The sequence below is a fragment of the Xiphophorus maculatus genome, chromosome 22 (genome assembly GCF_002775205.1).
Source record: "Xiphophorus maculatus strain JP 163 A chromosome 22, X_maculatus-5.0-male, whole genome shotgun sequence".
Taxonomy (NCBI): Eukaryota; Metazoa; Chordata; class Actinopteri; order Cyprinodontiformes; family Poeciliidae; genus Xiphophorus; species Xiphophorus maculatus.
Window position 1 is genome coordinate 23,053,889 of NC_036464.1, and position 144,179 is coordinate 23,198,067.

At 42.1% G+C, this 144,179-nt stretch overlaps 1 protein-coding gene across 1 annotated transcript; it reads right to left on the reverse strand.

Annotated features, from left to right (window-relative positions):
• Nucleotides 1–8,684: 8,684 nt before the first annotated feature.
• meis1 (Meis homeobox 1) lies at nucleotides 8,685–116,054 on the reverse strand. Its single transcript, XM_023327563.1, has 13 exons — nucleotides 115,156–116,054; nucleotides 113,038–113,258; nucleotides 111,829–111,970; nucleotides 111,501–111,551; nucleotides 110,865–110,915; nucleotides 109,259–109,402; nucleotides 94,963–95,074; nucleotides 63,673–63,818; nucleotides 40,516–40,592; nucleotides 21,847–21,905; nucleotides 19,190–19,279; nucleotides 18,276–18,373; nucleotides 8,685–11,405 (listed from the first exon to the last, which is right to left on the reverse strand). Exons 1-12 carry the CDS (start codon nucleotides 115,165–115,167, stop codon nucleotides 18,315–18,317), a joined length of 1,164 nt encoding a protein of 387 aa, XP_023183331.1. The 5' UTR covers nucleotides 115,168–116,054; the 3' UTR covers nucleotides 8,685–11,405; nucleotides 18,276–18,314.
• Nucleotides 116,055–144,179: the final 28,125 nt, after the last annotated feature.

Genomic DNA, 144,179 nt, shown 5'->3' on the forward strand with positions numbered 1-144,179 from the left:
CTCAACATCAGTCAGACAGGCATATAGATATTTGTCTGGATAGACAAGCAGAAAGCGAGCTAGACAGACAGACAATATTGCCCTTCAGTACGTTTCGCTTCAATACGTTTGTCCATTTTTGCAGTTGGGTTGTGTTTGTGGATGTTCGGACAGACAGACAGTGAGCTAGACAGACAAACGGAAGAAGAAAATGTCTGTGAATCACTTACCTGGACTTAAATCTAGCCATCGAGAGGAACTGCAGGCTAAAAATCAAGTTTTTATTGCTGCCTTTTGGTTGCAAATTTTAATACTTATTGTCATTTAGTGCAGCAGGCATCATTACTGGCAAAATGGTCTTTTAAGAAAAAACAAAAGACAGTAATCTTAGTGTAATTTTGGCAGACTGGTCACTACTGGACAGGAGAAAATTAATGCTTCTGCAAAAACAAACAAACAAAAAAAACCCCCAAAATGATAGAAATCTGTACAATTTACTGTGCAGACAGAAACACTTGTTTATTACTGAATTTTGTTCACAGCCACATCAGTATGTAAAATTAAAAAAACAATCAGAAGAGAGAAAGCAGATTTCTTCGTTGTTTTTTTTTATTTTTTGGTAAATAGTGTTAGAAAAAAACAACTTCGAGTAAATCTGTCAACTTCAGTGCGACTCTGAACCTCATAAAGCTCCTCCAGTAAACAAACTTTTCCTTAATTAGAGAAAAGTGTAAAGAGAGTGGATCCACCGTAACCTCTTCCCTGCGTGTTCTCACCAAACGCATCAGTTGAGACTCAACCTTGACAAATGAAACCCGAACCGGGTTCTGGCACTTAAAATGACGGGGTCAGAGCCGCTCTCAGCCTGAAGCGGCTGCTCTGCCTTCAAAACTAACACTTCTGGAGTTCTGCGACTTGCAGCAGGCGAGAAGAGAAGGAAGCAAGAAGAAGAAGAAGAAGAAGGAGGAAAAAAAAGATGCAAAACAAAAGCAGCAACAGCGATGAAGACGCACGTTTTCACGGTTTGGAGGGCTGACAGGGTGAGAGCGAGCGGAGCTGACATTTTTTTTTTTTTTTTTCTTTCCCCATCACTGATGTGAGCCTGATGAATATGTGAGACGGGTGGCAGATTCACGGCAACCAATTACCAGAGAGAGAGAGAGACAGGCAGAGGAAGAGGGAGGGAGGGAGGGATGTCTGCACGCTGGTTTCCACTTAGAGCAACTTTCCAAAACCAACACTGGCTCTGCTGAAGCTAAATATAATCCAATAAAGATGGGAAATATATATAGGAGCCTCGCTCAGAAACGGTAGAAAACAGCGAGAAACGACGCGCAGCCCCGACTGCAGCGACGCATTTTCACATTCTACGCAGGTTGGGTGGAAGAAAGCGGAGCTCAGACAGTGGGCTGATGTAAAAGATGGCGCAGAGCCAGCAGCAGGCTGCACTTTAGGTTGGAGCTTTCAGGCTGGAGTTCCGGCCCGCTGTCCTGTCTGGACCTGCCGGTTTTCTGTTTACCTTCAGAGGCCAGACTCGACCCACAGCCGCCCAGGGCCGCGTCTGCGCACTGAGGACGGCTAGTACTGATATTTAACAACACAGGAATGAATGCTAATCATGTCTTATTTTTTTTATTTATTATTTTGGTCGCGTTTGCCTAAATTGTTGCCTTTTTAAACGTTACCAAAAGAATAAAATTGAGCGACAACCTTTTTACTTTAATATTTTTTATTTATTTGGTTATTTAAGTATTTTTTAAATGTTCATTTATAAGGTTCTTTTGCACCTTCATTTCCCCCCCTCTTTTGTTCACGTTATGCCTTTCTCTAGGATTCGAACCTTTCTGAATAGGTATATGTCACAATGGACTAACTCCAGCACTTCTAGTGGTTACTTTCTTAAGTTGCTTAACTTTCTTAAAGTTGCCTAACAATAAATCTTTAAAACGAATAGACAATCTTCCTTTAGATTTACTTTGAACACTTTATCTCGTATTCTTTGTGAGATTTGCTCCAGTTCGCGGATTCCAGAAGGTGAGGGTCTCTATTTTTGGATCTGCGGCCCCACCAGGTGATCCTGTGTGCAGCTGAGTAAACCTTCCCCCTTTCCCTCCTCCTCCTCCCCTGTGATCCTTTGGCTCCTCCGTCCTGCCCGGGCGCCGCCAAGGTCACCTTGGAGGGAGATGAGGGGAGCGGTGGAACTGGAGGAAGGCGCTGACAGAAACATCTCTGGTTCTGAAACCAGCCGTGGTTTTTGCCGTTCCTCCGCTGGGAAGTTCGCGCCTGCCAGGCCGCGTTTCCCTCAGCCGCAGCAGGAGCGCCGACCAAGCTGCAGGGGAGCTGCTGCACCTGGGCCAGGAAGCAAGCGCCTCCAAGCCGCCGGAAGTGTCTGGTTATACGTTGTGGAGCGGAGAAAACACACCGCGCGCCCACAGGACGCTGGATGCTTTGCGCGCGCCAGTACGCCCGTCGCCATGACGCGCACCAACCCAAAGCCAGAGTCTGAAACCCTCATCTGCAACAAAAAGTAATTAGTCATAAACGAGCAGGTGATGGAGTTGTTCCTAGGGCTAGTAATGAAGTTTATTCTAATTTAAGCTAATTTATAATAAGTGACACTTTATCAGGTAAAAGATGTAAATAACTGATTTAGAACTAATTTTTTAAAAAAATGTCTCAATATTAATATTTTGTTGGAGAAATTGTAGTTAATCGTCTGTCCATTAAAGTGGACGTCATGCGTCACTGTCCGCATTGAAGCTGATATTTTGGTTATTATTGCGACTATATGTTCTGCGCATGCCTGCGTTGGAAAAAAAAACATATTTCAGTTATTGGGCAATAAATGCTCATTTTATTTACCAAAACAGAATTTTACACGTTTGTTCAACTGAGTATATTGCTGTTTATTTTCACGTGTTTGCAGCTGAAGTGCAGAATGTGAAATAAAGAGCTGTTGGTAGATTAGTGGAGATCAGTGATTGGATGATTTATAGTGACAGGACTTGGTAATGTCTCCCAGAAAAGACAAATTGGGATTTAGAAAAATTATATATATATATATATACACAAATGTCCATGTTATGAGTTTCTGACATATTTATGTTGCTAAAATTTCAAAAACGTTGTCGACTTGAAGAAATGTGGAAAAATATGTTTTTTTTTCTAACTGAAATCAATGTAAAGCTAACTGCTACATAGCTTTAGCTTTTATGGTGAAAAACTGACTCAAATGAAAGTTTCTTAACGTGTTTTACTTTAACAAAGCTGATTTTGCGTCAGCTTTTGAAACAAAAACAACATAAAAATAAATACTGTGACTCATTAAAATGACACATGGCTCCTCATGGCTACAAAACAGGCCACGCTGAGTGGATATCGGACTGTCAGCTCACACAAACTACGATTCTAACAATCTCTCTGCATATCAGGATTAGGCTGCACACGTTAAATTATCCAGAAGGTTTCTTTTAAAGCAGAAATCATTAGACGACGAAGCAAAATTAGGTGCTTTCATGTATGGGCTTTAGTAAAAGCTGGTCAAATCAAAAATGTTTTTGCAAAAACTAACTCCAAGTAATTTGGTTTTTTTATTTTTAATGAACAAAAACTATTTAGTTCATTTAGCATTTTGACAACAGACACTGTGGTGGGTAGCATTAAGTGTAACCATCCGGTTTCTTTAGCAGCTGTTTGGTCAGCGTGTCTTGAACCTCAGAACGTTTCCGTTCCAAATGACCGTGTTCCGCTTAAAGAAAACCGAGTCCGACTCGTGAGTCAGACTCCTCCATCCTCAGCTTCCCTCAGCCGGCTGATGGTCCATCTAAACCCTCAGACGCGACGAGCCGTGGCTGTAATTCTCACAAAATATGGAGCAACTTCAGACAAAGAGAACTCCAAAGCTGCTTTAGCCTCACATTCACAGCAGTGATTCTTCCCTTTTACCTGGATTTTCTCGACATCTCTATTGTTTATCGGTGATGTGCGGGGGTTAAACAAATCAAACCAACTGTTTGCCTCCCTTTTTCCATCCTCTTCTTCCTCTCATCACAGCAGAAAAAAAAAAAAAACACAACAACCTCAGAGGAGAGCAGTACAGGCTGGAGAGGTTGCAGATAATGAGAGCCTGCTTGCATTAAATGGACAAACAGCAATCCGGCATCTCCTGACCCCTCTGTGCTCCTCTCGGCTCCATTGATCATCCCCCCCTCCCCTTATGAGATAATGCAATTACAAACATCAATAAGGAGCTGCGAGGGGAATCATTATGTGGTGACAGTGATAAATGATGCTGCAGAAAATAGCGGGCTCCTCTCAAACAATCCGCGCGCCCAAGGGGCTTTTGAGGGCCGGGGCCCTGTCGCCAAGGAGACAGATGACATCCAAAATGGCCCTCAACAGTCTTTCTCGATTCTTTTTTTTTTGCTCCCCGGCTCTCTTTTTCTCCACCAACAGATTGTTGGATTTCTTTTTTTTTTGTGCCTCCTTTTGTTTCAGAACCAGCTGCCACGCGACGTTCCAACGAGGAGGTTCTAGAAAGTCTGTCCTCTGAGGCGTTCACAGGCCAACCTTTCATCTGGATTCTGCTTCAGAGTGATTTCATAAAGTGGGAAAATGTTGAAAATAAACTACCTGAGCTCTATGTTTTTGATAGATCCAGTTGTTTTCTGAATTATTTGATTAAAAAAAAAATAAAAAAATTGTAGCAACAATTTGGAACTTTTCATTTAGTTAAGTTTTAATCGACAATCCTGAGTAGAAATTGTGTATATTCAAACATGCAAAAAGGACCCTAACTAAACTGGATGAATTCAAATAGGATTTTGATTTAATTTTATTCGAAATAGATAAATTAAAAGAATGTGGCGTTTGCTTTTCTGTTTTTCATTCTTAAATCTTTGACACAACAGGTCACATTAGGCCATTTCTGTTTCTAATCTTACAAATTGTCGTGTCAATTCAAAGCTAAAAAACAAAATCCAAACGTAATGAAAGAGTGGCGAGTAAAGTAGATAATGTCACAAGGGTAAACATTTGAAGTGTATCAAGAGAAAGACATAAAAACCTTTCACCTAACATCTATTAATGCTGTTAATTAGCAATAGCTGCTTTGAGGTTATGAAGCCTAGCTTGCTAGGAAATTTGCTCCATCGCTAAACCAGTTAAAGAATAAAATGCTACTAATATAGTTCTAAAAATTAAAAATCTACTCTTAGATGGTAATATTTTTGCCTTTTAAGGCACAGCATTTATTAGCAATGGCTACATCAGAACTAGAAAGCTTAGCTTGCTAGCAAGTGTGACTGTATCACTAACTAGCCAAACTAGCTAAACTAGCTACACTTGATGCAAACTTAAATTCCTGCTCTGACTCAGCAAGTCTTTCTGTGGCTACCTCTATGTCATTTATAGCCCAGCCCTTTTAAACATACCAGTTAATGTTTCAATATTTAACAAACCAAAATACTTGGGTGTATTTTAAATATATTTAATTTCTGAAATTTTTATATTCTCCAAAATTAATTTTTACAGTGTTTTGTGTTGCTAACTGGTTGCAGTTTTATGACAGTTCTTAACTTTCACGACTTTGTGCAACTTCACCATACAAACACAACATACCAGTGGACCTACTCCAAATTATTATTATTAAAGAGAATTTAGCTATTATCTGTGTGGTTTTTTTAAGTATTTAATATGGCTATCTAAAATACCAAGCTGTAATATATATATATATATTTCAATAAATAAATTTGATAGCCTGTAAATTTAGCGTGGCTGACCCGTTTTTCGAACATTTTGTTCTCACGTCCTTCCTGCCTTGAAATGCGCAGTGACGTCTTTACGTTTTCAAACCCCCGCAGCTTTTAAAGCCAAAATGATCGACGGAAAAGACAGAAGAGTGCAGGACTTAAATATGTCTCACGGCCTATGAAAACATTTTCCGGCGACCTGAATTAAAACTCCTACACGCCGCTTTAAAAGTGACATATATAAACAAACAGGGGAGGGAAATCACAGACTTTATAGATGCAACTTTACCAAGAGATTACAAAACCAGCAATGAGTGAAAACACATTTAACAAACAATGGTGGTCACTTCGGCATGTTACACTCCGGGTTTTCTGCTTTTGTTTTCGAACTGAAAGCTCCTCCGCTTGAACACTCGCCGAGATTTTGAGCCGCCTCATATGAAACGCACAGCCTCCTTGTCTGGGTTTCCCTCGCTGAGCCACAAACGCGCAAACATATGAGCCTTGTGGGAGGAAGACAGGCCTGTGCGGACACCTCCACTGCTCTGGAACACGTTCCTGCTCCATTCATTATACCTGCTGGTTCACTCCGCGGTCAGCGTGTGTTTAAAGAGGACGGCCGAAGGCTGCAACCACTGCGACAAACTACAATGTTCTATGTTTTGTCTTGATAAAAGCCTAAAAAAAAAAAAAAAAAAAAAAAAAAAAAAAAAAAACGGGTTAAAAATGTTGAAGACAGTTGGAATGTAGGTCAGCTGCGTGGAAAAAAAAAAAATTCCCTGAGGGCAAACAGTGACGAATGATGTATAAAGTTTTCACATTTATTAAAACACAGACAGTACACTTTAAATTTAGATTTATACTTATTTTAACAAGCGTTGATTCTTTAATCAAAGCTTAGTTAAACACCAAAGTAATAATAGAATGACTTAATAATTTTATTTTCCTGATTTTAATTTTTTTTTTTTAAAGCCGCACACTGATAAATACAACAAATTTAAATTATTCCGTTTTTCCACAATCATTTTTTTTTTTATTAAAAAGTCAAAAATTAACTACTCGTAGTTGTACTTTTAAGGCAGTAAAAAAAAAAACAAAAAAAACGTTTTTTATTATTTTTATTTGCTTTAAATATTGTGACTCACTGCAGCTCTAAACAGCAAACAACAAAAATACTGATCGCAGTGTTTCCGTGCGCCTTGGAGATCCGTGCGTAAAAAGGAGACGTGGGTGCATTTTGCGCCGTCTCCAAAGCTTTCCAAGCCTCCATACACTCGGACAGTTACCCGGCCTCCCTAAAGAGGGCAGTCATGCATGGGCTTTCTGCTCCACGTCTCCACCGCTCCCAGCGGCCACAGGCTCAGGAATTCACATTTCACAGCCTCGGTTCTGCCAGCCATGCTGGAGAGACGCGAGGCAATTAAAACGTCGCCGTTTTTTGTGTGTGTGTTTTTTTTTAAGATTGCAAAGTGTCTCCTGTTTTTTTTTTTTTTTTTTCTTTTCTTGCTTCTTCCTTAGTGTAAATAGCATTCAGCCCGATAAAAGCGGTACAAACACAATAGTTGCTCGGAGGAGAGAGACAGAAACAGAGGGGGCTGATTTATACGCGCATATTGTTGCGGATGAAACAGGCTCTCTGTTGTTCACCAAAAGAGAAAGGGAAAAAGGGGGGGGGGGGGGGGGGAGACTTTTAAGGGCTGCTCTTCCAAGTGTTTTAATCTGACTAAAGTCTCGCGCGTGCTCTCTCTCTCTCTCTCGGCTCGGGCTCGCGCTCCTCCTTTCTCAGACGCGCGGTGTAATCCCGCAGTCAAACCCCGGCGCTGCTCGGCCTGCGAGCAACAAGGCATGAGGGAGAGCTACTCTCCACTATTTATTTATTTATTTATTTATTTTACGCCTTTGCAGCAATTTTAGCTAAATGAATTTTCATGCTATAGGAAAAAAAAAAAGAAAAAAAGTCGGCTCTCATGCGCGCGCACACATCACCTCTCTGCGTGTGTGCGCGAGGAAACTGCAGCAGAACTCATGCATTAGCTGCACATTTTCCGGCAGCAGTGGGAGATACAGTCCATGTCCCCCTCTCTGCTTTCTTCAGTGTAAACACGGTTTACGGCTGATTTCTGCCTCAGAGAAGCGAAAGCCTCTAATAACATGTTACAGTTCGTCATGAAACTTTGATCGGAGAATTTCAACTCGTTCAGGACGTTGCCAGCAACTAGCTGGTGTGTTTTTGTTGGGGGGCGGGGGGGCTTATGGGGATCAGTTATTATTTAGTAATGGACAATAATACATGATTTTTTTTTTCTCTTTCAAAAAACAACAACAACATTTGTGTTCAGCCCTATTTACAGATACAAGTCTTGCGTTGCAGTTTGCCACAAGTCATATAGGGGACACATGTTATGTGTGACAGGAAAGTAGCACTGAGCGTCACCCTAAACGTATCACTATGTGAAACATGGTGGTGGCAGCATCATGCTCTGGGGATGATCCCCCCCCCTTATCATAATCAGCCAGTTACAGTTGGATGCATTCAAACAAAGCATGTTATTTGTGTTAGAATGGCCCAGTCAAATCCATTTCAGTATCCACGGCAACACTTGAAAATTGATGTTCAGTGATTCTCTCCATCATGCCTGACTCGCCTTGAGCTACTCTGCATTGGAAAATTGATAGAAAATTTGGAAAATCTCGTTCTGCAAAGTACGTTTGCGTGAGTTTAGTGGGACTGAACACATTATGCAAACCACTTTGCTTTTTTTGGGGAAAAAACAAAACGAAAATAAATTTAAAAAACCATGCATCATTTCCTTAATCTTCACAGATACATAAAACTTAGTGTGGCTCTGCAACATAAAATCCCAGTAAATCACGTTGGCCTTTGCGGTTTGTGGGGCAGGAATACTTTTTCAGGGCACCGCATCTGCGTAATAATATAATCTGAGACTAGTTAAGTTGTGTTATTTGAAGAAAAGTATTTATTTACAACACACATGTACACATATACCCTTCAAAGCAAAAGCATACGACTCATGACTTTGTCTTCAAAGGAATTTTAAAAGATGTGTGTCATACATGTCTGAAGCAGTGGATAGTGGAAGCATCGATAACACACACTCTCACACACGCCCTCTCTACGACACACACGTGTTCCCAGTCACATCAATACTGTTCCACACATGCAGCACACATAAAAACTGCTGGGCTTTTATTTTAGCCCTGTGCTATCGGGACAGATGTTAGGTAGTTGTGGCTGCAGATTTAGTCAAAACTCAGGACCCAATTTGGTGAGTCAAGAGACTAAAATTAGCCTCATCATTCTTCAGCAACCGCCATTTTGAAAACGTCGACTTGGTCGGACTTCAACAATCCTCTTCAAACAGGATGGAGAAAGAAATTAGATGGTTAAAATGTTGCTGAATGAGAACAACAATTGGGTTATGAACTTTAGTTCACACTAGAAAACCAGTTTTTACTTTTTACTTAAAACAAAATTAGCCTTTGACATGCTAGGTAGCTAGTGCTAGCTAGTGCAAGAATTAAACTTCAACTAAACTATTGGTCATAAAGTATACCAAGTATAACTTTTCCCATCCAAATTCAAGTGTTTGTCAGTAAAACGTCTAAAGATCACAACTTTTCTGACATTTAGTTTTTACTGCAGTTTAGTGAACTGAAAATAATAAATTTTAGCTTAAATATTAAGTCTTTATTATTCCTGGTAATTGGTCACTCTATTCATCCCCTCTTCAGTGGCGTTAGTGTAATACACTTGTTTTAAACCCAAATAATGGTTTATATTTAAAGATAAGGAACTTAGAAGCACTATTAAGCCTATATATGTTATAGTCTCATATATAGTAGGTGATGTTTTGATGCTTCTGACTTTTATATAGAATAATTTTTACTTTCAGCACAAAACAACCAGTAGAAAAAAAAAATCAGCAAGCCAAAAATGCTGGAATGCACTTTAGCTAAATACACATATAGTTATTTTTTCTCCACTGAGACATTTTTTTATTGAAAGCAAGAAGCATCAGAATGGATTAATGTTGGACCCAGAAAAGGGTTTGCAAAATGACATAGACTGGGCTGTTTTTAGCCCAGCAGTTTTTAGAATGCTACTTTTACATTCTCTCCTGTCTGTTGATCAGCATTATACCAACCTAGTCAAAAATAAAAGAAAAAAAAACAAGACGGGACCATGGCATAAATGTTGCTTTCACAAAGTATCTGCATCGAATTATGAGAGGGAGAAACTCCACTGGGCGCGCGGAAGCGAGCGCGCCGCCACGTGACGTTAAATGCGCCGATAAGACCCTGGAAAAGACGTTCAATCGCATACAGATGGAGAAAAAAAACAAAAAAAACATGTCTTCTGGGTTATACTTGCAACTTCCCCATCAACTGTGAAACATTTCTTAGAGTGCATCGCCATGACGACACTAAGAGGATCTCCCCAGCCTATACATATAAAATTAAAGCAGTAGGAAACGGGACGGCGGGGAAAACTTCGTCCATCTGGTTGTGAAAGCAGTAGAAGTGGCCTCTTCTGGAGGCAAAAAGAAGTGCAGCCTAATTGATGGCAACATTTGCATCTTCTATGTTCGCCAGGAAGCTGTGAAGAGTGGTACATAAAAAAAAAACAAAAAAAAAACGAGCAAAACCAACACCTGGATCGCCGACCTTTCCGATATTCCACGAGAGGCTGTGAAAGAGTGCGGACATCGGATTTTACTTTGTTTTAAAAATAAAAACGCAACGTGGTTCAATGGAGCTGGAGGTTGAGGAGGGCAGATTTGTTGGGGACGGTGCTCGCTCACACACACGCACACGCGCTCACACACGCACACCCACAGATAAGAGAATCCGTAAAGAAACCAGGAAAAAAAGAGAAAAAAGTTCACATCCTTTTTTTAAAAAATCTATTAGAAACAACATAATATGCAGAACAATACAATAGCATTTACAATACTTAGTTTCCCAGTTCTTGTGAGAGTCCAGCGTAATTTTACAACTGTATACAGTATATTTTCTTTCTCAACTCACTTCCCAAACTAGGGCTTGATATAGTTTTATACTTTTTTAATTTCATCACTCTCGCCATCCAGGTCTCAATCCACTGTATTTTTTTTTTTTTTTTAAAGGGCACCTCCTCCTGTCCTTTACAGACATTGGCTTCTCTTTGGTCCACATCCTCCGTCCCAAAGAGTAGAGCGCTCCTCTTAAAAAGAAGTCTTAACATTTGCCCTCAAGAGTCGAGAATAGATCAACCGGGCACCACATTCGCCAGAGGTGCAGGCAAATCGCCCGAAAAGAGTCAATCACAATCACTTTGATGGAGGAATCCGCGTGGGGCGACGGGGCAGCAGCAAAGGGACTGAAGTCTTGTGCCAACCAGAGAACAAGAAGAAGAAGAAGAAGAAGAAGAAGCGGTATTCTTTCAGGAGTCAGGTCTTCCTGTACTTGGCCGAATTTTGATCAGCGCAGCTCAGTTCGATTCTGGTGGAAAGATTAGAGGCAGCCATGGAAGACGTCCAGGTGACGGGCGTCAGCCAGATGAAATGGTCGCTGAATCCGGAGTCTTGTTTTCGTTGGTTACTGGCGTCGGGAAGTCGAGGTGTGCCGTTCCTAAGCTCCACGGGCCTCTGGGAGACACACGATTCCCCTCCAGCTCTGAGGAGAGAGAATATTCAACCGATCAATACTCAATAATCGGTTTTAAACTGGCCACGTTAGACAGCACTGTAAATGACAGAAGGTATGGGACGGTGTTTAGGTTTATGTGCAAATGGCGTTTTGGGGGTACATCGAAAAGTTATCATTCAACCAAAGCCCCTGTTTCCACATGGTCGCTGCGTCTGATACTTGGGTTGTAAGAAATTGGAGACGGGGAATTTTTTTTAAATGGGTATTAGAGTAAAGGGGAGCAGAAGAGAAACACACAATGCTAAATCAGAATGAAAGACATTTATTTTCTGTTGCAGCATGACCAAATGTGAAAAACTTCAAGGAGTCTGCAGTACTTCAGAGTCTATGAGTAGAAACTATTTCAGCAGCAGAACGTGTAACAATAAATAATTATAGTAAATGAGTTAAATAACAATCAGTCATTAACAGCATTAATCAGTCAGACAGAACCAGACATTTTCATGTTTATGCACGTAAACATTGTGAGATTTCCTGTTGGAGTAGTTCAGTGTGCTGATGTGCACACAGCAGCTCTCGATGCTCACTTCTATTTTGTTTCACCGAAACGTGATTTTTTTCTCGGCATTCATTTATTAATTAAATGTGACGTATCAGACTTCTGTGTGAACGGTTTGCGTCCATAAAGAGCACCGCATGCGCTGAAGAAGAACGCTGACGCCACACTGCAGCACAGAAGTAATAATGGACGGAAACTTTTGTGGATCGATTTTAAAGTTTAGTCAGCAACGAGGGCTGAGTCGTCCCAAGATCGCAACACAAAGGAAGCTAATTGCAAGAAAGCACAAGTACTAGCAACGGCCTTTTGTGGAGCAACGTCTGTAGGGAAGTGTGTTTGGATGCGTGGTCAGAACTACGAGTGGTGGGATTGTGATGTGATGAGCTTCAGTGACAAAGATTTGTTTCATAAGTTCATAATCATAATTTTCAGCCGTCGTTTACATCCGGATTTAAAGCGAATGGCTTTTCCTGGCACAGATATGTCTCACATCAGTGACATAAAAGGCATATATAGTGCAACAAGACCGTTGAGACTTAAAAACAATCGGATACGCATCCAAATTAGCACCACATATGGAAGTGGCACAGATCAGATATTTTTGGGTGAAAAGGTTACGCCGGTGAAAAAGTTGCGTATGGCCAAAAAAACGGGTCGTATTTGCCTGCTGTGTGAACGTAGCCTATGTGTCAGCGAACAGAACCATGATAATCTGGGTCAGAACCACAGTAGGAATCCACATACTGTGCCGATGCATAAGAGAGACACGGAGGGTTTTGAAGGATATAGTGAGTTAATCCTACACCCAACAGTAATGCTACTTTAACAGGAGGAAAGGACTTAGAGACCAAACACGCATGATCAGCTTGAAGCGATACCAAGGTTGAGTGCATAACATTTCCTGGATAATCTGTTGAACTGGACTACGGGGTGACTCGGAATTAGCCCTAGGTATTCTCTCTGAAGAGAGACTAGTCAGCAACTGAGACAGACTCTCGTAAGCAAGCCCTGAAAGCGATCCGAAACGACCTCAAACTGATGCGGCTTGACAGCAAACGTCCTCAGAAACATGCAGAGGGTAAAGAAGAAGTCTTTCTCTTAGCAGCAACAAAGGCGCTCATCCGTCTGTCAGCAGGTGGGGAGTGAGCGGCGAGCAAACGTGACCGACGTAGTTGTCAAAGCCAAAGAGCCGAGAGGCGAGAGCCGCAGACGGCCGTCACCTGAGAGTGCCGTCCACGCGAACGCTACATACACACACACACCCCTTCACACACACGTATACACCAGAGGATCATTACAGACGAGACAAAAGCGCAAAAGGAAAAGGATAAGGAGCACGAGAACAATAATAGTTTCCTGCCTCCCCTCATCCATCAGTTTTCAACAAAGTACAAAAAGTGTGGCGTGTTTAAGACAAGTGTGAAATATTGTGCTAGCTGAGCTGCAGATATGTATGTTTATAGTGGGTTCTAGTTGTTATTTTCTATGTGAGAGGCACCAAACGTAGGACGTTTTCATGTGAACATGCAAAGCAGTGGGTAGTTGAGACATGGAATAAAAATGATACAGTTTTAATTTTTTTCCCCAATTATTTCGATTTTTGCTGGTGTAATACCACGATGTAAGTCTTCTGGCCCTTGGCTCTAGCAGCATGTGGTCCAATTCCCTTTTTGCAAAAGGAGCTTGAGTTCAGTGTTGACGTACGACGAGTCGAGATAAACATCAATTCTCACTTCCTGTCAGAAATTGTTTTAGTGTTGATCTCAATCAGGCCATTCAAACAAATAAATAAGCTTGACATTAGCCAATCAACTGCAGAGTCTAACAGGTTGTTTATTTGCTATTAGTCTACATTTAGTTCCAATTTTTCCATCAGCCTTGTATTTTGTATTTTGTTTGACCTAATAAGTGACTTTTAAAGGCTTTGCACTACATTTCACGACGAGGGTTTAAGTAAAGTGGGTGGAAAAAAATCTGAACATGTGAGCTGACATTTTCAGATTTTCACGTCAAAAACGAGATTTTCTTGCCTAGATTCTAGTGCAAATATCTTAGTACCCTGGAAATAACACAAATATAACTTGCATGTAGCTTTTCAGCAAGATATAAGCGTCTGTTTTAAGTCAATAATTTCTTCATTTTTATGAAAAAGTACTCGCTCCATTGGTAGATGGGGAAAATGTCATGATCTGCCAGTGGATCTAGTACTTTAGGCCAGTATTAAGGAACTACTGACTTAAAACAAGCTCGTGAAATCTTGCTGAAAAGTTACTTGTCAGCAAGTTTAGTTTTATTTCCAGTGTACTAAGATATTTGCAGAAATACTTGGATCGATTCTGTTTGTGATCCTAAAATTCAGGATGTCCAGTCAGCAAAATGGAGTCAGATTTCATAAAACCTTAACAGGTGAACTCTAACAGACTATAATACTATTGGCGTAGTCGTGTGTCTTTCCTGCATTTTTTTTTTTTTTTTCACCTCAGGTTAACAAGACTGCACTGATTACTGCGGCAAACTCATGTCAAGAGGCCAATAATGCTATGAGTGCTTGGAAGAGCTCAACGTTGCTTATGGGGTTTTTCACCTAATAAGCAAATCAATACATTGAGCTGTAAGTCTCATTTCCTCGACTCTGAAGGGGGGGGGGGGATTCCACAGGGGCCGCATCAACAGGGACACACATTCACATGGACAATACAAGGGGCCACGCAAACTCCATGGGGACTTGTCTTTCCTTTTTGTTTTTTTGCTGCGTTCCTTCTTTTCCTTCTAGTTGCTCAATAGTCAAGGTTCCTCCATAGGAAAAAAAAAAGAAAGAAGAAGTTTTGTGTGATAGTTGGAGGGTTTGTGGGAGGGTTTAGGGAAGGGATCCTGACCCCTTCCCATCGGCGGAAGATTAACAAATTTGCGCTTAATGATTTCAGCGATGAATTCTGGGACAAAGGGTCTCCAGCCGAGACTGGCGGAGAAAGCATCCGTTCATTCAAGCGTTGTCGATTTGGGGAAGGAGGGAGGGAAGCTTCTAATGGGCGAGAACCGAGAAACAAATTCCATACTCTCTGCGTCATAATTAATTCTTCCACTCTGTGATAATTCTCCTGAAGCCCAAAATTACAGTTTTGCAACTGGGGATGGGATGGGGGGCGGGGGGGATTGTGTGGGAGCACATGGCTAATTTTGTGTGAGAAGGAAAGCAAAGAGACAGAGAAGGAAAGGAGGGAAGGAAGAAGGGGAAACGGGGTAAGGGTCATCCGAGAGTCATTCCCGTCGCAATCAAAGGCTCGGCTCGCTTCTGCTCGACTTGCTGGGCTTCATGTCTGCTGACAGGTGTATTGTTTCGCAAGGGGATATAAGCTCTGTGATCATCATTGGGTGGAAGGCATAACGCTCTCCATTAAGCAGGACTAATTGGCTTTAGTTTTAACTAATGTTGCGGTGTGACTGCCAGGCACACCTTCTGTAGCCGAGGCTCGGCACAATAACCGCTCAATTTAGCCCCTGCAGTAACAAAAACCTCAAACGCCGCTAATGAAAATTGCTTATAAAATATAATGAACCTGTGCTCTCTTAATCAAATAAGATAACGGTCCCCACTCCTCCCTCACGTAATAACCTATTAATTTAATTGGTCGTGAAAGAGTATAACACATCGCTTACTTTTAAATGACCTAGAAAGAAAAAAAAAAAAGGGGGAGAGAGGAAGAAAATTCGACGGCACTGATGAAGCTGTACAGGGGGAAAGACTAGTTTGTGGAGACGAGACATTTTTTTTTTCTGTCATCATCCGTCTCTCGGCTCCTCTCCTCCCTCTCTCTCTTCATCCGCCCCTCCCGTCTTCTTTCAGTCTACCTCGCCGTCTCTCTCTCTCTCTTCCTCCCTCCCTCCCTCCTCTCTACTCCACTCTTCCCGTCTTTTCTGCGCTTCGCCCCGTCTCACCGAGGATTCCTCTGGTGGCCCAATTACGGGATTCAGCAGGCAAATTGAGGCTGTTTAAAGCGCGGTCTGCTGGGAAGGCTAGCAGCTGCTTGGAAAGAAAGCTGCCGAAACCGGCCCTCGTGTTTACTCACTTCACACGGCGGCGGTGGCGACGCGGACAAAACAAAACAACAACAAAAAAAAAAAAAAAACATGTTTAGCTTCTTCTTCTTCTCCTACCTTACACTTCTGTGAGATGAGATCGCTGGCCTTCTGTTGTCACCAACATTCGAGGCAGAATATATATATATATATATTTTTTTTTTTTCCCACTACAGCGTATGAGCCTTGTGCAGAGGGTTAATGGTCCCTATTTTTGCAAACTGAATAAGTCAAATCCATTGGTCACACCTCCAGTGACGGCATATTTAATTTGGATCTAGTCAATTAGGCCCGGCTAAGCTCCATACCCTGCTGGCTACCTCCTCCATTTTGCAGTAGTTTGTGTCCCCTCTCTGTGCCAGGAGTAATCCTATTACCATACACACACACACACACGCACGCACACACACACACACACACACACACATATATACCACTATACAGGCCAGCGTGGAGGTACACAGGCTAACGCCCACACATCAGCATGTATTTATTTCACTTATAAACGTTGTGCGGTGGCACACACAGCAAGGGGAAAACAATGATGTTCGGCTGAGATTGGACCCGGCGCCGCTTTATCACAATGTGCGGCTGTGACACCATCCACAGCCCGTGTACATCCAGAATTATGTGGGAGTCTGTTTTGCCCTGGGGCAAGAGCGAGGGAAGGAGCAAGAGAGAGAGAGAGAGAGAGGAGGGGAGGGAAGGGGAAGAACGGGGAGAGAAGTGAGAAGGAAGAAGAGGAAGAAGAAAAAAAATCTAGAAGAAGGTGTGTGAAAGAGATGGAGAGAGGAAAATTGACAGTGTGAAAAAGCACAATGTTGGAGCGAGCATGAGGAAGACAGTGAGGGTAGGTGGAGGTGGAGGTGGTGGTGGTGGGCTCCCTGTAGCTGGTTAGCATGTGTGTATTAATGCGCCTCATGCATCAACAGCAACCCGGCAGATTTACGACACTTAAGGGCGCGCACTTCTCTCGCTCTCCTTGCACCAGCAACGACTGCTTACATTTTTGCCAATCAGTCTGTTGCCATAGTAACCTCCTACCTGCCCCCTCCCTTCCCATTAGAGGTCCCCACCCTACCCCCCTCCACCCATCTCCTGTCCCAACCCATCCCCGCCCCCTTTCCTCTTCCTCCTCGCCACATGCTAACACACACACACACAAAAAAAATCAGTGTACAAACGGTTTATTCTTTCATAACTTTGTCTCGATTTTGAACATTTTCTTTATTAGTAATCCGTATTGTAATATAGTATTACACTGCATGTTACTTTAAGCCTTCGTAGTTCCTCTCTCTTTTTTACTTGGCTTCTCCTGTTTGATTTTGTGGCTTTTGGACGTGTGACAACGACACACGGCGACAGAACGTACACAAAGAGTTACACGGGTGAGATCAAAGGCTCTTATCACCGCACCGAGGGCGGGAACGCTGAAGAAAAAGCAACAGCGCAAATCCGCTTGGTGGAGAAGAAGAGAATGCTTGTATCTAAAACCCATTTAGACACGAAGAAAAATCCACTTCGGTTGCTTCAAGTTTTAGGTTTGAATGTGGAAGCATTCAAAGACAAACGTATATTATTTCCAGTATTACTGAAAATGTCTAAAGATTAAGTAGGAAGGAACGAATAACATGCGACGCTAACGCATAATCTGAAAACAAAAGTCATTTCGTCTTTGTTTTATATCAAACACCTGTTTTACAGAGGGTTTTTTTTTAATCCTCTCTCACACAGTGTGACGTCACCTCCACCATAGCACATATTTAAAAAGTGTATGATTTTTGGTGCCCTGATAAATGTGGGTATAAATAACTAGACCTAAATGATACTAATCACAATACATTTATCTTTTATTAGCAGCATAGCCTTGAATTAAAAAAAACAACTACCCCCAATTTGAGAACAATGGGGAAAAATGTAAACTGACTGCTAAAATCTGACACTACTCCATTTTGGTTTACATTTCGAGAAGAAGGAAGGTGCGCTCACTGAATCTTCAAAAGTTTTTGTATCTTTTCCTTCTTCAATTCTTGGTGCAGTGCGAAGAGGTTGCCAGGCTATTCAAACGGTTTTGGCTCGTTTGACATAACGAACCGCTGCAGCTGACAATGTAACGGCAACTTTGGTCACCAATCGAACAAAGTCTAGAGGACAATCAGGTGTGAAAACACCTTTAGATGCCACTCATACCTGAAGAGTGTCAGAAAAAGGATTACATCAGTCTAAAATCAGTTTGTTTAAAATCAGTTTGTTCTACTTACAACCCCCATTGCGTTGTGATTGGTCAGACTCGGGTAGGGCTACATGTAGTGCCACTGACCTTCCATGCCCATGTTCATGCCCATTCCACCCATCGGCCCTGGAGGACACAAAGAGGAAACGTAAAAATTAAAAATGTGTAGTCTCTAACTGATGGTGCAGAAATTTATTGTTGACTACTTCAAACAGGGAATTGTTCGAAGCAGACCGCACTTAGCAACAGTGTGGTTTCACTATGAAGCTGATTTGACAGACAGCATAGCAACAAAGCCCCGTGGATTTGGCTGGGAGAGGTGTGTGTGGAAGTGTTTTGAGGTGGGGTGCAGGGTGGTTAAGTCGGCCGGCAGTTTATCTAAACCTGCTGACTTCGAGTGGAGGCTGAGATTGGGTTGCAGACTTGAGAGAGAATCACAGAAAACAGGGGATAGAGGAGGAGAAGAAGAGCTTAAGGACAAACTCTGGGATTAAAGCTGATGGCGTGAGAGAGGGACCGAGTTTTAAGGGGAGTGGGAGTGAGGAGGAGGATGGTGGTGTAATGTGATTGAGCACACCTGTTCTGGTGTATCCAGGAAAGAGGGGGAGGAAACGGTGTGTGCGCATATCTTTCTAAGTGTTTTTGGGAGTGCACATCCTGCTGTTTCTACCCAAAGCAACAAGCAGCGACTGTAAGAGTTCACAATAAGAGCTTTTCTGTCAGCATGAAGATTAAATTAAACATCAACATGGCAGATATTGGCCGAAGAACACATCCACGTCTGAAGAAACGCAGAGGAGGACACAAAGGTTGAAGAGGGCGAGGTGATGTTGGAAGGAAAACGGGTGGAAGCGAGCCAAAGAAACCCACAGGAACAGACTGAAGACAGATAGGAGGAACAACAGAGTGAAGAAAAGGACAGACACGCGGAGAAAGCCGTACCAGGTGGTCTGATTCCCATGTGCTGCTGGCCGTCCATGACGAAGCCACCCATTGGCTGGCCATCTGGATTGTAGGGAGCTCCTTGACTTACTGTGGATGCAGGAGAAGAAGAGGGAGGGAGGGAAGGAGGGACCGGTGGGAGGAAGCAGAGTGGTCAATTAGTCCTTTTAATTAAAGCTCAGTGGACGGTGCGGGATCATCTGTTGGCTGGTGCACGCACAGGAAGACTCTGCTGTCTTTCAACGTCACTCTGCTCCATGCTGGTACAGCTAGCTGTCCGCTGTAAGCCCCTGGTGAACTTTAACGCAGATAAATGCTCTAATAGGATCAGAATAAGAGTTTAATCTACGCTATGGCACATTTAAGACACCGACTGACTTTGGTTTGAGGGATTGACTTGTTGAAATTTTATTTTGATGCTTGCATCGAGTTAAAACTAAATGTCAAGACTGCAAGATTGGGGCATGGGGCCAGAAGCTCTGAAAACGGTTGAGAAATCGTATTTGTCATCAAAAATGTAATATATTTATTTTAATGATTGGAAAGACCAACACAAAGAGATGGATCAATGGGGAAGTGAAAAGAAAAGGATAGCTAGTTTGCCAGACTGGATTCAGACTTCGCTGTCCGCACTAAGGAAAACTATTTTTTATTTACCCTGAAATGACAATCGATACTGTTTGAGTATTGTGATTTTAATTTGGTTTCTTATTAAATGGAAACACTAAGATTGTAAAGATGTGGGTTTTTTTGTTTGTTTTAATTAGCAGTATACTCACAAAGTTTTGCGAAAATTTGTAGTGGAAACGTCAAATGGGTCAATGAGGACACCAGTGTCGCCATGACAGCGAAGGGTTATTAAACATATGGAGTCTTATTTAGTAATAAAGAGACTTTTGAAGACAAATTATTGCACTAGATCTTATTTAGGGGTAAAGGAGTAAAGGGGGGCACATTTGAAACCTGACAACTATATATCCCATTCTTTCAGTTTCTCTGTTAGGCATTATGTTATATTAACTGCTATGTACAATTTCAATCATCAAATTTGAGATTATAAGCAGAGAAAATCTAGAAAAGTTTCAAGGGGGGTGAATTTGTTGTTAAAGGCTAGTAAATGTCTATATGGCAAGATTCTTTGCCCAAATCTACATTTAAATGTAATCTTATTTGTCTGCTTAAGCAAGGTAGATTTTAAATGTCACATGCGGGAACAATTCAAATTTCACTTTGTAAATCCAAAACATTTCAGTTATTTCATTTTGACTGTCAAGCTTGACATGTCCAGCCACTCCAATAGATATTTAATAAAAGACACGTTGGCACGTAATACAGCAATGCTTTTAACGTAAACCTTTTGCTGCGCCCTGACGTATAATTATACATACGATCAAAGGAGCAAAATCAAATCCAGGTTGAGGCCCGATCCGGTTTTCAACAAAAGTTCATTCTTACTGATTGGTCCCAGAATCTGCTCCTATCTTAATACTTTATCTTATAAATACGGACTAAAACTGAGCGGCAAGAATATGTGAAACCTGATCCGGTTCCTTATTTTCTGCACCCCTCCATTGTTCTGCTCCCATAGAAAGCCACTTACCTTCGATTTAGGCCGTTTGGCGGCCAGTCAAGCAAAAGCAGGACCTCGGCCCCACTGAATGCCTTTGAACTTTACTATGCCCCCCCCAACCACCCTACCCACTCCCTTAATGCCGCCATGACCTCTCACCCCTATTACAGGTAATAAAGTTTACAGCAGTCCAAAACCAAGCCATGCACCAGGGGGACTCCTCACTCCTTCCCCACTTGCTCCCTCGAAACAGCCGCAAATAGGGTTGAGGGAGGGTGTTTAAAGGAACTGGGAGTTGCGGGGTGGAAGGGGTGGGGGTAAAAACAGGTCCAGAGCCAAAAAAGCCAATCAGCGGTCAAACCAATAAAAGAAACGGCCGTAGGTCTCTCTAGGTTGTAGTTTGAGCCTTGGTGGAGGATTTGGTTTTGTTTTTTTCTTTTTTTTACTATGTACCTGTTTGGTGAAAAGGGGCGGGAAGGGGTTAAGAACAAACTATTTTGAGAACACAGCTAGCTTTGTGAGCAGGATAACAGGGGGGGGGGGGAGAAACGTCTCTCATCATTAACGAGAGCTGGTCGTTTCACCGCTTTGCCATTTCATACTTTAGCAGCTTTAGTTGTCTCCTATGGTGGGATTTTGTACCCATCTTGGCTATGTTTTTACTGACCACAAATCAACTCAAAGCCACCATAGGAACGTTTCGTGCAAACCATGTATCCATTTGTACCTAGTTTGTCCTCCATGGGTAAATTTGACGTCAGGACTTGTCCAAATTGCTGGTAAATTGTAGGAAAGGCCAACATGTGGGTACAAAGTGGGGTTACGAATTGGCAAAGAGGTGAATACTTTACTTTTTCACTCCACATGGCACGTCAAGGTTGATTAATGGTTGCTGTTAATGTTGAGATATTTCGCCTTTTAACTTTATTGGTCAGTACAGAGGGACGAGGGGAATTCCCTGAAGGATTTGGACATTCCAAGAAGGGCGCATCAGTCCCGTATTTACCCACTGAGAGGCCTCCGGGTGCATGGACTCGGGCTGGCTTAAGCCTGCGCGACTTGAAAACAGTAACTATAGGAGACTTGCCTGCACGGTTTGACTGGTCGATCATGGGCTGCACTATTCTCCTCCGCGCATTAATGAACCTGCAGAGAGTTGGGGGGTGAGGGAAGGACGGAGGGGAGGATCGCAAGGGGGAGGAGGAGAGAAAAGGAAGGAGAGGAGACAAAAACACAGAAACACAGTCAGAGCTTTACTCAAAACAAGATTAAGGGGGAGAAAAAATGCTGACTAATACCCTGAAGATCTTGGCAGGCAGCACAAAAACCACCACATTTCCAAAGTCGCCTTTTTCTCTTTAGCAAACCAAAGCAGTGATAAGGAGTAATTATTCTCCCATAAGCGACGCTGAGCCCCAGTAAAGCTGCTGCAGCGCAACAGTGAAAGTCGCATCTTTACTGCCTCAGTTATTAAAATAGTTGTCTTTGAACAGTCAGGGACTGCAGAACTTGTGGAAACCTGCCTAACCCCCCCCCTACTCCTCTAAAAAATCTAGAGTCAGCCTGAACACTGGGGTCTTTGTGGAGGCAGGATCTTCTCTCTGCGCCTGTCTGGAAACATTGCGACCCATCTCTTTTTATCCGAGGCGTTCCGCCTCCCGACGGGCTGAGACTGCTGACGGTTTAACACGCTCGGCTTCGAACACGGCGGGGTGTTGCTGACGGAGACGCGTGGCACGTTGCCTCTGGTAAGAGGCATTGTTTTTTTCCTGTGACAGGTGACCGTGTGTTACTTCTTTTAGTCTGTGCAGTTTTTGTGCACTAACCTCCTCATGACCTCCTGTAAAACTGCACAGTCAAACCATTGGTATTTCTATCCTTAATAGGACACGGTCTTGAACTCTGTTCATTCCTTTTTTACTCCATTAGTGCCTAACCCCAACATCACCCTGAACGTAGCCGTTGCCAGTACATAACTCAACTCTTTCACACCTTACCTGTAACCCTTAACCCTAGGAATCTGGTTGGGCTTTTGCTGCCTGTAAGGACTATTGCTTTTAAAGAACGTAAGTTATTGTATCAGAAGAAGTCTCAAAGACATAACAAGTACAACTGGACCTGCTAAGATACAATTAAATTTTGCTGGATGATAAATTGTACCAGACATTATTATCGATATCGATAAACAATAATATTGTTGCTGTGGGACCATTTTCAAGTAATATAATAGTAATGGCATAATAGCGCAAGAACACAGTCTCTAAGATCAATAAACAATGGAACTGGAAGACATTTTAAATATCCAAAATAATGCAACAAATAAAATGAACTGTTAAGTTTCTATGACAAAAAGTTGTCCTTCAAAAAAAAAAGGCCAGTTGAGACCAAATCTCCAATCTCACGACTTTTGTCATCCAGTTTTCAGCGAAAAGGGAGAGAAAAGACAAAAATGATAAATCCTAAAAATACTAATTATTGAGCTCATTTTAATTTATGTGATTAATTGATTTATTGCTTATTGCGACAGGCCTAAGTGTAACTAGAGAACAGATCATTTCTCATCTCAACAGGGCGTTATGTTTACTTTCTACATTCAAAAACAACATTGTGACACACTGGAACTGGGATTTGGTCACCTTTAGTCTTACTGGCCTACAGAAAACGTCATTACCCTGAAAACACCCCAAGTGGCAACACAAACAAACACAAACTCATTTCTAAAACAGATTCTTGCACTTTTATCACACACAAAGTTAATGCCTCTCCTGCATGTATTCACACCTATTAATTGTGCATGTTCACATAGGAACCGATCTGGCCTCGGTCAGCCTAACCCCTTCTGAAATGACCCCTTGGCCTGTAATGACCCCAAGGAGAGAGGACTCTTGGGGGGCTTCTGACTTGATTTATGTGTTCCTGCTGTTGCCCGACCGGACACTTCTGTTTCATCTCTGAAAGGGGAGGGAGTGGGCCTTAACCGAACTTAAGGGGGGGGGAACAATGGTAGAGGGAGACGTTTTAAAAAGCTGGAAAATGAAACGTTTATGAGCTCAGGGTTTGGGCGAGAAGGGGAGGAAGGAGACAAAGGGACGCAAACATGCCGCATCTGTTTGGACCCCGAAGAGCGAGGGGAACTCCCTTGCTTTAAATTTCTTTAATATTCCCTCATCAGAAGTGCTTTTGTGTTCCTCCTCGGTTTTATGGTTTGAAGACGGACCTGCAGGGAATTAGGGAGACAGAGGATGGCGAAGCTAGTCAGTAAAAAGAAAGATTAACAGCCTTTTTGTTTGCTGGTATTTTCTTTACAACTATTATGTCCTTCATTGCAAAAACACAAAATGCCAAGTATTTTTGGTCCAATTTCAAATGCAAATGTCTTAGTGTCCTTAAAATAAGACAAATCTGACTCACACTTCACTTTTCAGGACGATATAGAGCAAGTTTTACGTCAATAATTCCTTGATATTGTTGAAAAAGTACTAGTTTGTCTTGCAGATCGTTTCACTTATAACATGGGAAAAATGTCTTGATAGAAGTGAAATAATATGCCAATACTTTTTCATCAATATTATGAAATTATTTAGTAAAAACAAGCTCCTATCTCTTGCTGAGAAGTTACTTGTAAGTTAGTTTTGTCTCATTTTCAGTGCACCAAGACATTTACACTAGAAACTAGACCAAAAATGGAGTTTTGTGTTTTTGCCGTGTTTAAGCTGCTTCAGAAATACTTCTTGTGAAAAGAAGCAAGAAGAACATAATTGGAAGTGGAGCTGGTAGCAGTTTCCTTTCTATATTTGCTACATTGAAGCACGCTGATATGGAATTTCAAAGGAGAGAGGAGAGAGAAATCTAAAACGAAAAGGGAGGAACGCAAGAATGCACTGACATGGCAGAGCACCATCAAATGAGGGAACGTCTGGAGTTTTATCACCAATGCTCGCTCTCCCTCTCTTACCCCCCCCACCCCCGTTACCCTGTTTTTGCTGGGGGGGGAATATGGAAGGCGGAGGAGGTGGAGCGAAGGGCAAAAAGGGTTGAGGGAGGCCTGAGCATTCCTTTAACTCTCCTCTCCTCTGCACTTCAAACTCCTCGCAGAAGGGACGAGGTCATCCTGAGGCCAGCGCTGGCTAAGGATTGACCTCTTCTTCTTGACGTTCCCTAATGTCTCCTTGCATCTGTTCTCGCTCTGCTTTGCCCCTTCTTTTTCTTCCTTCTCTACGTCTCGTGTGGGAAGTTAGGCAATCAGCTCGAAACTCGACGTTGATTCTAAGAGTTAAACATTTTATTGCGTTGGCCTCGCAACTCTTGAGCAAGTTCGACTCTGCCTATCTGTATCTGCTTCCTCCTCCAGCTGGCTCTTGCTTATCGTCCTTTACGGTGGAAAAAGGCAACCCAACTCCCTTAGCAACGGATCCACAGTCTGACCCTGCGCAATCCCTCCGCCTCTCAGAAACCCATGCCGGTTTCCTGTCCCTGTCGTCCCCGTATCTGCGGCCAGATGCACCATGGGGCCTGGAACAAAGGATAAAATGCCTCCCATAATAGCAGCCGAGGGAATGGAGAGATGGAGAGGAAGAGAATAGGAGGAGTGAGAGCGTCTGAGGGGGTGAAAAAAAGAAAAAGCAAGGCGCTCTGCAAACCAGACACTCTTGCTGTGCCCGTTAATAAGCTGACGCAGAGAAAGACTGGAAGAGAAGAAGAAGAAAAGAGTGAAGAGGAAGGGAGAGAGAAAAGAAAGCCAGAGTGAGGCTTCACCTTTGCGCGACCCTCCGGGTGCTGGAGGGCCGGTGTTTATGACCTGCTCTCTCCCCGGCCTCCCATCCAACACAATGAGCTTCACTATCCGGCTCGGCGACTGGGCGACAATGGCCGGGCTATTTTGGCGTGACACGCCGCCGCTGGTGGTACGCATAAAGTTGGGTTAAAAAAAAAAAAAACACACGGAAGAGGGAAGACGACTTTCGCAGGTCGGGGAATCCATCACACTCTGAACGCCGTCAGAGGTCAGGAGTTGGGAGTCCAACCAAGGGCGCATATGTTTGACATACGAATGAACCGACGGATCCAAAAACATGCCAACCAGATGCTGTGGCCAGAACCAGAGCCAATGAACTGTCGGATTTATTGTCTCTGTATCCAACGTTATATACAAAGTCTTTGTAAAAGTATTCATGCCCCTTTAACTTTTTCACATTCTCTCATGGTAAAAAAAACAACAACTGCATTTTCGTCTGTTTATGGAACAGATCAAACTAAAGTGGTTCACACTGGTCATTACTGCAGCAGGTCAATCAGAACGCTGCTGATCATGTTCTCACTAAAACCAGGTGGAGAGACCACATCACCCCGAATCTAAAGTCCTTCCACTGGCTCCATGTAGCTCAGAGGCTTCAAATGACTTCTGTTAGTTTATAAATCACTGAACGGCTCAGCACCGCAATGCATTAAAGATCTGCCGTCGTCGTAGCAACCATCCAGGCCTCTCAGGCCTTCGGGTACTGGTTCTGCTCTGCATCTCCAGGACCAGAACCAAATATGGAGAAGCAGCATTCAGCGTCCATGCGCCACAAATCTGGAACACACATCAGGAAAACCGCAAAACAGCCGAAACACCGAGTTCCTTTAAATCAGTCTAGAGTCGCCTTTGATTAGTAGTAACTGGAACATTGATCGACTTACTTGATGTGTATTGATGATTTTGATCGTGACATTTGACAAAATATGTTTATTACTTGTTTTCATAATTGGTGACTGTTTTATGTTTTCATGATGCAAAGCACTTTGAACTGTCTTGCTGCTGAAATGTGATGCAGAAATAAACTTGACTCCTCGTGTGAAAACAAACGTATGGTTTTCAAGATATGGACCTCTAAAACATGATAGTCATTTGAAAATTGTTTGTTTGCACGGAGCGTTTAGTTGGCCATCTTGTTTCAAAGGGCAACATTCTGATCACCTTCCTTGTCTTTGCCAAAGGAATCCTTCCACACAGCATGACGCTGCCACCACCGTGCTTTGGACATTGAACGTTTAATCTTAGCCTTTTTTTTTTCATTTTCTTCTCCCCTTCTTCGGTTTAGACAAATCAGGTGGGCTTGGAATGCTGTATTTTATTGGTACCAGAGCAAAAGGGGTTGAACAACAAATACACGCCACACTTTTCAGATCTTTAACCCCCCCCCCCCCCCCCCCCCCTTAGCTGCCACCCCAAAAACACTTCCATGAATGACAGTTAAGTTGTTAATCTTTAAACTCTTTAAAAACAAACGAATCATTTCTATTCCACTTCACAGTTATGCGTTACTCTGATCAAATCCACTGAAGGGCGAGGTGGAGGTGTGACAAAATGTGCCCACGTGCGAGAGTTATGAGGACTCTCGCAAGGAACCGGACACTTCTAATGTAACAATTAATTCTCCAACCTTTTCTCCCTCCTCCACCGGGAAGAGTGGAACTGATTGCGACGGCGTCTGCCAAAGCCCTCGCTAATGTCCCATTCTGATTACACACACACCGACACACACCGAGTCGAGTCAGCTGCACACAGGTGTACGCGAAGCGCACGTGAAATGCCCAATTAAAAGCAAGAAATTGTCTTTTTCATCAGCTGCCTTTGTTGCGTGACCAATTAGGCGATAATTCAATAACGAGCGTCGGAAAGATGCAGACTGGATACACAAAAGGTTACTCTGCGAGCTCATTGATTTGAATTCGAGCGCAGCTCCTCGGGATCTGCGGCGCACGTCGTCACACGTCTCCTGAGCCCACAAACCGGCTATTACGCTGGTAAGACGAGACCTGAAACACACACGCCAGCCGAGCGCCGCGTCCTCGGCGCTCACTCGCCAGTTAGTAACCTGAGACACTTTCTGCACACTCAGGCGGCCTACACAAACTCCCCACGTTTTGCAGCACAGCTGGATATTTCGGGATCGGCTCCGTTCGTTCTGAAGCAGTCGGCACATTTCGGCGCACGCCAACAGAGAGTCTGGCATGCATATTCATATCCGAGAGCCGCTTAAAATAACTCTGCAACCACACACACGCACGCACACACACACACACACACACACACACACACGCACACACAGACACACACACGCCTCCTGCCTGCCAATCAGTTTGATTTAACAAAGGGGAAAAAAGCAAGCTCTGACGGGTAGCCGTGTACTTATCATCAGGTTGTCACCGCGCTTCCTAGCATCAATTGTCTGCCGCAAAAACCACAATTAACGCCCCGGCCCCCGTATCCTTCCTCCACACGCCGGTGGCGCAGCCGCACTAATAAATAGCGGCCCTGCCTTCGGTCCTTAACGTGACTTTGTAGAAAAGCTGCAGGCATCTTGTGGAAGGTTGGAGGCGCGCTGCCTGTGGGCGTGTGATGGAAGTGCAGTTCTGAGTTTCTCTCCCCGGCTGACAAGTCGGCTTGATCCTCCCTCGTCCTCCTGAACGAACCAGATTAGTTTATGTTAACTGACATCGACCGCCTGCACAAAGCCGAACGTTCCCGTCCAGGCGAGCGCGAAGGATAAACACGAGCGGAAACAAGGATCTGGGATTTACTTGTTTACTCCGCGAGCGAGAGTGAATTTATGTTGTTTATGCGCGCCTCGACTGGAGTGTTCACACTTCTTGAATTTTTTCCACATTACTGGGTTTTTACATGACGGACTAGCGCAAAGCAGTAAAGTCTGCACTGGTATTGCAAAACAGTCCGTCGTTTTCAATGTTCAAAACACGTTAGGTACATTTTTGGAAAAGTGACTCAACTCATCCAATATTTATATTTTTCATAACTGCACGGTATTTTTGTGTTATGGCCTTATTGTTTCTTTGTATATTGTTTTTAACACCAAGGCCTTTTTTGCGTGACCCTTTATATCCGTTGATGCTGTTTAATCAAGTTTATTTGTGTTGCGCATTTCAGCATCAAGCCAGTTGTACGCGCTTTGCATCGTGAAAGCATCATACAGTCCAAATGCTGGAACCAGTAACAAACATTGGATTTTGTCACGTGCCATCATCAAAATCATCAATACACAACAAGTATGTTGATCAGTGTTGTAAAGACTGTCTTAGTTTTTAGTTTCGATTTAAAGGAACTCAGTGTTTCGGCTGTTTATCAGTTTTCTGGAAGTTTGTTTCAGATTTGTTGCACCTGAATTTCCCCTTTATAGGACAATAAAGGCTTTTTCTATTCTATTCTTGTAAAGTGGACTGAAAATGCTTTCCTTTTCTACTGTGGGTTGCCTATATGTTCCAGCTCTTTTACTACGCTACCCCGAAATAAAACCAAATGCAAAAAATTCTTTTAAGAAGTCTCTTAATTAGAAATCATCGTGAGTATAGACGCACAAAACCATTTTTGTAGAGGAACGCTAACACACCATCCTCACTGTAAAACATGGTGGTGGCAGCATTATGCCATAATGGGAGCTGGTAGGAGAATCATTAGATCTAAATCCAGAGCATTTCTGAAAAAAGAAAAAGTAGAGAAAGCTGCCAAATCCTGCAGAGGTTCACCTTCTGACAGAATGATAGATGTGAACATAAAGTCAGAATTACAATCCAATAGTTTAGGTCAAAGCAAAGTTTGGACCTAAATTAACTGAAAAACTGGAAAAAGGTTGATTTTGAAAAGATCTAGAGGTAGAAAGCTGGTGGAGACGTACCCCAAGCTACAACTGGAGCCAAAGGTGACTCAACAAAACTTTCACTGGGCTTCTTTGCATGCATTCACTGCTTATTTGTGTCTGCGAGTCTCTTTGCCGCGGCGTAAGCGTCGATGTTCTCCTTGCTGTTGCTTTCCTGTGCTGTAAAACCTCCCAAAAATGATGCCTACCTGCGTTTTTCCTTATCTCCACTTAATCCCCCTTGGAAATGTGCGAAAACAAAATGCATTATCGGCTAATGAATACGTTTTCTTCCCCGGTCTGTATCAATCAAACCGTGCCCACCTTGGCTGAGCGTCCCGAGGGCATTTGTGGAAAACCTGAGCGCAAGATAAGAACCACTGGTTATGAGGAATTTTAAGCTTTCAGCTTAGATGCGGATTTGGTAGAGGGAGAAAAAAAAAAAGGCTGCAACTATTCATTAGCAAACCATATTTAGCACTGAGTCAAAAGATTACGCACCGTCCCTAATTTGTCTGCACAGCTTTCAGCAAGTACAAACACCTACATGCCTTGTTACAGACGAACAACACGGCTGCGTGCTTTTGCTTGTCGGAAAGTTTTCCTCATTCTCACCCCCCCTCCCACCGCAAACCACCTCTCAGGACTTTTTGGCCCAATCGCAGTGCCTTGCTAAAGTATTCACAGCCAATCACAAATCGAATGGAGCTAATTTGGATTTTATGCATGAGATCAACTCAAAACAGTAGATAATTGTAGAGGAAGCTTGATGAAAATCGAATGCTTTTCAGGATTTGTTTACAACTAATAATAACTGTGGAGTTGTATTCGGCACACTTCACCTTTATGTCCCTCAATAAAATTCAGCGCTTTAAGGATTTGTAATTATATGTTTGGGTTTTGGAACAAACCGTACGGCGCTGCGGGTCAAACATCTGAGACTCCTACTCCAAAACACGCAACGCATTGCTCAGCCCGCTGTCCTGCCCGCCGCCTATAGAAAGCGTCAGTTTGCATCAGTTCTCTGAGAAAAAAAAAAACAAAAAAGGTGCGGCCAAGTGCTCATTACCTCTGCATTAGGCTGTGAAGGATGCAAAAACACACGCCCGGAGGTTTAAAACCATATGGACGGAGAAACGCCTGAGAGGTTCGTTTAGAGTGAGGTCATTTAGGAGTCAGAGGACAAAGACGGAGCGCCGTGAGACTGCACCTCATATGTTATGAGACAAGAGGCCTGTGTTTGGAGTCAGCACAACTTGCAAGCCTTTCTTGGCAGGCGAACGCGTCCTGAACCATCTCCAAACGCATTCGGCAGCTATGCGGCGACACACCCACGGACGCCGACGCACACAAACACGGCGAGTGCATGGAGGGGCTTTTTCAGCTTCTAATAACATGAGGTGGATTTACAGGGTCACATATGGAGGGAGGGGGGAAAAACTCAGGAGAAACTGTGTGAAGTTCAACTGGAGCTTCGGACCGTAAACAGACACGGGGTCGCTTAATCTCCATTCCTTCTCCCACATAAAATGCAGGCATGTATGTGTGTGCAAGGTAGAGACAGTGTTCCTGTTGCTCCACTACCTAAAGAGCCCAGTGTCCATTAAAAGGGCCATGAATCCACCACTAAAACTGGTTTTACAGAGTGGAGCAGCAGGCCGGCAAAGCCGCTCACACAGCCTGGAGAGGAGCTCGGTCTGTTTATGTGCGTGTCCATGGCAACCAGGTGCCTCACAGAGTCAAACAGAGGAAATATTTGCCACTTGAAAACCGCACGTGAACTCAGTGACTCTCACAGGAGCTGGTTCTGCAGCAACTACTGACATCTGAATGGGACGTGCCAAAAGACGACATTCAGAAACACAGACAGCGAGAGGCGCATGAAACTCAGACAGGCGCAAAAATAACGATGGCAAAAAAAATAAATAAATAAATAAAAAGGATAAAGACAGAGATTTAGACATTTGAAAGGAGATGCAGTGGTCAAATCTGACTCCAGCTCCTCTTTCTGAGTGAAGCAAATTTACTCCCCTAGCCATTAGGGAGGTGAAATGGCATTGAATTATGTAGGAAGGGTAAAGAATGGTAGAACAAGGAGGGAGGCACAGTGTAGACTAGCGTGTGGAGGGTAAAGTGAAATATAGTAGGGTATGGTATGGAAGATAAAGTAGGGTAGACATCAAAATAAGGTAGGTTAAGGTAGGACAGAGAGGGCAAAGTAGAATATAAAAGGATAAGGAATGTAGGGCAGGATATGAAAAAGGTGGCAAAATGGGGTTGTGTAGGGTAGAGTGGAATAGGATGGGGATGTTTTAGAGGTTAAAAGAGAATTTCACTATGCAAAGAACTCAACTAGAAGCATGAACATTACCCTAACCAGTGTCTGGTTTCCTGCTTCTCCTTTGTTGCTTCAAAATAAGAGCTAAAAGCAAAAGTCCCAAACTAAGTCTGGGCTTAACACAACCAAATAGGATTCAGGCTTCATCTTTGTCCCTGCTTCATTTCTGGCACATTGTGCCACTGTTGAACTCAGCCACCTTTGTCCATCAATACTGGAGAGAGAAAGGGATGGCTGGAAGCCTGGTGCTGGTCAGAAACAAGCGCCGCTGTCGGCTCCCCGACCGCAGCGGACCCAGCCTGTGTCCTCTAGCCTTCGGGCTTGGATCGAACCGTTGGTGTGGCTCTCACCGTGGATGCACAGCACACGCTGAGAATGCATGTGGAGCTCTGTTCCATTTGAGCCACTTTGGGGGTGAGTGTTACATATGTATCACCTTATTTACAGTGCGAGAGGTTGTCAACTATAAATATAAATACGCTTAGTTACAAAATGAATCTGTTACACGTCTCTTCAGTTTCCAAATAGAAAAAAATAAAAAGGATATCTGGTGGAGAGCGGTTACACACACAGGCTGTGTTGCTGACGGGGTTTTGCGACGGGCACTGCTGCAAACGGACTGGGTGACCTAAATCCCGCTCCATACTGCCCGTGTCATATCCTGCCACTGCGCGTGTCACTTCCCCCAGCAGCTCGCAGCAGCTTTCACCATGGGGGATCCTCACTGCTGCTCAGAAACAAGTGAAGGTAGCTTTTTTTTTTTTTTTGGACAGCAAATATCCACTGTCAGCAGACTGAAAGCAAAAAATGTATCGTTATTTTTTTCCCCCCACATGCTCACTAGCTTGGCATGGGCCGTGCAAACACAGCAATATTTTATTGAAAAATCGACACAGCCCAAGCGTCATATTATGTCTTTTTACAGTAGCAGCGAGTAAGATTTTGACATAATAGCTTAAGCGGAGGCTTGGAGGGGGCCACATTTCACCAGAAAGCCAACCGAAGCAAGTGATTTATGTCGGAAACACCCGTAATTTATTAGTAGAAAATGAATGTCATCCCTACATCCAGTCTTTGTCTTTACTTTGGTGCTACAAAACACTTTGCCGTTTGGCCCCTTTTCACAGCAAACGTCAACGTGAGAACGCCCGACGGACGGACGGCGGAGAGTACGACGGCGACCGTGTGGGTTTCCACACAGACCGTGGCATTCGCATTCTGTCACCCTTTCATGTTTTGGAACTAGCCCCTCCTCCCATCCCCACTATAAAAGGAGGCTGAAAAGCAAAGGAGAGGAGTGGGAAGAAAAGAAGAGGGAATAATAAAAAATAAGAAAAAAAGACAGAGCGAGGGGCGAATGAAGAGAAATGCAGGTTTGGCCTCGGGCGGCGGGCTGTGATGTAAGAGAAACACGGGGAGGAGAGGGGGAGAAAGAGGAGGAGGAGGAGGGATGGCATTCGGTGGAGTGGGTGCATCTTTTGCATGTGTGTAAGGTTGTGCACCGACACACCAACCACGCGGATTTCTGTTGACACAATACAGTAAAGATCGGGTTTGTGTCGGCACAGGCTGAAGATTCCCGTAAAGGGCTATTGCTAGCAACTGAGAGATTCCGATATCGTTTTTGAAATTGTTCATGCATCTTAAGCCTGCACTGGGAAACCGAGGGTGAGGTCATATCTGAAGTGTGTGTGTGTGTCTGCTGTAATGTCAGAGAGTTTCAGAGTGAAGCAACCTGACGGAGCAAAGTGTACGAAACAGGCTTCGGGGCATGGGTTGAAACTTGGCCTGCTAATTCTAAAACACACACACACACACACCCCAGAAGAGTTTCTGCGAACAAGTTCCAGCATCTACCTTTCTCTGGCCTGTCAACATACCGAGCCTCACAACTCGTCTCACTGTACCCGTTTTCCTCTCTTTCTCTTACGTTTCACTGTTTCATTATTTACCACTTGGACCTGGATTATTTAGTCTTATTCATGGCAATAACCGACACTGTAGGCTATCCGAAGCGACAGCACTCATACTGGGGATAGTTTATGAGCCCCTGTCTGATTTAATCAGTAAATCTGATTATTTAATCATTTAATATGAAGGCAAAACCAAACGTACTTGGCAACACAATGTTTGTAGACAAGAAGTCTGTAAGGAGGAACCAGAACATCCAGAAGCCCAGCAGCATATGCATTTTTTATAGGGTTTTACAAACAAAATATTGATATAAGTGACAAATATAAGCAAATAAATCGGTTTCCTTCCACAAAACTCGAGCCATCAACTTAGCCGTCAAGATCGTTTGATATTCTGAGCATTAAATAACAGCAATCACATAAAATATCAGATATTGAGCGTGTTTGTTGTTGTCAGGAGAGAGAACAAAATGAAAACACTTTCTGTATTTATATATGTCTGCAGGCATAAGTAGAGTTGTATTTCGTCCCCTTCCTAAAATAATGGCACACGTCAGTTTTTGCCAAAGTGTGTGTAATTTTTTTTTTGTTTGTTTGTGTTTTTGCTGAAACATGTTTTGGAAAGGAAGAGGTTGTGATTTATTTTTTGCCAAAATCACTCAAGCCATTCTTTTGGGAAGGTGATGATATGCATTCTCATAGGGTTTACTAACAAAGTGATAAAAATAAATAGATAAATAGGTTTCTTTCCATAAGTTTAAGTCTTTTTCAAAAAAATTGGAAGTCCTTTCACCAACTTTTTGTTCTTTTTCTAAACATCTTTTGACGTACTGAGCATTATGTAATAGAAATGACCTAAACTATCAGGATGTGGGAGAGGTTTGTTAAGCATAAAATGAAATCCAAACACTTTCTGCCTTCCTACCATGCCAATAAGAATAAAACTTGTCTTTTCTGCTTAGCGAATGATGAATGTTCAAAATGTATTTCTTTACTTCCCAACACAAACTTCCAGCACGTACTCAAAAGTTATTATTACTCTTCTCTTTTTTTTTGTTTTGACAAAAATCTACCACTAGAATCTCAAAGATGGCGCCTCCAAATTCCAATCTAACCCATAAAGCCGTACAGGAAGGTTTTTAAATGGGCTCCTATGTTCATTTTAGAAGAGCTAAACTCAAATTTTCCACATTCTTGTTTCCTCCACCTTTATCTGTGTCTGCTCTGTTCCTCTGCCTCCCCCGCTCGGCTCTGTTTTGTGTCGACCCCATGCTTTCAGAAACCCGATAAGCAGCAGATGCACTTGTGCCGCGCCACGCCCTCTTCGGCTGCATCACCGTTCGTCCAGCCAGCTCCTTCTGAATCCTCTCCTCCAAACTCTCTCTCTCTCCCTCTCTGTCCAGGCTTTTAAGACGTTCGTAAAAGGAGGTCTTATTGACAAAACAATTGCTCGGCGGGGCTTAAACACTGCCTTTAAAGGGGTATTATTAAATTGCAGGCAGGAAGGAGAGGGGCAGCCAACAAGGGAAACCTGATGACCTGCGCATCGATTTTTACATCACCGGAGCGTTAGGAGAACTTAGCGCAGAGATACTGACTGCTGCCACAGAGAGACGTTTTATATGATGCACATTGAGCTTTTAGCTGCTGCCTGTATTTAGTGCTGCATAATTGCGTTGTGTTGTTCTGAAACACTTTGATAAAGTGGCTGCAGAGAGATACGCGTGCAGATACGCCCGAGTCCGCGCAGGTCAGCATTAGTTTTATCTTCCAAACAAATGTGCACGTTCTCACGATACCTTATCTTCGTGAGCCTGTGCTGCTTGTGGTTCGCCGTGATGAAGACTTTTTCTTCCTGCTGAGGTGTGATCAATGGCCAGAGGTGGGTAGTAACCACGTACATCAACTCGGTTACATTTACTAGAGCAAGTTTTGGAGAAAAATGTACTTTTGATTGAGCATTTTCGCTATGAAGTATCGCTCCTTTGTCTTGAGTGAAATTTCTGGATACTCGACCCACCGAGTAACTTCGCTGAATGGAAAATGAAAACGTTTTAGCCAAAAATTGACCAGACAAAGTCGCAGACCTGCGGAATTTGTTAAAGTTTCGTAAACTTTACATTGCATGAGAAAATGATTTGGAAAAATGGTCGTTTTCTCTGTTTTTACCTTCACAGTCTGTCAGAATAAATGACTCTCCCCCCGTTTTGTCTCCTGACTGACAGTATTCGAGCTGAATTTTGACTCATGAATACTTTTGCATGTTTATTGTATGCATCTGACAGGAAAGTGTACGTCAGACTCACTGCAACTCGCTAAGGGGTACATAAGTCCACTTGTATACTGATGACTTTATAATCTACTGCTCAAAGACCTTGAAGCATCACTAAGTATCTTCCTCTAATCACTAAGGATTTTTCATTGATGCCACATTCATCATCATCTCATAGGAAAGCTCAGAATCTTGGTACTAATAATAAGAAGAAATCAATCAGTTCTTGTATGTGTCCACGTGGGTCTAAGGACATTTGTGCTTGGACAGCGCCCCTGTCCACCAAGTGTATCTGTAACTTTCCTCATCCGTGTGTGTGTGTGTGTGTGTGTGCATCTCCATTTGGGCCTTCCTTCGTTTCAATTCTCTTTCTACTCTGCACGAATCTCTCTCCATTCAAATTGAGATTCCCTGGTGCAGCGTACTTCTGCCAATAATTCATGAGTGATCTGCGGCCCCTTGCCGGCCTTTAGCATTTTTATTTAATCTCGCCGAGCCCCACCACGTGCTCGCTCATCAATAATGCACGGAGACATGTGTGTTAACACATCCGCGGTGCGTGAGAGAGAAAAAGAGCAAGAGGAGAGAGTTACACGAGTGTGCAGCAGCAAGACGCTGTGTGATGAAGCACATGACGATGGAGAAAATCTGTGCGCGCGCGCCGGCGTTGTGTCGCTCTACCACGTGACGGGGCGTGCGTTTCCGTCCGTGCGCGCAGTCGTACACTTTTCATCTTTAAACCCTCCTCTGCTGGGACGACATAAACACGGACGACCCCGCCGCGCCTCTGTGGTCGTTTGACCACAGAGGCACGAATTAAACTCAAATGGTTTTCGAGCAACTCGAAGCAACACTCCCGCTAAGCGCTCCGTGCCCTCTGAAGTTGCGGAGAGGATTCGGTGGAAACTGACAACGATTGCGCACCGTGCATGTGTGTGGATGTGTGTGGGGGTGTGTGTGTGCATTGTGTGTGTGTGTGCGTCTGAATTTGATCACGTCTACGTGCGAACGAGTGTGTTTTTCCAATAGCCGCTGACAAACAGAATCACATCTAGGGAAATTGACTTCACTAAATCAGTGGGTCAGGAGGTAACATCACTAGGGGTTGCTATGGAGACACCCAATGACGGGGCTTCCCATCCAGCGCAACAACACGCCAGTGAAATGGCAGTTCCCCTAACATAACCGCCCTCTGTCTTTCTCTCTCTCTCTCTCTCCATCACTCCGTCATTGTCCATCTTTTATTTTTCCATTTCTTCCCCACCTCTCTCTCTTCTTCTAATCGTTCTCTTCCTGCTTTTATCTCTTTCTCCTCATTTTCTTTGTATTTCTTTTAATTCTCAGTTGTCCTTTCAAGCCGCGACTTGCGGCTCGCTTGCTCAGACAACCGAACCATGCATGGAAATCTGCCTGTGGACAAATACCCCCCCCCCACACACACACACGCATGTGGACACACTTGTATATATCGAAATGTGAGGGGGCAGCGGGATCCCAGCATGCAGGGTTTAACAGTTAATACCCCTTAGATTAACCACCCCCGGTTCCTCTCTCTCTCACACACACACACACGACATCTTCCACAAACCAAGATTAGCCACCTACGATTTGCACAGTGTGTGTGGTGGCCTTGCTTTCTCCCTCTCTCTCTCTCTCTCTCACTCACTCACACACACAAACCTTCAGGGTTTGTTGCCGTACCCGTACAGAAAACAAAACAAACACACACTCAAGGTAAGGAGACCAAGCTACAGTTCATGTGACTGTGTACGTCTATCTGTCTCTTGCACACACACGCACAACATCACAGCTGTAAGAAGTGATCCCCTCCCTTGGATTTTAAAGGTGGTGGGGTTGGGGGGGGTCACGTGATTTGAGAACCTCTACAGGATTCCCTTTGGTCAGAAGGCTGTGTGTGTGTGTGTGTGTGTGCGTGTTTGTGTGTGTGTGTAGGGGTGTGTGCGTGTGTGTGTGTGTGTGTGTTTGTGTTGGGTATAATCCTCCACAGACTGATCCATCATACCCTAATCTAACGTCTCTGAGGTCTCAGACCGAACAATGGCTGGGAATAATGTTAACATCATTAGACGGCTGGTAATGGGGGAGTTATCAGGCCTGATCTTTTCCCCTCCTTCTTGTCCTTATCTCACGCTGTTTTTTTTTTTTTTTTTTTTTGCTCTTCATCTATTTTTCACTCTTGCTAGGCCTCTCATCGCTTTCTTCTCGCCTCTCCTCCGCTCGTTTTTATGCCCGCACCTCGCAAGGCGCTTTCAAGGATTATTTTAAGGGCTGCGCAGATCAAACGCGCTCTGCCAGGGCCGTGCCTCGGCTACCCGGGCTTCAGCCCCTTTAATTAGACACGGCTAATAACGCTAAGCATGTGCTGATAGCTATCTCACTGATAAGACTGGCCGCGCGAGGACATAGGGCCCCTTTCTACCTTTAACAGTGTTACCTAAGGTTAAAACGGATAGTTAGCAACCTTATTTTATGAGCCTGGCCAGTCACACTTGTTTGCAATTAGCTGCCCAGTTGGCACTCGCAGAGCGGTAATTTGCAGAGGCAGGTTAGCAGCCAGGCTGTAGACTTCCAAGTGGGGCCCCCTTGTTAACAAGGATGACTTTAAAAGCTAAAGTTGTTCCAAAAATATTTGAAATGCTGGAGCTATGAGATCTTGTGATAGTGATTCATTTAAGCTCTGATGTAATGGGGAGTTAAAACTCTTGTTGCAAAGTAAGAAAGAAAGTAATTGTTCAGACGCAATGCTCAATTAATGAGCCCTGCTCTTTGGGCTGGGTGACAACCAGGGCCGTCACTAGGTTTAAAGGACAAGGGGGGGTTTAGCCCCCAGAATCTGAGCAAACACAACAAGAAGGTAGAAAATCTCTCAAACAAAAACTGAGAAGTTGCTTTTTTCAAACTAGTTTCCAGGGTAATGGAAAACTCACACTACAAAATATGACTGTGAACAGCTGATCAATATAACAAATGATTTCTTAGTAAATGTTGCCAAGATAAACATAATTATTTGTGGCATATTCTGGCCAAATTATACTGAATTTGCTGGCAGTTTTTTTTTTTTTAACAACAACTAAATAAAAATAAAAATAATAAACACCCAATTATTTAGAGGGGCTTAAAACAATTTTTCAGAGGCTTCAGCACCCTAAAATAGGCTTAATGACACCAGTCGTACCAACACAGAAAGCACTGAAGACGTTCCCAGAACTTTAAACGCATTTAAGTGTCAATATTTAATGTAGCCTGTCAAAAAAAGAAGAAATATAACTGGGTAACAGAAGAGATACAAACAATTTCTACACCCTAAGATCATATAGGCATGCATGAAATCAGCATCTGATTTGTATAGTCAATCTAAAATACATAAATTGCTCTCAATCTGTTGCCTCGCTTGTCACGTATTCTGTCTTCATGAAAAACACACATTCAGCAAATCTAAAGATGAGGAATTGATGCAGATTTTAAGGTTTTTAAAGTGTCGCATCTTTAACGTTTTCTGTTGCTTTTGATGCAGCATGAATTGTGTGCGTAGGTCGGGATGAAAGATGTGAAATTTACAGCAGTCATAAAGTAGGTCATGCCACCAGTTTCACTTTCAGTTTCGAGCATCTGGAATGCCATGGTGAGTTTTCATCAATGCAGAGTTTGTGTTTCAGAAGACCTGCATGATGCCAGCTGGTCATGGTTCAAATACTAGCAGTAGTGTAGTGACACAGACATATGGTGTAACGTGGCACGTGAGATCTGAGACGGTCGTTGCGAAGTATTCTGTAGAGTTCCATTAAGATTTTTCTAGACCGGTTATTAAATTGCAGTTTGTAAAACCCGTACCGGTAAAAACAAAGCTGTTTGTAAATCTTTGTAGATTTACAAATAGGATTTTAACGTTGCAGAAATCCTCCAAAGTAAAAAAAAAAAAAAAACAGTCATCTCATCTAGTGACCCCAACTTAATGTCTCATCTACCCCCATGAGCTGCATGTACTGCTAAAAAATGACTAAAGTCACTAAGTAGGACAACAAATCAAAGCAATTAGTATTTTTTGCTATTAAGAGTAAAACTAATCCTAGATTTTAACATTCTGCTTAAATATTGCAATCGACTTAAACAAAATAAGCCCAAAGATTAAAATGAACGTTAATTACAGTAAGGCTAAAAAAGAATCCATAAACCCTGAAATGAATGGGCCAAACACCTATAATTACCCTGTAAGCTACCACTTTTCAAGTGATCATCCTCATCTAACTTGCACATAATGAATGATGTTATTGGATTTTTTTTTTTAAAGATAGTTAATTTACATGGATGCTCATGTCGGGGCTGAGTTAAGCAGTTGCTTTTTGAGGAAAAAAGAGAGAGAGAGAGAGAGAGAGAGAGAGAAACCACTCCAGGCCATATCTCCTCACGTGGATTGATCTGGGTTGAGGAGGAATTCAGCAAGAGAGGGATGAAAAGTATGGGAGGAGGGGAGGCATTAATTCCAATCATTAAGAACTAGGATAGCCCCAGGCGGTCCCACCCCGAAAAAAATAAAAAACAAAAAAAAAATCGACTGCATGTAAACTCCGAAGCGACTTACCAGTTGTTCACTTGTAGGATGGTGAGTCCTGTGTCCTGCGCCAGCTGTTTCTTCTGTTCTTCTGAGGGGTAGGGATGCTGAGGGAGGAGAAAGACGACATGCATGAGAAGGATCTTTTTTTTTTTTTTTTTTAAATGACCACAAACTGATTGATGAAGCTTCTGGTTGAAGCGTCTGCCTTGATGTGAACAATCGCATGAGCAAAAAAAAAAAAAAAAAAAAAAAAACAAGGTAGAAATGAGACGTGTGTGTCCGTGTGTGTCTATATCTAGATTTATACTGTAAGTTGGTGTGAGTATGAGCGCATCAATAAGCTCTTCCTCCCTCCACACACACACAAATCATTAATTGAATATGAAATCTTGTAATTAATGGCAGCCAAAAAGGCAAGCCAATTAGAAAGTTAAGTGAAGTGGAGAACCAGCTCTGATAATTAGGTAGCCTCTTACACAAATATATTCGCATCGACGCCCCCCACCCCTTTCGCCCCGCTGCATATGTAATCAGTGAGATGAGAATACTGTATGTAGCATCAACCCAAAGGAATAAAGACAAGAGAAGATGGTTAACACTCACGTAACCCTTTGTCTTCACTCCCGCCGGTTATAGATCGTAACACTGATTTAACCGTTAAGTTTGCTCCTTAGATTGATACATTTTCACTGTGGCATATCGAATGCGTCCTTGGCTTTCTTTTATCCTCCATCTTAAAATGGGAAGAGGGGAATCCCTAGAAATACATAATACCTTCTCAGTGAGGCTTTTAATCCAGTTTAAGAGGTCTTTAAAGGGTTAAATAACTTCAGCTCAACAAATCCAAGCGAGCTCTTAATGCATTTAATAACGATTTTAGGAGATAGAGTTTGTGATTTTTCCAAATTCCAATGCACAAAATCTTGCAATATTAAAAGACCTCGATATTTAAAGGGTTTGTCTATTGAGGCGCAATAGAGTTCCTGTACCGTGATAAAATCTCCTAAAAAGTCTCACATTCCCGCACACAGAGAAGCTGCGTTTCCAGTATAAGTGTGCGCAAAACTTTAACATCGGTCGAAAAAAACGCAATTTTCACAATTGCGGTGTTTCCATTTAAATAAGAAATGCAGCTAAGATCACGTGAATGAGTTTGTTCACATGATAAATCGTTCAAAAGAAACATGCCAGGCCATCGTCCTCCACCCCGTTCCGGTCGTCCTCTCCGTCTTTAGTGGCAACATCCGGTTGCGACTCGTTTGAGGAGAAAAAAAACAAGTGTTTCCATTGCAGTTTTACGAAACACACTAATTTTGATACGGCCGAAACATCCCCTCAGCCTGGGGCAAAAATGTTTTAATCGAAAAACATGAGTTCTTTCAAAATTGACCTTTTTCCATTGAGCAAATTTCAATTGGCGCACTTTTAAAGACAATGGAAACGCAGCCATAGTCTTTCGCGAACGCTCTGGCATGGTCAGAGTCATAAAACTGGAACTAAATCAATCAACTTTAGGTTGCTGGCTTATTTTTGGATGCCAAAAGGAAACCTGGATGCATATTGTTGCATCCGATTGGTCAGTTAAACTGAGCCTGTTTCAAAGCGGCTTTACGAGTCGCCCCCACCACGAGCCAGCTGAGAACAGTTAACGCCGAGCCACCTGTTTATATATATAGCAGGCGGATGTGCACTGAAGGAGTGTGTGGAGTTACATTAGAGCGTGTGGCATCACGGCGGCTTGGAGTCTTTTTCATGCAGTACAATGTCCGGTTCATGAGTGAGACAAATCCGGGTCTGTGCCGTGAGCAGGCCATGAAAAGAGAAGAGGAGGGACGATGAAGAACAGCCAGGGGTGAACGAAGCAAAGTAATTTCACTACCAGTGTGTCTGAACACACTGGAAATGATTGTGTATCCATTTACATGAGATATGCTAGTAAAAAAAAAAAAAAAAAAAGAACGACCTTTTACTAACCACAGGGCTTGATTTAGTCAAACGTTTAGTTTTTATGAAACCAATAAATGTCACTGAAAAGCCTAGAAAAGACAAAAAAAAAAAGAAGCATAACTTCTGTTGCTGGCATTTATTACTTGCATCCCGAATTAGGGTGACCAACACTGACACCACACATGTGGCCGGTGTTAACAAAGCGACGGCCTCATGATAGTCAATCAGACAAGAAAAATCAGTCTGGCGCCAGCGTTTTCATTTTTTTTTATTACAGTTTTTCCAGCGCATAATGACCAGGATTGTGTTTAATGCTGAGCAAGGAGGAGAGAGCGTGAGAGGAGACTCATTTTTTTCTCTTTTCCCCCAGCATTTCCTTATCCATGTGATTGGTTGTGGGGAATGGAAACACAAGGAGGCTAATTTCATGCGCTAAGTTATAATTGCATTGTCGCCTCTGGCCAAATTTGTGTCCACTTCATCAACCGTTTTTTTTTTTCTTCTTCTGCGCTCCTCTGCTGGAAGTGTGTGCTTGCTCGAGATTACCCCGTTTATTGTGTAGGTTTGCGTACGTGTGCGCGTGTTCGAAGCTGATCAGATAATGTCAGATTTGCGAGGACCGCAAAATAAATTTGCGTGTAAAACGTTTACTGCATGAAACGTGACAGCGCTACCGTTTAGCCGCCAGTCTCATTTTGACGTAGCGACACGTCTACGAAAGCAGAGGTGTGTTACAAAGTCGGATGTTTGTCTATTTATCAGTTTATCTGTCAGTAGAACGTCATAAAAAACTAATAAGATTAATTTTACAAAATCTCTGTGGAAATGAGAAGTATCGGCGAACAAAGGATTCGTTAACTCTACCAATACAAGACGGGGCATTGTGGAGGTCCAAGTGCCCTCCTGGCTTACAAACGGGAATCACATAAATTCTCCGATGACATATTAATGTCAACAAATCATGTGAAAAAAGATGTCTTCAAAAATCTCCCTGATCAAACCTGATCAATGAGTCTATTCTGCGTGCCATGGAACTGAAGGCAGGAGTGTCTTCCTCGTGATACCGAAGGGGCTTCAGCCATGCCAGCGGCCACGGCTCAGCACAAGCATGTCCTTTCTCAATGCTCCCCTCGCCGTAGCTTCCAGGCATGCACACAAAACCTGATCCACAACCCTAGTCACACTCATATAATCAGGATTTCAGGCAGTGGGAAAATGGGGGGTTGGTTGGGCGAGTGTGACTTCGAGCGACGTCAAGAAGAGAAGAAGGGAGCCGATGTGAAGAGGAAGTTATTTTAAACTGGCTGGTAGGGCAGTAACAATACGTGAGCTCACGAGACGAGACGATGCATGACACTGAGTTCATGGGAAATACACAAGATCAGAATTTTGTAATATTTTTGTAAAAACATAAGGGCCCCCTGTTTTTCTCCCCTTTGTTAACTTCACAAACTGTATTTTAAGGACTCCGTAATCAGTATAAAAATTACACTCCAGCTTACACAAGTTAATATGACGCAGTTTCTTATGTTTGTTTTATTCTAAAATCGTCCTAATGCCAAAAACACACTGAAAACACTCCCCTTTCGGATCTTTAGAACAAAGCGCTTACCATTCTGGGATTGCATTTGAAAAAATCTCGGTGCATCGAAGAGTTATCCAGTTCAGAACCGGCTAACAGCTGTTAATGGCTAACGGTTGCTACTGAACAACGGTTAGCCAGAGGCAGCCAACAGCTGGTTGGGCCGAGCCAAATGAGGCGGCTGTTAATATTAATTCAATATTTGGTAGCGTGATCAACACGGACTGAACGGCTCTGTTCACTTCCTCTGCTGCCATTGCTAAAACTAAAAGCAGACTACAACACTAAAACAAGGCAGAAAATTGATTACATTGGTCACAACTTCTCCTTGCTGTGAAATCACAGGATTTCTGTGAAATTCAACCACAGAAATCCCACTTAATGGGGGAAAACTCAGACGCAGCACTGAAGGGAGATGAGAATCGAGCAGAATTACATAGGAAGGCAATGGCCAGGCTCTGTTTTTCTTGGATTTTGGCAGATTTTTATTCTCACTGCCTGTCAAGAACCAGGCTAATTTCAAAGTACTCCTTTTTAAAATTTATTTTAAGTCTCTTAGAAAACAGCACATAGCACAAAGTAAAGGTTGACCTGTACACGAATCTTTCAGACAACAGTGGTAGATGCAGCCCTTGGTTGAACTTTGCTCTTAAAAAGTCAGATAAATGTGTAAAACTATGAATAAGTGACAGCGCATGCACTCGCATCCCTTAGAATTATTAATGAACAGCATCTTGAAGAATTCAAACAAAACCAATCACTTTCAAAAAATGTCACAACTGAATAAAAAGAGATTGTCTTAGTTAGGAGGAGGCTACCAGAAACACTTCTTTTTTTATTTGTATGCCGAATCTAATATGAACCACAGACTTAAAAGAGCATTTTATATATTCTCCATTCTACTTGTGCACTTTACAGATTTTCAAGCACACAACACAAAATCCTGCCATAGTCAGACATAATGAGTGGAAATGACAACTATAATCCAAAGAATGAGTTTGAATGACCTCCAAAAATGCCTATTTATTGGGATCCCAAAGCTTCAAAAAGCCTGGGTCACTGGAAGCAAATAAGCAAAATAAGATTTCATTCATAGCTGTGCTTCAGTGGGTTTTTTCCTGTAACAGCTTTCCTAAAAAAACCCCAGAAAAAAGCAAAGATAAACAGAGCGGAGTGACAAGCACAACTTGGCCAGGAAGCCAAACAGCCATTGAGGAGGACAAAATAGTTTTTGTCCTCCTCAATGCTAAGCCTCCAAATTAGCTCCTATCTGACAAAACACTGTGATTTAGTTTCTCGCCCGGCAACGAGTCGCCGGGTTTCACCGTTGTCTTTGAGTGATTCTGGCTGTGGTTCGGCGGGTTTGGGCGAGGGAGGGAGAGAGAGATGGAGTTAAGGAAGGCCTTGAGTGCGAAAAGCAATAACATGTTCTTTAAAAGAGCAGATGGAAAGTTTCTGCGCATCCTTCCCTCCCTTCCCCGAGCCTATCTTAATGATACGTCTTCTCCAAATATACAACTCCTTTCATGAGAATTTCCACTCTCTGCTGGGCCCACAGCATCAGGGTGCCGGGGAGGGTGGAACTGTTTCTTCTTCTTCTTCTTCTTTCTCCTGTCTGTGTCTTATCAAATGGAGCAGAGTGTCAGAGTGCTATGTGTGTCCATTATGGCCAAACAATAATTCGCTTTGCAAGTCAGCGCTGACGCACTCGCTCGGCTAGCCGCGCACGTGTGAGAGCTCAACTTTTCGCGCGGCCGAACGGACAGATGCGCAGTGTGGGTGGGTAAGAGGGGTTTCGGTAACAACTTCCTCTCCCTGTCTGACCGTCTTCCTCCCAGGACGTCCTCAGACAAGAACAAGAGTGGGATGGACAGACGGGGGGGGGGAGGAAGCGAGAGAGAAATGCAGAAGGAGGAGATGTGGAAATGGATATGTGAAGCCCCAGGGTTTGACAAAGAGATAAGGGCATAAATATTCTGTCGGATCCCTATTTTGGTCCTCCTATCCCGTGTCCAACCTATAACCGAACCATTACTGGCCATGAAAATAGAAACAGCACTGTACAAAATAACTTACAAGTTAATGTAGAACCAAAAAGACTCAACAAACAAACATTAACCTATATGTTCCATTGTTAATATCTGTATTGATCCAGATATTGGGAATAAAAACCCTCTAAATCGGGTATCAGTGACAATGTTCCCTATCCATAAGGGCAGATCAATCTATGCCTTTGAGATTGTTGGAACCCAAGTCGAAATTCAAAGACATAAATTTGACTCATTGCTCAGACTTAAATTAAGCTGCTTAATTCGCATCTTGATTGCAATGAGAAGCAAAACAATTAAGCGGAAGACGCATACAACACGCAAAGAATGCAGAAAAAGAAGACACGCTTCTAGGTTCCTCCGATGTTTTTAAACTCTCCTTTTATCTTTAAAGCAAAAAACAATTCCACATTTTATAGTTTGGTTTCTGAATAACTGGTAGATCATTTCAGATATATAATTAAAAACATGTACACTCCATTTTCCAAACACACCATCTCAGTGTGTGTATAATTACACCCTTGCGCATTCCCTTCTTAGCCATTAGGTGTTATCATTGCATTTTCTTCTATTTAAAGCTGAGCTCCCCGAGCCTCTGTGCATCATGTTAAAAGCCTTGACACGCCACATTAGCGTTATAAAAAAGCAACCATTGAAATATGGGCGGAGGGTGGGGGAATACCAAAGAGGAAAATCATATGTTGTCGCAATGTAGCGTCCCGTGGAAGCGAGGCCGTGACACGGCACAATCTGCGGATCGCAGACATGGGTCAATGATATTTTAAGTCTGCTTACGTTTTCCGGCAGATGGCTGTGCTTGGCCACAAGGCACGACGATGCGAAAAAAGAAAGAAAGAAGTGGAGTGATTCACAGTAAACAACTTTTAATTAGAGCGCATCTTCGCTTCCAAAAAGACTTTTAATTGCTGCAACCGTCCCGCCGCGGAAAAAAACCTGGTGCTCACATGGCCGAATCCTCTGAGTCCGCCGGTTAAATCTCAATAGAAACTGAGCTGCCCATCAGGAATGCCTGACAGCTAATCCCGAGGCCTTTTGGCTGCATCATACCGAACTGTCTCATGCGCGCACACACATATAAACTGTGGAGCCAGCTCCTGCCAGACATGTATGAGATTACTTTAAATATTTGGGGAAGCAAAGCGCTAACAAATATCCTGAAACCCTGGAGTGCGAGCGGACTTTAAAACCAGGCGTTCCGAACCGTAAGCCCGCGCCGTCTAAGCTACGGCAAGCCCCTTCAATTTCCCAATTTTCCTGCTCATTCAGTTGAAGTTTTCATACTCGTGTTGGTTCACGCTGCTTCTGTGAGAGCAGCGCCATTTCAAATTCCTTTCTGTGTAGGTGGCAGCGACTGACATCCCTTTGACTTCATTAGGGAGCAGGGACCCGGCAACAAGGCGGGCTCTGGGAGAAAAGGGGGGGATTAAAGACAAAAAGAATAGAGAGCGAGGGTGAACAAAACAACAACAGAGCCAGAGAGGAAAGGAAACAAAGCACCCCTAACCTAATTTCCTCTGATTCGAGCTGCGCCGATCCGAAATCAAACTGTGGAAAACGGCTCTTCTGAGAGAGTTAAAGGGAGCTAACTACGACAGTGTGACTTAAAACTGGAATCTAAAATGTTTTAGCTAACTAATAAAAGCTCATGTTTAAAAAAGAAGTGCAAAGTGTGTTTTTTTTATGGTGTTGGTCCATGGCAAATCAGCTCAAAGCCTGTATGAATAATTCACCATCCTCTTTTAAGGGGAAAATTTTTGATATATGCAAGAACATTTGCAAAGTAACCCACTTTAAAAATGTTTTTGTCGTCAAATCTCTCAATCGCCTCTTTGTGAAACGAAGACATGGCAGGTAAAATCAGATGTTATTACACTTTTAATCCGTTAATGAGCTTTTGCTCGTTGCTGTCTGAGGAACAGTGCTCTTGTGCCTTTAGGAATGAGATAAGTCTTGCTAGTAAAGCTGAAACCATAGATGGGATCAATCGCTATTAATTGAATATTGAAATAGTTGACAACTACTTCAGTAATCTATTAATCGCTAATTGGAGTATAGAGTAAAACAAGGTAATTTGGTGGGAAAAAAACATACGCAGAGCAGCAATTAAGCCAAACTGTACAAATAATACATATACAGTTTGAATTAAAGATATATATAAAAAAAACATTCTGTAAATATGTTTTAGCTAAAACTAATCAGGTGGTGTAGGTTTAGATTTACTAAAGGAATGCTATGATATTGCACTTTAGGTAATAAAATGTTTATTTTCTTATTTAAAAATGAATTGAATTGTTTGCTTATTTGTGTCTGTTTATGTATTTCTAGTGGTGGTTAAATGTAAAATCTGTATAATGTGCTTTTTAGCCGATTTATCGTCGCATTAATTAATTACTAAAATGATTGTTAGTTGCAGACCCACTTGTTAGCTTTATAGACAGAGAGAGAGAGGAATGTCATTTACTCTTTAGACAATTTACCTGCTTCTGCTTGGGGACAATAGATAATTAGTATCATTCAACACAGTCTGAGGGTTCAGTGAATGATGTGGGGAGGTAACTGGAGCTGTTGCTCTGTCGTTTCAGGGCGCTATGATCCAACAGCTACACAGCTGAGTGAGTTTCTAACCTATATATGGAAGCTTTTTAGCGTGCGCGAACATGTTTAAGAGGAAGGTTTCGGCGTCTAAGGTATGTAAAGAATGAGCCCGGTTGACAAAAGAATCTTGTATTGTTTGCCAGCGGTTGCACTGAGTGAGAGTTGAAGGCGTGCTTCATTAATCCCCCTTACTCCAGCTCCAGGGAGGCAAAATTTATTAAGGGGGCCGGATGTTGCACAACACCTGCCGCTGCGCTTCCCTCTGTGCAATAAAGGATAAAGGGAGTACGGCGCACTAGCTAGTGCTAGCGGTAACTGCTGCTCATTGGACTGAGGCTGATGAGCTGGGGCTAATTCAGGGGGTGATTATGTAGTTTGCTGGACCACTAAACCTCTTTAAGCCCGTAATTACTGCCTATTTGAGCAAGGGGGAGGCACTCCAAAGCGATCGGTACTTGCACCAAGCGGTGTGGAGAACAGCAGCCACAGCTGGAGGTGGGCTGCCTCGGGGCTGCCAGGGAATGAGGGGGTGTCTAAATGGGAGTAAGAGGAATCTACAAAGCCGCATCACAGTCAGGTACCGCGGAAAGCTGAGAGAAAACAGTGGGATGCCCCTAAGACCACCAGCAAGCTCCGAGCAACAATGCTCGGAGCTAGCATTTTAGCAATGATTTCTAAGCCTAAAAACAAATGTTCTCTTGTTATACACAAACAATGCGACTGGCTGGTAGGACAGGGCCGCACTGAAACTGCGTGCTGCTACTGGGGAGTTCGACGCAACACAGGCTTAACAAAGGCACTTTGCAATCTTCCTAATAGAACGAAACATCAAAGTAATTGAAGGAAATACCATCACGATGATAGAATAAATGCTCTTTTTAGACTCTTACATACAATTGGGAACCTAAATCTCAGATCGCAGCTCTGCCATGAGGGAATTCATTTCATTTCACCTGACTTTCAAGGAAATCTGACTTTACCTAATGCCACTGAAATCCGATCTCTCAGAGGAAGCAATTTAGCGACCGGAGAACATTCTAATAACCTTGGCGATATTATTATGCCATTATAATAATTACCCTTTTGCCCCCAACATTTTAATTAGAAACTCACCGTTGGCCCCCGCAGGGGTTGTTTAAAGGAATCGGAGTTGGGGAGTTGCTGGAACTAGGTAAAGATATTTCACAATTGCTGCCTTATGCTCTTTGAAGCAGCAAGTACAAAAAGACAGAAAGAGGTGAAGCAGGGCTCTTATTGAAAGATGACGCTCTCGCACTCCAGCTCTCTTCCTCTGTCTTTTCCTAAGATCTCTGGTCTATCAGATAACATTTACCCCCTCCCTCTAACTCCACCACTTTGCTCTATATTTAGCATTTTGTTAACTATCCATCTGGCTGCCACATTTTCCTCTCCTGTTCCATTCCATCTCCATTTAACTCACCTCTTTGACAATTAGCTCCGATGTGCTCTGTGCCCACATTCTCTTCAATCCAGACGGTTTCTCTCCATTCCCCGTATTCTGCTCCATCCCTGCCCTTCCTCATCTTGTGCAGCAGCGGGCCTTCTCCATCAGTGCACCCCTTTTACAAATCAATGACTTAATCTGTCGTAACAAACAAGTGAGCAGCACCCTCGGCCTCGTTCTGCTCTCGAGAAGCAAGCGGGGTAACAAGACAAGAAAGCTAGCAGCTGTTAAACGTAAAATGCTTCAAACGGAGAAAAATAAATGTTGAAGTGGATGAAGTGGAAAGCTATTGCAAAGCCTGGGTCCTAAAAAGCTTCAGGAGGACGTTAAGACAATCAAGGGTGAGAAGCAAGACAAATAGATGGCCATTGGTTGCAGGGTTTCAGATATTTCTTCTTTCAGTTCGAGAGTCCAACTCCTCCACCATGAGTTATTGCCCGCCTGCGTTCACCTCCTGGTTCACTAGCTACGATTTGCCTCACTCCACTGGACACACAACCGTACACAAAAAAATCACACCAAAATGCACAAACATTGACATGCATACTTGTGTGTTTGGGTCGGTGTGCGTGACTGTCCCCCGTCACAATGACTCTTTGGGTCAGCTGGTCAAGAGTGAACAAACTACCAACCTATGGCCATGTGTTTCATGTGACATTGACCTGTACATTATGTACTTTTTCTGTGGTTCAAGTTAAAAAATGTCAATCATATTATTATAGGACAAGAGTAGAAATTACAGTATCCCAAGAGTTCATCTATAAATATCTGCTCTCTTTGCAGTCCCTTAAAAACAAAAAACAACAACAAAAGTATCATCGTTCAAAAATGTAAGCTAAGACAGATGAGTGTTACAGAAAAATAAAGAAAATGACAAAAAGTCATGGAAGAAAGGCGTAATGGGTGAGTGAAGTCAGAGAAGCAGAAGACTTGCATAAAAGATAGGGAGCCTGCATGGTCTTTCAGAAAAGGGTGTTTTATCTGAGGCGGAGAAAGAGAGCAGGCGAAAGAGAGAGGGTTCACGCATGGGCGAGAATACAAGTGGGAGGAACTGAATTGATAAATTAGTTCAGCCAACGTGCAAACTGATTACCACAACAGCAGAGCCGGAGCATCTATCAAGCGCCGGCATGGAACGCGGCACAAAAGGCACGCACACATTCAACTCCGCCTTAACAAAAGAGACATGAGGCTGACAGTTACAAATAATATAATGGCACGACTGCATATGCAATCGCGCGCGCACCCAACAAATGTATCTGGGGCAAGCTGTGGCAGTTGGCTGTAAGTAAAATGTACTGAGCTGCTGACTCCAGACAGAAAACATCTACCCATCCTCTGGATTGCCAAACACACTCCAGTGGATAATGGCTAACAGCTACTGCTAATGTGATTTCACACCTAGCACAATTATTGTACAGTATGAATGGCTGAACAAACTCGTGGGACACACTCAGAAGCTATGCTGTTCTGGTGGGAGGTAAACATAATCCTATGCATTATATTATATTAGTGTGATGGCCATTTTGTAACTTGGTCATTTTGTATGAAACTATAAAAAGAAGACATACCTACCAAAAAAAAAAGACTGTACACACGTTTACAATCAGACTTATATAATCAATTCAGTCAGCTGGGAAAAAAATGGAGTTCAAGTAAATAAAATCAACCAGCAGAAGTTTGCTTTTATCAGGGGTAACAATCAATAGCCCAACTTAGGACCAAAGCAACAATCACTAAAATAGGAGATGTTAACATCTTCGGAAGCTAATTTAAAATTCTATTCAATTAGGCTACGATTTGGCAATGGGAATTGGGGGGATTAGGAAACGCTGGTTGCTAGCATACAGATAAGACAGCAAAATTGCTAGATGACAGCATAGGATCAAGCTAACAACAAACTTATCTCTTTTTTTTTCTCTATTATGCACTTCCATCCTTTGAGTTTCCAAGCCAAATTGAATGCTGCCTTGAGACAATATTTATCCAGATTCTACCACATGTCAAACTTGCCACATACTCTCCAATAAATTCCACAGCAATGGTGGGGAACTCCGCACCCTAACAAACAAAGACATTGTTGTACCACCTTTTTTAAAATATTGCGTATGGGTAGTGGGTTTAAATTTGCCTCCAAGTGTACGCTTTCAGTCGACTCCCTCTCTGCGTTTGCAGATTGCCGTAAACTGATTAGTGGGTTCCAAACCAAGAATGGTTTCGCATATCTGAGTTACTGAGCCTGTAGCCACACACACACACACACACACACACACCCACACACACATGCACGCACACACATGCTGCTCACGTACAGCTGATAATGAAAAATAGAACTAGTGTGAAACACAGCTTCAGCATGAGGCCATCAATCTCTCTGACATACAACAATGAAACCACACACTGAACTGTTTCATAGTTTCCCCAACTGAGGTTATATGGGAGCTGGGGAGGGGCGCAGGGGGGTAAGCAGAAAGAAAATGATGGCAAGAAGGGACACAACTGCAATGAATTACTTTTGGTAGAAAAGAATTGTGTCATAATCACGATACTTGTAAACCAACCAAACAGTGGAATACTCTATGAATATTTTTGCAAGTTATGTACAATCTAAAAACAAGCTGCATTTGAATATTCAAACTGAATCTGGGCGTCAGGTCTGTTTAGCTTCGAGAGCCATTAGATCTTTTGATCCCTTCCAGCGCTACTGACCGACCTTGAGGGTCTGTAAAGTTCTCACGTTCTCAAGAAAACACACAAACCTACTTCTTGACTAAACGCCAGATCAGCTCACACACCCACACAAACGCACACGCAAATGTGCAAGCTCTTGGTCCAGATCTGCGGCAGACGTCTAGGAAAGAGTTCAAAGGTGACATGAATTAAAAGTTAACTGCCCTTGAGGGCTTTTAAATGGTGGGGTAAAACGATACAAGAAGCACAGAGGAAAGACTGGAAGAAAAAAAAATGGAGTCAAGCATTCGGGGGAATGTAGAGGCACTTTATAAAAGGCTGCAACTTGCACCTATGTATTGCTCAAAGAAGTCACTTGAAATGTTGCGATAACGGGAATAACAGTGAAATAATCAAGCATTTAAAACAACAATATAATATTCATCTTACTCTGTTTTGAAGTGCTTCATGCTTATGTTGCTAACTTTTTCTGGGAAAACTGTTTAAAAATATTTACATTTAATTGTCAAAGACAACATAAGAAATATATCCAGGTACAATGAGACCAAGATAGTACTTAAATACACTGACAAATTGAAATTTTACAGTACTTAAAACTAAAGATTGACCAGTTAGTAAACCAAAACTTAGGTCATTTACATGTTCCCTTTGTCAAATACTGAAAAATCTGATATTTTCACTACTTGATAAAAGCATATCAGAGAAACAAAAAAGGTATATAACCCTACCAGGATGTAATTGATTCACTTTTTTTGAGTTTAACAAAAATCTCATAAAAGTTTGGGAGATATACTTTCACGAGTTAACGGAACTAATATTGTAATTTCTTCATTTGCTGCTGGTTTCCAGATGACCAGATCTATTCGACAACTTCTAGCACATTTCCTTCTTTTACATATTAAAGTCCATAAAAAATCTAAATCACTCTAAATCTGAATCGGCAGGTCAGACCTGGAAACAAAAGAAGCAAGATCTACTTGAAATAGTCTATAAACTGATTCTTGTTAGATTGAAACAAGATGGGAATGAAACCTCCGGGAAGACTTAAAAGTATGTACATCGCATCAATTTAAAAAAGACAAACTACAGAATGGAAGGAAAGATCTAATAAACTTCTCCAGAAAGAGACATTAAAAAAGCCAATATCTCCAGAAGTCAACCTTTATCTTATGAGTTGCAAACCTGTGCCATGTGTGAGTCGCTCTGTTACCTACTGTATTGGTTCTACCCATCTGCTCATCTACTCAACCATCCATCAATCACGACACAGATGGCCTTTCAGGAGTCTCTGTCAAGACTGATGAGATCTCTCTGCCCCAGCCACACCATTATGCCTACTCCACCCTACACCCTCCCTCTGAACCCCCCCAGTACCCCACACAAGGCACTCACACCTCCTGCTCCCCACACCTTGACCAAATGGACTCTGCCATCTTGAGCCTGTTGGCAAAGCAAAGTCTTAAGATTTGGATACAAACTACGACGGAAGCGTGAATGTTTTTCACAAAAGGGTTGGAGAATCGCAGAGTGTTTTTCCGTGAGGGTCACTCCAAGAAAAGAAGCCCCCAAAGAAAGCTTTCTGTTCGTAGGTCCCTGGGGCCTGTCAAGACGGATAATTGATGATGTTTTCATTACAAGGTGTGGGGTAATGTGGGGGCTGGGGCACAATATGTGTGTGTGTGTGTGTGTGTGCTGGCGTGCCGGCGTGTGTGTGTTAGTGGGGGTGGGCAGGTTGACTCAGCTGCCGCCTCTTTGACACTGACCACTCCTGCGATTGGTACGGACAAGTCGTCGCTTCCAAACTCCCTCGCACAAACACACCTGGGTGATCGCATGAGCATTTGCACAAACACCAAGCGGCGAACCCTCACCGGCAGATGCACACAAACACAGCCCAGAGCCGGTTCCTTTCTGAAGATAAAGTCTCTAAAAGCAAATAAAGGCGCTCGTTTCTCCATTCGGTGTCACGCCAGGCCTTCGGCAGATCCGTCCATCTGCCTGTCTGTCGTCTCTCAAGACCTCTTTGAAATCATCATGCAGTGGCGCCAAAACTTCTGACTGCCACTTAGATTAAATTAGGCCTTAATCTGAGACACCAGCCTTTGAATTAGTGTACAGTATCAAGACAGACGTTGTGCCTTCATTGTCTTTTATGAATAAATGAATGAAAACCCATAAATAGTCAGCTGATGTTTCTCCTTTCAAGTCTGCTTAATGATGCCTCTTCAAAAGATATTAACAAGGCGTCCCTGTGGCTTTGACTTTTAGTTGCAATTATGTTTTATGAGAAGCCTTATTTCTGTGGCGGATAGATAAGATAAACAACAATCACAAGACAAGAATGTTGGAAATATGACCAAAAGAAAAATACTATTCTGGATTGGGTTCAGGCATTGTATCTTTTTCAAAATTTCTCCATGTTCCTTGTTTCTCCTTATCAGTACAATTGAGTAGTAAAGATGAAAGGGAGCAGGAGTAACCCTCTGATCTCGGTTTGAAAACACAACCAGAGGGATAAAAACCTTCTCAGGAACTTTCTCGAGTCAGCCAAAGCGCCCGGGTAGCATTGGCTGACCCGGGCGCTGACACATCCAGGTTCCAGCAATAAACAGCCCAAAAATAATGGCGTCTGAGGCAACGGTGAACTCTGACCTCAGAGCTTTTTTTCTCCCAAAATCATTGTTTAGTGGACAGCCTCTAGTATGTGGTTTCTGTTCTCCAAATGTCCAGGAACTAATGTGTTTTTAGTAAAGAGTAACATGCTGCAGATTTTCATACTGATAAAAAAGCTCTGATCGCCTCAGTGTGGTTTGAGGATCTCATTAGTTCCTCAAGCAACCAATGAGAATCAATGGGCTGCTGTTCACTACAACCCTTCATCATTTCATACTTTGGTACTTTGGTCGTTTTGCACAGCATAGATACATGATTTATTGTGTGATATAAACCATGTGTCCAAACAGTTGGTATGCATGAAAAAAAATTGGTGCTAAGACTAATCGCAACTATCTATAATTCACTCATAGTCACTCCATTGTAAGATCATTTGTTTGTATGACATACAAAGCCCTCAGAAAATAATTAACTTTACTTCTGTGTGACATTTGAGCATTTTTTGACTATTCCCATAATTCACAAAGATACTGAAGATTAAAAAACTGATCCAGAAAGTTTATGTGTGTACAAAATGTACATTGGCAAAGGGACAGATTGACCTAGAGCCGATTCAAGGTCTTGTGTGATTCAACCATCCAGCCAGCTTCAGTTTCTGCTGGACTGGACTCCATGCCATCTGCTAATGCAATAGAGTCTGAATTGTACAAACACGTTTTGCAGAAACCAGAAAAAAAGAATGCCTTTTGTCAATCACAGAAGGACAAGACGATTCCTTTCTGGCAAGACGATCAAGACCACGGCTGTCTTTCAGTCATACATCATATTCAGTTTATTTATAAAGCGCTAATTTACAACAAATATCATCTCGAGGCAGTACACAAGTCAAACAAGGCCTATTCATAACAACACACAAAGAATCTAATCTGGCTTGCACTTGTAGAGCGCTTTCTCAGAGGGCCACAAACTGCTTCACAGTACATGAAGAGTGAACTGATATCTGTTCAGTTCAGTCCAAATTATTCCAATCATACAGTCCGATTTAGGGTCCAATTATATCCAGTCACTGTTATCTTAACAGTCAATTTCAATTTCAATTGATCATATATTGTCAGCTGGTAAAAACAGTTGACAAACAGTTCTCTCCTCTTGCACAAGCATGTGGTGACAGTGGAGAGGTACATCTATTCTGTTCTAACAGGAAAACACATTCAGCTGAAACCTGGTTCAGGACAAGTATTGGATCTGCTGCAGCCGTCTGGGGGATATCCAAGCAGTTTTCTCTAAAGTTGCTGGCTTGGAGTTTGTGTTATTTATTTTACTCAAAAGATTCTTATCAAATCTGATACTATTTGGGCTTTCCTAAGAAAAAACTTGATACATTTACAAGCATGTTCAAACAAGTTTTACCAACAATACAGAACGGTTTCTTTTTAAACAGCTCTAATTGGAATTTGTCATGACAACGATAACCAAAATTCTTATCACGATGAGAAATTTATCACGATAAATGATAAACGATACAATAAATGCCCAACCCGACATCCATCCATTGCACACAACAACTAGGCTTCTGGCCTCGCCTAACGGTGCAGAAATGAATTATATCACTTTTCACACCTGTTTCTGCTCAACACCCCTCTTCCCCCCCTGCACCTCCTACAAGCACACGCTGCTTTGTTGAAGAAAAAAAAAAAATCCAAGAGGGGTGGGGGGATGCTCCCCCTGCTCGGCTACATCTGCGTACACTAGCATTTAAATTATCCTCTAATTGTATTAACGGCGGATTATGCCTTCCAGTTGGATCTTTTTTATGCTCTCTCCCTCTTCGCATTTTACACATTTTAAGGGACGGGAGGAGAGGGCATCGGGAGAGGGGGGTGTGACGAGGGGGAAGCAGAGGCAACTCATTGAGGGCTTGTGAGTTGGCTTCTTTTATGAGCTGCGATCATGGCTGCCCCTCGTTACTCTGCATATGTGTACAAATAAGAGGGGAGGAGAGCCAGGATGTGAGTGTGTTAGCGATAATGTGTATAAAAGTGTGCGAATACACCGATGCTGACACTTCAAATGCAGCCAAACTTACTGCTACACACTCGCGCGCTTCTGCGCACCTCTGTGAACCCGAACGAGGCAGCAATCTAAATGGGAATATGGTCGGTGTGTGTGCAGCACACACAGGCGGGGGTGAATTCCATCTAATTACTCCATCACATAATTTCACAAATTGCCTTTTCATAGGGGAGTGGAGAGCAGAGCGTGGGGCGCGTTGGGGATTTGAGGCCTGAGCTTTCATTTACTACTCATTTCTTGTTAAATTAAACAAGAAAATACCATTTGTGTGGAGGGGAGGGCACAGGTTAGGTGGGGCGGACGGAACCAGACCCCACAGTGGGGAGGAGGGACTGTGGAATTTCTTAAAACTAGCGTCTGACATTGTAAATACATAAATGTTAGCTAAATAAGTGCAAAAATACTGCCAACAATCTTTAGCTATTCTCTCTGAATCACAAAAATGTAGATTTCTCTGATCAGATGTGCACAGTCAATCCAATTAATTCTTTAATTAATTAGTATTATATGTTTTCCAGGCACATAGTCATTTTAGAGCACAAATAACTATGTTAACTTCAGTTACAAAAATTCTATATATATATTACCAGCATTTCACTGAGAAGTAGCTGCTATAATGAGCTCAGCATGAACCCATCCGCCAGGTGTTTGCTAATTGCTGCTAGCTAGTCTGAAGGAGCCGAGTGGGGAGGGTTCTCTGTGAGCATAAAGTTTGGAAGTTTGTAAACCGTCCTGACGGTGAAGCTATGTCCACCCAGGCATTTTGAACAGCTAAATTGTGGACATCATTTCTCAACCAAGCATTAAAAAATTTAAATCAACACTTTGGGTATGCTTCTGATAAGGAAATAACTTTATGACAGCTCAAAAAAGTCAATTTAACATAATACTGCCCCTTTAACATGTTTGTAAATGCGTCAGAATTAGCCAAAAAGCTATTTTTCATCTGTTGTCCCTGGACAATGAATAATTTGTCTTACTAAAAACAAAGATGCACCAAACAGGGATAAACTGACTTAAATACACAAATATTATCAATAAATATGATCAATACAAAAGAGAAAAGACTGAAACTACCACACAATTATTATAAAAAGAATAAGAAATATCACAATGTGATGAGCAGACAAGTGGAAAAAGGCCTTTTCCCGTTTCTCTTTTTTATTACGGCCTCCTAGCCGGTTTACAGCTGCTTGTCGAGCTGGCAGCAGACTGCATGCCTTGGCCATCGGTGACAGGCGGTAAACGCTAATGTTTTGTAGTCGCTCCAAGCCAGTGCAGCCAAATTCTTGCGCTGAACCCGTCCCACAAGCATTGTCAACAACATATGAGCTCATTGGGTGTGTTGGAGAGAACTCAGAGTTGCAAACGTTGTCATCATCACAAATTCAATACTGCTGCAGCGAATCTCAAATGGAAGCGTGTTTTCTCCCAGTCAGACAAGCAGCTCATGAGGAAAACAACAATCTTGGGAATTAAATGATTTCTTTTCCCCCGTTGTTGCGGGGAAACAATCTTTACCTTTCCCAGGCAAAGTAGCTGATAAACACCAATGGTGGATGAAATGAGCGACTTTAACACAACAGTGAAAGAACAGCTGTGTAAATGCCACCTACCCCTTACCCTGCTGGTGCACTCATAGCCCCATTTTGCCACCCACCTTCCCTTTCCGCTTCGATACAATGGGAACTCCCCTGAGGGTCCAGTTGTGAGGGCGACTAACATATAATACGCCGAAGTTTGGGATCTAAACTTTGACTGTAGTTCTTGCTGTTTTTCCCACTATCCTGTCAAACTTAAGCCTCAACTTTAGACTCAACCATAAGCCTTCTATGGGGATAATGTGCTTTTGCAGGTAAATGCCATAATTGACAAGGCCTACTGGTCATCTCAAATGATGGCAGTATCAAAGAATGATTAGTATGAACAGATGGGTCTGGTACCTGGCATCTAAAATACTGACCAACCATGAATGTAAAAAGCCTTGATATAAATATTTTATTTTAATCCCACACTAGCTGCCATTACAGCTAATTACATTGCATTAGCTATCCATTACAAATGTCCGCAAAACTTTGTTAATGTTCTGCTAATGTTGAAAAACAACTTTGCAATTGAGTTGTTTCCACTAAGAAGATGAAACGCAATGAAAATCACACGTGTTGACTCAATAAGTCATTTAAAACATGCCTCGACATGATCTGTCATATACTTCCTGTCATCTTTGTCATTTCCGTCAGTAGTAACATCCAGTTGTTGATCATGTACCCGGGTGCTGCCAAAATCGTGTTTCCATTGCAATGTTGCACAAGACACAAATTTTGATAGGGCCGAAAAACCATCTCATCGTAGCAGAAAAACGTGATTATTTTTTCCAAAATTGCCGTTTCCATTAAGTAAATTTATTTTTGTCATTCCAATTAGAGCAATATTACGGTTAATGGAATCGCAGCTACTGAAGCACTTAGAAAACGTAGCTAATAATTTCACCACTTTTACTTATCGTGGAAAAAAAATCTAACTATAAGACAAAATCATTTTTAGCAACATTACACAGCTATTGGTATCTCTGCTTTGTAAAATCACCTTTTCTGGTAGGAAAACTCTTAGTGCTCTTTCATAGCATCTCCCAAGGTTAACGACCTTGCGTGTTTTGCTAACTCTCACAAGGCTCCCAGGAGCTCTGGAATACACAAGCATCATGCATCCTCCACCTTACCCAACAGTTGCACAGTTCTACATATTCATCCTTTGTTTCAGATCAGATCCATTAACCTCATCAATCTTTGTCTCATCTGATCAAACCCATACAATTCTAGCCAAATTCCCTGTAAAGTTCCTCAAACGCCACCAATTTACAGAAAAAGCTTTCTTTCTTCTTTTTTTTTTCTGGCATCACTACCAAACAACCGGTTGACATGTAGAATTAAAGGTTGCTATGGAGACTCAGTGACCCCCCCCCCCCATGATGCCTGGACTTGCTTGACTTGTCTTCTGACTTCTCCACTGAGTGTTAGAGATGTGTCATCATTCTCACTCTGCTTGCTGGTAAGATAAATACAGGTCTAGCCTGGAGCCCAGTGGCTGAAAGAACCATAGTAAAAGGAGAACAAAAAGTCCTGGCTTGCTTTTAAACAGTCGCTATAAAGCTCTGATCAGCTTAAAAAAAAAGGTCAAACATAAAATAAAGAAAGGCTTCAGTTACATTTCGTGACTTTGTTAAGAAAAGATGGGATATTTTTCCCTCCCCTACTAACTAAATGCACTCAATATATTTTTTTTTTCCCGCTGCCACAAAAGATGGATGTAGCTCTTCTGATTTCTTCCAGTTTTGCGCCGTAAAGTAGCTCACCCTACATCCATTGTTTGCCAGCTCGTGTGCACGGCTTGGTTCCTCTCTCTCTTTTTGCTTGTGAGAAGGAGAGTTTCATGCATCCTCCCTTATCCCCCTCTTCTGCTCCTGAAGCTCATATCCTACCAACTGTTAGAAATCCAACGATGTCGAAACCCCTCATATGCCTGATTCATAGTGTAAAATGACACAGGAGGTATGTTGGCGTGTGTGTGTGTGTGTGCTACAAACACCTTCTCCCTTTGACCCTGAAGGGTTTGGGGTGTACGATTAGAGATCACAAAATGGAGAGCGGGAGGTTGAAAAAGTAAAAAAATAAATGTATAAAAATTACCAAAAATGTTACGTTTGACAACGTAACGTCACATGCCGGTGTACGCAGACATTAAAGACTGCAATATCCACAATCTTCCGCATCCTCTTGTTTGGTCTGTGCCACTCAGCCAAACCGTATCATGTTCTCCACAAACTCCTGAGGTCTGCAGATTGCAAGTGACGCAGAGTTAGAAAAGTACTTCTAAGACATCTTTCCTTGGAACGGCTCTTAGAGGAAATGTTAATAAAGATTCTAAATGGCCAAACACTTTCCAGCTCCTCTATTTGCTTTGCCCTAAACTTTGAAATCCAGTGCAATTTGGCTTAATGTAAACTGAAAGTTTTGTTAAACGCTAGGTTATATTTCACTACGACGTTCTTTGAAGAAGCATCAGGAGTGGATTTACTGCTTTTAGCCATTTTTAAAAGGATGAATTTGATCGGAAATACCATTTATTTTCTCAAGTTCTTTTATAAGATGCAGATAAGATGGATGCAAAAACAATCTGAAAAAGTCTTTTAGCAGGATTCGATCAACTCACTAAACATTATTAGTGTTGCTTTGATATCTTATTGCAGTTCTCATTTACAACAGGGGTGGCCCCTGGAGAGACAATCAGCCACATTTCAACCAGTGTTAGCAGAAGAAGAGCATACAGGAGGTGCGTCAATATGCAACTCCATCAGGGCAGTGTGTAAGAGATAATCTAAGGAGTTTCGTAAGTTTATAAGACATCTTGCAACAAAGGATTTGTCTGTGACCAAACCTCTCCATCTAAAAACAAACTGTGCTTGCAGACTGTTGTGGTATACTTCCCGTTTGACGGAGATGACTCATGCCATTAGCAACAATCCTACAAAAATGGATATGGGCACACTAGGTCGAAATAACAGAACATTTAGCTATGTAAAAGTACACTCTGCTTAGCATGACATTACCAATCATGTCTAAAAATCACTCAGACTGTGAGAGAACCAGAAAAAACAAGCTATTTGTCAGATAACAGGAAGGCTGAATGCCGATTTTGACTTTTGTCTTTCATGGAACGTGTTGGGTGTATGAAAATGTCGGCAAGCTTTTGGAAATCTCAGAGCTAAGGTAAAGGCCCTCAACATACTTCATCCAGAGTGCCGAAATCATTTTGCTCAAAGAGGGACATCCACATGCCAAACACTACAGCAGGCCCGGGTCGAACTATTTCGACCGAGCTCTGTGCAAAGTGTTGTGTGATTGGTCAGAAGTTTTCTGCTGACCAACTAGTCCTTCTCCATGGCTATAATTGAGGAACGTTTTTTCTGACGTGGTGAGGAATTATGTACTTTTGTATAATTTTTTATTGAATAACTCGTAATGCTAGCTGTGCTAATCGCTAATGTAGGATCCTAAGGATGGCTTACAATGTGAACTCTAATGAGCATTCGCTTTCTTTTAAATTAATATAATTTTATTGTACATAATTGAGGTCAAATTTGACAAAAACCGGAGATCAGAAATCTGCTAAATTCTGAAAGGTACACCTAGAACTGTTTTTTGATATTTAAAATCTATTTCAGTTCATTTGAATTTATTGATCTTTGAGAATGTGTTCTTGCTTTATAATGGCATTACCTTTATATTACTTAAAAACGGTGTCAAAATAATATTATTCTTTATCGCAATAACATCTGGGATAATTTATTGTCCGGCAAAATGTACTGGTTTTGTGACAGGCCTAGGAACGCCTCTAAACAAAGGAACAGAATCTAACAGGATACCTATAGAGACAAATGCTTCTATAATGATCAGATCTGATGAAAATATATTCAGACATTCATTTTTAAATCTTGGTCAGCTGGAGTGAACACACCCCTTCCGATAAAACAAAAAGCATATTATCACTTTAAGTGTAAGACAAACTAAGGCTGATCTTCATTATGAGCCATAAAACTCCTGAAAAGAAGCTACTGGAACAAAAGTCACATCTAAACAGCGCCGAGGAGCTTATTTTGATCTAATAAATCTCCCTGTAAACCTAAGCCTAATTCTATCACCCGCAAAATAACATTAGCTTCCACCAAACTATTTGTGTCAGTCTCAAACGATGAGTGGATTTCCTGCTAATTGAGGGAAAGCAAAAGCCAAGCCACTGGCCTTTCGCGGCGTCTCATGCATTTTGCTAACTAATGTAACGAGGTTCTTCGGCCTATCTGCACAAACTTGCCCGGGGTGCTTCTGCTCTGCTTCTTCCTCATTCAGCTTCAGCGGACGATCAGAGATTCTCTCCAACATTACACGGGTCTCCTGTCTTTGAAGTGTTCGTCGTACAAACCGGGCCCGAATGCGTGCCGAGTGTCGGATGGTGTGTGTTTCAGGTGTGCAGAAGTCTCTCTGCCCAAACACTAGCAGCACAGAGCTAGCAAGACATGGGGAAGATAGATAGCTGTTGGCGGTGAGTTGAGGATCACACGTGGCGTGAAACACATATTGTTGGGCTGAACTCACCGTTAGGTGTTGGAAGAGCCATGCTCTCATGATGTTGGTGGCCACCTTAGGAAAAATCCCTCTCTTCTTGTTGTGTTTCTTCTCTTTGTCCGGGTCATCGTCGTCGCCCGTGCTCGGCGAAGCCACGCTGTTGTCCAGGCCGTCACCTGTCACATGACGGGGAAACAGGAAGAGACAGCTCCGATCAGACGCCAGGGAAGTTTGTTTGCTTCCTGCAGCTGCCGCGTCTCTCGGGTTCAAAGGGAATAAATGTGATTTGGGGGAAAAAAGGAATTCTGGAGGTTCTTTGTGTCGGACGGGGTATGGAGCCTTCGACAAAGGCTGGCAGAGAATGGCACCTCGCTAAATGCATTCACTTCAAATACATTTATAAATAAACCCCAGCCTTTTCATTTTTCTCCCCACTGTCCCTGAAAACACAGTAAGCGCTTGCATCCTCTAGTGAGGAAAAGAGAGATAGGGGGGCGGGGGGAGAGAGCACAAAGGACTTGTAAGGTTGCATTTCCCCACTCTCCCATCCAAGCCCGCGCAGAATTGAATATGACAGAGAGATTTAGTCTTTATTATCCTGAGGGGAAAATAGTTATTGAAGCATTCTGCCATTTTACCTGGGGTGGAAAGAGTAACACGGCAGTACAAAAGGCAAGGTTGCGAGGATGTGGGAGGGGGAAATGAAAGGAAAATAGATGGGAAGCACAAACAACGCTAACAAAGCTAGCTGCTTTTCATAACAATAGCATCATGGCTGCTTACAGCAACCTGTAGGGCTTCGATAAGACTCTATTAAGGCCAGTTAACCTCACCTAAGGGGGTACAATGAGACAGCTCAGAGTATCTGAGCATTGAAAGAGAAAGGAAAAGTGCTCCACGGGCCTTTTCTCCACAACATTAACTCTTCAACACAAACACACACACTTGCATTCAAAGAGGCCCAATTACTGTACGGATTCCATACAGCTCCGGTTGGAGAGAAAGTGGCACTTCCCATCTGTGTCGATGAAAAGCCTAATTGTTATTATCATTATTCCAAAAAAAACAAAAAAAAAAAAACGTGAGCCGCCCTGAATGAAGATGATAATCATTAAAGAAACATGAGGCGAGGTAAACAAGTGGCACCCTCATATGTATTCTAGCGCCAAACAACCCGAATTTTGTCCCGCAATGCCTCCCTCGCCTGGAAGTGAGGATGTGGAGGAAAAAAGTTATATATATATATATATATATATATATATATATATAAACCACAGAAGCAGTCACTGGACTGGATTCTGTTATTTATTGATTATACGCTAAGCACTTCCAAAGAATCTCGGTTTCTTCACAGCGACAAGAGTTGAGGGCAATTCACCGACTTCCAATGGGCGACACCTGGCACCTTCGCAACCCCCCCCCCCAAGATCCAGGTTCATTGATAATTAATGGCGATGTTGGCGCTAATCCGATTGGAGATGACTTTTTTCCAGTCTGCCACATCAATGGAATAATCAAGGGCCTAAAACCCGGGCCTTTGCTCCCCATTACCTCAGGCAAAAGAATTCCTGAAAGCATGCCTGGAGGGCACCTGAATTATACACACCATTAGGAGAGAGAGCCTCTCAACAAACCAAACGAAACAACACACTCGGCCAGCTCTCCCTCTCTCTCTCCGACTGTGCTGGCAGAAGGAGATACATATGCACACATATTGAAGGCTTTCTAATGAACCTCATGTGGAAGTGGAGGTGACGGCATGAGGGGAGTGGGCAGGGCAGAAACAAGAGCTGGCTTGGCATTGATGCAAACACCACCTACTGCGCATTGATAATGCACATATGAAGATCAAGCGTGTGCTTGGCTCAGGCGAATGTAACACAACCAGTGGATGAAGCAATGGAGAATTAATCATCTGGTCATTACACTTTGTCATTTTACCTAAATTCACCACATTACAATTCAAATATAAATATATGTATATTGGCTTTAGGACTTCTTCAATTTAATTTACTCTTTATTTTTGAGAGTTTTTAAATGTCTGTCAAAATACACAGTCTGAACCGGAAGTGATCCGCACCACTGAACCGCCATCTTGGTAGGAAAGTGCAGCATAAAGTATAGATGAACCATGGCTTCGAAACCAACAAAAAGGTATGGCAATGGAGTAATAGATGTAATGTACTTACACTGTTCATAAATTAGATTGGAACAAGGTTATAAGAGTGTGGCTTGTTTATTGTTGTCATGGCAACTAAATAGCAACTGCTGTGACAGTTGATTATGAATACCTACCAAAATGGCTGCTACACAGTTCCCGAAAGTGTTATGTCACATGAGAACTATGTAATAGTAGAAGAACGTTTTCTAGTAAGGTACATTAAGGTTTGAACACGTTATAGTTTAAAGTCACTGAACACCTGCAGTGTTCCACATTTCTCTCTGTTTCGCTGTTTAGAAATATTTCCATTGGTTTCATCAGTCACTGTGTGTGAGAGACTGGCTACCGGAGGAAAACAGTCTGACTATATAATCAGCTGATAACAGTTTGTTATACTTGTGTTACTCTACGAATAAAAGAGCAAAGAAGTATATAATTCCTAATTAAACATGTTTAGTGTAAAATTTATACACAGTTTAATGGGTGCAATTGTGCTCAAGTCAATGTATCGAATCAAAATAAAAGAAGATAAAAGGAAAAGGTACCAGTAGACTGTACAAGTAATATTGATGCATCCTCAGGCATCAACAAAGTTCGTATATTTGGTCTGTATATTTGATGTGTTTTTAGATGTTTAGTAGGAGTCCAGACCTGTTTTAGGTTTGCTTGACAAGCTCAGACTGGTCACATTGGGATCACAACGTATTTATAGACGATGAGCTACACACTCACAAAATAATTCATTTCATGCAGACATAGAATAAACAATTCCTCATCTGCCTCACTTATATTTTGGGTTGCGACTAAAGGCCCCCAACATACTCGGGTGTACTCTGTCTGCCGAGGTGAAGCGGACCTCCACCGGACATGTCCGCGCAAAGATAAATTTTTATGACCGCGTAGGCGGTCCGCTTCGCGGATTAGATAATTGATCTGGTCTACTGAGATCAATTATCTCAGTAGACCAGATCACTGTGTACTCGGTGTCGCACAGTAAACTGCCCGGTGAAAATAGTCTTTATTTCATGCAAAGGTGGAGGCAAAAAGACGATTCCTTTACTTCTTTATCTGATGTCTTGTTTTTTTGTTCTTATAACTCTGCATAATACACTACATCAATATTTCCATGAATATAGCTAATAAAGCCTGTTGCTGTGAAGCATTTTTGCTTACGTTTCTATGACGTCACCATGACAACTCTATAGCGACTTTTATCATGTTGATGTCAACTTTAAAACAATATTAAACCATGTAACCCCTCTTCTCGATTCACACTGTTTTGCTTGTTTTGGACCTAGACAAAATATATATAAGTCTAAATCAGTGCTATGCATAAAGTGAAGAATGATTCATGTATAAATCATGTCTCAGTGTTGAAATCCAAAACATGTCTCCATTGCTTTGTGGGTGGCTATCTGTAAAAGAAATTACATCATATTTGACTTTGCTACCAAATATATCACGAAACTGTGGATTTTTACTTAAGGTCAACAAACCAGGAGATCCTCATGACAAGACTACTGTTGTTTTTTTTCATTGAACAATCAATTGCAATTGTTCAGCAACTGATGCATTAATTGATTAACAAGACTTTTCAGCCCTGCGCTCACCAAGCAGGCACACATTGAGCACATTATGCAGCTTCTCAGCCTTTCTCCGTCCTGGAAACACACTCACATTGCAAGCTTCAGTTACATCATTAGCCTAGGACAAGCACCGTCTGAGCCCTGTGAGTGAGTTCAGCTTTTTCTTCCTACTGTTTCAGGGCAAAAGAAATACGCCCGCCCCTCTACTCCCCGCCGCCGCCGCCGCCGCCTCCCTTCCCAGCTGCCTGCTGGAAAAAGACGGGTGAGCCGAGTCGGGGCCCTGTAATCTAAGACCAGATTTTCATTGGAAGCAAATGCTTTCAATCCGTCGTAAAGACCGGCTCATGTTCAGCAAAGCCTACAATAACAAACCCAGGGGCTCGTCCCATGCGAGTTGAGAAAACAGAAGCAAACGGCCGGAGAACCGGCTCGGAGCGGGATCGAACGAGCGCCAAAGCTAAGGGAAGAAGGCGAGGTACGATGTGAAGAAAGGAAAGAAGGCAAATGTTTAGAAAATACAACAACAAAAAAATCGTTCACTATCAACAGTCTCCTTCTTTATTCTGCAGTTTTATCAGCTGCAACCCAAAACAGACAGGGAATTGCTAACACATTCCTATCCTTTACACTTCTAAGTCTGACCTATGGACTCCTACTTTCCCTAGAAGGGGAGCAAGCATCCATAGGTCAGACTTAGAAGTGTACATTTACTTTACCTAGAAGGGAAAAAAGAGGCAGAAGGCCATCGGTTTTATTGGCATTTCCATTTTCAGTGCAATTTGATACGAATCACCTCCACGAGGTCTGGGGCTAATTTCTGCCTTTTCTCTACCTCCGAGCACGAGGGAAGTCACGGAGAAGAGAAAAGGGCTGAGCCTGGAAAGGTGCTGAAGCTGTTGTTTCGGCAGCCATGCCGAGGAAATGTCAACGGTGCTACGGCAGCCTGTCAAGCAGACAGAGGCTACACAACGGAGCGGAAAACAAAGACGAGATAAAGGGTGAAACGGCGCAAGGAAGGATGGGGATGGAGATGGAGGGAAACGGGAGCGAAACGCGCAAACTCAAGACACTCACGGAGGCAACGGAGGGGGAGAAAATAATGAGTAGGAAACGGTGCAGGGGAGTTAATCAGATGAAAAAAACAACAACGAGGAGCAGTCCGTTGTTGTTTATTGGGCATTATTTATCTCGATCTGACATCTAAGACAGAAAAAAAATAAACACCTATTCAGAAAGCCTCTCCCAAACTAAATACAACTGATAAAAACGACTAACACAAATACAAGGTGACAGTCATGATTCTGGACAATAAAATCACAAGAGTATGCATAACTTGGTTTTAACAGATTATTGCTTTGAATCTGCTTAAAACTAGTTTTGATGCAACACACGGCTGCGAAGCAGACTTCATTATTTTAATGCTCGTCAAATCATGTCTCCAGTTCATCTCGAATACATCATGCGGACTAACAAGGATGATAATGTGAAGAAATGCCAGAATATCAGAGAATGTCTGCTTCTTAATGAATATGCAAAAACTTGTTAGTGTCGTGATTAATGACGGTTTGTTACACGCGTACACTCTAAGCTTAAACTGGGCATGCTCAGTAGAACAGATCAATTATCTAATCTGAACTTGTCTGTGACATTATTCATAATGTACGACGCAATAATAAAAGACTACAATGTTTCTCGTTGGGCTTCCAGACGCTAGCCAGTTGGGGGAAGCAAGACTTCATCTGGTGAAGTAAGTCTAAGCGATTATCCAGAAAGTGACCATCAGAAATCACCGAAAAATGTTCGAGACTTTTATTTTGGTGAAGCATAAAAGGGAGTTCTTCTCCGTTTTGTTGACGGAGTCGACTACAAAGAAGTTCCAAAAGCGCCTCAGATGTCTCCACCACGTTTTAATGTTAGCCATGGCGACATTTTGCTAACCTTGCTAAAGAAGAGACTGTTAGAGACCAATGCAAACGATTTGTAAGCACTGTGAACCGTTAGCTGCCAGCAGCGCTAAAGCGAGGATTTCCCTCAATGTTCCTCGATGGAACCGAAATAAGAGACTTCTCCAGGGTTTTATAATGAGTAGAATAATAAAACACTGTTTCTATTTGTCTAAATAATAGAATTATGAAGTTTTAAGTCTATTTCTAAATATTCCACAACTCTTGTTTCGCTCCTTTGAACTCAGTATATCTCATCTCCTGAGCTGAATGAATCAAGAACCAATCAATGTTGTGCTTGAATGAACAGACTTTTTTTTTAAAATCTTTTTTTACTTATTTATATTTCTCATGTAAAAAAAATAAACAAAACAGTAAAATAGTCTTTGAGATGTTCGGTCAGCCCGCTGTGTTACAGTCCCTTTTTAACAGTCGCTCAGTTGGGTCAGAAAGCTAGCCAGGCAGCTGATGAGCAGCTCATTCAATAAAACAGTCAGTTACTCTCCATGCACAGTCTGCCAGCCTTACTAAGGGCCTCAGCAGGCTGTAACCCTGGGCTGCATGCACTCAGCGTGGGGAAGCTAACCTAGCAAGCTGCAGTCCCCACACAAGAAAAAGCCACAGGCACAGCTCTGGGCCTGCCCCACATGATCGGCCATGACAACGTCTTCGCAACTAGTTAGAGGAGGGACCGAGAGGGGGTGCGACGGGGAGGGGGGGTCACGGGATGGAGGGGAGGGAATCAATGCAGAGAGGCGGGGGAGCATGTTTGTCTGTGAAGAATGTATGCATGCATAGATGTGCAGTCGTCTGTATGTGTGTGCATCCTTCTGCCTTTCCCCATGAATGTGTGTTTCCAACCACAGAGGGTCTGCATGCATGCAGGCGTGTGTATGCGTGTGTGTGTGTGTGTGTGTGTGTGTGTGTGTGTATGCGGCAATTAGGAGCAGGCCACTGACTGGAAGGAGCCAGGGGCAGTTGAAATGCCCCGGGGCCAACCAAGGGAAGGAATATTTTATCGGTCCCCTCACAGGGTGTATACAAAAATACACACTCAGACACAATCCCAGTCATGTTTATTGTGAGCGAAGAGACAATGATGTAAAAAATTTGCTTTGCTTCCTTCGTTCATTACAAGGCTTGTTAGCATTAGCTAAACCGATGCATTCTTCTGCGTTCAGCTTCAATTGGCTGTTTTCTGTGTTCTTCTCAAACCCCCCCCCCCCCCCCCCCCCCCCCCACCCTCCCCTCCTTCTTTCTACTTCATTACTGTCATGTCTCCTCCTCCACTCCATCTGCTAGCTCAACGTTTTGGGTTTAGAGAAATGGTTAAAACAGTTTGGAGCAAAGTCCTCTCTCACCCGAGTATATAAACTCTCTTGTTGTCTTCATTCGCTCTAAGTCCAGATTAGTTGGTCTCTGATAGTCTCAGAGGGACCAAAGCTACTGTCAAACAGCTCCGTTCTCAAAGAAGTTTGCTCAAACGCCGGTGAGCCTTTAAACGGTCGTCATTTTATGCTGTGGGCCGACGATAACTTACACATGAGACTGATGTGAGGGATGGTGGACGAACCAGTGTGAAATAGTAAGTGAAAACAAAGCATGGAAATGAAGTTTAGTATTTTTGAATTGAACTGAAACACTTCCAGTCAGGGGACCTATCTAATAGATAAGTAAGGCATTATAGTTGGGTCATGTCAATATGTTAATGCTGTTAAGCCATCCTAAAAAGTACTGTGGAATATGGTGTCACTTTTTGCCTCGAAAGGTTTGTAATGTAGTATAAGTGAACATCATTATGGGTTTTTTATGGCCTTCTAATAGATTTTCTGCCTTGGCAGCATTTATGTTTTCATTGTTCAGAAGATGCCTCACTTAAGCTTTTTTTTTTTATGTTTTTCATGTGGACTGAGGGGTTTAGCTCGCTTCTGTCTCTGAGAACAACATCACTCTCTACACTGCAAATACAACATTTTTACAAAGTATTTCTGCCTAGTTTCCAGTGCAAATATCTTAGTGCACTTGAAATAAGGCTAAACGAACTTACAAAAACCCTTTGGCAAGATGCAGGAGTTTAAGTCAATAAATACTTAATATCGATGAAAAAGTTCCAGTTCGACTAGTAGATTATGTTACTTACAAAATGAGAGAAATGCCTTATTCTAAGTGAAATAATCTGCCAGAGGAACTGCTGCTTTTTCATCAATATTAAGGAAACATTGACCTATAACAAGCTCCTATATTAGGAAGTAAAAGGTTACTTGTGGGTTAGCTTAGCCTTATTTCAATTATAGTAAGATATCAGAACACAAAGCGAGGCAAAAAAATACTTCGTAAGATTTTGTGTCTTTGCATTGTTCACAATTTGTCTTGCAAAAGTTACATAAGTTTTGTTAATAGAGGCATTACTACAGGTTCACGCCACACATTGGTAAATCAGACAAGATAACTAAAGCTTGACTGTGGTGAAGTTACCATTCCCACCCGTGAATCACGTTGACTGAAGTACGTCAACACTTAACTCAAGGTGTTGGTGTAGAGAAAGTTGCAGAACGGGAACGTCAATAGAAGAAGCGTCAACGGGAAGGACATTCTTCACCCACAAACAAAAAAAAACAAATGCAACACTTTTCAACTTATCTATCAAACCTAGTTTTAGGCGGTGTAAAAATCAATAAAACAGCATTCATAAGGTTTTTGCTTTTTATACTGTTACCTTTACATAAGCCAGTTGTTCCTTTCAGTACATTTCAAGACTACGGAGGCACAACCCCCCATTCTGACTGGAAATAATCATAGCCGCAATGACTAAATGAAGATCGTTTACAGCTTCCTAAAACTTAGTTGGCACCCCACTGTGATGATTTTCATATTGGAGTTGTTTCAGAACTACACTGTGGTTGTGGTCCCTCCAGGGCTAGCTGTTAGCTTCAGCCTCAGGGACAACTAATTAAGTCTCCAAAATGATTGCTCCTTCAAATCTAGAAGATTTGCAAAACATCCTTGGTGTAAGAGTTAAGAATTTTCTCTACATAAGGTTTACATACTGTAAATGAGACAGCAGTTAATGATACCTTGTCATAAAATAATACGAAGGCTGACATTTTCCTGTGTCCACTCTCGTTACGTTTTCATCCGGCAAGTGCAAACGCCTCCGTTTTATCGTCTCCCTGTCGCGCTGTTATCACCCCTGTGCATCTCTCTTTCTCAAGGCGCACTCTGACATTATCAAGCTGTATCTAGGCTAATCTGTTATGATCTGATTATGAACCATCTCTCAGAATAAGAGCGTCGTTGGCACTACTTGCCCCCTGCACATGGGCACAGGTGCCACGAGGAAGGTGTCAGCCATTTTTCTGCTGCCTGGCAAATTAACAGCCATGGACTTGCAATTCACTCATCTGCGAACTGCGATCTTGTCGCCTCCAGCGCAATGAAGGAGATGTATGACATTTAGCTTTCTAATAATGTTTCTTCTTAGAAAACTGGCCGCGATGAGGAGTAAAGCTTATGAATATCAGCTCTGTACCAGATGTCATGAGTGGGACACGGTTTTAGGAGTCATTCGCAGATGGCTAAGCGTTTTTCGTGAGATGTTTTTGCGAGGTTTTATTGGCTGTGGATGAACCGCGAGGAGAAGAAGTGGAGACAAGTCTTTCGACTTTATAGGGGCATAGTTATTCCAAAGGTTTTTCCCGATCAAAGAGAAAAGAGCGCGTCTTTGATGGAGTCCAAGTGACCTGGAGCTGATCTTTCATTGGCCGCTCGTTGAGATTCACACCCCAGAAAGCTCACATGACCCTGGATTGGCTGCTCGGGAAAGACCCAGGCCTCAGGGGCCTGTTATCCTTTTCCACATGGGATACACACGTCTCATATTGGCAGGCGAGAAATTCATACATACACACACGGACACTCCGAGCATGATGGACGGAGTACGCGCGCGCACCCTTGCTGATGTACATTCACTAAAGTGCTCGCCCTCTCGCTCTATTTTTTTTTTTCCTCTTTCTGGGACTCACACACAAACACACATACATTACATTCCCAGAAATCCTCAGAGGGGTAAAGAAGGGCCTGCGAGAGGGAGGGAGTGCAGAAAAAAGTGGCGCTTATTGTACTCAGACCATTCATAAGCTCGAGACTTGCTGAGGGGGAGTTCAACAAGGGGGGAAGGGGTTTCAGGCCTTGGGAGAGGGTTGGGGGGGCTCCCTTTGCATGACTCTAGGGGTCCCTCCCACCTCCACACATTCTGAACATGCAGGCATTCCTTGCAATGCATTTCTCAAGCAGGAAAGGCCCATTCGGTGCACCAAAGAACACTTTTTCCCTCTTGCTTCCCAAACTCATCTGTGAAGCAACTTTCCAACAATGACTATAAAAGTGTTCAAAACCAACACACTCAGACGTTTGCTTCAATACAAAACACTCTCTGTGACCAATGCTGCTTTGCTTCCCCCCCCCTTTTTTTCTGTTTTTTTCCTTCCCGGCGTGGAGGAGAGATGGAAAGCAATCCCCACGAGTGCTCTGCGGATAATGACATGCGCTGTCAGGAAAACAATATGGCTAGTCTAGACTTCCCTTCCTGCCTTTGCCAGAAGGTCTTAGCTCGTTTTAGATGTTCGCCTCAAACTTCAGCCACTTTGTTTGGATCATGTGACTCTGAAGACAAAAAAAGAGAAACGACTAATCTTTGCAGGCTAAGAAAAGAAAGAATGAAAGAGAAAGAAAGCTGCTCTTGTGAAAAAAAAAAAAAAAGAGCTAGCCAGGTAAACAACGATGAGCAAACTGAAGTAATTGCTTCCTGTAATCAAAGACAATTCCATTAAAGTAATTACAATAAATAAAGAGCGCTTTGCGAGAACAAAGCAACACTTCCTTGAATGATGACAGTTTTGTGGATGGGCGCTGACAGATTCAATACCGAATGCAACTGGTGAGTCATCTTCAGGCATTATTTGTCATTACGGCACACTGGAGTCTTGTTATTGTGAGAATCTGAGCCAAGTTTGGGGCAATTATTTCTGTTGTGGTGATCTGATTGAGGAAATTAGGAAGTCAGATAAGAGGAATGTCTTCAAGTCGCAACAAAAAAGAATAATAATAAAAAAAAAAAAACATGTGCAATAAAACAAAGTTGGCGTAGAAATCAAAAATTTGTGGGAGCCGATTGGGTGTGTTGTTGTTTGTGAACACATTAAGCACACTCCGTTCTCCCAGTGACACCCCTAATAAAGGACTATGAAATATCAAAGTGACACGAAAAAGCAGGATCACTTTCAAAACGGTAAAGACTAGAGAACAAAAGCTAGGATGCGGACACAGGAAGATGGCTTGTCTCAACTTATCCTTGTGTTTAAAAATGTAAAGAAATAACCTTCATCTTGCAGGAAGGTTGATTAAGTCCACCAGCTCCACTCTTAGAGCAAGAATTTCACATGTTCGGCATAAACAATGTAACAAACTTGAAGAAAGCTGTTAATAAATATGACGGATTTGCTCAAAATAACCATGTCACAAAGTTTCCTTATTGTAAAATACTTAAGACATGACAAACGACCCTGCTGCTCTCATCAAAATAGGAAAGACAGCAGAACAATCCATTCAGGTAAATCAGATGTTTTGGCAACAGGAACATAAATACTCTCCCAAACTTGCCAAGTCTGAGTAATGATTCGAAAGTTTAAAGTACCTGGAACTGTGACAAGCAAAAGTGTATGGGGGCTCAACTCTACGTTAGTAAGTGTGATAAGATGTGCATCAGATTATGCTACTGCAATAAGGGTGAGAGTTTTGTTTTTTTTTACACAACCTTATGTTCCAGTTAAAATGGAGGAAGTTGTACATATTTATGATCTTCTCCTAAAGAGATATAATTTAAAGCTGCACCTTTAATAAAAAAAATATGTTTTTTAACGTATTTGTTGAAATGATCATTATATTGAGACAGTATAAAATAAATAATCTGTAAAAGATTTTTAAAAATCACCTCCTCACATTCCCCACTGCAGTCAGAAACAACCAATCAGTCAGGAGGAGGGTCTTAGTGCTGTCAATCACTCTCGTGCCCAAACCCTCCCCCTTGCTACAGCTATTTCAGCACAACACAGCCTGCCACAAATGCTAAGGCTAGTCACCATCCATCATCATGGCCACCGATGATGCTGGATTAACAGTTTTCCTGTAATGGTAAGTTGTCTCTCCGCCATTAGGACACTGAGCGTAATTGATTGACAGCGCCAGGACCCTCCTCCTGGCTCTGATTGGTTGTTGTTGGGTCGGGAGCGTTGCATTTCTTCAGGCGACAATAATAGCACTGGCAGGAAGTGAGGGAGCTCGATCTTGTCACATATTATCTGTCTAATATTACACTGTCAGGACGTGGGGACAGCTTTATCAAATAGGTTAAGACTTATGGTATAATTTGGGACATATTCTATTTATTGTATAAACAGAGAATGTATTTTAGTTTTATTTTTGTAATTGGTTTCTAATGTATCTATTTTGATTGCTCTGTTTCCGTGTTGGTGCTGCTATACTGTGAATATCTTAACTGGGGGTTTATTAGTCTAATAGTTTAGACTAATAAACTTATTCTATTCTATTCTACTTGTGTTGGTAATGTAATGACAGCCTAAAGTCTGACCCATTGGCCTCTTTATAAACCACATCTTACAGGATGTTCATTACTCTATTTAGGGCAGTTCTCCCAATAAGTTCTTATGCTGCTGTATGTTTGTGCTGGGGCCCATCCACTGGCTATGGAAGCAGGAGGGGGTGGAGGGTCAGGCCTGTTGACATAGCCATAGGTGATGGCAAAAATGTCAGTGTAAATGTGACTGCTCCCTCTGTGCCATTTTCCCGAAAAGGCTCATCACCACAGGCTGCCTGACACGCTGGAAACTGCCTCGAGCGCAGGGCACCGACACGACATTAAACTGCAGCAAGCCTCGGCGTTCGCAAACACAAAACACACATCCGCATTGACCGCCTCGTGTAGTGTTCCCGCTCCCGGATCAGCTGGGAAAGAAAGAGCGAGGTAGAAGGAGACGCACGCCGCAACCCTAAAATGAAAGTGCAGGGCAATGAATTCAGCCTTTCATGTCCAGCACTTTTTCTTGTGTAGCTATTGATTTTTTCCTCTCCTGTCTTTGTGTTGCTGTTTTCTTTTCCCTTTTTCCCCTAAACTGGAGACAGAAGGCCAGAGTTATAGTTCAAATAGCAGCGCTGGTGAGAGCGGCGCAGAGCTTCTTCGCCTCCGACACAAAGGCTAAAACACGGAAACTGTGGAAGAACGTGCCTCTTTTGCAGCCGTCTCACTCTTAACTCTCGCTGTCGATTGTTTTGCAGCCTCTCAGAGGGCTTTTGACACCTACAGCACACCAAGCTGCGGTCCAGCTTAACACACGGCAAACAGATAGAGAGGGGAAAATAGACCATGGAAGAAGGACGGGAAGGGGGGAGGGGATGGCAGTGGAGGACAAGGACTATAACAAAAGGTAAAAGCACTTAACAGCACAATGGCACCACAGTTCTTTCCAAAAGTCAGCTGAAGTGCTGAAGGGCATTCCAAAGTCCTTGAATGTAGACGTGGGACAAAGAGAAGGAAACTTCAGCTAATCTAAAGGAAAAATATCCTGTTTGACTTTACTTTGGACCAAAATTCAATAGATAAAAGTAGAGGGGAAACACCTTAAAGAGACATCAAAATGGTCCCCTGTGAAAGTGCAATTAATATCTACTAATACAGCAATGTATGTTTTCAAAAAAAACACATCTGTAGAGGAAACATCCCTTTAAACTACAAGTAAATACATGGCTGTTCTTCAAGCTCTCCAAACTAAGTTCAGGCAGTTTAAAGTCAACATGAGTTGAATAAAATACAACATTTCTTGTCCCCAAATCAAAGTTTTCTTAAATAATTTTCAAACCGCTAACTTATTCAACTTCACCGAGCCAGATAAAACTACCATTATAAGCCACTAAAGATTCTGTGCAAATGTCATTCCCAGCAACCAGTCTCTGCTCTCAGTAATCACACTTTTATGTGAACCGTCTAATTTTAGTGGTGCAAAAAGCAAAAATATTTAAGTGGTTTAAAAACGCTAATTTTATAGCCTTTGCTCCCTCTTACTTTTATATCAGGCGGTTACTCTGATATTCTCTTCTCACTATGTGTTTGGCACAGGAAGCTCATTGACTGTGGAAAAACTCCCTGCCTTAATTTAGTGTAAACAACCATGGTTTCTCTGTTAATAACCAAAGATTCATAAAACAGTGGCGACTGGAGTCTGGTTTGGCGTCTGTCAGACCATAGCTGCTAGTTTCGGTTTCAAGGAGAATCTAATTTGGATTCATGCTATCTGCAGCCAGAAAAACGTTACCTTTTAACAGAATCTCACTTAAAATGATTCAGAACTCTTTCGTTGCTCGTTTTTGCAACTTTCTACAGTGTAAGGTCACGTCTGATACAACCTTTGACAAACAATTTCAGCACACACGGCTTTTCCCACTGCTAGCTTATCAGTGCCGGCCAAACTGAGACATGCACTCAGATAGTACAGGCACGCTAACACTGCTGTGGCATGCGCTAATAATAGTGCATTAGCATCCAGATGGCTGTTATGGAATAACAGAAGATTTTTGTATTTACTTTAATATGGTCTGTGCTAACAAGTTGGATGTTAGTGAAAGACTGGTTAGAAAAAAACAATTTAAATCCCTGGGTCTGAGACGCCAACCCACTCGTGTGGTTGGATTTACATTTCAGGGGTTTAGGACATTCAGTGTCATAAGATATGTTACTAAGCACCTTTTCGCGTTTGTCCAAAAATATTCAATCTCCTCTCTCGTTGAATAATAAACTCTGCGCCAACCCACAACCCAAAAGAAGAACACTGTATCGCTGCTCCCCCTCCAAACGCCTGCTTGTCATGGCCTTGATAGGTACAGGATGCGGTGTTGCATGGATGCGGAGGATTAGGAGTCCTATCAGCCGACCCATACGCCGCCCTGATAAGGCTTTTAGGACAGAAGCAGAGGAAGAGGAAGTGAGTGGGTTTACAGCGACCCGTTTCCTGTGGAGCATGGGCCCGTGTGGACAGAAGTGATATGCCCCCCATGGATGCTGGTGCTCCTGCCACACATTCCCACCGAGTCACTTCCTGAAAGAGGCAGCCCTCTCTGGAGGGTGACTTCCTGGAAGAGTATGACCTCCCTTCTGCTAAAGAGACTCTCAATGCAACAAACACTCCACAGTTGCCCCTGGAAGCTGGTGCACACACACATATAAATTTATATATGTATACATACGTATATATGTGCTTTGAATGTGTGTTTAACGACACCATTCAGGCCTTTAGTCCAAAGGTTATCACCGGTTGGGATCTCTGCCACCAGTACCTGCTCATCTCTTTAGGTTTCATTGGCCTGGAGCGAGAAGGGATGATCGGGTTACATCCCAATGTATGCGTGTTCACAAGTGTGTGCACCGCAAGTGGCAAGCTTTGTGTCGTTCTGCAAACACACAAAGTAAACGCCCAAGCTTGCCCTCCAGCCCAGCCTACTGTTGTGTTTATCTACAGGTATTTGTTATCTGGCTCTCTCTCTCTTTCCACCTTCTCCCTCCCTAAACTCTTAAAAAGGTTCACCGAGGTCTTTATCTCTCGGCCGAATCCCTCTTGCAGGTATCCATGTCAAAGGGACCAATGGGAGGGGGCCTCTGGGGACAGCATGTTGGGTCTGGGTCAGCCCTGGGTCAAGCTTTAAACCAGAAGACTTGCATTAAGCAACTCTTTACCTCCAACTTACTGCATTCCACATTACCTCAGCGCACAGCACGACATTTCACTCGTGGCTCTTTTGCATCTTTATGTTTCTTACAAACGTAATGGCACACACTCAAATGACCATGAGCAACCTGGCACATGCGTTGCCGCAGAGAGCAAAAACTACGAATGCAGAACCTTGCGCCTTGTTTGAGTACAGCAAGGTTTTGAAAACCAGTTTCGGGGCACACTTTAATGTTCTTTTAATGAGGTGGCAGAGGAAGTGACCAGAGTTTTCTCCAGCTGTATAGGGGCATTAAGTGATGCAGAGCTGCATCCACCCAACTTGTTTCAGTGCACTGTTGGTGTTTCACTTTTCCTTTACACACAAGAAAAACAAATTCAACCACCGATTGTACGTTTATTCAAGATCAGGTTTTAAGAGTGACAGGTTCCAGGAAGAGAACAGACATTTCTCTGCCTAGTCGTATACACCAGATCACTGTGGGGTTTCCCAAGGATTTCCCAAGTAAGAGGGGCCACATAATTCCTTCAGTGTTATCTGGGCATGCGAGGAAAACCTCACATGGAAGATGTTGAGGAGGTATCCTGATCAGATGAATGAACCACCTTCACCAGACTCCTTTCAATGTGGAGAAGCAATAAGGGATCTCCATGTAATCCTGTAAGTTTAAGACTAGCCACCCTACGGAGGAAGTGCATGCCATCCCCATAACTCCAGGGTCTCATTCTTTGAGTCATTACTCATATCTCATGATCAGACGCAATAGTCAGAATGTAGACAAACCATTAAATTGAGTCCTTCTCCTTTTAGCTAAGCTCTTTCTTCACCACTACTGGAGAAGTGCCCACATGAGTTTGGACAAGAACCCAATCCATCTATCCATCTGCTCCCCCCACCTTGTAATTCCTCCCAAACGAGATGACCAGGACGCGTTAACTCCTCCACTTTGGGCAGAAACCCAGAGGGAGAATCCACCCTTTTCTGGCTGAGAGGAACAGACTCTTATGCCTGAAACGTCATACTTGTTTACAAACCGCTCTAGTGCACAGTGAAAGTGATGGCCTGCAGATGCCAACAGAAGCACATGTAAACAACTATAACCCTAATATTGCCAACCCAAGACACTCTTACACAAATCCAGTTGTTGGAAATATTTATGGTTAAAAAACATACCCATAACTCCACCCACCCAGGTCTCAAGTTGGCAAGCAAGTCTTTTAAGTTGGCTGCAGGCTAGCAAGCAGAACAGATAAATTGACAAATTTTTATTAGCTTATTATAATTTTTGCTCTACAAAGACTCAAACAGTAAAACAGATACTATTTTCCACAGAGAGGACTTGGAAACAACCACTAAATTTGGTAAATGTGTAAAGTTACATAACATTACAATAATCCCAGTAATCAACATGCTGTTATTTTAGAAGCAGTAACACATAATGTTGTTTTGCTGTTTGAATAAAAGAAATTAGACCTTGTTCTGCATTTTTCTTTTCCTTACAACCATTGTGCTCTGATAATGTGGTATTTTCATTCAAAAGATATCATCCCATGAGAAAGTCACACTGGGCCATGCCCAGTAAACAGCAAGGCAGGGCCATGCAAGGGTTATAAAACAGTAACATAAGTAGCATCCAACCCATATCAATGAGGAATAAAAATCCGCCGGGATGAAGGTTGTGACCAAATATGGCACTTCTGCTGGTGTTTTCCTGGCATGAAATTGGCTTTGTGTTGGTAGCGTTTGGAGAGCTGGCTGGTAAATTCTCCCCCGTCTTTTGTTCGGAAAAAGGAGAGCGGTTGGGGGGTGGAGGAGTGTGATGGAGGGGTGGGGGGGAGGGGGGCTCCATGCATAATGCTCTTAGCCAGGGAGGTCTGGAACTGTGTCTATAAATTGAATTATTTCAATTTGAGGGAGAGAGTGAGAGAATAATGGAGAGTAGCTGTGTGGGTGTGCGTGTGTGTGTGTGTTGCATTTATATGTGAACATATGCATGTGTGCCGAGAGAGAGAGAGAGAGAGAGACTCATTTTCTATTCTTCTGCAAGGTTCATATTTACAAGTGAGAATATAAACCAACTTGCGTAAGATTAGAGAAGAGGCCAAATGTTAGCTTGCAACTGGAAGCTCCAGTAATGGATAAAGAAAGGGCTGAACCATCCGGTTTCAGCATCTTGATGTTCTTATCGAGAGAAATCCAAATTTCTTTACCTCGTATGCTTCGTCTAATATTCGTGACATCCAAAACGCGAAAACAACCCTGGTGGCCATAGGTGTATGAGTGAATGTTTGTGTGCTTAAGGGTGGCGGCGGGGCTGAAAATATTCCTGACACAATATAATCGGCAGGAGACCATATGGCAAACTGGCAGCAAGCTATTTATCCTTATCCTCTTTGGAGGCTAAAATTAGCACTTCGCTGTTTGTAGCTTTAAGCTGGACTCCAACCTCTGCCACTGAGTTAATAATAAAGAAACACCACCCTCCTCCTCACAACCCCCTCTAACTTTTTTGTGTTTATCTTTTGCCAACTCTCAGTACCCCACTTTAACTATTTGTCCCCGCTCTTAAAAATAGAATCTGCCTATTTTATCATTTAAGAGTTACAGTATGAATGTCTTATCATAAATAGTTCCTTAAGCTGCTGTTCCCTAACAGGAGTTTGTATCAGGAAAGCCAGGATTTCCTGAACATGGACCCCCTTTGCTAGCTTGAAAGAGTGGGATGATGAAACTAATCTCTTTATCAAAAGGCTAAATAAACATAGCCTCTCTGTGGATGTGTGTGTGGGCAATGCTCTCTGTGTGTGTGTTGCTGTGTGTGCTGTTGGGTCACACTAAGCATGGTTTGGTTCCAGCAATTGATTCTGTCTGTTTAAAGCTCTTTTTATTAGACAAAAAAAAAAAAAACATAAACAAGAGAATTTTTTCTGCCTGTATGGAGAATATATTGATATGACATTACCCCTCCTCAACCTGTTGCTAAACACTTTTGGTGTGACAAGTAAGACTCCCTTATTGTCTCTCTTTTTGCTTTCGTGCAGCTGCTAAACACTCAATTTATTTATCTCATCTTTAGACTTGTGTTAATAATGCTCAAGGTCAATTGATGAGCTAATAACTAAATTTTTTATAAATTTCATCTAATCTTTTTACATATAAAAATGCAATAAACAGTTTATGTCTTATATGTGACTTTCAACAATTGGCAGAGGTGATTGCCCCAATTCTCCAATCTGATATTAGTTATTAATTATTGTTCTATTTTGACCCATATAATAGAAAAAAATGCATATCATACCCCTTAATAGGTAAAAACAAATACTCGTTTAAACTCAGATATATACAGTAATATATATATATATATACAGTCAGGACAAGACATTGTCTGAGTCATCCAACTCAGGTTTTCTATAATAATACTGTATTTAGACATCAGTGACATCTTAACATGAATCTGATCAGGGGCCTCTTGGGCCCTGAGCTCAGCTCGGTTTCCAGTGAGGAGGAGGAAGATGCAGTCGGCAGTGACAGGAGTGCAAAGTCAGGAGGAGCGAGCGAGAGAGAGTTTAAGGTCATTTTCTGGACCATTCATAATGTGTTGTGACACATCAGCAACGAGCTGCTGTGATTTTACTGTCAGATTCCCTTAGAACCCGCACTGCTCCTAATAGGGGAACGGGGCATTGTCTTTCTTCGACAGCTTATCTTTGCATTATTCAGGCTGTGTGTACTGTACACTACCAAGCGCAGGAGTGGACATGCGACTCCAGTTAATTGGGAGCTAAAAACAGAGCATAACAAGGAGCCCAAACTGGTGACCATTCCAAATTTGTCACTTTTTTATTTTGTTGTAATTTTTCATCCAAACACCCACATACTCGACTGCATCAGCGAAAGGGGTATACAGTTTTTTCTTTTGTTTTGTCCTTGTCTGCCACATTGATTTGCATGACGAGTGCCTCACCACGCTCCGAAGTGCTTACATTTGCAAATCCGAGCTGCCGAATTTACTTCTAAACGCAGCGATATCTAGTAATTTGACGAAACCAGCGTGTTCCTTTGGGACACGGCTGCACTACAATTGAGCAAATTGCAGTGGCGCGCACAGGACTCGAACCTGAACCGGGGGGCTGTCAGGTCATACGTTTTCGGATCAACTTCAAGACGCACCACCACGCGAAAATGCCTTTTGAGTCCCAGGACGGATCGTCAGCGTAACAGGACGTCTTGTTATGTAACGTTAAGTGAAAAATCAAAGGAAAGAGAGAAAAAAAAGAGAGAAAATCTTCCAACGCATTCAAGCATTCTTTTGCTAATCTCTCCCGTCTGACACACGAGAGACATGGAGAAGGCTACAGAGGGTGTGTGTAAACAGTATCTTTTAGCAACCACCAGTAATTAGATATAGGCATTTGGCATTCGCACCAGTCACAAATTAAAGAAGAGTGCTTCCTGTAAACAGACAGTGAGAATGTGTCTACATCATTAGTGTGCCACAATTATAACATAGGAGCTAAAGATACATCTCCCTCCCACTAGCACTCCCTCAGTCAAGCAAATGAAATGAAACCATTTTTTTCTTCTTCTTTTCTTTTTAAGCACCAGACTGTATGAATGTATCCATGTGCATTTTTGTGCATTAAATACAGAAAATAAATTGTTGCAAAGCAATATATACATTTTTTTTTTATTTTTTATTTAGAGGCTTTCTTGAGGGAAGCCCAGAGACTAAGTGAAGGCACACGAAGTGGGGGGTGGAGTACCAAGGATGATATTTCGTGCAGATGCTTGTCATGAATGAATATGTATTTCATGTAAATTCTGCACACAAGGCATATTGTAATGGTCGGGGCTAGACTTTGCATTTCTTTGGTCATGCAAACATGCCCACATGTAGCCGGCGGACGGACGGATACGCCAGCCGAAGGGATGCATGGGAAACTTAAAGTAACAAGGAGGAGAGGGAACAATAACTCGGCTTCAAAACGTGCTGGCAATTCCACCCGACGTTATCACAGGAAGTCAAAAACGAGCAAACGGCAAGAGGGACGACACAGAGGAGAGTGAAAAGAGGCAGGAGAGAGGGCAGGGGGAGCTAACACATACAGTACATCCATGCTCTGCCCCAAGTGTCACTTCTGGCACTGGGGCTGACTTTTAGTGGCAGAGATGTTGGTATCAACTTTGTACAGGGTAAATATAAAGCAATTTAACCTTTGTAAACTGAGCTATGATTCAGAGCTAATATGTACAATGTAGTCAAAAAGATAAGTGGACTGACTGCTTGTGTTGTGTTTCATTTACCTCTGAAGATGGAAGTTACATTTGTGGTTCCCTGAGCTTCAGGTTGTTTTCACACATAAAAGTCCGGTCGACTCGGTTCAATTGGGGACCAAAATTGCAACCTTTGTTACATTTTCAGCTGCTGTGGTTCACTTTCACTCTGCTTTGTGTCAAACAATAAAAACCCTTTGAAAATCCTGTTCCCTCCTCCGCCTGTGGTGACGCTGCGCCAAGAACCACTTAAGGAAACAACACAAAAAACCTAAGAAGAAGACATGAGCGCAACGTCCTTCTTTGTAAAATATAAACCAGAATGAAGCAGCGTCAGACTTTAGCAGTTGTAGGATTTCTCTTTTTGCCTTTGGTAAAAAGACCACAAGCCATTCCTCCTGCTTGCGCGAGATACACACGTATTTGTTTTGGTTGTATTTACCCAGAATGCCCTGCACTATTTCCGCTTCCTGCTTTTGAAGCGATCTCCAGTGCGCCTGGCGGTTTGCATTCAAACCGTGCCAGAGTTCACTTCAACCCAACAAAGGCCGAGGATTGTAGGTGGACCACGGTTCACTTGTTTCGTTCCCCATCAGTGTTTGATTGCGCATTCACACCTCTCCAAACAAAGCGGACTTTCTAGGCACACAGACTGACGTATGATTAAAACGGACTAAACAGGACTGGTGTGAAAGCAAGTGATCTAGTTGCATGTTGGAAAGCAGCTGGCAATCTAACACGCCAGCAGCTGTACCTTCGTGTTCAAATTGGATGGACAGATGGATGAAAGTCAGGAAATCCAAACATTTTTCTATGCCATGTGTTTTATTTTTCCTTAGTAACACGGATCTGGAAACGATAAAAATTGAAATTCATACTTTTCCAGACTGTGTGGGAACCCTGTGATGCATCCAAGCACTCTGGCCTAATGTTCACTTAAACAGAAATTGTACAATACTGTGGCTGGCAACTGGTTTATTGCTAGTGGAAATAGAAATAAACAGCTGGTTTCCCTGAGTTTTATAAGTGGTAGTCATGTTGAATTTTGAGGTGAGAATCGGTGACAAACCCTCAACTTTACCAACTCCCGGGTTCCACTTCTGGTTTTTCCTCAGTGAGAAACGATACATTCAAGTTTCAGGGTATAAATTGAACACAAAATCAAACTGCATCCCTCATCAAAAACTGTTTTCAGAATGCATTTTAGATGCATTCTGAAATTTGAAAACTTCCAAATTTTCGACTTGGAATTACAATTCAGGAATTTGATTGGGTTTTTTTCTCCAACTTTGGTTTTTAGCACCAATGGCATGGGGTCCAGATGGAAAAGAACATTTCAGATCTTTTTCTTTCTTCCAACAAACCCTAACAGTACTGCCCTGTCTAGTTTTACTCTTCTGCTTCTAAACGCCTGTCATTATGACGGTCATAGGAAAACCTAATACACTCCATAGTTATTCTCGTTCTAAATGTTTGATAAACCCTCACGTAATTCCCAAAGTCTCACAGTAAAATGTGTATGCACATCTTATCTGATGGGTTTATGATTATTAGCTTCTCACACATAAAATATTGACTCAGGCCAATAAAACCAAGTTCGTGGATGTGATTGAACAGGCAGAGGATCGTTTCATGTTAAATGATGTATAAGAGAGGAGAGGCGAGGTGGAGGAAATCATGCTGTTTGCTTTTATTTTAGGTTCTTTTATTCGTCGCTGTGCCCCCGTTCCTTCCCGTCTCCAGCAGATGTGTGACAACAACCTTAATCCTAATTGCAAACGGACTCCGCTCTGTGGGAACCTGAGGCAATTTCCTCTTTTTTTTTGTTTAATTCTTTTGAGAGGAGCAAACTCAGGCCACTCGAGTTTGCTTACTGGCCATAAAATCTTATCAGGGTACATCGTTTTTCAGTAAGATGTGTCATTACTTGACAGCGGACGCGTCAGCCAGCGCGATAGCGAGAGTGAGAAGTTGTAAAGCCCTCAGTGAGTCTGACCGAGAAAGGTCAAGCCCGGGCGCCGAGAAGCCTTTACTTTTCCCAGGTAACTGCAGGTAATAATGTTTGAGAAGCCGTAAATCTGGGGAAGGTGGAATAAACATTGCTACCAGCAACACACAGTCCGGGGCTGCTTTGTAAGGATGTTTTAGAAGCAATAAGACTATATAGCTGTCATATATTGGTTTTTTATAAACTGCGTGTGAACAAAAAGTTTGGATCACGCGTTTTATGTTGCAAGAGTTACCTCGATGTCTCTCCACAAGAGATGTTGCGCTTCTTTACCGGCGCATTCAGCTTGGTGAACTCCCAAATGACACTCGGCGGCACTTAACGGCGTGATCAGCCACAACTTTTCCACCGCTCCCCTCTCCCTACCGATTTGCACACACATAAAGACACTGCTCCACCCTCCAAAAGGCTTCCGCAGCATTTACGCCGAGATTTCTCCCCTTTCATCTCGTCTTACTCTTCCATTTTACACGCTTTCTTTCAGCCTCTTTTTTTTTTTTATTCTGCTTTCACTCTCCTCCCCTGTACTCACACCCTGAGGAAATCAAAAGGAGAACCGTGTTTGCGTCTGCCAGCTACCTCTACCTCCACACCTCCTGTGATACCGACTGAAGAACAAAAAAATCTAAACCAAGGGAACCGCACACCTTTTATCCACCCACAAGAGCCTCACGTTTAAACAGATTACTGGTAAAGCTGGACACCAGTAAGACAATTACCGGACCGAGAGATCTTGCTCGATCACGTCTAGACATTGTCTAGACGAAGCGCACCCCAAGCCGAGCAATGACCATCCTTGATTTTTTTTTCTCTAATTAATGCGTTATGATATTTTTCTAACAGAGGAGTGGAACCGTTTAGCGTAACATTGCTGCTGTAAGGCTTTACGCCTTTGCAAAACTTGGCTACCACTCCAGATTCTATATATGAGGTACTGGAAGAGTAGAGGAAGTCATAGAGGGTAACAGACCACACAAACAATCACAGCTCCCTCTCTTCCAGTCTACTGGACAATCGGACCAATTAATCGGTGACTTTGAGGGGACCACAGGAAGCCGAACGATTGGACGAGCAGAGGGCGACCGCTGATTGCTTGGCTCCCGTGTCCGTATCTGCAAAAGCCCACCCTGAATCTGGAAACTATCCAATAAGACAATCGCAAACAGCAGCTATGAGCTCTGACCTTGTTGGAGGGCACCGAAGTTGGTGGGTGGATGCATGGCTGGATGGATGCATGAAAACATCAGAAATATCTCTGCCCGGTCGATGAAGACTCACAACCGCTTAAGGTTATATGCTATGATTAATGACGAAAATTGGCTAAATTTATTTCTGATATTGTTTCAAGACATTTTGCAGTGAGTAATCCTATTTCACATAAAACAACTCTCAGTATCCAGTCATATGGAATCTGAATAGTAAAATTCACTCTCACTACTAATTCTCTACAATCACAATTTTACAAATGTAGAAGAAGTTATTTTGTCTGACTCTGAAGTTGGCGTCTACTCTTTGGAGGTAAATATGAAGAGTCAAATGTAAAACAGAGCTAAGCTACAAAACTAAAAACAATTAATTTGTCAAGCAAATTTGCTTCGTCAGGTCCCAGAAGTAAAAAAGCAAAAAAATACAAAAATTTTAAATTAACTTGTAGTACAAACTGAAGTGAAGGACAATAAACCAGGAACCAGGAAGTGTTGCTTGCTACTTATGCTACTCAAGCTAAATCAAATCATAAAGCTCTGGTTTGCTCTGCATCCCCAGAACCAGAACCAGACAAGCAGCATTCAGCTTCTATGCACCACAAACCCGGAACAAACTTCCAGAAATCCTTTCAAAAGCAACTGCTTTTGAACCATAATAAATGGAAAACCGACCAATACATTTGATGCTTGTTGATGACTTTGACCATGGCACTCGACAAAATGTAATGTTTGTTCCTGGTTTCTCAAATTGGTGACTGTGTAATGTTTTCGTTACTTTTTATTTTTGTGTTTTTATGGTGTAAAGTTCTTTAAACTGCCTTGTTGCTGAAATATGTTATACAACTAAACTTGACTGACTGATTGATTAAACTCGAGGGATAAATCAGGAATGAAGCTAAACAAAATGGACAACTTAGCAAAGAGACCAACTTTAAGCTGGATCTTCAGACACTCTGTTAGACGCTTGTTACAGAAACACTGTTGGTTCCAATTTCTTTTATCTGAATCTATGAAAAATAAAAACTGTGGCTGAGGTTACAAGTCAAAAAATGAGTAGACAACGCATTTGAAGGTGCAAAATCCAGGTCTTTGCTGGATTTAGCTTTTTTTTTGTCTTTTCTAAAATACAAACCTTTTGGACATTCACTTGTCGTCCATTCACTCTAGGTGTGTTTTTAAGGCCTGACAATTCATCTTTTTGTCTTGGGTGACCGAGGACAACGTTTTACGCCTCAGTCTTCGTCGTTACGTAGCCTTGAAAATACAAATTTAAACGTTGACCTTTTAATCACGTGTGTTTGCTCCTACATTTACCGTATGTCATCTTGCTTAGTCCTTTTGATAAAGCCTTATCCTTTCAACCATTTGAGATGTTACAGGCTTTGTTAAAGAGGAAAAGACGTTCTCTTTCTTCATGTCTTCTATGAAATTCTATGCCAATAATGTGAGAAAGACCTTCTGATCAAAACCACTTTAACAGGTTAAAAGAAAGTCTGAGACCTTGGAGGCAATGGGTAAAGAAATGATTGGACATTTGTGTGTTTTGTTAAAACACAAGCTCAAATCTCAGGCCAATATTAAGACACCAACAATGAACGCAGACGCCATCATACCGGGAACCTTCTTCACAACGTTTTATTTTTTTAGTTTTCACAGATTATTTTACATTGCTCAGACGGAAGGCAACCTTTTTTCTACAAAATTTTGTTTTCTAATGTATACAAATCGGCCAAAGTTTAAAGAAAAAAAACATGGACAGACTTCTAAAAACCCTGTAGATCCTACTGATCAAGACCACTGGAAATCCTTACAACAAAGTCTAGCTGCTTGGGGAGGGGGGGGGAAAGAGCAAAGACAATTGGAGCGGTTCAGAAAGTTTTGCATACTACTTGTTTTTCCAGCGCAAATCAGGCAAATGAAAAAGCCTCGAGCTGGATATCATAAACTCCGAAAGTCTCAAACCAACACTTGGACACCAGCGAACGAAGGCAGACACCGACATGAAGCCTAACAGGGAGCCATTTGTCTTGGCGCGGCGCGCTGTACTTTGTACAAACAGTCCGGGTAATTGGTGATACATATCTAATATCAGCAGTCGTCGCCTCGTTCCCGGGACGATTCCGACCAGCAAAGAGGCCGAACCCTGTAGCTTTCAGATAGATAGAGAGAGAGAGAGAGAGAAAGAGCAAACACCCGACCGCACGGCTGCAGCTGACCAAGTCGCCGCCTGAATGTTATTCTGTTTCCCTCGCACGCAATACGAATTCACACAGGCAAAGAGGAGCCACTTCATTCTGCGAGAAAAAGAGACGACATGAGGGACTCCCAACCATCGCCGGCGCATGTGATCTGTTAGCTTTTCCCTTTACCCTCCGAGCATTACTTTTCACACAAGAGTACGATCCAAGGCAGCTTGTGGGGCGCTACAACAAAGCGCGGCTGTTGGTAGGAACTAGTTAGCACACAGCTGGACTAATAGAGCGGGACTAATTAGCTACAGGGAGTTCCCTCGTCAGCCCTTTGCTGGACGTTTGCAAAGAATCTCCCGAAGAAAGAGAGGAGAAATAAAAAAAAAAAAATTTATAAATTAAAAAAAAGAAAAATAAGCGTCTTTCTTAGTGTGAGTCCTCTGGGGAGAAAGGAAGACACCCAGAACTGATTTTAATGACATGTGTGAAGCAAATGTGATCCTCCCTCTATTTTTTTTTTCTTCTGTGACTGCCAATGGAATTTGGAGCTAAAAAATACCATGGGCATTGTGGTCGAAGCATAAACACCATAACTGAGGATGCAGCATGTGAGGATTGTCACCACATGTAAGAATAAGAGCCGGGCTTCGTCTCTCTCCCGCCGCCTCTCTGACACTGACGAAGCGCTGCAAAACATCTGCGAGGTTTACGAGTTGACGTTAACCATCTTATCGTGGAAAAAAAAAACCATATATGTTTCACGTCGATCCATAGTTCTCACGGTTTCTCCGGCTCTTTGATTTTCGAAAGAGAGAGGGAGAGAGAGAGTACACTTCCGGGTGAAAACAGCGATTTTTATACCACTGGGCAATGACCCAGTAAGAAAGGAGGCCAGAGCAGAAGCATGTGTTTTTCTCAGTAATAGCCCTCCAGAAAAGAAAGGCAAGTTCAGTTGTTAAAGGGCCGTGTCTATCCAGCATCCTTCATCGGAGCTGCTTCGCTCTGCTGGAGGACAGGAGATGATAAGCAGGTGAGGAGAGGGAAGGAAAGGTCTGAGGACAGAAGTGAGGAAAGGGGCAGAAATAAGAGAGATTGGTAAAAAAAAAATTGGCAAACATTTTCTTACGCTTTTTATGTGGAGGATTAAAACACCTCCAGTAAGATTAAACCAACTTTCTCTCAACACCACTTAACCTTAGTAAGTCTTTAATACAGTTTATATCATTTTAACTCAGGTTCATGTTTATTCAAATAAAAAAAGGGGCAATGAAAGCTGCAGTATGTAATTTTTATTTAAAAAAAACCAAAAGAAACACATCATTAAGTAAGTTTAGTACAGGTGGACCGTGTTCCTCTGACCATAAGCCAATAGAACAACTTTGGGATGTGTTATAATTGAGACTTTGCGACAGGCCAACTCATCCAACATTAGTGTCTGACCTTACAAATAAGCTCCAGGTAGAATGAACAAATATTTCTCGTGAGAATACACTCCAAACTCCTCATGGAAAGCCTTCCCAGAAGAGTTCGAGCTTCTATGGCTGCAAACAGTGAGACGACTCAATTCCAACGCTTATGTCCAAAGAACGGGGTGTCATTAAAGTTTGTGTGTGCATAAAGGCAAGTGTCTTAGTACATTACACTTGGCAATACAGTACGGCTTAAGAAGTAATGGAGAACTGTGAAAAAGTGTGGTCCGAGAAGAATAGGTTGCAAAGAAAAGATAAAAAAAAGTTCAGAGGCTGAAACGATAAAGTGCAAAGATAAACATGGACAAAGTTGGGAAAAATGGAAGAGAAGACGGTAGGAAATGAAAGCGAACACACAGGAAACAAAGAGGGGTAAAGGGAAAGGAAAGACGAGGGATAGACAAAAGGTGATGTTTGAGAGTGAGTGGGAGGCAGAGAAGAAAAAAAAGGGGGAGGAGAAAAGAGGAGAGAAAGCACAGGGATGCATGAGGAGAGAGACACAAACTGACAGTCAAATGAAAGGGAGACTGAAGTGTAGGTGGGAGACAAGGGAAAACAGCAAATGGTGGGGGGGTGAGACATGAAGATGAAAGAGCGAGAGAGAGGGGAAGAGAGACAACTGTCGGGGAGAGAGTGAGCAAAGTGCCAAACAAATAAATAACCAGCTTACTGGGATTACCAAGTGAATGACACAGAATTTGCCCGAGCCAATATGACGCGGCAGTGATAGCTGCTAACCCATATAAACCTGAACGCGGTCCAACGCGTCCCGCGGCGCTCTACCGTTGTCACTGCGCTCCGATGCTACGGGAGGCCCGTTGTTTATGTGGGCTCCTGTAAAACGTATTGCGGCGTCTGCAGGCTTTGAAATGGAAGAGTTGTTTGAGACTACCTGAACCCTCAAAAAAGAAAAAAAAAATTGAGATTAAGAAAGAATACGTTGCGTGGTTAAACATGTACGGGCGCAACAAAGGTTTTAACCAGCTCGAAGCGCAAACGTTACGCAACAGATTCGCATTGTTGCTCTCCTTCAGCTAGTTAAAATCAGTTGACTAAAGCTAAGCGATTTGTCATGCTTTCAAGAAAATCCTTCTCACAGTCTGGAGTTTTAGACGTGTCTGTGTCTTCTTCTCCTACCACAGTTTAGTCACACCTGAGCAGAAAATCCTATAGTTGAGTCTATAAACACTCTTTGTCCTTAAAAGTGACATTTAGAGAAGAATTTCCAGGCGATGTCAAACTGATCCTGTTGCCTTAACGTCCCAGAGGAACATAAAAGGAAAACCCAATTATGAACCTATTTCTCGTTTTATGAATTTTAAAGCAACAAAACTGTTCTAAGGTAACATTTCTAAGGCAGGGATGCAATGAGATCGTGTGTTTCCAGTCTGGGTGTTAGCATTCATTTTGGCTGGTGAAGTAAGGGTTAGCTGTTTTTAGGTTTTTCAGACATTAACCTGTGTGATTTAAGCTTGGGACCCTGTTTAATCTATGCATAATAATCTATATTTAGCGACTATTCAGACCACTTTAGCTAATTCTTTTTCAAAAAAGCGACTAGCGACAAACCTAGCAACTATTTCTGTGTTACTGGAGATTTTGGTGACAACGTAGAGCCACCAGTTGCACTGCAGCTACAGTTAGCACTGGGCGCTCACTTGAGTCCCTCCAACCCACGACTGACAGCAGGCTCGCCGCGCTGCAGCAAAGTCAACTTACGGTCAGGTCAGTCAAAACCAGCAAAAAGCGGCTATGAAAGCTGAACGTGACGAATCAACCAACACTTTTTACCTATTTATGTGGCAATATGTTGGGTACTCATTAGAAATTAAACAGTTAAATGTGGTTGATCTGTAAGCATAGGCTAACTGTTAGCTACTCAGATAGCTAAACGAGTAGCACCTGCTTAGCTTCTTCCTCTAGGTGCTAAAGTAAAAGTAAAGTAAAGCCCTACTTTTCTGTTTATGAATGAGTCTTGATAACATTCTTCAGTTCAAGCTCTGTTTAGACTTTCAATGATCTTGCTAAGGCGTCATGTCATCAAATGCTCACAAACACTGTAGCGTCTTGTCTTATGAGGTGAACGTACAGCCACACCAAAACAACTGAGTGAAGTTTAAATCATAAATTGCACATTGGCAAACAGAGATTCAATTTTCTTCAGTTCTACGAATTCCCATTCTTACGGTTAGACGCTAACAATGCTAACAGCTTGCTAACCATGCTAAGCTAAAGGGAAATTTAATCATTTAGTCATGAATTTGTACTGCACTTTTTCAAGACTAGTTTAAAGTCTGTCGTGTTGACATGTTGAACAGGGATTTTCTGTTTTGGGAAAACCAAAATTGTATAAATCTTTTGGCATTAGGCCCCCCTTTAGACAAGACAAAATAAAACAAGCATGGAAATATGTGGACAAGTCCAACCTATGCTGGAGTGTTGCAGTCTGATCCTTTGAAACATAGTTTGTGATTAGTAAAATTTTTGCCGCATTTGTGAGAAAAAAAAAGCAATTTTTAAAAACCGTCAAATAACTTTTTTTCAGAGGTAGTTATATTATTACGTCCCGAACTGTCAACTAAAACCTGAAGTTATTAAAGCAATTTTAACAAACTCAGTCATGTTTTTTTTAAAATAAGTTGACCAGAAGTTATATTTATACTCGCCTAAATTCATCGCAGAATTCAAAACACACAGCTTCAGCAACAAACATACACACACAGATCCTCACTACTCCACATTTTACCCTCTAATGAAGTCCAACGGCAAAACAAAAACCTACGAGAGCCCAGACAGAGTTAGAAAAACAGAGATGTGAGGTGACAGAGAGATGATGAGACAGAGTCATTGTAGTATAAGGAGCCAGTCTATAATTGGAAAGATGTGAAAAATGAAGTGTCAGTTTGGTCAATAAGGGGGAAAGGTCGCAGAGACAGGAGCCCAAACTCGGCACAGAGCATGCTCATTAGAGCGACCAATCAGCTCTTGGCTGGCTGCTCCCAGACTATTACGCATCAAAGGTAGAGGAGTGGACACACACTTGTACAATGTCTCTTTGTCTCGGGGCCCAGTAATTTCAGGGCTCTTTCATCAGCCCGTTCCTCTCTTCCACATGATCTATTTTTCATTTCTTTATAAGCTACACGTCTGAGTCCTCAGCGCTGACCAGTACTGGCGAAATAAAAAAAGGAAGAAGCGGTATTTTAGTTGGAAACACGGTGTGTGAACGTGTGTGTTGACTTCGTAAGGCATGGCAGCGTTCTCTGCTCCTACCCAGGCTCTGCCTCCTGGCACAGGCAACCCTGCAAACTGCTCGCCCTGACATCAACCTCAATAATACATAAAGTTGCATTTCTGTGTGCAGTTGGTTCGCAGCGTCAATCCCAACACAACCAGCGCGCCGTTTCTGTCTGCCTCTCTTTAAAACACACTGAGCTTCACAATGCACCAAAGGACAAAGGAAGAGAACGTCAAATCTAGGGTTCTAGGCACCAACACGAGGAGAATCCGATTCCATCGACTTCTGAGCGAATGTACTGAAGCTCAAAGAATGTTAGGAAGACAACAGGTGTAATATTCCTTCATCCACAACAGGAGTACTTATCAGTTCAAAGAAGTGAATGTGAAATAAGAGGTAAGGAACTTTTCTCTTCTCGTTCATTTTTCAAGCTTCTGCTGCGGCTGAACTCTTACCCTGTTCGCTGCTGTTGTCCCCGCTGTGAGACGTGTGTCCGCCGCTGGACGGTCCCGGTGTGCCGCCGGAGCGCGTGGACGCCGTGTCGTCGTGGTCTCTGTTCCAGGATGTCTGTTCGGGAGAGAGGCAACCAAAGAGACGGCCATTTTTAATACATCTATTTTTTTGTTGTTTTTGTTTTTAATCAATTTTAATTTGTGAATTGAATGTGGATAGCTAAAGATGCACCAATCAAGGTAATTCTGACTTCTGTTTTCCTTTGCCAGTCGTAATTTTGACTGATTTTGTTATTTTCCCCTTCCCCTCAAATACCATTACATATTAAAAAACAAGACAGAAAAAACTGTTTTGAATCCATCAGAAAAAAAATGAATTTGTATTTACAATTTGTTTCTACATCAAAATCCATATCCCTATCACGTTTTACTGTATGATGTTGGTGAAGGCATTTATAGGTCAAATTTTGTTCTTTAATTGGATGCATTCCAAGCAAAGGAAACCCTCGCTACTACAAAATAAAACTCACCCAGAGCCACAAAAAGCCATTTTCTAAACACAGTACGTCTGGCTAAAGTGTTTTATTGTGAAAGCTGGAAAAATAAACTAAATTGTATTTCTATTTTCTGATCGCCATTGGATCTCTGATCACTATGTCAAATAACAACAAAAAACATCAACTTTTGAAAAGTTTAAAATATAGTTTGATTCCGGACTCTACTTCATTGATTGGAGCATTTCCAGAACAATGGCATAAAAACAGACACAAATTCAAACTCAAAAATGAACTCAGGATTCAGTCTACAAGCTCACCCTGCAGTTCATGAGGCCCTTCGACATTCTTTTGTTTTCTTCACAAAATGCAGATTATTAGACGTTTCTCAAAAAGGCCGGTCCAGATCAATAGAGAGCAAACATGTTGCTTCAGTTCCCAGATTTCTGAAGCATGCGATCCGTGGCCGCATCCATTTGCCCCAAACCACTAGCAGATGAGAATACGAAACAGCTACAACTTAAGATAGGCTACGGCAAGCGCCAGGGAGTGATGTCATCCGAGCAGAGAGGGAGAGAGCAGAAGGCAAAAAAAACTCATGCAGTCCCCCATCGGTACAAATTCTCTGTTGGGTCCACAAATGAAATAAAAATAATATATGTTAAAAATATTTTAAAAATGGACGACGACTCGCAGTGAAGTGGAGCTAGATTTCATTTTGGGCATGGCAAAAGCTAAATTAAATAAGCAAACGCTTTTCCGTAATCTTTCCTTAAACAAAATGAAATGCAATACCGATCGGGCCGAGTCTGAATGAAAACAAATGAAAATGTTTGAGCGTAGCCAACTTCGAGAACAAAAAAAAAAAAACTTTACGATGCAGCCGTGTAGCTACCGACTGGACAAGAGCTGGAGTTTATATAAAGCAAGTCGGTTCCATGTAAGGCCAGATGAGGGTCATCTGAACGCTGGACAGTGGTAAGCAAATGGCCCAGAAACGACTGAAAACATTACGACCGCACGCCACAAATAGTGTACATACAATAAATCACACAGTTATTGACACATCGAAGCCTTCATCGCACTCATACATGCAGATTTACTGCCTTGCAAAAGTATTCACTCCCCCTTGAGACTTTTTGACTCAAAAAGCCACTTTTATCCCCACCACTACAAACTAAAACACGCATTAAACAATTTTGTAAATCCATACATCTAGCTAAAGTGTTTTATTACAAAAGCTGACGAAATCAAGTTAAAATTTCTTTTTTCAGAATTTTAAATAACACGAATCCTCTATTTTACAAGCTTGTTGTGGATGTTAAGTTATGGAAATACTCACAAGATGACAAATTCTTGTTGCATTCATAATCAACACTATTTCATTTTCGGTTTTGTAATAGTTGTAAGAAGGTCAAGGCAAAGGATACATGGCAGACTTGCACAACATCAGGAAAACGCTACAATGTGACACTATTACCGAAGATTCTGGTGACAATAACAGCTACGGCTAATTAAAAATTTTCCATCCCGTCTCTGACTTTATCATAAAACACGAGCCTCACGGGTCAGTGTGAGAGATGTAAGGCAACTCTGTGTAACATAAGCCACACATTCTTTTAACGCTAAAAACTTTTTTCGGAGCGACAAAAAGAAGAAAATCCATTTCAGAGAAACAGCAAACATGTGGAAGAAGACCCTCTGGTCAGATGAGGCCAAAACTGAACCTGAACACACCACTTTCCAGCTTCACTTTCCAGCAGCACAAAAATCATAAACACGAAGCCAGAGCTGGTCATTTAAATCCAAACATGTGCAATGATGGCCTAGTTCAAGACTTGATGTGAACCCAATAGAAGATCTGTGCCAAAACTTGAAACTTTATGTCCACAGATTAGGGATGCATTGATCCACCTTTTTCATTTCCGATATGGATACCAATATCTGAGGTTTATCATCGGCCGATACAGAAAAACAGAGCTGAATTTAATTAAAATGTTGTTTTTTTAAAAAAAAAAAACACTGGCACAAATTACAGAAACAGAAATTCATTTGATAACTCTGCACCAGTACAGAACACTTGATTGCTTCACAAGTTTCATCAAACATGTATAAACAACTTTAATTTGTTCAGTCAGTGCAATTAGGAGTGCACCAGCCAAAGTAAAATAAATAATAAACTGAATCTGTCAAAAACAATAGGGAACTACTTTGGTCAAACATGTAAAAAAAAACAAAAAAAAAAACAGCAGCAAATATTTCAAATGGTTCAAAATGTGCAAGAAAATGTAAATTGAATAAAGCATAAGGTCACACATAGAGTTAGACTGAATAGATTGCCCACATTGTCATCGATTCCCGATCCAGGATTTTTTTCAATATCGGGACCAATGAAGATATTGATATCGGATCAGGTGCATCTCTACCACAGACGCTTTCCATCCAGTCCGAACGGCACGGCACACTTCGGACTTCGACATAACGTTGGAATTCTTCCGCTTCCCTTTCATGATTACTTTAGCTCGTCCATCACACGAAATCCCACCGAAACGTATCAAAGGTTTGCCGCTGTGGCGTGAACAGAGCGCCACAAAACTCAACAGAGACGACTGCTTTGGCACCACGCTGCACATGAACGTACACAAAAAGAGCAAAGAAACCGCACGGGCCCCGCCGAACACACAAAGGCTGCTAGATGTGAGTGAAACCAAACCAGATGTCTCCCGGCGCTCTGCGAAGCAACATTAGCGCTGAAGACAGGGGTGAGAAAGGAGACGTCACAGGAGAAGGGAAACGGAATCAAATGCCTCCGAAACGACTCTACATCACAAACAAACAGAACGCGACGCAAATGCTTATCGAGCCTCCTCCGCCCGCCTAGCTTTGCTTTGCAAAATCAAATGAGGCAGATATCAAAGTGGGGCGGGTGCACGTGTGCTTTTAGGTCGTTTTGTGACGAAATGAGTGATAGAAACCCGCAAGGAGGACGAGAAGAGGGGAGAGGAGAGGAACGCTGTGGGAATGGGAACAACTGGTTTCAATTGGGACGCTGCGATCGGCGCTGCTGCCGTTGCGTGAAGGGTTTGGAGTTGATCTTTGCTTTATTAAAAGAAAGGAAGACATTATTTCATGACATGGGATTTGTTTAAAACAGAGTGCAGACTTGAGCGGAGAAAATACAAGTCAGCAAATTCAACACATTTGGAGCGGATTAGAGCTGCTTTGATGTTCCCAGGCTATGAAATTATAATCCAGTGATTACATGGACGATATAATCGTTTTCCAAATTAGACTCTGAGGCTATTCAATAAAGACTGAAGTTCCTGCGCGACGGCATGACTGGGATAGGGACAGGGATGCTGATTTTAACGGGGATAAGAACCAAGGATGATTGTTTTTTGGGTTGTTTTTTTCTGTTCTTATTTGCTGACCGTAGAACAAGAGAGGGGGGGGGGGGAATGAAACACCCATGCATGACCGAGTGACTCCAGAGCACATCAGAAGTGAGGTAATCCAGACCACATGCTCAAAACACAAACAGTTAACGGCAGCTTTTGCCAACTCTGTCCAAATCTGCTCTGTTTAAAAAAATACAAGTATAAAAGAGGGAGAGATGGAGAGAGAAAAAAGTTTTTTTTTTAAAAAAGCCAAACATGTTTATTCAGAGCTCCGTAAAGAAGACTAGTACAGCACCCACCCCCGGGGATGTCGAGCGGTGAGAAGTGAAAAAACCCCAAGAGCGTCGGCTTGTGAAAAAGGACGTGATTTCCCTTTTCTTTCTTTTTTTTTTCCATGTCCTTTTTGTTGTAATTCTCTAACAAATTCCATTTGAAAATATAATTAGAACGAGAAAAAAAAAAAAAAAAAACAGAGGGGGAAATGGCAAAAAAAAAAAAAAAAGGAGAAAATTACCACATTAGCTGTAATTGAACAAAAGAGCGCTTTGCCTGCTGGGAGGTGGCCACCGCGGCCCCATGGGAAACGGGGCGGGGCCGAGACGGGGCCCTGGTGGCATCTCTGCAGGGACGGGAGAGAGGGAAGGGGAAGGAGGGGGGAGTTTATTTATAATCACAGGCCGCCCTTTGGATGGAACGGGGCCCAGCTCTGATCTAACACGCAATTAATACACACACGGCTGAGATAACACAACCGGTGCACACAGGGCTGCGCAGCATGTGTGTGTTCTCAAACACACTTCTCTTGCTTGGTCACTTAGCTTGCACAAACACACACATACAAATAGTTTGGGTTTTTTTTTTTTTTATTCCGCAAACACATGCACACCTGCCATAATAACAAAAGCGCTCACCTTGACCAGAAAAAAAGACACAGAGACACACACTTACCCTGTGCTAACAACAGTTTAAAAGCACCAAAAAGAAGAGGGACACCTTAAATGTATGTAAATTCAGAGGATGAACAGATGAATAAACAGAAACAGAGAGGAGTAGGAGGAGGAGGAGGAGGAGGAGGAGGAGGAGGAGGAGGAGCGTCCCTCCGCGCCCAAGGCTTCACACTTGATTCATTCTGTTCTCTTAATGAGCGGCCGTGGTCTCTCGCTCAGAAAACGCCTCCCTCCCCTGAAAATTTCTCAACCTGCTCCATGTCTCCTGCGCAGGATAAAGATTCATTCAATGCCTAATTGTTCAGTAAATTCAATTTTCCACATTCTATTCTGCCTAGATTTAGCTAAACTTCTTAAATCTTCTGCGCCAAGCTAAGGGAGCCCTGTTTCTTTTTTTTTCTTTTTTTTTTTGAGCCACACATACCTTTTCCCTCCCACCCTCCTCATCCCCTCCTTCATCCCTCCTAATTCGCCGTGAAAAGATTTTCCTTGCTGGAAATTCAGATTCCGCTATGATCGGTGAGGCATTCCAATCCGATGCGTTCTCATTGTGCCTCGACTAAGATGCGAGAGGGGGGCTTCCCTTTCTCGCCTTGCCAGACCCCCATATCATAAAAGCGCTCATGCAGGAAATGCTGCCTTGCCAATTCATTTGCAATGATAAAGAAAATGGTTGGGGTTATATTGCTTTGCCACCCAGCTCTTCCCTCTGTTTTTTTTTTTTTGTGCCCAAAATATCTTTTCTGATGTTATGGATATTTACAGGAGACAAATTTATTGGCACCGCTGGTAAAAATGTGTAAAAAAAAAAAATTTTTTTTAATTTTAGTACTATGATCTCACTCTGAAAATTTTTGCTAAATCCAACCTTTTACTCTGAGTATATCTTGCTATTGATCTGATACAAAGCGAATACGGGCCCAGCATTGTCGATACGGATACCATTATCGATACTGAAGCTTTTGATTATTTACGTCTGACCTTCAGTTTTTCTGCTTTTTCCCCATAACAGAATTTGGACTATATTTATCAAAGTGTATAAAATACTATAAAAACATACTAATGATGTTTAGAAACTAGAGAAAAACTAAACAAATTTGTGTGAATGTTTGTCCATAGCTAAACAAGGTACAAAGCGATCCGCATATCAGATCAAATCTAAAAAATGATTTTTTTTTAGGTAGAGTTCAGAAACTACGACACAAAACTAAAAGAATATTTCAACAAGGAATCTGAAACTACAATACCATCCTTACCATGCTGGTATCGATCCGATACTGATATCGACATGTTATCGATATCAATAATTATAATCGATCTGCCCACCTCTAGCTTTTGTTGCTAAAAAGTCCAACACTATCCCACTGTCTCACTCCACAGATCTATTTGATGACGTACTGTATATGTGTTCAACTAAGCAAATAACGCTCTGCCGTCGTCTTCTTTTGCATTTAACATTATATGATACACAGTTTGATCACCAGATAAGCCAGGCAGCCACAGAACTGTAGGGCAGGCTGAAAAATTCTGCTGCATGATCGTCACCACACACTGCTTCCTAAACTGATCACCATTCACTCACCTCAATATGGTAAAATGTTGAAACTGAAAGTCAAGCTGACACCTTGCCATGTTTTCTGATTAATTTGGCCAATGGGTGCCTGAGAACTCATGGAGCTTAAAGATTTCCTCCTGAGATAGTCACGTTATCGCAACTCTGAAAAGAAAATGAGGCAAAAGTAACATACCCTGCTGTCCTGACACAGCAGAACACTGCAAATTCCACGCCTTTTATCCCAATACTAATGAACTATTCCGAACAGAAGTGCATGGAAAGTAACACACATAGAGGATGTGAAAGGCGTGATGTTCCACAAATTTCTCTTCATATCCCCACATAGCACATGTGCTTTTATCATGTTAGCTTACTCATCAGCAGGTTTACTTTAAGTTGGCAAAAGCACATAATTCTGGTTAAAGTTGGTTTAAAATGGTGGGACAAAAAAACTATTTTTCTGGCGTCCTCCTTTAAAGCCCCCATTTGGCAGATAGATAGCATTTAATATGTACTACTGGAGACTTTGTGACTCTCTTTGCTGCTATTCTTAATTTTAAGGTATGTCGTCACCTAGCTTAGTGGCTAGTTGCTAAAAGAAAAGTCCATCTGTGTCACTAAGTATTTATAACCCAGGGAAGCAGGAAGTCACAGATTCAACTTAAAAAGTAAAGTTTATGTGGGAATTATTTTGCCACAGTTGATTTTTTAAGAAGAAGAAGTTCTTCACACAATAAATAAAGATATTCAAATGTTTACAGTTTGTGATCACATCGCAGGACTCCTACACGATTCATTTATTTCCGTCTTTTCCAACATTTTTATCAAAGTTTGTTTCCCTTTCTGAACTTTTCAAGCTGTGCCAGGGAAAGTATATATATATATATCCGAAGATGACAGTCAGGCTTCTCAGAATTCCTCATGCATCCTTCCCCTCTGCGCCTGTTTTCTTTAACACAATTTTTGACCTTTTGCAACAGCGCTGCTTTCTTGAGCTGAAATCCGCGAGAATACCATGTGTATGCGGCGGCAGTGGCGAGATGGCCTGCAATAACTCCGGACACATTCTCCCACTCAAGCGAGCGCTGGTGGGAAAGCTGTGAGTGAAAGGGGCAGAAAGGCCAGCTATTGTAAACTCTTGTTTGCTTTTGCCTTCAACGGCGAAGAGATAAAGCAGGATCTGCCTCTCTGATAACCGGCCAGGCAAGTGCTTGCCCAACTACCTCTGCTTTCTCCCTCCCTCCCCCTTTCGCTGCAATATTAGCGCTTCCAAAATGAAAAGAGAACCTGATAATGGTATGCGCGGTGAAAAAGAAAGGAAAAAAAAGTGTGTGTGTGTGCGGGGGGGTGCGGGGGCAGACCAAAAGGACCCCCAACTCTCTCCCTCCCTTTTTGTTCTGCACTCCCTAACTCCTAACAATAGACAAAGAAAGGAGAAATAACCTTATAATTGCTGAAAGGGGGGGGGGGGAAGAAAACTGGATTTTGTCTCTTGAGTGTGTAAAGTATGCTATGCTGAATAGCCGTCAGGTACGCTTCAAAACTGGTGGGTCAACCTCGCAGAGGCAAGCAAAGATAATTACATGTTTGAGATAATTACCGGAGCTTTCAAAGTCTGCTCAGATGGCACTCGTAGAAACTGACAAACTGATTTTGTTTCTCCGTGGCCGTCCTCCACTACGACTCTCCACGCTGTACGCTCCGTGTTTATCCCGCGAGAGCCAAAATCCAAACAAAAACATTAACTCCAGTGCCCTCCCTTAACCACCAGACAAAGCACATCCCCTCCTGGTTTTTTTTTTTTTTTAATGTAGCTACAAGTGAAAAAAAAAAGATAGAAAAAGGGTTGATGTGATTTCTCCGTGGCACGTTTCGCAGCGGGTTTCTTCTGCAGGTTAACTCGCTGGGATTTTCTCAGCCTATTCCTTGGAGACGAGCTGTTTGTGACGGCGGCCATTGTCGGGGGGCTCACAGGGGGTTAGGGGGGAGAGGAACTTTCCATTAGCTAAGTACACATGCGTTAAGCCAGGTTATTGTTTACTTAGCCTAAGAAACCACAGCGGGCCTCGGGGACAGACATGGCCGCTCATCAGAGGCGTCAAGAGTCACAAGCCAGAAACTTTTATATCTGCAGTTGGGATCCTGTGGTTCGACTAAGCACTGCTTTCCAGCAATACTTGCGAAATCTTAAAACAAACAATAAATCAACAGCAAAAAAATAAATAAATAAAAAATAAAAAAATAAAACAATAAACGTATGGTGGTGTTTAGGAGGCTCCCTACATTTTTATCTTTGATGTCACTCCAGGGTCGAGTTGCATAATCATAATCACCCCTACTTGTTATTCGCTGCACAATAATGAAGAGGCTATGAAACACACAAGTCACGTGGTCATCTCTTTGTATCACTTGTTGAATCCTCAACAGCCGCCCTGCATTCACAACTCAAACCAGAGGAGAAAAGGGGGAGTTTAGGGGGAGAAGAAGGAGGAGGAGGAAGGTGAAGGGGGGTCAAACCCGTTCTCTATTCAACTACAAAAGCAGCTATTACCAACAATCACTACAATGTTTTAAATGTTGGTGTTAAGAACAGCAGCTCGCCACTGTAGGCGAAGTCGGCCGACACTCCATACCTTGACAAGAAGTGGGCTAGATTAGCGACGTAGCGATTAGGAAGGTAGTGGAAGTTATAGTTTCTATTGGCTTAGGAGGTTAGAGGCTTAGTGGGGAGGAGAGAGAAAAGGAGAGGGGGGAAGAGGGGTCAGCAGTGTTTGACAGCCAGAGTTACCTAAACCAACACCGCTGGGTCCCACTGACCTGGAAGCCCGCACTTGTACAGCAAAACAGCGCCATTTGTTAGGAGAAGATAGCATGATAGCACTATCAGGAGTGAATTCTTACACCGTGACCACAACCCTTCTCTCACACACAAGCTGGGCTTGTTTGGGGGAGAAAAAAAAACAACCACAGATCCCAAAACGTATAGATGTGATACGAGATTTGCATTCTTTTTACGCGAGGGAGACTTTTTAAAAATAATAATGAAAAAGTCCAAAGGAGTTCAAGTCAGAAGAGTTGGGCAGTGACTAGTTATATTTAGGCAGTTACATTTACTGGAGGACCTTTTTGGGGGGGGGAAACTTACTTTTAGGAGTACTTTTACTACACTGTTCGTTTTACTTTTACTTCCGTAAAATTTCCCAGTTCTCTTCCCACTGCGAGTAACTTTACTGAACAAACATGTTTTAATCAAAAATTCACAAAACACAGACACACACCTGTAGTTTTTGGAAAAAATGTTCATAAGTTTTATATTGAAAGAAATAGTTTCTTTTCCCTGATTTTGTTATTTAGTAAATTACGTTAGTTATATGACTCATTTTCAATTTTGCTCTTTAAATAAATTTCATATTTTGGTCTATTTGATGATTTAATTTTCAAATATTAAATGACTGATGTTTTGATCAGTAACCCAGAACACGAGCAGCTGTTTTACCAAATACTTTTTGGGTCATTTCTTGGACATGGCAACGTGGACGTAGTGCCACTCTGATCTGAGTACAATTTTTGACTTTCGCACATCAGTCGCCGGGTATTCACTCCTATGTCAACATAAAGTCAAGCAGGAATTTTTTCTTTTCTTTTCTTGAAGAAAAAGAAGAAGTTTCAATTATTTCCAGCCCCACTTCAGCCCGCATGGCTCAATCAAGTAGAGGAGCTCTTGAGACTTGGAGTGAGTCCTCAGCACTATTAGCAGTGCTCAGGCTCCACGGGCCTCGGAGTTCATTAGTAAATTGCAGTAACTCTCCCCACCCCACTCCACCCCTTGCTCTCTGTGCAATTAAAGACAACAGTGCAAACGACCTTCTGCAACATTTCCCTGACTCCTCAAACCGAGCTGGACGTGTGTGTGCCAGGCAAATTGGGCATGCTGCTGCAGTCGTACTCACACAACAATAAGCTGCTATATATATATATATATATATATAGTCAATAAGCGGCTCTGCAGGAGAATTTCTTCCCAAAGAATTCGTACCTGCGAGAAAAGTCTCTGCAAAACCAGCAAGGAAGGAGTTAAGAGAGTCCAACTGGTGCTAACCAATCACTCCAGTCACATAGCACCTGAGGGGGGTGCTGCATTTATCAGGCTGGTCTGAACACACACACACACTGCAGCGCGTGCACGCACACACACACACACCCACACACACACACGCTCGCGCAGAGAAAGACACACACAAACATTGGGAGGGTGAGCCCAAACTAGCTGGGCTGCATTCACAAGTCAGCGCAGCGCCTCTGACTTCTTCACCTCTCAGCTATGCTCTGCTTTTCTTTTTGAAAGTGCCGCTCGATCTCCCCTTTTGACAAGCTACGGGAAAAAAAAGGGGAAAACACACAATGCAGAGACACCTAAAGAATGAACCCGGAATCACTCCTATGACGAGGGATCGTGCAACTGAGAAAGTCAGCATTGTGAGATTGGTGAGTTTAATAAATTCAAAGTATTTTTTTTTTTTCCTCCCACTGACATTTTTTTTTTTCTTCTCCTTCTGCTACAGTCGCCTCGCTGGAATAAATTGGTTTGTGAATAAATGAGCCCAGTTTCTCCTTCTTGTTAACATTGTTCCTTTGTGCAAATTCACTTTCCAGTCCACTTCAACTTTATGCCCGAGGGCATATATTAAAAATACATATGGAAAGAGATAATGCTCGCACAATGCAAATTTGTTAAGGTTGCCACTGCCTAACTACCACAGTTGAGATGTAGCACAAAAAAGTAAGTTTTTCTCTCTGAACTTTCAACATTATATATATATATATATATATATATATATATATATATATATATATATATATATATATATATATATATATATATATATATATATATCGTAGGTAAAACTATGCCACTTGAATTTTGGGTAGAACACATTTGCAGAGTTTTTTATTTTATTATTTAATCTTAAATGCAAAATGTACAACGTTTTGTACAGTCTTTGATAATCAATTAATCACATTTAATCCAATGAATTGTTTCCGCTCCAATAAATATGGCTGCAACTACCATTTATTTTAGCCATTGATTTGTCAAATGACTATTTTGATGATTAAATGAAGCTAAAACTATGCCACTTGAGTTTTGGGTAAACCACATTTTGCAATGTTTTTTTTTTTCTCTATTATTTCATCTTAAATGCAAAATGTAATTTTTTTTTGTACAGTTCTGGCTTAATGACTGCTCTGAGTGTGCTGCTCTTTCAGCAAATGGCCTTCTTCGAGTCTCTATGCACCAATAATGATTAATCGATTACTTAATTTGTTGATGATTACTTCGACAATTGATTAATCGCGATTAATTGTTTCAGCCCTAAAATATATATACATATAAAGTTTGTCATGAGATTCAGCTTTGTTTGAGTTACAATGCCTGCATTCAGCATAAACAGGCGTGCACCCGCTGCCTGTTTGGATATGCCTGTTTGCGCACACACAAAATAAGCTCATCCGTCAACATTACACATCTGTCAAAAAGTTATCTTATATCTTGATATGCTCGCAGGTCATTTGTGTTCCTCTGTCAGAGTAAACACAATCCGGTGAGGATCCGTCCTGATTTGGCTGCACAGGGACCATCATTATGTTAAAATAGGCCACGTCTTCATACAGTCAATTAAAGATCTGCACGAGTGCCCCCGAGCACAACATCATTTCCTTCATATACCTCAAAGCCCCAGGGTTTTAACTCGCTATTTGCACATCTTGCATGCCGTAGAGCTTCAGTCAATCCTCTGACCTATCCATTTGAAATCATAATAATATAAAGGAAATTCTCTTCTTTTTCCCTCCCTCCCAACCCCGAATCCCTGAGAGAATAGGTGACAATGCTGCTCAAAGAGACACTTAAATGCACAAGTGGCGTTCTGTGTTATTTAATTATGTCCCTGAATTAAATGAAGTATTATCTTCCACTGTGATCTCTCTCTCTCTCTCTTTCTGTGTGTCTCTCATTTCCATAATCAGACATAAGGGCCAGGGATCGGAGGAGCAGTGCATGCGCAATGGGGCGTGAGGGGAGGGGGGAATCTTCCCTGTCGGGCCCCCAGTCCTCCCATTCAGTCCAGAACATAAAAAGCCAGTGGCTGCCCCTCTCCTCCACTCAGACCAACCACTCAACCATATGGAAGTCCGTGGATTTAAATTATTTAGCCTAATCGCTTCATTACTTTTTATGTAGGACTATCCAGCTAATCCCTTTAATTTGGACACTTGATTCTCACCCCCAACCCCCTCGCTGCCATCTATAGGTTATAACCTCTATTATCATAAGCCCCTTTAAAACTCTGGGATAGTTTAACTTGTTCTCGTCTATAGAGGCTAAAGATGCACCGATCAGGTTTGTCGTGGCTGGGAGCAATTTTTGGTTTTCTTCGCGAGGCCAGCCAGTTATGATTCACATGTTTTGGTCTAAGAACTAAAAATGCAAAGATAAAAGTTGTAACTCCAACAGAAAATTAAAGATTCACAACCTTATCCTCATGTAGGCGTCAAAGTGGAATTATTTGTTGAACCACAGAAAAATAAAAAAAAAACTGGATCAAAGTACATACAGTTGGATCATACATTCATAAATTAATATTGTGACCTTCCTAAAATACTGGCGAAAAAGAAAGAAAAGAAAAAAATCACCCTCTTTCAAAAAAAAAAAAAATCGTTTTTGGCAAAAAAAAAAAAAAAAAGGACATCATTCAGTTTATTTCTATAGCACCAATTCACAACAAATGTTGTCTCGAGGCCCTTTACAAAAGAAACTCATCATTTCAGTTCAACTACACACACATTCCAATTGATCCTAGTTATCCAGCAGCTCAGTAAGCTCAAGTACTTATCCAAAGTAGTTTAAAAAGTTTCTATCTAAGGAAACCCAGCAGATTGCACCAAGTCACTAACTTGCATCGTTCACAAGTTACTTTTGAACATCGGCCGGTTCCAACGACCGGCCCGACAGATCGGTGCGTCTCCTGCTGCAGCCTCATCTAGCTCAAACAGACCCGCGCTATTAATAGCAAACATCCAGATTTGCATAATTCTAATCATCAGTTACTGTTATCATTATTTAACTGCAGCGTACGGACCATTAGGGTCATGCGTGTGAAGCATGCTTGTCCCCAGGGTCCCAACAGTCAGCGGAGCACATAATGAAGGCTGTGGTTATCTCCGATATCTGCACAAAAGAAAACACTCCCTAATCTACCTTTTGGTACCGCCAACTGCTTCTATTGTTTTGTTTTCTTCTAAATAAACCTTCCTATTGGCGTAGAATCTGTGCAGAGTAAAGCAGAGGAGAGCAGAGGAGAGGAGAGGAGAGGACGGGGGTCCCGATAAGCAATGTGCACTCATGTCTAAGGAAAAACACTGACAAGACGAGTAATGAACCGTGAACCCTACAGTGGAGAAACCACAGTCTGCAGCCCCACAACGCTGCACTCTCCTCTCAGCTCCACGTCACCCAGGAGCTTTGCTTCATTTCTGGTGAGGGGTGGAGGGGCAGCGGGGGCTGAGGGGCAGGGGGGGGGGGGGCTTTCCAAAAAAGAGAGAGAAAAATGAAGAGGGGCTCTAAATTAAAATCGACATGAAGCAGGTCAAGTTTACGGCGATTCTCTGGCGAGGTAATCTCCTCAGGTCGGTTCCGGGTTCAAGTCTTAATGGACCAATAATAGCAACATTATTCAGATTTCTCTTCTTTCATTCCGATGGATGGAATGTAAAACGGGCTTTAATCATATGCAAATAACAGAAGAGTGAGGCAGTGACCCAGAATAGCTGAATAGCCAGCAGGGAGAGAACACACACACACACGCACACACACATATACGCCGTTACAGATGGAGAGACGCAGCCTACCTGGTCCAACGCCACCGATCTTGTGATTTCCTCGTTGTCTGATTTGGAGCCCCCCTCTCTGTCGTCTATGACCAAGTCGATGGGCATCTTGCCTTTCAAGCAGCTGATGTACCGGTGACAGAAATTATCACACAGCTCGTGTACCTGCAGGGAGGGGAGGGGGAAATCACACAGCAGTGCCATGATTTAAAAACATTTTTTTTAAAAACACACCAGCAAAGATTTCAGGAGGCAGAAAATATGTGATAAAACCATTGACTGAGTGCTTTAAAGAAGAAGAAGGTTTTGTTATTTTAACAGTAAAATTACAAACATTTCTTCAGTGGGGAAATAATGTACAGTAAGTGAGTTTGGAGAAAAGTAGCATTGATTTGCAATACTTGCTGGCACGAAACATCTTATCAACTAAGCAGAAAAAGCAACTACTACACAGTTTTGAAACGATGTGACTTTAGGGAAACATATTTGAGTTTGTGATAATCCCTTCAGGTTCATGAGCTTAACACACCTATAGCTTATTATTCACTTTAATTCAAAACTACAAGGCAAGAGTGACTTATTTTAACAATAACCAGTGCAAGATCTGACTATTTTTGTGAGCGTAAAAAACAAAACAAACAAAAAAAAACTTTCAACAAGCTTATATTAAATTAGCAAGATATTAAAAGTTGCACGTTAATAACTGTAAAGTTTGGTCATTTTAAACGGTGTTCTGGATTCCAGTTTGCCACTGATTTAGGCGCGTTGGGTCCAGTGAATTTTGGTTTTCATCAAGTCAGTGGCTGCTGCTGCTGCTGCGTGACTTTCATTTCTCTCCACTCAAAATAGAGATATCGTCGAAAATTGACAGTGACAAGAGGGCTCAGAGGCTACAACACACTCAACACCCGTGCTAAATTCATCATCGGTGCCCCGGGTAGTGGCCATTAAGCCGAGGACGACCCGCTTGACTGACATTTAAGGTAAACTGTTTAATGTCGCCTCAGAAAGGCTGTATTGTCACTGCTGGGGTGATGCATCCCGACCTGATTTTTTATTTTTTTTTTTTTTCCTGCACCAGGAAATCGAAACTTTTGCTTCCTTTCAATCTGAGCGCAAGATCTTGTGTGCAGGTCGCAAAAATAAAAAAATAAAAAGAGATAGTATTAATTTCTCAAAGTAAAAGTTGACAGCGGGATTTCAGCGGTCTATCTGATACAGAGACAAATTAGACCATATCACACTCATCGCTCGGTCTGCCCACAGATGGCAGCCTGAGGGCCTTCTGCCCTCCGCAAAGAATCAATTCTGGGGAAAATAAAAAATAAAAAATCCCGCAAAGTTTGCCTACATGTTTCACCTTGCGTGCAGTCGCTTGCCAACATTAAGCTTCATTAGAGATATTTGGGCACAGAGAGTATCCGTTCCAGTTGTAACAGCTTGCGCCGTGATTAAACTACGCACGGCAAAAAAAAAAAGAGAGAGAGAAAAAATGGCCGCATGATTGATTTCGACGCTAATTATAACCGACTCGCAAAACTACATTTATGCAGATACAGCCCATAGGTCTGAAGTGGCATGCTGGACAGAAAAGAAAAAGAAAAAAAAACGGTGATGGTAATATTACCTTCTCCAGCTCCAGAAGATGAAATCGTAAAACTTGAATGGCTTGAATCATCTGAAAAATTAAAATAACAATAAAAAAAAATGAGCACTTCACATCTCTTGATATTAAACACGCGCGTTTTTCCTCAATGCGAGTGGCTGCAGATGAGCGAAATATTCATACGAATGGAGTTTTATGTGGAAGTGATATTAAACTTGGACGTTATTGCAATGTGGGAAGTGCAAGAGCGCAGACTGGAGCTGCAATAAGCCTCAGAGTCAGAGATCTATTAGCCTCCGCTCATCTAATCTAATGATTTTTTTTAAAAAGAGAAGAAGAAGAAGAAGGAATGTTGCTCTATAACGTCACATTTAAAACATCAAGTGGTTAAGAAAAGGCTGAACAGAAAAACTTTGCTGAGTTCAAAGGCAGCGTTCTAACAGCGGCCCTTTATGTGCACATACAACCAGGGGCCATCATCATATCAAACGGCACAAATCGGGGGGTTTGGGGGGGAGACATGATGTGCAATCCCATTTTAAGTTTTCAGCACCACGTGGCTCTGTGGCGAATAGGAGCAGCCCGCCAGGAGACGCGCCAACCACGTCCAGAAATACTATCTGAAATGTGCGACATGTGATCATTTGGATTTCTTACCAGATTATCCAACTCTGGATTTGATGAAAACAGAGGCTTTTCTGCCCGAATCTGCAAGCAAAACGAACGCTTTCAGAAAATGCATGAACATGAAACAGGTTCGAGCAGGATTAATGATGCATGGCACTTTTGGAAGAGGAGAAAGAAAGGAAGGAAGAATAGCACAATGTTTGCGCGCAGCTGAAAACTAATTTTCTTCTCTCCACGCAAAAGTTATAAAGCAAGAGGCTCTTAACTATAGGAGCTCAACTGGTATCAACATGCAGCAAAAGAAAACAAGAAAGAAAGAAAGAAAAAGCCAAACTTTTTTTGTTGTTTTTGTCCTGACCTGCTTTGCAAACACCGCTATGTCTTCATTGAAAGATTCCGACGAACAGACGTCTCCTCCCGCCACCCCGGGCTCTCTGGGGGTGCAAGTCGCTAATTCACATTTCTCAAAAATCAGTGCAAGCAAGGGGAACAGGGGGTGCCTGGAAACACATACACACACACACACACACAATAGCAAATGTCACCAGAGAGAACAGCGCCGGGGTCAACACTACTCCGGGCTATAAGATGTAGCCAGCCGTGCGGCTAGAGCCTCTTTCCCCTTTCCAAAGCTCTTGGCCCGTGGGGACTGCCGCTGCCGCAGCCCGGTGCGCCTCTTCCCCCCCTGTTTATTCGCAAAGAAGAGCCGCAAACAGCGAGGGGACTCCTTTGACTAAATCTGCTCTGCCTCTAATAGCATAAAAAAAAGTCTGAGAGTCTGTCTAACAATTTCAAAGACAAGGTCTCCCGTTTGGATCTGTGTGATTCAGTGTGTACTGTTGCAATAAGTGTGTGTGTGTGTGTGTGTGTGTTTATGGCTTCTTTTATAAAATAATAAATACATAAATAAAGTGTAGCTTTACAACGCTGTTAAGAAAACTTCTATGTACAAATATTGGACTGATTTTTTTTTTTGAATAATTCATAATTAACTTGTAATATTACGTCAGATAAATTAGCATAAAAAAACCCATATTTCTAAATTATATATATAAATAAATGCTCAGTTAGAATTAGCGGTAATTGTTAAAATAAAAAAAAGGATAATTACTGCTCCTATTCTAAGAGTTGCGCCGAAACAGAAATAAAATGAGTAAATCGTTAAGTGAAATATATATATATATATATATATATATATATATATAGGCTACAACAAACGAGAACAAGAAGTTTAGCAAACGTCGAGTTTAGCTCAAAATGAAGGGAGAAACTTTAGGCTGACATTTAAAGCGACAGTGCATCCAAATGGTAAACTTGAACACTTTTTACTCTTATTTATTTTTGCGGAAACGAGCCGCAAACTCGTCTTGCTCTCTAAGTGCGCGTTTTTCAGAGTGTATCCAGAACCAAACACGCTCATCTTTACTTCGCTTTCTACACCAAAAAAAGACAAAATAATAATAATAAAAATAATAATAATAAAGATGTCTCCCTCCCACCCAACCACATTTTTTTTTACACCCGCAAGCTCAGCCCGGCTGCACACGAACGCCGGTTCGCACCTTACCCGTAAATGGCGTCTTTATCTCTCTTGAGAGCGTCGTTGACGGAGGAGCCCATGCTGGGAGGCATGGAGTTGGTGTGCGCCGTGTGCGGGTACTGGTGGGAGTGCAGCTGGGGTCCGTGGTTGAGGTGCACCGCCTGCATGGAGCGGGCGCCGTGCGGGTCTCCGTACATGGTGGTCGGGATGCCCACCCCGTCCATCCCGTAGTGGGGCAAGTCTTCGTACTGCACACAACAAGCACGCAGTTAAGAGTGTGTGTTTGTGTGTGTGTGTGTGTGTGTGTGTGTGTGGATGGGGTGTGTGTGTTTGGGTGGGGGGGGGAGAGGTTAAGCGTGGGGATGTACCCGAGTCAAACCAGAAACTTTAATAGACAAAATATCGAATGTGCTGCGTTTGACATTTTAATAATTAAAAAAAGAAAAAATAGTTTTCAACGATCATCAAGGGGAATTCTTTAGGTTATTTATATGTTTTTTATTTATTTCAGAACTACTATTTTGAGAATATATATATATGTATTGTCTTTCCAGCTCTTAAAAATATTGACCCTCATATTAAGACATGTAGTTATGAAGATTTTTATTTTATTCCCGCTCAGAAGAAAAGTTTGCAGGTCTGGACTCTGTTTCCTGAAGGCAAAAAGCCACAAAGGAGTTTTTTGGGGTTTTTTTTTTTACTCTCAGGTCAATGACGGCGACTGTTGAAGCCAAAAGGGAAGAAGAAGAAAAAAGGCATATTGATTTTTAAAATAAATTAAATAACAATAATAAAGACACCAGTAACGCGGCTCATTGAGGATTTTGTCGACTCAACGCGGCGAGTTGTTGGGTTTCAACAAACATCAGCCTGTTGTCTTTTTGTTTGTTTTCTTTTGTTTCCTTTTTACTGTGCACGAAATCTCTTAAACTAGTTAACTGCGTCGCTTTTCTAATTTTAAAGGCTCATAATTTCGCCTACACACTAAGCACAACATGCGTAGCGCACGCACGTAAAAGCGGATTGTGATTATTATTATTATTATTTTTTTTCCACACAAGAAGTCAACCTAAATAATTCTGCTTTGAGTTGGACATGTCCTGCTTAGCTGCTTTTAAAAAAAAAAGCAAACACGCCATCAGTTTATTGGAGAAGCTCGGGAGAAAAATGTAAGCAGACTTTTTAATAATAAAAAAAAAAGAAAGTTAAAATGAAAGTTACGAGGGTAAATTCCTCTTTAGCAGACTGGAAGTGGGGTGTGTGTGAGTGTGTGTGCGGGAGGGGAGAGAGAGAGAGAGAGAGAAAAAGGGTCTGAATTATTGATGGTGCTCTCAAGACGTGACAAACAAGTGTCGGGGAGAGAGTAAAAAGCATTATCACTTATAGCTGAGCGTCTCGACCCTAAAGGCAAAGAGGTGCAAACCCCAGCGTGGCGCAGCTGCAGCGCGGTGCCAAACTAAGCAGCTAAATGGCTCCGCTTCCCACAACACCACCGCTTTTACACCCCGGAGTACTTTTGTCCGAATCAAGCCAACCTTACTAAAAAATAATAATAATAATAATAATAATGATGATGATTTTTTTTTTTTAAAAAACAACTTTTTGTCTCATTTTTTTAAGCGCGATTTTGGAAAGCTGAGGTTTTCCTCTTCCCCTCCATCCTGCAAATAAGTCCGAGTAGTAAATATTGACTGGACGCTTCAAAAATCAGGGGGGAAACGCATGGATTTGTTTTGCCTCTACCCTTCCCTCCCTACCTCCCCCCCCTCCCCCCCCCGTCGTTCACTTCCAGTTACTGGCCTGTCATAACCAATGTAAGAAACGCAGCCCGACGAGAGATATGATCGCGCTTCCAGCGTCCCGCGGTGGGGCCGGTTCGTGGAGCGCGGCCGTGCGCAGCACCGTGCCAAAAGACGCCAAAACATTACATTTTGTATTTTTGGTCAGGAGGACACGCGGGGCAGAAAGTTTTTTGTTTTGTTTTTTTTTTTTTTTTTGTGCAGCCGACCGTGGGTCCGTGTGTGCTGGTACGAGCGTCAATGAAGCCACGTTACAGAGCGAGCATCGTGGTGGACTTGAGAGAAACTTTTCTCTCTTTTTTTTTTCTTTTCTCTTTTCTGTCAGGGGAGGATTGCCCCTACGTACCCGTTGCGCCATAACCCTCCTCACTCCCTGGTCGTCCTTTCAGTTCGGGTAAATCCCCTCTGAGGCCAGGGTGGACGCGGGGGTAAGAAAAAAAAAAGACAGAAGGAAAATCCAAAACAAACGAGAAGAACTCTCAGCACAAAATCCCGAGTTCGTCTTTCACTCTTCTTTGCTGCTGCTGCTTCTTCTTCTTCTTTTTCTTCTTCTTCTTCTTCTTCTTCTTCCACGGAGTGGTGAAGCCAGCTCCCGCTTCGCTCTCGGTGCAAGTTCAGCCCGGGCGCGGCGGATACACGTCCTCGGCTGTCCTCTCTGCAGCGGCGCCGGGGTTCCTTTCCCCCCCCCCCCACCTGAAAAGCGGGGTGAAAATAAAACAAACCCCCTTCAAACAAAACTGTCCACTCTCATGGCTTTTCTTCTTCTTTTTCTTCTTCTCTCCCCTTCTCTCTCTGCCACTCCGACTTGTCAGTCACAACGCGAGGGGGGCTTGTCAAAAGTAGCGGATGAATGATGGATCCGACGCGCGTCTCCACGGGATCGGCACCACCTCAACGCTTAATGGCTCACAGTCGCCGTTCAAAAACGAAGCAGCTCTCCCTCTCGCTTTCTTTGATCACTCTCGGCTCCCGGCTTGATTTTCTTATGCAAAAGCGTCTAGAGGAAGATCAAGAGGAGGTGGGGTGATAATTCTGGCTTGGGCTCTCTTAAAGGAGCCACGATCGATGCTGCGCGCGCGCGCGCGCGCTGGGCTGCGCGAACGCGTCCGGCGGAGAGCGTGTGCGCAGGGCGCGTGTGCATGCGTGAGCCGCCGCGGCCGTTTGTGCGCACAATGGGGACGTTTGTGTGCGTCTCGAGCTCGAGGAGGAGCGCGGAGGATCTGGACCAGACTGCTGAAACCCGGAAGTGGCGGTGGCCATAACAGGTCGCGTCTTACACAACGCACCGGGCTGCAGCAAGTGGCGGCAGAGAGGAGGGGTGGGAGGAACCTGCGAGAGGAGCGGAGCCAGCCGCTCTGGGATGAACGTTAAAAAATATTATATATATATATATATATTTTAAAACCCACTTATGGTTTCGGATTCGAGTCTCATCCCCAAACACTCACTGCTCGTTTTTAAAACATGCAGATGTTTTGCTGCTAACGGGTTCATAATCCACTTATGGAGCTTGTGAATAGTTTATGGACGACTAATTAATCCAGCTTTTAACTCGGTGTGAGTTATTGTCAGGTGTGTAATCAAGAGCCCTGACAGCCAGGAGTGTAAATGAAGGGCTCGTCTGTTTTCCTGAAGTTTCAAACATAATATTTTAACAGTCTGTCGTTACACTATAAAAAGGAATTTTTGGAGGCTGTTGAATATTAGGCGATGAAATTAAATGAAATTTGAATCGAGGGTCAACATTGTTGCTAGAATTTGACTAAAACGGTTGGTTCAGTCAACTGTTCTTCTCACTCATCTTGTGTCTAACAGGAAGCAGGCAGGATGATATTTATGCCGGGTGAATTATGAGTGGATAAATCAACTCAGTAAACAAAACAACAACAACGACACGTTCCCTTAAGATGCGTGGTTGTGATGTTTTCTGTGTTTGAGCAAGAACTCGGTTTGTGTTCAGCTTTTAGCATCAGCGCTAACGCTTATGGTGAAACTTGCTAACAAGTTGAGCAACTTATGGATGATTCATCTTGACTGTGGGGGTCTTAGAACATTACTTTACTCCAACCTTTTAGAATAAACTTTAAATGTGTACTATTTCAGTACCTTTTCAGCTTTAGCTAGCTTAGCTACAGGGCTAACGCTAAAGTTGACGTTGCTAGCAGGCTAGGTGTCCTGAACCGTCGGCAGCCATTGATTTTGAATGGTTCATTCTAGCTGAGGGTGACTGGGAATATCTGCGTGTTCCCCCAATAAGGAATAAACCTTAAAAGTTCACTATTTCAGCTCCATTTTGTGACTTTGCTAGATTAGTATTACATTTTACAGCTTAATCGTGAGCTAATTGTCATGTTTTGTTTTAACCTTTGGAGAACAATCCAGATGAGCAAAAATGATCTTAACTGGAACCAAGTTAAATTAGTCGAGTGAGTAAATCTTGTTTGGAGTTATTATCAAAGTCTCACATAGCTGTTGAGCTACGCAAATTATTACTTCAGTTTTATTGATAAAATACTAACAGTTTGTTTTACTAGTGTGGTCCATTTGTCTGCAGGTTGCGGACCTTCCCCTCTCTTGCTCAAACTATTCGGATTAATATTAACCTTAGAGCAAAATTATGAAAATGAGCCACACATTTAATAATTGAGGAGAGAGCACACTATTACAATCCATAAGAATAACTAGGTTATTTGTAAATGATGCTTGCGTTTAGCCCTCCAATTTGTGTTGCTACATTAAAAAAAAAAAAACTATTGGAATTTCAGTTTTGGTCTTAATCTTAGGCTGAAGTAGTGCAAACTCTTGGTGAGCGCACCTTTTTAGGTCTGAATCGCAGCTGATGGTGTCCCGCTCCCCCGCAGCTGCGCCGAATGGGTCGCTCCACTCTGCCCGCTCTGTCCAATGGCAGAGAGGCGCAGGGCTGGGGGCTCCCCCCCTCTATTGGTTCTCTATAGCCTGATCGATCCGAAGTTGATTGATAAGAGTTCTTAGGCCACATTTGCGAGCGGTGCGCAAACTAGGAAAGAAAAAAAAAAAGAGAGAGTCGTTTGCGGAGAGAAAACACACAACTTTGCGCCTCCGCCGGTTTTTACGGTGCTTAACTCAATTTAAAAAGCAAATTATCTGGCCAGGAAGGGTCTCTGCGTGTTTCTCTTTCAGTCTAACGCACACAAACGCGCGCACACACACACACACATCTATATATATATATATGATTTCATGCAGGTTTTCAAAACGTCTTAAAGTAAACAAAGTTCAACTCTGATCATGTTGCAAAATGTGTGCATTTAAAGTTAAATTAATTACTAATTCACTTGAAAAGATAAACGGACTGCTGTGCGCCAAATCGCTTTCCTCGCAGAGATTCTAAACGTTTTTGGTGAACATGAATGGATTTTAAATGACGATGCGAAACGTACAAAGAATGTGCGCTCATTGCACTGGCATTATTGGCATTATTTCTTGCATTATTGATGCCGTGTGGCATTAAATGATTACAAAAATTATTTAAAAAAAAATCTGTCTCGTTAGATGAGAGTTCTTGACAGTAACTTATTTGATTTCCATCAGTCTTTCTAAATTCTAATTTTTCCCTTTACGCCAATTAAGACTATACCTCAATATTTGCTTTAAAAAACAAATACGGAGATTTTTCAAGCACGTGACTAGTGTTTACGAGGGGGAGGGAGGGGGGAACATGGATGTCGAGTTTCCAGAAATGACCAGAATTATAAAATGTTAAATATACATAACGTATATAAATAACGTTTATCTGATCTCGCTTCTGAGTTTTACGCATCTCTTCCTCCCACTGCAACTTGTGAATGTGAGAGTAGAAGAGCCCTAATGTCCCCCTGGTTGAGCTCAGAAAGTGTCGTTAGTCGGTTTTGAAGTTTTCTTTTCTTTCTGTTTTTTTTTTTTTCTTTTCCCCCTTCCCCCTTCGCCCAGGAGCGTCCAGCCATCGATCATCTGCCCCCCGGTGCCACCGCCGGTGTCGCAACACGGATAACGCGGCTTCACACGTTCGGCGCTGATTCCTGAGCCACTAAGTCCCCCGCGAGCGGTCGGATTCGAGGGGATGATTTTACGGGCATGAAATGACCGGTTTTGAAGAAGAAGAAAAAAAAAAAAAAGAAAGAAAGAAAGAAAAAGAAAAGGCTGCTTCAGTCCGGCCGGCGCGCGGCTCCTCCGTGGAGCGGTCAGACGGCCGGAGGATCCGCCGGGGACTTATACGCACTGAGGAAACGCGGACCAACGCGTAGACTGACTTGTTGTTCTGTTTATTTCAGCTGTTTTGGCTGGTGAGTATAACGCTCCATCTTTTTTTCTTTTTTTTAACGCAATTGTAAATAATTCATTAGACACTTTCTTTTTAAATCGCGTTCCTTGTTGGGAAATCATATATATATATATATATATATATATATATATATATATATATATATATATATATATATATATATATATATATATATATAAGGAAAACAAATAGACGCTGAGCCTTCTGTCCCTGGTGATGGTGACATCTTGAGCGAGAAGCCACCGCGAATTAACATGAAGGGAGTTGACATCAGTGGCCGCTGACTGTAAAACAACCACCGCGGCATTATAAAGCAATTAAGCTCCTTCAATTAGCGTTCATGAAAATATTTTTTAAAAAGCGAACCGGAGCGCCGCAGTCTCTCTCCTGGAGCTGCTCTCTGGTGAGGGTCAGTGCGTTTTTGTTTTTTTGTTGTTGTTTTTTTTACGGGAGGGGGAAGCGGGGGGGGGAGAGGGGGGCGATCCTGAAAGAAGAGCGCGGAGGGCAAATACCGTCACTTCGGCTTAATCCGCTTTGCGGTGACGGTAATGCATTGAGTCGTTTCAATAAAATCACTGCGTATTACTTTCAAGTGGCTGGATGCAAATTGACAGCAGCGCGTTTGACCGGAGAAACAAATGGGGAAGCGTTCTTAGTTAGGCGGCCCCAGACGTCGCCTTCGTGTTTTCCTGCGTTTGGACACAATGAAAGGTTAAATAGAAAAACAACAACAAAAAAAACCTATATTGAAACATTTTATATATATATAAAACCTCTGTGTTCCATATCGATATGACCTTTAAAAAACAAAGTCCACTGTACAGTTTGAGAACAGATTTTTAGCAGGAAAAAATACAACTTCTATTCTGTTTTAATTTTTTTGAAATCACCAAACTTCTAAGCAGTTTTTTTGGTACTGGCCGGAGTTAGTTCAGGAACAAATGGCAGCCCCCCCCCCCCCCCCCCCCCCCTGGAGAAGTCAAAACGAGGTCAAACTCCTCGCAGCCCCGCAGCTCTGCGCCTCAAACAAGTTGGGATCTGCGAATGAAGAAAAAAAAAAAGAAAAGAAGAAGAAAGGGCCACTGCAAGTCTCTCTGGTTTGTGTCACCGCTGCTGCACACATGCAGACCTGCTGCAAAGTTTTCACAGTTGATCTAATTAGGTGCAACTACCGCCGCTATGTTCTCGCCCTGCACGAGGCTTCGCGTTTGGGGATCATTAGGGCGCATTTACGCGCGCGGTGTGTGTGTGTGTGTGTGTGTTTGCTTTATTTACTTATTTATTTTATGGATTTATTTTTGTTCTTATTAACAGCGCCGTTGTTATTCAGAGGAACATGCGCTCTTGCTTTGTGCAAGCAAATGGTGTATTCTGTTTTTTTGTTGTTTTTTTATCCAAGTTGGTGCCAAAATGTTACAGAACATACGGCATCAAAATGTTTTTAATCAGAAGGAATTATTATTATTATTATTATAATTTAGTACTTTCAGGATTTTCTTTTAAAGTACAAAAATAAGATGTTATATGAAATGAAGTAATCCTGATTAGTTTTTTATTATCCAAGCAAAATGGCAGAAATACTTGTTAGTAAAAACAAATATGTTTGTGCTGCTGCCTTTAAGTTTTTGCACTAAAAAAAAAAAAAAAAAAAAAAATATATATATATATATATATATATATATATATATATATATATATATATATATATATATATATATTGAAGCGCATCACATAATGACGCTCTAACCCTGAACTCAGCAACCGCCTCTAATTATCCGGGGCTGCTCTTTAATCTGAGGTTCTGTTTCCTCCAACTTTGGCCCAAAACTGCTCATCTGAGCCGCTCCTGCCTCCACCACACATTAATGCTTAATCATTTGCGCCTTCTACCGGCTATTTTAGAAATTGCACGCATTGTCAGACATCTAAATAAAGCGAACACAGAAGGAGAGAGAGAGAGGGAAGGAGGGAGGGAGCTTTAGAATATTAACCTAAATGTCATTTTCGCGAGTCGTTATTTGCACATTTATCAGCGAGGAGTGAAGGCGGTGCGTGTTTATAACGCGTTGTTAATCGTCATCATTTTTGTAGAAGTTTGTGATTGCTGCAATAAAGACTTTCCTCACTCAGGGAACGGGGTTTTTTTTGTGTGTGTGTTTTGTATTTAATATCTGCTTCTTCGGTCTTATTCTCTGCAATACAGCTGTTGATATTACGCAGATTTCAACGGCGTTTGCTCAGTTACTGTCAAAAGGTGCTTAAAACGCAAGTGATGAAAAGAACTAAAATCCTTCGGCTCACCAGGTGAAGCAGTTCATTCCTAGTTTTAATAAAAATGCTTATTTAATCTGGTGTGATTTCTCTACTTATTACAGAACGATTCACATTCACGGTGGTCGTTTGCTATAGATGTGACACGTTCAGACAACAGGAGGGTTTTCATCTGTAATTTCAGGCAGACTGATGGTGTAACAGTGAAGGAGAACTGAAAAAAAACACATACATTATAGCAGCAACACTACAACAATGAATTAAAAAGACATTAGAGAAAAGAGTCAGATAAAAATGATATGTATAAATCCTGCCATACTGTTTAAGAGGAGCCTCAAATGTTAAAACTCTCAGATCAAACACACAATATTTCACCAACAGCAGTTTGTCCAGATATCGCAACACGTTTCTCAAGGTCCGAATGTTACATGAATGAAATGATGAATGCTTTTTGTTAACAGCTTTTTGTCAAAAATCTGCAATCTGTTGGTTTTATGTCTGACCTGTGGATCGAAGTCAACTTTCTTCACCAGGTTTGTGGGTTCAAACAGGTCCGTTGACTTTCCGTCGCAATCGGAGTCACAAGAACGCTGTGAAAACGCTACATCTGAACCAGAACGTTTGTTCTAGTTTCTAGTGCAAACGTCTCAGTGGACTTGAAATAAGTTGAAATTAACTTACAAGTAACGCTTCAGCAAGAAATAGGAGCTTGTTCTACTGAGTCAATAATTTATTAATAGTGATGATAAAGCTCAACTTCTGCTGGCCGATTATTTCACTTGTAACACGAGGAAATGTCTTGTTTTAAGTGAAAAATCAGCCAGTGGAACTAATACTTTTTCATCAATATTAAGAAATTATTGACTTAATAAAACAAGCCTATATCTTGCTGAGATGTTACTTGTAAGTTAAATTTCTCTTATTTCAAGTCAACTAAGATATTTGAAATAGAAACTAGTTAAAAAAAAAAAAAAAACTTGGTAAGATTTTGTGTTTTTTGCAGTGCAGCAAACCGGACGACATAACAAAAAACATGAATTAAGGATTAGGATAAGGACAAGAGCAGCGTTCACGAGACAAACGTGCAGATAATAAATACATGTATATGAAACATCATGAACATGCACATAAGAAGAGGGAAGGTCCTACTTGTTTGTTTCCAGCTTTTCATTAATTAGAATATCATCCACTTGCATTTTAGTTTAAAAAGTAAACCTATACATCCTACAGAGAAATCGCACACAGCGTGATAAATTAAACCGTTTCTGTTCATCCAGACGACTGTTAGAAAGCCCAAACTCTAATTTTGACTAAATGATTCGTCGCTGATGACCTCCACGAGGTAAGCAAGAGAGAAAAGATAACTAAAGAAGATTGGCAGCTCAGAGTGCCGTGTACAAGTGTAACAGCAGAAAGTGTAGTGGAAGGAAAACGTCTGGTCAGCCTTGAGGGGATTGTGAAGCCGAGCACCATTCGGGGGGCGAAGACCGAGGCGCAGATCAGCACGACGCAACACAACCATCTACTAGGACGTTTGAAGACAACTCCATGCATTTGGACAATATCTACTTCATCAACCCTGGTCAGCAGACGCGCCTGACCTAGACTGAATAGAGAAACGAGAAACATCAGATCCAACGATCTGAAGGGAGCCGCTAAAGGAACCTGGGTTGGGTCAACGCCTCAGCGGATTCACAGGCTGATCCCGTCCATGTCACGTCGCACTGATGCAGTAATTCATGCAAGTGGAGCCACGGCCAGGCGGTGAGCGTCCAAACTACACAATATGTGGACATGTGCTTTATCAGGCTGACTTTCCTGCAGTAAAACCCTTTTCTATTTATACACTAATTTATTACTCAAACGCTGAGAAACTTGCTACACTTTAAGGATTCATTCTCAAACCTATCAGAAATTAACACTTGAAATTTAGTAACAAGTCTATGATATTCGAATACACATTTGAATTAAATGCAGAAAGAAAATCAATGGCACCCTCATCGATTGAGATAGAATAGAAATATGTTCTTACTGTGTCAAGCGACGACAGCGAAGACTGAATATTAAACATGTACAAAAACAAAAACGCAGAATGAAAATACGGTTGCAACAACTGAATGACAGAATTCAGCTTCTGTGCGCCTCAAATCTGGAACAAACGTTCAGAGAACTGCAGAAAAGCCGAAACGTTGAGTTCCTCTTCAATCAAGACTAAAAACTCACCTGTTAAGAGTTCCTTTTGATTAGCCAGCGGAACATTGAACAACATCACTGCTTGATGGTTTTAATGACGGCATTTGACAAAATGTAATGTGTATTCCTCGTTTCATGATCACGTCGATGACGTTTTTCCGATGTAAAGCCCGCTTGCTGCTGAAATGTGCCATAAAAAACAAACTTCACTGATGGATGGATTGAGAGAAATCTATTCATTTCACATGCAAAACAATAAATGAAAGTTTTGCTCAGTTCTATGTGAGACGAAAGAAAGAATAATAATAATAAAGAAAACTCGGTGTTGTGGCTCTGAGCAGCTGTTAGGTAGGCGGCGCTGTCGCATGTGAACATGTGGATTAATGACAAGTAACCTGCAAACGAGTGAGCCCACGCGCCTCGGATGTAACGGCCGGGTCAGCAGCTACACTTTTTTTTTTGTTTTTAACTCCGGGAGAAGCGGCTGCGACTGAATTAAGGGATGAGATCTCACACACCTCCCCTCCATCCAAACCCATCCAGCAGCATTTGTCACCGGCGCTATTATTTCAGGTGTGCTAATGGTGTCACAGACACTTTTGCAGGGGAGCAAGAGGAGACAGATGGAGTTCTAAAAAAAAGGGAAAAAATGGAGGAAGGGGGTATCATCATCATCATCATCACATTAAAAGTCTCCTCCATCCAAAACCAAGGGAGGGGGTGAAAGGTGATGCTTCCTGGGCAATGGGTGGAGGGTGGGTGGGGGTTCTTACACCTCTCAGGGAGACTGTGAATTGATCAGCACCTTAAGAGAGAGAGAGAGAGAGAAGTGAGAAAAAATTAGTGCGGCAAAGCGGAGGGATGAAGAATGAGTGTCGGGAGTTGAGCTATAAAAACCAGGAGGGGAGGGAAAAAAAAAACCCACAGAGCACCGGGAGGGAGAGGCTGCAGAAGAGGTGTGAAGACTTATCTTCTCCAGGATGGGTGTGAGTTTGGGCTGGAGTGGAGAGTGGCCTGGGAGCACCAGCATAGCCTGGTGGTAATAACGCAGCAGACCCCCCAGAGAAACAGCCAGAGCCGGCCAGGAAGAAGAGACGCGGAGCCGTCTGGAAGGCAGAGCCGAGGAGCCGGACTGCTCTGGAGCCGCCGGCCGACGCTTCACAGCCATGCTGACGCAGCAAAGCATCCCAAAAGTATTCACACCTGCAGAACTCTCCCCTACATTTTCTCTTGTTATATTAGTGATGTGTTCATTGGAATTTAAAGCTATAAGAACCCATTTTTAAGTCTAAAGAGCTGTGTTTTACATTGCTTCGATTTGAAAACCTACATGACCCTTAAAAAAGACCACTTTAAAGGGGCAGCATTATGTATTTTCCTGCCACATAGAGTAATTTTATAGCACTATTAAGTAATTATGATACCTTCAGTTGTTATAAAAATGCTACATCAAGTATGGTTCAAAGGAAATTTCACTTTGTAATTTTAGGCCTTGAAATTGGGCCTCTGTCTCTTTAAATACACCTGCTCTCTCTGAAACTCCACCTTCAGGAAGTCATCACATTATCACTCACTATTGACCCTTTAACACAGTTTTTACCAGCATTTCACTAAGAGGCAGCTCCTATAATGAGCTCAGCTGATGCACAGCTCCACCAGGTGTTTGCTAATTGCTGCTGACTAGTCTGAAGGAGCCGAGTGGGGGAGTGATGGCGGTGGGATGCTCTGTGAGGCGGAAGCTCGGAGAGTGCAGCTCAGAGGAGGAGCTTCGTCCTTGAAGGCGGAGCTAGGTCCACCCAGGCGTTTTGCACAGCTGAATGGTTGCCACGGAGATAAAGGGATTTCTTAAACGTGCTTGAAAGAATCAAGGCAACACTCCAGGTGTGATTTTGATGAGGGAATAACATTATAACATGAAGTAAAGCTCAAAAAAGTTGGTTTTACGTAATATTGCCCCTTTAAATAGAATTTGTTGTAAACCTCAATTTGTGGTTCCATACTTATGGATTCTTCTGTGGAACGTGACTCCAAGTTATTTGCTGCAATTCCACACATTTTGTTTTTTTCCGTCTCGCATTTGTAAAATATTCAAACAGAATATGAGAAGCTGACATGCCTTGGAGAAATGCTACTTGACATGCTGTTAGCAAAGCAGACAATGCTGGAGTGGTGCTTATATTTACTGATTTGCTCACAAGAGCAGAGATACGGAAAACTGTAAATATTAACTTCTGCTGTATCGCTAAGGCAGTTTCCACTGTGCATATTAATATACATTTGGTGTCTGAACAATTATATTTTTAGTGGGGGTGTACAGGTAAAAGCCAGTAAATTAGAATATTTTGAAAAACTTGATTTATTTCAGTAATTGCATTCAAAAGGTGTAACTTGTACATCATATTTATTCATTGCACACAGACTGATGCATTCAAATGTTTATTTCATTTAATTTTGATGATTTGAAGTGGCAACAAATGAAAATCCAAAATTCCGTGTGTCACAAAATTAGAATATTGTGTAAGGGTTAAATTTTGAAGACACCTGGTGCCACAAACTAATCAGCTGATTAACTCAAAACACCTGCAAAGGGCTTTAAATGGTCTCTCAGTCCAGTTCTGAAGCCTACACAAACATGGGGAAGACTTCAGATTTGACAGCTGTCCAAAAGGCGACCATCGACACATTGCACAAGGAGGGAAAGACACAAAAGGTTATTGCTGAAGAGGCTGGCTGTTCTCAGAGCTCTGTGTCCAAACACATTAATAGAGAGGCAAAGGGAAGGAAAAACTGTGGTCAGAAAAAGTGTACAAGCGATAGGGATCACCGCGCCCTAGTCAAGATTGTGAAAAAAAACCCATTCAAAAATGTGGGGGAGATTCACAAGGAGTGGACAGCTGCTGGAGTCAGTGCTTCAAGATCCACCACCAAGAGATGCTTGAAAGACATGGGTTTCAACTGCCGCATACCTCGTGTCAAGCCACTGTTGACCAAGAAACAGCGTGAAAAGCGTCTCACCTGGGCTAAGGAAAAAAAGAGCTGGACTGCTGCTGAGTGGTCCAAAGTCATGGTTTCTGACGAAAGCAAATTTTGCATTTCCTTTGGAAATCGAGGTCCCAGAGTCTGGAGGAAGACAGGAGAGGCACAGGATCCACGTTGCCTGAAGTCTAGTGTAAAGTTTCCACCATCAGTGATGGTTTGGGGTGCCATGTCATCTGCTGGTGTCGGTCCACTCTGTTTCCTGAGATCCAGGGTCAACGCAGCCATCTACCAGCAAGTTTTAGAGCACTTCATGCTTCCTGCTGCTGACCTGCTCTATGGAGATGGAGATTTCAGGTTCCAACAGGACTTGGCGCCTGCACACAGCGCAAAATCTACCCGTGCCTGGTTTACGGACCATGGTATTTCTGTTCTAAATTGGCCAGCCAACTCCCCTGACCTTAGCCCCATAGAAAATCTGTGGGGTATTGTGAAAAGGAAGATGCAGAATGCCAGACCCAAAAACGCAGAAGAGTTGAAGGCCGCTATCAGAGCAACCTGGGCTCTCATAACACCTGAGCAGTGCCAGAAACTCATCGACTCCATGCCACGCCGCATTAATGCAGTAATTGAGGCAAAAGGAGCTCCAACCAAGTATTGAGTATTGTACATGCTCATATTTTTCATTTTCATACTTTTCAGTTGGCCAACATATCTAAAAAATCCCTTTTTTGTATTAGCCTTAAGTAATATTCTAATTTTGTGACACACGGAATTTTGGATTTTCATTTGTTGCCACTTCAAATCATCAAAATTAAATGAAATAAACATTTGAATGCATCAGTCTGTGTGCAATGAATAAATATAATGTACAAGTTACACCTTTTGAATGCAATTACTGAAATAAATCAAGTTTTTCAAAATATTCTAATTTACTGGCTTTTACCTGTATTTTAATTATTGATAGTCGGCAGTGGACCCTAAATTCAACAAATACTGGGCGTCCACTGTGTGTCTATTCACTTTTAGCAATAGAGTAAAACCAACTCATTAAATAGATGAGTACATTTGTGCATCATTGGATCTCAGTATTGATAGAGCTGCTCTGTCAAGGCTTTAGAGGAGTCTAACATAGATACAAAATATGTAGAAAAAACTTATTTTAATGTGTTGTTTCATAATCGTTGATATTATCTATAATGTTTGACTTATCAGTTTTGACTAAAGGCATAGATTTGGTGTGGAGTGCGAGCCTGACTCATGCTTTCTTTCTTAGACTTTACTAACGTTGTTTATACACACGACAGACAAGTTTGTCGCTCTTGTATATCAGAGAAAACTAATTATACACATCAAAGATTGAAACATCACACGTTGTGAAAAAAAAATTCAAATCAGAATCCAGTTTATTCACCAACTTTGTACACACAAACAAGGAATCTGGCTTCAGTTCTGCATTGCTCTTAAATTGAGATCTTTAAAATAAAACCATGTTGTTTTTTCCCTTGTAGGCATCTGTAAAAACGCTGGTTTTACAAAAGAGGAAGGCAAGGTTGATTTAGCGCAAAGAAGTCTCTCTTTTTTTTTTTTTTTTTTTTACAAATAACATTACATAGCACTGGCCTGAGTCTAAACATGTTGTGTCCAGGATGTGTGGGGTCTGCAGGACTGATTCCTGCACATATTCCTTCCAATATGTCACAGCTTTTATTGTACTGGTCAGCTTTTCAACTGATTCTTAAACTGTGATGAATTGTTAAAATTTAAAGTGAGATTAAGTGTCAAATGAAACACTCAGGCGCAGATCAAAACACACAGTTTGCCAGATTGGATGCTTGTGTCTGTATTTATGAATTTGGCAGAACCGTTTTATCCAAAGCGACTCAGACATCAAGATAGAACAATTCCGTTTTTAGGGAAGTAGGCGGCAGATGCCAGGTTAGGAGTCGTTCTCTGAAAAGGTTCCACACGAACGACACAAAATGTATTTTTCACATTTGAACACGGAGAATCAGTCGAACTCGAAGAAGCAGGAAGAAATGACCCTTTTCGTTCCGTTGAAATGAACGACCAGAAGGCCACAAACGGGAACAGATGGCGCTTTTTTTTTTTTTCTTCCTTCAGGTGTACGGTTGCGTTTATGAGAACGAGTCACTTCTCCTCCTCCGATTTTAATCTCAACGCCGACCGAGAGTCTGGTAACAAAAACAGAGGCGAGCATCCAAACACAACTCAAATCCGGTCGCCTTATTTCATTTTATTTTTTTTTAAGCATTTCAGGTCCCGGCCACCGCATAAAATAATCTGAGAGGTTAAACTCAGGTCCGTCATGAAGCTGGTTGGTAAGAAGAAAAGCAAAAAGTCAATTACAAAATGAAGATTTAGGGATTTTTTTTTTATGGACTGTGCTTTGAAATATGCCGGTAAAACAATAAAACCAGGAGCAACTTTTAGTCCTGCCAGGTCAGAATCGTGCTCTGGAGTTCATCAGGGGGGCACTCATCCATCCCTGCAGAAGCGAATCAGATTACCAAACACACTGATTGACTGCAGCGGTTACTGCCCTCTCTTCTAAACAAAGTTATCTCCTGTTGAAGTTCACAAAGAGGTCAGCGATCACATCATCTCCCCGATACTGTACGCCATTCGGGAAACCTTGTAAAGGAAGCTTTTCAAAACAGAAATTTCTGTCATAACAACAAATGTCAGGGACTCTCCGGTGGTTCGGCTGCAAGTAAATAAGACAAACCACACCAAGGTTTTGGTTTTTGCTTCTTCAAATTTCTTTTTGTTCAAAACAATGATACGCAAAGTTGTTTTATGCGAAAAGCTGTCAAGAGAATCAAGGCGGCGCGAATCAGTTCGAAACCGCCTTTTGCTAATTATCACAAGTGTCACAACCGTCTGGAGACAACAACAGACGACTTGGCACTTCTGTCTTTATACCTTTTGTTCTGCCTTCTCTTTTCTTTCCCCGCAGTTGCTTGTGACACGTTACGCCACACCTGCCGCCGACAACTCTTCTTCTCCACTCTCGTTCAGCGCGTCCCGAGTTTCGAGGAGCAGAGACGGAGCCAGGAGAAATGGCGCGAATCGTGTGGACCGGAAGAGCCGCGGGTCGTATCGGCGCCAATTTGGAGATCAGTAGTCAATATTTTGTCATCTGCGCGAAAGATGGATTTTTTTTTTTTTTTTTTTTTTTTAGATCGCGCGGTCTATGCATCGCTGGGTTTGCCTTCAGGAGAGCAAAGTTGTTTCCAGAAATAGGATGGGTTCACGTGACCCGCACTGAAAAAAAACAAAAAAAAACTTTCATTTTACACAGGCTTTAATGGTGGCCTAATTATCAAGTAATTAACTTTTATAAAGATAATTGATCTGAGTTATTATGTTTTATAATAGCTTTAAGCTAATCAGTGGTTTGCTTAAATAATAAAAAAAAGTAACTTAATGACTTATGATTACTTTTGACATTTATTATTAACTTGTTAAAACTTTTCTTGTTCAACTTGAAGGCCTATAAGTAGAAATCTCAATCTGCTTTTGGTTTGAACTGATCATTTAACTTCAGGTTGTGGCAACGCTCACAGCTTTTTTAATTCTTGAAAGCCGAGGCTTCATCAAAACGAGGAACCAATTATGAAATCAAAACATCTGCACTTTCTCATTGCAGAAGTATTTCCCATGTTAATTACTTTCCGCGACTAGCCAGAAAGTGCACTCTGAAAGTTTCTGCATTTCAACAGAAGGGAGAAACGGAGAACCTCGCGGCTGGCCGCCTTTCACTTCCCGAGGGGGTTTTGGGGAAAGAAAAAAAAGTCAGAGTTTCCATCCAAAGCGGTGACAGAGTTGATCAGCGTGGATTGACACACGTTAGCAGTGATTACTTTGTGCCTGGACTCCCTCTTCACCACCAAAACCTCAAGAGCCTCCACTGCATCGAGCGTTTGCGTTCCTGTTACTTCAGCAGCATCACTAGTGAACATCTGACAGGTAAATATCATTAAATAGAAAACTGGTGGAAGCAAAATGTGAAAAAAAACCCAATGAGTTTATTAAAGGGGGAGTATTATGCTAAATCAACTTTTTTTTTTTTTAGATTTACACCAGGTTATAATGTTATACCCTCATCATAAACACACCTGGAGTGTTTCCTTGATGCTTTCATGAATATTTGAGAAATTGTTTAGTCTCCCATGGCAACCATTCAGCTGTGCAAAACTCCTGGGTGGACCAAGCGCCGCCTGGTCTGCAGCAATTAGCAAACACCATACCAGCTGAGTGCATTACACAAGCTACTTCACGGTGAAACGCGGGTAAAAATGCTGTTGAGGGGTTAATGAGAGCCATGTTGCGACAACTTCCTGAAGGCGGAGTTTCAGAAAGAGCAGGAGTTTCTTAAAGAGACAGAGGACCAAATTCAAGGGGTTAATTTTGGAAGTAAAATTTCTTTTCTGTCATATTTGATAGATTTCACAACTAATTGAACTTATCAGAGTTATTTGATTGTGTTACAAAATTATTCTCTGTGATTGGAAAACACATAATACTGCCCCTTTAATGCATCAGCATCATTGATTTGTGGGATAAGAGCAACTTCAAATATGAAGTAAGTAAAATGTATGTCAATGTCAAATTTATTTATATAGCACCTTACAGCAGACAAGACTGCACCAAAGTGCTGCACAAAAACAACAACACAAAAACAACAACACAATGACAAAACAGAACACACATCATTTAAATGCCAAAGAGTAAAAATGAGTTTTAAGAAGCGATTTAAAATGGTCCAGGCTGTGGGCAGATCTAATCTGGAAAGGTAAGTTATTCCATAAAACAGGAGCAGCAACAGAAAAAGCTCGATCTCCTTTCCTCTTAAGTCGAGTTCGAGGAACTGTAAGTAATAACTGATTATTTGATCGTAGCGTTCTGGACACAGACTGGAAATTTAAAAGGTCCCGAAGATAAGGGGGGGCTAACCCATTTAAAACTTTAAAAGTTAACAAAAGAATCTTAAAATCTATTCGATAAAAAACAGGCAGCCAGTGTAAAGATGCCAGAGTTGGCCTTATGTGGTCATGCTTCCTGGTTCCTGTGAGAAGCCGTGCTGCTGCGTTATGGATCATTTGAAGTCGCTGAATCTGTGATTTTTCCATCCCTCTATATAAAGAGTTGCAGTAATCCAGTCGAGTTGTTATGAAGGCATGGATAAGTCTTTCAAAGTCCTTAAAACCGAAATAAGATTTAACTTTTGCTAAAAGCCGAAGGTGGTAAAAACTCGATTTAACGACAGAACTAACTTGTTTATGTAGCTTTAGAGAGCTGTCAAAAGTGAAACCAAGATTCCTAGCAGAGGTCTGATAAGAGCGAGCTAAAGAACCAAGAATCTGATCTGGATTTGTAGTCTGAAGTTTCTGACCAAATAATAGAACTTGAGTTTTGCTTTCATTGAGGTGAAGAAAGTTTTTTTCCATCCATAATTTAACTTCAGCTAAACAGTTTAGCAACAGCTGAAGAGAATCAGTTGTACCATTTTGCAATTTAAGGGGCAAGTAAATCTGGATATCATCTGCAAAACAATGAAAGGAAATATTAAATTTTTGGAAAATTTTACCAAGAGGCAGTAAATACAAGATAAACAAAATGGGCCCTAAAATTGACCCTTGGGGAACACCATACTTTAATGGTCTGGCCCCAGAACAGGATTGGTCAAGATGAACAGAAAAGGTTCTGTTTTCTAAATAAGACTTGAACCATTGGAATACTGAGCCTCGCAGGCCAACACAGTGTTTTAATCTATGTAAGAGAATTTGATGATCTACAGTATCAAATGCAGAGCTCAAATCTAGAAGTAATAAAACTGCAATGTTGCCTGAATCAACTGTTAAGAGGAGATCATTATACACTCGGAGCAAGGCAGATTCAGTGCTATGAGCAACTTTAAACCCAGACTGGAACTTCTCAGTTATATTATTGTCTTTTAAAAACATTTCAAGCTGAATAAAAACTAATTTCTCAAGAATTTTAGATAAGAAAGGCAATTTAGAAATGGGCCTGAAGTTTGCTAGGTCACTGGGGTCTAGATTGGATTTTTTAAGAAGAGGTTTGACCACAGCATGTTTGAGAGTAGATGGTACACAACCTGACTGCAATGAGGTATTTATCACCTTAAGAATGTAGCTGCCAAAAATCAGAAAAATGTCTTATCAGACGAGTAGGAAGACAGTAGAGTGGATAATTTGAAGGCCGCAGATGGTTTATAACCAACTTCAGTTCATCCATGGAAACTGGCTGAAAGTGCTCTAGAGTTGCTGGGCATTGTGGCATTCCAAGGGAATCTAAGTCTACCAGCTTATTCAAGCCTCTAAGAGCTTCAATCTTTCCTATAAAGAACATAGAGAAAGCCTCACAACGTTCAACAGAGTCTAAAGGACTTGATATAATCGAGGGATTGACAATCCTATCCAGGACATTAAAAAGGACCTGCGGCCTATGCCTATTTGAAGCTACAAAAGTAATAAAATATTTCGATTTTGCTAATTTGACAGCCTTCTGATAATTAATTAGACTGTCTCTCAAAATTTGAAAGGAAACCTGAAGCTTATCTTTTTTCCACCTCCTCTCAGCGCGCCTACATTCTCGTCTAAGCGCGCGTGTGGTTTCATTAAGCCACGGCTCCAAAACTTTCTTTCTTGTAGTTGATTTAATTTTCAAAGGAGCTACAGTATTTAGAGCATTAGAGCAGATGTTGTTAAAATTTGTAACAAGAGCTTCAATATCAAGGTTATCAGTAGGGAATGTAGTAGGAGCTAAGATTGCATTCAGTTGAAGAGCAGTATCAGAGTTAATGGTACGACAAAGTAAAGGTTTAACATTGCTTGTAACCACAGGAGGTGAAATCTTGATAGAGAATAATACAGGGAAATGATCTGAAATACAAGTCTGAAAGATTTCAATGGTATCCAAACAAAGCCCGTGTGATAACACCAAATCCAGAGTATGGCCCTTTGAATGTGTTGGTCCAACCACAGATTGTATAAAATCAAATGAATCAATCAAGTCCAAAAAGTCCTTCACCAGAGGTTTATCTGGGCAGCATATGTGTATATTAAAATCACCTATAATTAAAATACGATCGTGCTCTACGGCAATCCCTGCCAAAAGTTCAGAGAATTCATGAATGAAGTCCTTGTTGAACTTTGGCGGACGATAGATCACCACACACAAAATTGGTTCAGTTAATTTTAGTTCAAAAGCTTGGAGTTCAAAACTGCAAAATGATTGTATGTGTGATTGTTGACAATAAAAACTGGATTTAAAAATTGTAGCCAGACCTCCGCCTTTTCCAGTCTGTCGGGGAGAGTTTATAAAAGTACAGTTCTGAGGTAGAAGTTCAGAGAACGGGGACAACTGACCTTCTTGTAACCAAGTTTCTGTGATGAATAAAAAATCCAAATCCCGAGAAGTGAAGAGATCGTGTAGCATGAAGGTCTTGTTAGCTAGTGACCTAGCATTAAGCAACGCCAAGGAGACGGTTGATGATCCAGCTTCACAAGTTGGGGTGGAGACATCGTTCAACCGCTTGAGATTAGCACTGTCCACATTCCTCCATTTATCCCGCCGTCGTCTGTAATAAAAAATCTTCTCCACATCCATCTGAGAGGCGCACAAACCCGGAAAGACGTGACAAATCCAACGGCGTCTTACATCCAGGAAACGAGGACACCATCCAAGTCGAGGAGAGCCGCCTCGACAGCGAAGAGATGCTAGATAAGCTTTAATCCTCACCGCCAGTCCTCCACGTTTACCACGTCTTCTGCGGGGACGCCTTTCCGGAATAAGATGTGGACAGCTTAGCAGCTCAGCGGGGATGTCTGAGAGGAACTCGAAGCCTCGGTTTCTCGGACCCAGACCACATCCAAATTGTAAATCTACCGATGTTTTAATGTCCAGAAGCGCCTGACGGTCATAATAAATCAAGGCACTGGAACCATAGAAGCATAAATGTACAAATAGAGCGAAAAGAACAAAAACAACAAAACAAAGAGAGCGAGTCGGACGGCGTGCCGTACACACTGGCGCCATCTTGAACTCTGAGTGTTGACCAACTTTTTGGTAAAAGACTTTTTGACCCATGTACATAAAATGTACTTATAAGGAGCATCTGAAAGCATCGACAAAGCAGGCTGTGGAACCAAATAAGAATAATTAACATTAAAAAAAATGACATAAAACCTGGTCATGAAAAAATGCTTGCAACTATATTTTTAAATGCTGAGAGTTGTGCCAAAATGAAAACTCATGAGCAAAATATTCCGCAGACTGAAGTGGCTTACCTCCGTCGTGGTGTTAGCCTCGAACAAGGAGCAAGCAACAGATTGCTAGTCTGGGACTGAAGGTGAACACAAGTACTTTAAAACAAATCCCACGGTTTACTGAGTCACTCCATAAAACTTGTGCAATATGAGTTGATTAACAGGATTTGGTGAGACGTCTGGCAGATGCATTTGGGACGACTTATAAAACGTATGATTTGTCCAGACTAGTAAAACGGGCATTACAGTAATCTAGATGTGTGAGTAATTTTTTTTTTCTAGATCTACAGTGGGAGCCATATGTCGTAAGTTAGAAATGTGTCTTGATAAAAATTTTTTTTAAAAAGACAGGAAGTAAAAAATTATGTGCATCAAAATATCAAAATATTAGCATCAAAGTTTAAAACAGAATCAAAAATAACTCGTCCTCCAAGTACAATTAAACAGGAACTATTATCTGGTGCTATATTGCTGGTATTAGAAATCAGGAAAAAGCAGAACTAGTTAAATAATGTACTAGGGTCAACTGTCTGTCTAGTTCTGGCATAGAATACATACACAACTGAACTACTGCATAGATATAGTAGGAAATATCAGAAAAATATTTAATAATGTCACCTAAAGGAAGGTTGTCAAAAACATTAAAATGAACCCAGAGTGGATCCCTGTGGAACTCCTCAGTCTGGGAAGAACTGCTCTGACATGATGAAGAAATATTGACTTCGCATCTCTGCGTTTCCAAAAAGCAGCTTCATTACTCATCAATTGCTCCAAATGTTTGTTTCTTAATTCTTCAGCAAATCTAGTCAAATTTAAATATGAAATCACACTCAAAAATGGTTTTTGTGGTTAGTTTTAAACATTTAACTGTACATTTCATGACATTTTGCAATCGTATCGTCGCATCAACCTCTGTCAGTTTAAACTCCACGACCGTAACTTCAATATACCTGCATTATTTATACAGGCAGAACTCAATGCATTTAACCAATGAGGATTATTTACAGATGGATATCCTTTTAAAAAGCAAGAACGCCGAGGTTGGATCGCTGCATGTTTGTTTCACCGACTTAGAGAAAGTTTTGGAACCATCTTCTGCATTATTCTAACCCGTAGTTCCTTTTCCAGCCAGTGGAAAAGTAAATCTACTGCTGATTTAGGAGCAGCGCAGGTTAATCTGATCCCCCCTGGGGAGTCAACATCACAAAGCTGTGCGTAAAACATTTTAGAGATTGACCTTTCAGCGACCAAGCCATTATGGATCTCATTCAGTTTGCCTCGGACAGGTAAATCACATGTGTGCAAGTCACACGTCGCCATATTTGGCACCCAAACGTAACATGGACGCTTCTCTGATGAACGCAGCTGAATTTTAACATGGATTTACTAAAATCTTCATTTCTGTGAAGTGTATCAGCACACACACACACAAGCAGGAACGAAACATGCAGTCTGAGAGCCGGCCTCCGCCTGACAACATCAGAGCAACCTGATCCGTCTTACTTAAGGTCCCTACCTGCATTTACTGCTCCGTTAAAACACCTTTTTGTTGCTCTACCAATTCACCACGCTGTAATGGCTCTAAAGCAGCATATGGTCTTCATCTTGTGATAAAAGCCAGCAGGCTGCGGATGGACGACGCAGGAGAGGAGTGTGTGTGTGTGTGAGTTCGTATACGTACCCCCGTTGTTTGTGCGTGAGCGCACTTTGGCATAGGTTTACGTGAGCATCTTAGTGCAAATTGGACTCGACGCAACCGAGGGGCAGCGAGAGAAACTGCATGATGTCACCGTCGTCATACTGCAAACGCAACCGACTCGGCTTGGAGGACGTTTGGTTGCAGCCGCTTCGCAAACACAGGAATGGAAGGAGGTTAACGCGTAACGACCAGACCAAGCGTTCGCTTTCCATTTTTGTCCCTTTCCCAAGAATATTTGGGACACTTTTACTGCAAAGTGATGTGAGGAGAAAGCCGCGGCAGAGTAATTAAAAGAGCAAAATTAACCATCCGCGTGTTAGTTTGAAAGGATAGTAGGTCACTTTCATCCGGATAGAACTGTACCACACCAAACAGTGATCAAACTGGATTATAATATTGACTACTGCTTAAAACAAATTTGTTTTTCTGTTTAGCAAGAGATTAAAAACAGCAAAGTGCCAAAAGTGTAAATCTTTTTCACACTGCCATGTAAAAATGTCCATACCAATTATTCCCATTTTGTCACTTTGCAGCCACAGGCTTTAAAGTATATTTTTGGAATTTTATATAATCAATAGGAATACCTGTGGAGGGAATAACATACAGTAACCTGGCCCTTTGTTGGTCTAGTTTATAGTGCAAATATCTTTGTACACTTGAAATAAGACACAATTAACTTATAAGTAACTTTTTGTCAAGATATAGGAGCTTGTTTTAATAATTCCTTAATATTAATGAAAAAGCACCAGTTCCATCAGCAGATTAGTTGTCTGAGACAAAGACTTGTTAGAGGCTGTAAGACACAAGGCAAAGATTCTGCTTGTATTACATGTAAATTGGACATCTATGGACAAAAATCCATTCATGAACTACTTCCAAATGTCTTCTCCAAGTGAAAAAGGAATTTTAATTGGAAAAATGAACAGTTCGTAATGTTTGCTGTTTTTCTTTGGGTTTTGTGGTTTTTATGTCTGCACTGCTCAGTCAGGTTTCTAAAAGTCAGTCTGACTAGAGCCCAGCTGGGGGGGGGGGCAGTAAACCAACACTGAGGCTTCGGACTCCCACCAACACATGAGCTCCCAAACAAACCCCGACGTCCGCCCCGCCCGCCTTTATTTTGGGCTTCATCATCATTCCCCTCTCATTGCTTCTCCCCTCTTACAGGCATCGCTAACGTGGATTTGCGCTGCGAGTTACACAAGACTCTCCGAACACAATACGCGCTCGGCTCCAAATTAAAATACCAAGGGTTATTGAGCAATGCCTCTCTAATGGTTTCATCTGCCAATGGGTGTATCTTTGCACACATAAATACACAAACAGTGTCTCCACTCCAACCAAAAGGAGCCACTCTTCTCTCTTCTTATGTAAGCTGGCAGAAAATCTCCTAAATCCCTCTCTTTTACTGTTGTTTTGTTGCATTTCAGCTGCCACTCCTTCTAAAGCAACAACTGAGGATGTGGCAATTAGAACTGGAGCGAAGCATTGGCGCATCAGAGCATTTAGCACAGATGCTAATAAGACAAAAGAAAGTAAAATCCCAGGTCTTTTGAAACATCAGAAGTTCATGCTTTTAACGTGTCACTTTAGACATGTGGTACTTCAAAGCAAGAGTCCAAATTTAAGTATCAAAGTACTTGTAAAGCTCCAAGGTTCTTCTTCTAATGTTTCCCTAATAAAAAAAGAAAACATTTTATGCAGAATTGACTCTTTGGGTCAGTGAGAATTAATGAAGAGCCAATGTTAAGACCAAATGTGTTTGATCTTTCAGTACTGTCATGAATCAAAGGACAGTTTTTTTCCCCCACTGGGTTTCATTGGGAATTAAATGTTAAGATGAAAAACCAGCATTTACTAATGGCCACTTTATTGGCAAAATCCTCCTTCTGCCATCAGAATTGCTTTAATTCTTGACAGCAGAGAATCGACGAGGTGTCAAAATACATTCCTCAAAGAGTTTGGTTTATTTTGAAAGGATGCTTTCATTCGGTTACGGCAGATTTGTCGGCTGAACATCCTTGACGCAGATGTTTTCCCAAAGGCGCTCTACCGGGTTGAGATCTGGCAACTTGGAGCCACTGGGCGACAGAGTATTTATCGTTATGTTCTAGAAACCATCAGATGTTGGTTGCACTGTGGCTATGAAGGGATGAACATGGTCAGAAACTTTTGCTCAGTCGTTACTAAGGGTCCCAAAGAGTGCCAAGAAAATATGCAGGTTAATCCAAATTCTGATCATACTATTTGAATGTCGCATCTTGATCTGTTATGGTCCCAATTTTAGGCAGCAGGGCACCACATTTTTAGGGGTTTTGTCTTGTACCAAAGGATCCTGAGATTGTATCCCAGCTGGGTCCTATCTTCATGGAATTGTCATGTTCTCTCAGGGTACTCTGGCTTCCTACCATAGTCTACAAACTGGCTTGTTAGATAGATTGGCTTCTCTAAATTGCCCTTAGGTATGATTGTGTGCATAAACGGTGATGTGTGTGTGTGTGTGTGTGTGTGTGTGTGTGTGTGTGTGTGTGTGTGTGTGTGTCACCTTATGATAGACTGCTGGTGGCGGGGTGAGAAAAAGCCGATCATCTTGAATTAGTCAGTCCATTCTCCTCTGAAGTCAGCAAAGTGTCTTTGTTTAAGCAACTGCTGCTCACTTTTTTTGGGCATTTCTCTTGAAACAAAGCAAAACAATAATTGGCCTTTATAGCTCTTAATCAAGTCCAGAGGATCCCAAGGTGCTTCACACTACATTCAGTCATTCACACACTGACCTGCCCTCTGATCACCACCAGCCGGTGCGGCAGGTGAAGTGTCTTGACCAGGGACACGACGACGGAGAAGGATGGAGCCGAGGCGTGAACCGGCAACCTACCAATCACGGGGCGAATTCCTACCACCGTCTCCATCATCGCCCAACAAGTCATCTTTACTATGCCTGGAACCCTAAACGCATCAATTGCTTCCGGGCCATCGGTTGATTTGCTAATGTTGTGACCAAGCAATTTAACAGGTGCACCACATAAAGTGAGCAGGTAGTGCATGTTGACAAGCTTTGAAAACCCAAACTGAGCCCAGCAAAGTAGTGTCACGTACACATAAGGTAAGGTCTACTGTATTTCTGACACATCCGCAGGTGCAAAGTGGATGCAGTGACCAAAGGGAAACAGAAGAAAGCATTAGAAACAACCAAGAGACAAAGGGTGTGTTGGAAACAATGAGAGGAAAGGTCATGAAAACAGAGGGAGAGCGAATGAAGAAGTGAATGAGGCAGGAGAACGGCAAGAAGGAGAGAAAGAGGGAGCAATGGAAGGTTGCTGCTAATTCTTCCATATCTAAGCCTCTTTGCAGAAACTCCCTTTGTCTTCCAAGTCCCAGTCATTAGAGCCTAATCCTATCAACCAAGGGCTAATCTGAGGGCAGAGGGTTCAGCCCCCTCTTCACCACAAGCCAGCACACACACACACACACACACACACACACACCCACGCACACACACACAGGTACGCTGCTAAACTTTAAGCAACGTTTAAAAACGTATGAATTCCTGCTCTATATCACATCATTTGCATAATTACAATTTGTACTAAAAATGTTGTTTTGCGATGTTGCAAAACATAAAAGCATTTACCTTCAAAAAGTTCACTTCAAGTCCAAACTTTCAAAGCTGTGACGTTATTTCAGAAGCAGAGCGGAGTGTTTGGCTTCCACTGATGTGATGCCGGGGTGTGTGGCTGCGTGGCCGGGCGGCCGGCCGGCATCGGCTCCCCACACACTCCGCCGGCGCCTCTCCTGCTGCCATCATCATTCTCCGCTTTATTTTCAGCTCTGACTATGCCCAAGATTAGTTATTGATTAGCAAAGATATAAATTATTCTAAAGTGAAAGCCCAACAACACAGTCATTATAGATCGACCACTGGCCAGCTTCAATAGATCACTCTATTTCCTCTGCACTGCGCCGCTGCCATCAGCTGGAGAAATGCTCAAATAATGAGATGAAAAGAGAAGAGGGGGGAGGAGAAGGTTTATGACTTTGGCACACTCTGTTTGACCCTTCGTATAAGGTGTTTGGATAATATCAGCTTCAATTTCTGAGATGGCATGCCGCTTAGAGCGTTTCAACTGGTGGAGTAAGATGAAGCAGGAGAGTTTGTGTCCATCAGGGTCATAAATGGATGACAAACCTGATCAAGTTTCCTGAAAAAGATGAGGATGATGGTGTTATTTCTATGAACTTACAATCCAGCAGGTTTTGTATTAGATGCCAAATTATTCTGCTAATTATTTCAACAACTCCCTTTCTCATCATTTATAAAGACGAGTACCTTTGAAAATCCAAACACCACTTTTGATCTCCCTTTGTTTAGAGAGGCCAGTCTCGGCGCCATGCGTTGACCAAAGCTGCGAAAAGCAGGAGCCCGAGCTTTGCAGTATGTCCCGACTCAAAACATTCTTGTATAGAAGTAGATTCAGGTTCCTAAACTCACCGCTCAGTAGCTACGCTTGCATCTTTCATCGACCGCACTAGAGCTATGACTTCTGGTTCTAAAGCCAAACTTGGTGTTGTTGTCCAATCAGCAACATTGGACATACCTCTTCCGTTTTTGTTAATGTCGTGTCTTGTGATTTCTAATTGTGCACAGTGAATGTTTTTGTTGCGTTTTGTCATTTGCGGTTGTGTTTAGTGAATCGCTGAAGCCGGTTTGCACTTCGGGCCCACCGTGGAGTCGGGAATTTTTTTGTTGTCCGTCATTTTGACCGACAGGCTCAAAAAAAAAAAAAAAAAAATCCCATGGTGATCAATATTGACCCGTCAATTTTTGAGACGACAGTAATGACGTGTTCAATTACATTTCATTTTCATTTGGTTTCATTAGTATTCAACAAACATTGACTGCAATAAGTTTTTAACATCAAGTTAAATACTTTGGAATTAGCTTTCATAAAGTAACAGCGGTCAGGAATATGACCACAGACACCAGAACTAGACACCATCACCGAGGACAGCTTAAGAGTCTCAAAGAGATGCTGATGCATCATGACAAAAACAGAATTATTAATAATAAGAGGCCTTGATTAAAAGATATTTCTGGGATAGATGGCTGGTTTAAACAGAGTGCATGAAAGAGGAGGATCAAGTGTGTGAAAGGATGAATCTTACAATAAAATATCCACTTACTGCAGAGCTCATGACTAAATGTAAGAATTGCAAAGATGTCATGATGTTCATGTCATGTTTCATTTAAGCAACAGGTGACATAAGAGAGCTTTAAGCAATAGAGCCACCCTTTGTTATATATTTCACATTGTTGAATGGATATTTATTACATCTCAAATACGTCTGTATTAGTTTTACGGTGAAGGTAGAGAGGTAAGTTTCCAATCTTTCATTTTGAAATATTCTTTTTTTTTCTCCTCACTGTTTCCACTTCTAATTTTTTTTTCTTTTTGCTTACACATTCAAACCAAAGTATCTCAGTAAGTTTGGAAATGAAATGGCAGATTGGGGTTAGGAAAAAAAAGGATCATGGTTCGCCAGAAGTTACACCATATACATAACCTGAGCTTTTCTCACAAGCAATCACGACATCACAACGTCACTGCGAATTCCTTCGCGTTACGTAACTGTGGCTTTCACAAATGTTGGCCACAGAAATCCGGAGAGACGGATCCGATTGAGTCAGAATACAGATTGTGGTTGAGCTCTTTGGGGGTGGGCGGGATAAAAAGTGGTTTTCAGAGACAAATATTTGAAACCCATATCAAACTCTGCCGCTTGCTCCTTTCAAGACGACCCAAGGACATGTTTTTCCCACTGGAGTCCAAATAGTCATCATGTCGTTACCCATTGCATGCATCATTTGGATTTAGTGATAAATAAAAAGTCTATCGCTGACTTGTAGAGGGACAGTACCTACCTGACTAATGGCTGTTTGGATTTTCCTCCACAGCTGTGATCTCTCTCTCTCTTTCTCTCCAAGTGAAAACATGTCTAACTTGATTCCAGTTAATAGGTCATGGGATTGGGATAATAAGCTGTTGGTATTACGATCCTTGGGACACGTCAAGGAATTACTTTGCATGGGTATTAAAATTTGGAAGTGCACTGTCGTCCTCTTATCTGGGAACAGGAAGAGAGGAAAGCCTCAAACGTCCTTCCTTAGTTTGTCTTCAGCGTCGCTCCCCAGCTGCTTCTGGGGGAACCCAACATATGCACAGGACATAAAGCGTACCTTGGGACATAGTAGCGAACTTGTAACCGTACCTGGTAAGACGGTATTGTTTATGTACTGCTCACCCGAAAGCAGCACGTCGTCAGTCACTCCCTCTTGGTTCCGCAATCCTGGTTGCATACTGGTTGTCGACAGATCGACTTGTGTGATGTGAAACAACAAAGTGATGGTGCTGTGTTTGTGGTGGTGTGTGTATGATGTGAAAAGAACTGCTGTCGGCACCAGTAAAGACACCCTTCCCTCAGCATGCTGGACGCCTGAAACCGAAATTGACAGTATGCTCGACTTTCTGATTTCGGCGAATATTTCTGATCATTTCTGACCAGTTGGGGTTTGTCGTAGAGCACTTGTTATTGAAACTTGTTTATTTCTATGCCTTTGTTCCCAAAATACATTAACTATTCAAACATGAAGAATATCTCAAGTGGCAATCATACTCCAAATGTATGTCAGCACATGGTTCACTTGCTTTCCTCACACAGCGAATCCTAACTAACTGCTAGACATGTTTATAAATACAAATGTTTCGGTCTAGTTTCTTGTCCAAATCTATTAGTACAATTAAAATGTCACTAATTTTAATTGTAAAGTTACAAGTAACTTTTCAGGAAAACCTGAAACGTTTTCCTGAAATAGGAAACAGGAAGTTATAGGAGCTTGTTTTAAGTTAATACTAATTAAAAAGTACTAGTTCCACAGGCAGATTTTTTCACTCAAAACAATACATTTTCCATGTCATCAGTGAAATAATCTGCCAGTGGAACTAGTACTTTTTAATTAGTATCAATGAGATTTCTTGTATTTCAAGTGTACTAAGATATTTTCTCCAGAAACTAGGCAAAAACAAAAAAATACTTGGTAAGATTTTGTGTTTTTGCAGTGCACGTGAACACAAATGACAATTTAGGAAACAGGCTGGCCGCAGCTGAAGGTCTGCATCTACGAAACAAGTCTTTAAGCAGATAACTGTGAATTATTTTATAAACCTCTGAAACTCCCCTTACAACAGAGAGTGGGATCACACAGAAAGCAAAGCGCGTCGTACAAGTCCGCCTCTTTCATCAAATGTGCAGTATAACCTCTAACAACTTGCTGCAACCAACTGTGCTTGTTGCAGCATCATTTTCCATTTATGCTGAAGTTTTGTCGCTTCTCGCGTGGGGACGTAACGCGACAGAAGTGACATTTCTCCCAATTCATGGGCCGTGCGAGCTCTTTGCCAAACATTTTCTTGCATCCTCATTGTGACAGGGTTTGATCACTAGTTGGTTTTGTTGTCACTCGGTTGCGGAGCCGCGAGGAGGCGGAGACGGTTCGGCCTGTACAAATGGGGGGAGGATTTCATCCACGGAGGTGTCAGGGAGTTTAGCAAAGTGTAAAGTGC

What these genes read in the sequence shown, in the direction of transcription:
- meis1 (XM_023327563.1), bottom strand. An exon ending in GATAAAGACGCCATTTACGG is followed by an intron (nt 111,971 to 113,037) that starts GTAAGGTGCGAA and finishes ATGTGTTTCCAG; the next exon opens with GCACCCCCTGTTCCCCTTGC. An exon ending in CGACCAGTCAAACCGTGCAG is followed by an intron (nt 19,280 to 21,846) that starts GCAAGTCTCCTA and finishes CTGCATCCACAG; the next exon opens with TAAGTCAAGGAGCTCCCTAC.